This window comes from Phallusia mammillata, chromosome 7 (genome assembly GCF_965637545.1).
Source record: "Phallusia mammillata chromosome 7, kaPhaMamm4.hap1.1, whole genome shotgun sequence".
Classification (NCBI taxonomy): Eukaryota; Metazoa; Chordata; class Ascidiacea; order Phlebobranchia; family Ascidiidae; genus Phallusia; species Phallusia mammillata.
The window spans coordinates 1676006-1805151 of record NC_137258.1 but is presented as its reverse complement, the minus strand read 5'-3'; the positions used below and the strand labels follow the sequence as shown (position 1 = coordinate 1805151).

The 129146-nt window shown below is 37.7% G+C and overlaps 10 protein-coding genes, 5 long non-coding RNA genes and 1 pseudogene across 22 annotated transcripts in view; 5 read left to right on the top strand and 11 right to left on the bottom strand.

Annotated features, from left to right (window-relative positions):
- Positions 1–9314: 9314 nt before the first annotated feature.
- LOC145239298 (uncharacterized) lies at positions 9315–13640 on the bottom strand. The gene is made up of 5 exons (XR_013862270.1): positions 12888–13640; positions 12628–12694; positions 12288–12366; positions 12020–12102; positions 9315–10819 (listed from the first exon to the last, which is right to left on the bottom strand). It is a non-coding gene; the product is annotated as an uncharacterized LOC145239298 (long non-coding RNA).
- Positions 13641–13793: 153 nt separating this feature from the next.
- LOC145239299 (uncharacterized) lies at positions 13794–16320 on the bottom strand. Its single transcript, XR_013862271.1, has 3 exons — positions 16257–16320; positions 14051–15644; positions 13794–13989 (listed from the first exon to the last, which is right to left on the bottom strand). It is a non-coding gene; the product is annotated as an uncharacterized LOC145239299 (long non-coding RNA).
- Positions 16321–26833: 10513 nt separating this feature from the next.
- Positions 26834–29101, top strand: LOC145239614 (uncharacterized). Its single transcript, XM_080102978.1, has 3 exons — positions 26834–27182; positions 28325–28578; positions 28825–29101. Exons 1-3 carry the CDS (start codon positions 26834–26836, stop codon positions 29002–29004), a joined length of 783 nt encoding a protein of 260 aa, XP_079959104.1. The 3' UTR covers positions 29005–29101.
- On the bottom strand, positions 28482–32041 carry LOC145239615 (uncharacterized). Of its 2 annotated transcripts, XR_013862347.1 has the most exons (7): positions 31916–32041; positions 31379–31563; positions 31234–31306; positions 31087–31168; positions 30559–30656; positions 29793–29934; positions 28482–28534 (listed from the first exon to the last, which is right to left on the bottom strand). It is a non-coding gene; the product is annotated as an uncharacterized LOC145239615 (long non-coding RNA). The 2 variants fall into 2 exon arrangements; XR_013862346.1 differs by lacking the exon at positions 28482–28534 and having other exon boundaries at positions 29101–29934.
- A 3616-nt stretch (positions 32042–35657) lies between these two features.
- LOC145237685 (uncharacterized) lies at positions 35658–38023 on the top strand. Its single transcript, XM_080100637.1, has 4 exons — positions 35658–35923; positions 36095–36165; positions 36886–37139; positions 37835–38023. Exons 1-4 carry the CDS (start codon positions 35658–35660, stop codon positions 38021–38023), a joined length of 780 nt encoding a protein of 259 aa, XP_079956763.1.
- A 9686-nt stretch (positions 38024–47709) lies between these two features.
- Positions 47710–70822, bottom strand: LOC145237960 (uncharacterized). Of its 2 annotated transcripts, none has more exons than XM_080100964.1 (43): positions 70741–70822; positions 70427–70602; positions 70056–70173; positions 69528–69947; positions 68934–69068; positions 68745–68873; positions 68465–68632; positions 68114–68276; positions 67601–67880; positions 66962–67089; positions 66692–66754; positions 66556–66597; positions 66314–66359; positions 66063–66161; positions 65619–65740; positions 65059–65138; positions 64403–64676; positions 63653–63964; positions 63200–63425; positions 62244–62328; positions 61599–61706; positions 61327–61411; positions 60700–60816; positions 60066–60188; positions 59533–59676; positions 58903–59130; positions 58284–58466; positions 57570–57907; positions 57360–57507; positions 56710–56839; positions 56473–56521; positions 55843–55965; positions 55375–55519; positions 54701–54904; positions 54532–54574; positions 54248–54314; positions 52935–53233; positions 51944–52070; positions 51217–51430; positions 50940–51158; positions 50364–50488; positions 49065–49230; positions 47710–48355 (listed from the first exon to the last, which is right to left on the bottom strand). In XM_080100964.1, exons 1-43 carry the CDS (start codon positions 70774–70776, stop codon positions 48192–48194), a joined length of 6651 nt encoding a protein of 2216 aa, XP_079957090.1. In that variant the 5' UTR covers positions 70777–70822; the 3' UTR covers positions 47710–48191. The 2 variants fall into 2 exon arrangements, with proteins under 2 accessions (XP_079957090.1, XP_079957091.1); XM_080100965.1 differs by having other exon boundaries at positions 66556–66585.
- A 1225-nt stretch (positions 70823–72047) lies between these two features.
- Positions 72048–75749, bottom strand: LOC145237125 (uncharacterized). Of its 2 annotated transcripts, none has more exons than XR_013861947.1 (2): positions 74540–75749; positions 72048–74474 (listed from the first exon to the last, which is right to left on the bottom strand). It is a non-coding gene; the product is annotated as an uncharacterized LOC145237125 (long non-coding RNA). The 2 variants fall into 2 exon arrangements; XR_013861948.1 differs by having other exon boundaries at positions 72048–74337.
- Positions 75750–75969: 220 nt separating this feature from the next.
- LOC145237123 (zinc finger protein 706-like) lies at positions 75970–77115 on the top strand. Its single transcript, XM_080099881.1, has 2 exons — positions 75970–76192; positions 76263–77115. The coding sequence occupies exons 1-2, from the start codon at positions 76061–76063 to the stop codon at positions 76353–76355; spliced, it is 225 nt and encodes a 74-aa protein (XP_079956007.1). The 5' UTR covers positions 75970–76060; the 3' UTR covers positions 76356–77115.
- Positions 77116–77518: 403 nt separating this feature from the next.
- LOC145237122 (solute carrier family 22 member 15-like) lies at positions 77519–80625 on the bottom strand. Its single transcript, XM_080099879.1, has 12 exons — positions 80490–80625; positions 80350–80436; positions 79883–80012; positions 79659–79823; positions 79457–79592; positions 79294–79394; positions 78938–79049; positions 78734–78874; positions 78592–78668; positions 78331–78515; positions 77947–78123; positions 77519–77880 (listed from the first exon to the last, which is right to left on the bottom strand). The coding sequence occupies exons 1-12, from the start codon at positions 80571–80573 to the stop codon at positions 77842–77844; spliced, it is 1434 nt and encodes a 477-aa protein (XP_079956005.1). The 5' UTR covers positions 80574–80625; the 3' UTR covers positions 77519–77841.
- Positions 80626–80631: 6 nt separating this feature from the next.
- Positions 80632–86737, bottom strand: LOC145237124 (solute carrier family 22 member 15-like; annotated as a pseudogene). Its single transcript, XR_013861946.1, has 12 exons — positions 86063–86737; positions 85916–86002; positions 85620–85754; positions 85390–85554; positions 85186–85321; positions 85027–85127; positions 84795–84906; positions 84592–84732; positions 82036–82110; positions 81786–81958; positions 81337–81513; positions 80632–81276 (listed from the first exon to the last, which is right to left on the bottom strand). The product of XR_013861946.1 is annotated as a solute carrier family 22 member 15-like (transcript).
- A 76-nt stretch (positions 86738–86813) lies between these two features.
- LOC145237121 (solute carrier family 22 member 15-like) lies at positions 86814–90025 on the bottom strand. 3 transcript variants are annotated; one of them, XM_080099877.1, is made up of 12 exons: positions 89843–90025; positions 89627–89725; positions 89425–89554; positions 89196–89360; positions 88865–89000; positions 88698–88798; positions 88340–88451; positions 88142–88282; positions 88000–88076; positions 87738–87922; positions 87473–87649; positions 86814–87410 (listed from the first exon to the last, which is right to left on the bottom strand). In XM_080099877.1, the coding sequence occupies exons 1-12, from the start codon at positions 89948–89950 to the stop codon at positions 87372–87374; spliced, it is 1470 nt and encodes a 489-aa protein (XP_079956003.1). In that variant the 5' UTR covers positions 89951–90025; the 3' UTR covers positions 86814–87371. The 3 variants fall into 3 exon arrangements, with proteins under 3 accessions (XP_079956003.1, XP_079956004.1, XP_079956002.1); XM_080099878.1 differs by having other exon boundaries at positions 89627–89760; positions 89843–89899; XM_080099876.1 differs by having other exon boundaries at positions 86814–87649.
- A 254-nt stretch (positions 90026–90279) lies between these two features.
- Positions 90280–92827, top strand: LOC145237119 (conserved oligomeric Golgi complex subunit 8-like). Of its 2 annotated transcripts, none has more exons than XM_080099874.1 (2): positions 90280–90387; positions 90773–92827. In XM_080099874.1, the coding sequence occupies exon 2, from the start codon at positions 90804–90806 to the stop codon at positions 92595–92597; it is 1794 nt and encodes a 597-aa protein (XP_079956000.1). In that variant the 5' UTR covers positions 90280–90387; positions 90773–90803; the 3' UTR covers positions 92598–92827. The 2 variants fall into 2 exon arrangements, with proteins under 2 accessions (XP_079956000.1, XP_079956001.1); XM_080099875.1 differs by lacking the exon at positions 90280–90387 and adding an exon at positions 90503–90554.
- Positions 92817–107480, bottom strand: LOC145237681 (uncharacterized). Its single transcript, XM_080100631.1, has 23 exons — positions 107372–107480; positions 107225–107292; positions 106640–106787; positions 105960–106157; positions 105342–105506; positions 105053–105247; positions 104233–104295; positions 103677–103811; positions 103152–103319; positions 101135–102893; positions 100561–100748; positions 99880–99990; positions 99076–99186; positions 98532–98672; positions 98117–98242; positions 97482–97676; positions 96942–97073; positions 96441–96641; positions 95668–95802; positions 94924–95105; positions 94367–94502; positions 93568–93690; positions 92817–92995 (listed from the first exon to the last, which is right to left on the bottom strand). The coding sequence occupies exons 1-23, from the start codon at positions 107478–107480 to the stop codon at positions 92817–92819; spliced, it is 4968 nt and encodes a 1655-aa protein (XP_079956757.1).
- A 689-nt stretch (positions 107481–108169) lies between these two features.
- LOC145238864 (fumarate hydratase, mitochondrial-like) lies at positions 108170–113744 on the bottom strand. Its single transcript, XM_080102138.1, has 11 exons — positions 113586–113744; positions 112997–113128; positions 112552–112662; positions 112208–112384; positions 111768–111923; positions 111399–111591; positions 110573–110696; positions 110128–110207; positions 109465–109609; positions 108796–108933; positions 108170–108418 (listed from the first exon to the last, which is right to left on the bottom strand). Exons 1-11 carry the CDS (start codon positions 113691–113693, stop codon positions 108277–108279), a joined length of 1506 nt encoding a protein of 501 aa, XP_079958264.1. The 5' UTR covers positions 113694–113744; the 3' UTR covers positions 108170–108276.
- A 3624-nt stretch (positions 113745–117368) lies between these two features.
- LOC145237936 (muscarinic acetylcholine receptor M2-like) overlaps positions 117369–129146 on the bottom strand; it is a 19262-nt gene continuing 7484 nt past the window's right edge. The window contains exons 2-4 of the mRNA XM_080100938.1: positions 123592–124055; positions 122814–123107; positions 117369–119082 (exon numbers count right to left, since the gene is read on the bottom strand). Of these exons, the coding sequence (XP_079957064.1) occupies positions 118194–119082; positions 122814–123107; positions 123592–124010 (1602 nt within the window). The 5' untranslated portion in view covers positions 124011–124055 and the 3' untranslated portion in view covers positions 117369–118193. The remainder of the gene's footprint in view (positions 119083–122813; positions 123108–123591; positions 124056–129146) is intronic.
- Positions 127395–129146, top strand: part of LOC145237939 (uncharacterized) — a 1926-nt gene continuing 174 nt past the window's right edge. The window contains exons 1-2 of the long non-coding RNA XR_013862052.1: positions 127395–128278; positions 128502–129146. The exon at positions 128502–129146 is cut by the window's right edge and continues 174 nt beyond it. This is a non-coding gene — a long non-coding RNA (uncharacterized LOC145237939). The remainder of the gene's footprint in view (positions 128279–128501) is intronic.

Below are 129146 nucleotides of genomic sequence, written 5' to 3'. Positions count from 1 at the left end.
GAAAATCGAAAAAACGGAAAGGCTATAGCCTTAGGGTTTTATCAAAAATCGGGTCAAAATTTTCGATTTTCAAAACCGGTTTGAACCGGTTTGGAGGTTCGGTAGGAGGCAGAAACCGGTCAAAACCAGTTTGAAACTGGAATATTCCGGCAAAAACCCACCCAAAACCGGATTTTTCTTCGATTTTTTGACCCCTGAAAATCGAAAAAACGGAAAGGCTATAGCCTTAGGGTATTTTCAAAAATCGGGTCAAAATTTTCGATTTTCAAAACCGGTTTGAACCGGTTTGGAGGTTCGGTAGGAGGCAGAAACCGGTCAAAACCAGTTTGAAACTGGAATATTCCGGCAAAAACCCACCCAAAACCGGATTTTTCTTCGATTTTTTGACCCCTGAAAATCGAAAAAACGGAAAGGCTATAGCCTTAGGGTTTTATCAAAAATCGGGTCAAAATTTTCGATTTTCAAAACCGGTTTGAACCGGTTTGGAGGTTCGGTAGGAGGCAGAAACCGGTCAAAACCAGTTTGAAACTGGAATATTCCGGCAAAAACCCACTCAAAACCGGATTTTTCTTCGATTTTTTGACCCCTGAAAATCGAAAAAACGGAAAGGCCATAGCCTTAGGATTTTTTCAAAACTCGGGTCAAAATTTTCGATTTTCAAAACCGGTTTGAACCGGTTTGGAGGTTCGGTAGGAGGCAGAAACCGGTCAAAACCAGTTTGAAACTGGAATATTCCGGCAAAAACCCACTCAAAACCGGATTTTTCTTCGATTTTTTGACCCCTGAAAATCGAAAAAACGGAAAGGCTATAGCCTTAGGGTTTTTTCAAAAATCGGGTCAAAATTTTCGATTTTCAAAACCGGTTTGAACCGGTTTGGAGGTTCGGTAGGAGGCAGAAACCGGTCAAAACCAGTTTGAAACTGGAATATTCCGGCAAAAACCCACTCAAAACCGGATTTTTCTTCGATTTTTTGACCCCTGAAAATCGAAAAAACGGAAAGGCTATAGCCTTAGGTTTTTTTCTAAAATCGGGTCAAAATTTTCGATTTTCAAAACCGGTTTGAACCGGTTTGGAGGTTCGGTAGGAGGCACAAACCGGTCAAAACCAGTTTGAAACTGGAATATTCCGGCAAAAACCCACTCAAAACCGGATTTTTCTTCGATTTTTTGACCCCTGAAAATCGAAAAAACGGAAAGGCTATAGCCTTAGGGTTTTATCAAAAATCGGGTCAAAATTTTCGATTTTCAAAACCGGTTTGAACCGGTTTGGAGGTTCGGTAGGAGGCAGAAACCGGTCAAAACCAGTTTGAAACTGGAATATTCCGGCAAAAACCCACTCAAAACCGGATTTTTCTTCGATTTTTTGACCCCTGAAAATCGAAAAAACGGAAAGGCTATAGCCTTAGGGTTTTATCAAAAATCGGGTCAAAATTTTCGATTTTCAAAACCGGTTTGAACCGGTTTGGAGGTTCGGTAGGAGGCAGAAACCGGTCAAAACCAGTTTGAAACTGGAATATTCCGGCAAAAACCCACCCAAAACCGGATTTTTCTTCGATTTTTTGACCCCTGAAAATCGAAAAAACGGAAAGGCTATAGCCTTAGGGTATTTTCAAAAATCGGGTCAAAATTTTCGATTTTCAAAACCGGTTTGAACCGGTTTGGAGGTTCGGTAGGAGGCAGAAACCGGTCAAAACCAGTTTGAAACTGGAATATTCCGGCAAAAACCCACTCAAAACCGGATTTTTCTTCGATTTTTTGACCCCTGAAAATCGAAAAAACGGAAAGGCTATAGCCTTAGGGTTTTATCAAAAATCGGGTCAAAATTTTCGATTTTCAAAACCGGTTTGAACCGGTTTGGAGGTTCGGTAGGAGGCAGAAACCGGTCAAAACCAGTTTGAAACTGGAATATTCCGGCAAAAACCCACCCAAAACCGGATTTTTCTTCGATTTTTTGACCCCTGAAAATCGAAAAAACGGAAAGGCTATAGCCTTAGGGTTTTATCAAAAATCGGGTCAAAATTTTCGATTTTCAAAACCGGTTTGAACCGGTTTGGAGGTTCGGTAGGAGGCAGAAACCGGTCAAAACCAGTTTGAAACTGGAATATTCCGGCAAAAACCCACTCAAAACCGGATTTTTCTTCGATTTTTTGACCCCTGAAAATCGAAAAAACGGAAAGGCTATAGCCTTAGGATTTTTTCAAAACTCGGGTCAAAATTTTCGATTTTCAAAACCGGTTTGAACCGGTTTGGAGGTTCGGTAGGAGGCAGAAACCGGTCAAAACCAGTTTGAAACTGGAATATTCCGGCAAAAACCCACTCAAAACCGGATTTTTCTTCGATTTTTTGACCCCTGAAAATCGAAAAAACGGAAAGGCTATAGCCTTAGGTATTTTCAAAAATCGGGTCAAAATTTTCGATTTTCAAAACCGGTTTGAACCGGTTTGGAGGTTCGGTAGGAGGCACAAACCGGTCAAAACCAGTTTGAAACTGGAATATTCCGGCAAAAACCCACTCAAAACCGGATTTTTCTTCGATTTTTTGACCCCTGAAAATCGAAAAAACGGAAAGGCTATAGCCTTAGGGTTTTTTCAAAAATCGGGTCAAAATTTTCGATTTTCAAAACCGGTTTGAACCGGTTTGGAGGTTCGGTAGGAGGCAGAAACCGGTCAAAACCAGTTTGAAACTGGAATATTCCGGCAAAAACCCACTCAAAACCGGATTTTTCTTCGATTTTTTGACCCCTGAAAATCGAAAAAACGGAAAGGCTATAGCCTTAGGGTTTTTTCAAAAATCGGGTCAAAATTTTCGATTTTCAAAACCGGTTTGAACCGGTTTGGAGGTTCGGTAGGAGGCAGAAACCGGTCAAAACCAGTTTGAAACTGGAATATTCCGGCAAAAACCCACTCAAAACCGGATTTTTCTTCGATTTTTTGACCCCTGAAAATCGAAAAAACGGAAAGGCTATAGCCTTAGGGTTTTATCAAAAATCGGGTCAAAATTTTCGATTTTCAAAACCGGTTTGAACCGGTTTGGAGGTTCGGTAGGAGGCAGAAACCGGTCAAAACCAGTTTGAAACTGGAATATTCCGGCAAAAACCCACTCAAAACCGGATTTTTCTTCGATTTTTTGCCCCCTGAAAATCGAAAAAACGGAAAGGCTATAGCCTTAGGGTTTTTTCAAAAATCGGGTCAAAATTTTCGATTTTCAAAACCGGTTTGAACCGGTTTGGAGGTTCGGTAGGAGGCAGAAACCGGTCAAAACCAGTTTGAAACTGGAATATTCCGGCAAAAACCCACTCAAAACCGGATTTTTCTTCGATTTTTTGACCCCTGAAAATCGAAAAAACGGAAAGGCTATAGCCTTAGGGTTTTATCAAAAATCGGGTCAAAATTTTCGATTTTCAAAACCGGTTTGAACCGGTTTGGAGGTTCGGTAGGAGGCAGAAACCGGTCAAAACCAGTTTGAAACTGGAATATTCCGGCAAAAACCCACTCAAAACCGGATTTTTCTTCGATTTTTTGCCCCCTGAAAATCGAAAAAACGGAAAGGCTGTAGCCTTAGGGTTTTTTCAAAAATCGGGTCAAAATTTTCGATTTTCAAAACCGGTTTGAACCGGTTTGGAGGTTCGGTAGGAGGCAGAAACCGGTCAAAACCAGTTTGAAACTGGAATATTCCGGCAAAAACCCACTCAAAACCGGATTTTTCTTCGATTTTTTGACCCCTGAAAATCGAAAAAACGGAAAGGCTATAGCCTTAGGGTTTTTTCAAAAATCGGGTCAAAATTTTCGATTTTCAAAACCGGTTTGAACCGGTTTGGAGGTTCGGTAGGAGGCAGAAACCGGTCAAAACCAGTTTGAAACTGGAATATTCCGGCAAAAACCCACTCAAAACCGGATTTTTCTTCGATTTTTTGACCCCTGAAAATCGAAAAAACGGAAAGGCTATAGCCTTAGGGTTTTATCAAAAATCGGGTCAAAATTTTCGATTTTCAAAACCGGTTTGAACCGGTTTGGAGGTTCGGTAGGAGGCAGAAACCGGTCAAAACCAGTTTAAAACTGGAATATTCCGGAAAAAACTCACTCAAAACCGGATTTTTCTTCGATTTTTTGACCCCTGAAAATCGAAAAAACGGAAAGGCTATAGCCTTAGGGTTTTATCAAAAATCGGGTCAAAATTTTCGATTTTCAAAACCGGTTTGAACCGGTTTGGAGGTTCGGTAGGAGGCAGAAACCGGTCAAAACCAGTTTGAAACTGGAATATTCCGGCAAAAACCCACTCAAAACCGGATTTTTCTTCGATTTTTTGACCCCTGAAAATCGAAAAAACGGAAAGGCTATAGCCTTAGGGTTTTATCAAAAATCGGGTCAAAATTTTCGATTTTCAAAACCGGTTTGAACCGGTTTGGAGGTTCGGTAGGAGGCAGAAACCGGTCAAAACCAGTTTGAAACTGGAATATTCCGGCAAAAACCCACCCAAAACCGGATTTTTCTTCGATTTTTTGACCCCTGAAAATCGAAAAAACGGAAAGGCTATAGCCTTAGGGTTTTATCAAAAATCGGGTCAAAATTTTCGATTTTCAAAACCGGTTTGAACCGGTTTGGAGGTTCGGTAGGAGGCAGAAACCGGTCAAAACCAGTTTGAAACTGGAATATTCCGGCAAAAACCCACTCAAAACCGGATTTTTCTTCGATTTTTTGACCCCTGAAAATCGAAAAAACGGAAAGGCTATAGCCTTAGGATTTTTTCAAAACTCGGGTCAAAATTTTCGATTTTCAAAACCGGTTTGAACCGGTTTGGAGGTTCGGTAGGAGGCAGAAACCGGTCAAAACCAGTTTGAAACTGGAATATTCCGGCAAAAACCCACTCAAAACCGGATTTTTCTTCGATTTTTTGACCCCTGAAAATCGAAAAAACGGAAAGGCTATAGCCTTAGGGTTTTATCAAAAATCGGGTCAAAATTTTCGATTTTCAAAACCGGTTTGAACCGGTTTGGAGGTTCGGTAGGAGGCAGAAACCGGTCAAAACCAGTTTGAAACTGGAATATTCCGGCAAAAACCCACTCAAAACCGGATTTTTCTTCGATTTTTTGCCCCCTGAAAATCGAAAAAACGGAAAGGCTATAGCCTTAGGGTTTTTTCAAAAATCGGGTCAAAATTTTCGATTTTCAAAACCGGTTTGAACCGGTTTGGAGGTTCGGTAGGAGGCAGAAACCGGTCAAAACCAGTTTGAAACTGGAATATTCCGGCAAAAACCCACTCAAAACCGGATTTTTCTTCGATTTTTTGACCCCTGAAAATCGAAAAAACGGAAAGGCTATAGCCTTAGGGTTTTATCAAAAATCGGGTCAAAATTTTCGATTTTCAAAACCGGTTTGAACCGGTTTGGAGGTTCGGTAGGAGGCAGAAACCGGTCAAAACCAGTTTAAAACTGGAATATTCCGGAAAAAACTCACTCAAAACCGGATTTTTCTTCGATTTTTTGACCCCTGAAAATCGAAAAAACGGAAAGGCTATAGCCTTAGGGTTTTATCAAAAATCGGGTCAAAATTTTCGATTTTCAAAACCGGTTTGAACCGGTTTGGAGGTTCGGTAGGAGGCAGAAACCGGCCAAAACCAGTTTGAAACTGGAATATTCCTGCAAAAACCCACTCAAAACCGGATTTTTCTTCGACTTTTTGACCCCTGAAAATCGAAAAAACGGAAAGGCTATAGCCTTAGGTTTTTTTTCAAAAATCGGGTCAAAATTTTCGATTTTCAAAACCGGTTTGAACCGGTTTGGAGGTTCGGTAGGAGGCAGAAACCGGTCAAAACCAGTTTGAAACTGGAATATTCCGGCAAAAACCCACTCAAAACCGGATTTTTCTTCGATTTTTTGACCCCTGAAAATCGAAAAAACGGAAAGGCTATAGCCTTAGGGTATTTTCAAAAATCGGGTCAAAATTTTCGATTTTCAAAACCGGTTTGAACCGGTTTGGAGGTTCGGTAGGAGGCAGAAACCGGTCAAAACCAGTTTGAAACTGGAATATTCCGGCAAAAACCCACTCAAAACCGGATTTTTCTTCGATTTTTTGACCCCTGAAAATCGAAAAAACGGAAAGGCTATAGCCTTAGGTTTTTTTCTAAAATCGGGTCAAAATTTTCGATTTTCAAAACCGGTTTGAACCGGTTTGGAGGTTCGGTAGGAGGCAGAAACCGGTCAAAACCAGTTTGAAACTGGAATATTCCGGCAAAAACCCACTCAAAACCGGATTTTTCTTCGATTTTTTGACCCCTGAAAATCGAAAAAACGGAAAGGCTAGAGCTTTAGGGTTTTTTCAAAAATCGGGTCAAAATTTTCGATTTTCAAAACCGGTTTGAACCGGTTTGTAGGTTCGGTAGGAGGCAGAAACCGGTCAAAACCAGTTTGAAACTGGAATATTCCGGCAAAAACCCACTCAAAACCGGATTTTTCTTCGATTTTTTGACCCCTGAAAATCGAAAAAACGGAAAGGCCATAGCCTTAGGGTATTTTCAAAAATCGGGTCAAAATTTTCGATTTTCAAAACCGGTTTGAACCGGTTTGGAGGTTCGGTAGGAGGCAGAAACCGGTCAAAACCAGTTTGAAACTGGAATATTCCGGCAAAAACCCACTCAAAACCGGATTTTTCTTCGATTTTTTGACCCCTGAAAATCGAAAAAACGGAAAAGGCTATAGCCTTAGGGTATTTTCAAAAATCGGGTCAAAATTTTCGATTTTCAAAACCGGTTTGAACCGGTTTGTAGGTTCGGTAGGAGGCACAAACCGGTCAAAACCAGTTTGAAACTGGAATATTCCGGCAAAAACCCACTCAAAACCGGATTTTTCTTCGATTTTTTGACCCCTGAAAATCGAAAAAACGGAACGGCTATAGCCTTAGGGTATTTTCAAAAATCGGGTCAAAATTTTCGATTTTCAAAACCGGTTTGAACCGGTTTGGAGGTTCGGTAGGAGGCAGAAACCGGTCAAAACCAGTTTGAAACTGGAATATTCCGGCAAAAACCCACTCAAAACCGGATTTTTCTTCGATTTTTTGACCCCTGAAAATCGAAAAAACGGAAAGGCTATAGCCTTAGGGTTTTATCAAAAATCGGGTCAAAATTTTCGATTTTCAAAACCGGTTTGAACCGGTTTGGAGGTTCGGTAGGAGGCAGAAACCGGTCAAAACCAGTTTGAAACTGGAATATTCCGGCAAAAACCCACTCAAAACCGGATTTTTCTTCGATTTTTTGACCCCTGAAAATCGAAAAAACGGAAAGGCTATAGCCTTAGGGTTTTATCAAAAATCGGGTCAAAATTTTCGATTTTCAAAACCGGTTTGAACCGGTTTGGAGGTTCGGTAGGAGGCACAAACCGGTCAAAACCAGTTTGAAACTGGAATATTCCGGCAAAAACCCACTCAAAACCGGAATTTTCTTCGATTTTTTGACCCCTGAAAATCGAAAAAACGGAAAGGCTATAGCCTTAGGGTTTTATCAAAAATCGGGTCAAAATTTTCGATTTTCAAAACCGGTTTGAACCGGTTTGGAGGTTCGGTAGGAGGCAGAAACCGGCCAAAACCAGTTTGAAACTGGAATATTCCTGCAAAAACCCACTCAAAACCGGATTTTTCTTCGACTTTTTGACCCCTGAAAATCGAAAAAACGGAAAGGCTATAGCCTTAGGTTTTTTTTCAAAAATCGGGTCAAAATTTTCGATTTTCAAAACCGGTTTGAACCGGTTTGGAGGTTCGGTAGGAGGCAGAAACCGGTCAAAACCAGTTTGAAACTGGAATATTCCGGCAAAAACCCACTCAAAACCGGATTTTTCTTCGATTTTTTGACCCCTGAAAATCGAAAAAACGGCAATACCGATTTGAACCTGTTTGGAGGTTCGTTAGGAGGCAGAAACCGGTCAAAACCAGTTTGAAACTGGAATATTCCTGCAAAAACCCACTCAAAACCGGATTTTTCTTCGATTTTTTGACCCCTGAAAATCGAAAAAACGGAAAGGCTATAGCCTTAGGGTTTTTTCAAAAATCGGGTCAAAATTTTCGATTTTCAAAACCGGTTTGAACCGGTTTGGAGGTTCGGTAGGAGGCAGAAACCGGTCAAAACCAGTTTGAAACTGGAATATTCCGGCAAAAACCCACTCAAAACCGGATTTTTCTTCGATTTTTTGACCCCCTAAAATCGAAAAAAACGGAAAGGCCCACGGAAGGAAATCGTGTCAAATTTTTCGATTTTCAAAAACGGTTTAAACGTAACATTCGTTGATTTATTTACCTTTGTTATTCTTGTTATTGTTCCTCATCATTCTTTGCTTGCCCTTCAATTCGTGGTGTCGATTGTTTGTGTGCTTGGTTTGAAACTGAAATTACGTAATCCAAGTTGTAATATTTCCAACCTACGAGTTTTTTGCGATAATCCCATGAAATATCTATCTTTAAAACCTCGTTCTTTTGTGAAGATACTTTCTTGTAATATCACCTTACAGAAATCTTCTGATCCGTCAACCCTGTTAGCACCGGAACCCCTTTAATAATTTTTTTAGGTTGACCGAACCCCATGTGAAATCTACCCAAAGCTCTCTTTGAAAACTTGGCTAACAATAATTGCCTTTATGTTGTTCAGAAGCAAAATCCCAGATACCATCTGTTTGTTCATCTGATGCAATTTGGCTCTGAAAGGCTTTTAGTAACGGTGTAGCTGCATTGCGTTTATCATTTTCCCACCATATGTGCCCTTACCTTTGTCGCGCTTTCAACTCTGTGAGTATATAGTGAATATTTTAGCGCATATAGTGAATATTTTAGCGCAAACGTGCTGCTACGATTTGTATCACCGGCGAAATAAAACTCAACCCAACTCAACTTGGAACGTATAAATTGATTTGAATGGTTGATAGAGACTTGATGCCCACAAGGGTGAAATATATTACTTTATTGAACAGTTCATGTGGACTCATTCGCTACAAACGACTGCTTCTTTATCACAAAATCATCACAAATTTGAATAAATTACCCATACCTTTGCAGCAAAGACAGCAGACTCAAGAATGACTTACCATTACTCTTTCGTTATCAAAAATCATTACTACCTCAAAACAAACGTAAATAAATTACCTACAGCTTTGCAGCAAAGACAGCAGATCAAATATGCACCTGATCTATTTAGTTAACTGATTCTAATAGAGAACTACTGCCGCTTTATCATTGTTATCATCTTTAACATATAATTTGGACTATTTTACCAAAATAGCTGTGGAAACCACTACATCTTGTCTGATAACCACCAATCATATTTGATATTTCACTTGCTTTTATTCCAACACTAAAAGTTTGTTAGCTTGCAAGTTGTACACAAAACATTTTGAACATAGGCAGATATGGTCTAAAATTGGCAGGAAAATCATTAAATAGGCCACAACTAACAAAATGAGACCATATCTAAATATAAATGAATTCACAGCTAAAGATATAACATTCAATGGAAAAAAATTACTAAAGCAATATAATTAAACAAATTCATCAAATTAACTTTCAAATTACATTGTAATACAAAAACAGTCAATTATTTTACAAACATTAACTAAATGTGGCCGCATGTATTTATAAAAGACATCGTGCAAAATCAAAGCATAAGGAATTAAGTTAAACAAACAAATGCAGCACTTTTACGGAACATGTTTAGAACAATTTAATATTTTTGCAAGTCAATACACAAAGATTAGGAATGAAATTATTTTACATTATGATATCACATATAAGTGATAGATAAGGAATGAATGAATCCACAATTCAAAATACTAGCTGCAACAATGGAATAACAACCGCTCACACCACTGACATAATAACGTAGACAAAATTATGTCAACTAAGTATACAGATTGTTCGGCGAGTGCAAAATCCATATAAGACACACACAGAAGTAATCACTGCATAACTGAATATATTGCGAACGGAAAGTCACAGTACGAAAGTAAGACCACCAAACCTCAATCATATTAACACTTGTTTGATCACTTTTCATCTACTTAGCGTTCTGTTAGGCTGAGGCAAAAGTAGTACAAGGCCTAAAAATGGTGAAAAACTAATTTGCATTATTCGCCAGTTTTACATGTTTATAGATTTCTAAAATGCAAGCCATGTTTATCAGTTAAAACAAAACAATCATCATAAACTAACAAAAAAAGATGTGTTACAATCAAACAGGAGTTAACAATGGCTCGCAGTTTGTGACAAACTCATTTACTGCAATAAAAGCAAAGTGTATAGAACATGATGATAACTGAATACAAAATTCAATTTCGCAACGAGTTTGATAACATATAGGATTACAAATTACAAAAAACAAATCAATTGCAGAATGCATAACAGTACATATTTTTTCAACAAACTTTCAACTTTACTTAAAAAAGAAATACTGAAGTATGATTCAACATAAATGTATGCATATTAAAATACGGTATAGTTAGCTATGACAGCAAAACCTTTCCGTAAAATACAAATTGCTTTTGGCCCAGGGATTGAACTGCACTTTTTGAACACATGACATGTGTATGAAGGTTTATTAACAATGTCCTGTGAACCAACCAGATACGGCTTTCAGTAATATCACCAATTATGTCCATGTCGCCAAAACTGTTCCAGCTATGCCACACATCAGTAGCAGTCAAGCATGTGGTCATGTGGTCATGTGTCATTGCCATGACAACAGTCACAGCAGCAGTAGGATTTGGAAGCGGATTCTGAATTCCTTCTGGGTTTATGGATTTGAGTGTAGGATGGAATGATAGAAGAACTCTTCGAAGGAGATGAATTTTTCTGAGATGAGAAAATAAAAAACAATGTAAGAAATGCCAGGCAGCACATAGGGGAAAGTCGTGTAATTTGGACCCCTTAAGTTTGAACCTTCATAAAATAAAAAGTAGTCCTTCAAATAAAGGGCGGTTTATGCGATTCGTTAAGTTATGACGCTAAGTATTCATTTGCAAAAAGGCAATGTTTGGATATTAACGTAAAAAGAGTAAAATGCATTTAAATTTTTTTCGCGAAGTGGTCCATTTTACACGCATAGTGTGTAATTTGGACCAAAGTCGTGTGTAAAATGGACCACTTAAAATACATGCGACTTCTCTTCCATAAGTTCCCAAAACGAACGTTAACAGCCTCAGATACCAACCTAATCAAGCTTTTATTACATTACCACAATGTTTCACAAAATATTTAAATTTTAATGAATGAAATCAAAAATGGGATAAAAAATTAAAATGAAAAACATCTTAAAGATAAAAAGGCCATAAATGGAATTACTAAGATAGCTGAATTGAAAAAAACTAGCAGAATACTGCAAAACAGCACCATGGCAAATTAAAGAAATAATTGGTTAACCAAAATATAATGAATGTAAATCCTGCACTGAGCTTTATTATAAGCTGCCCGGTCCAAATTACACACTTTCACACGCAATTTTTTTACCCAATTTATTTTACGTTTGGAAAGTGTTAGCGTATTGTTCTTTGTATGCTAAATGCATTAATAATTGTAACTCACAAAAATCATACCCACTGAGATTTACACTAAACAGTAATTTAGAAACGCAAAAAGTTTGAAACGTAAAAAAATTATCAAATTATCAAATTCTGTTTTTCTCTCCATAACAAACGGAAAGTATAGCATCAAGTTTGGAGCTGGCGGCCCTAAGCCTTATATCAAGTCTTCTTTCAAGCTGTATAAAAGATATTCTACCACCTAGCGTATATTCCGAAATATAAGCAAGTTCCAAATTACATGCAGGGTCCAAATTACACGACTTTCCCCTACTTCCATCAAACCAATATTTAACAGTCTCAAAATGTTCAACATTCATATTTACATAGACAATACATTTACATGCAGCACTTTATAAAATCTATACCAGTATTTAAAAACAGCACAGTTCGAATCAACGTTCCCTACAACATGTAGCAGACTAATACAGATTGATAAGGTTAATAGTTTTCAATAAGAAACAAACACAATTACCTGTTTATTGGTGTAGAAACTGCTGCAGGTTTTGTGCTGGAACTGTGGGTGGAGTTGAGTTTTTTTCAGTGGCGATGGCATGTCTAAAAACATGAAAATATTGAAATACATATTATGTACCTAAAGTTAAAAAATGTTGTTTAGTTAAAAAAGCTGCCAAGTGCCTACTAGAAATTTTACAATTACAATGTTTTTAAAGTCTGGCTAATAAACATCCCAATGAAACTACAATCTATAATTCAGAAACAAAAACGTAAACACCACTTACCTTGCATTGATGGGAAGCACCAGCGATCCCAAATCGAATGTGTGGTTCTTTTATCCGCTACTGTTGAAATGTTCACTTGCTTGAGCATGTAAAAAATATGCAAAGATGTAATAACCAAGGTTTACGAAGACTAACTTTGAAAGGCGGATTTGGAGTCAAATAGCGTATATGTATAATTATTTAGAAAGACCCTAACTTAAAAAAAATAAACATTTCAGTTATGTTGGAACTTGTAAATCGGCAAGATTTTTCAACTCCGCAGCCCCTTAGCAGCATCCTAATGCACCTATGAAAAAACTACCCACTAGCATAATAGCAAGGTGTCAGTTCTAATAATTACCTGTGATATTTATAAAATGGTGGATGGTACGATCTTGTGTGGAGAATTGCGAAGTTCAGAAAATCATCTGAGACAAGTTTGATATTAAAGTAAACATGTGGAATTTTTAAAACATATGTTTTAACATAATTTGGTATCAAAATGCATCACTTTTTACAAACATTTACGTTTTTTTATCGTCAGGCCCAACTTAAAATCTAATTCCCCCTTTTCAACTATCATCATTACTTCAAAAAAAAACATCAATCAAGCTCTTTTACCATGAAGTGTTGATTATGATCGGATATCCGAAGAAAAACATCTGATGTCATGGTCGTGGGGCAAAAGTCAGCTCTAGCATCTGAAAAAACATGTTCTAAAGAGAGGTAAATATAATTTAAAAATTAAATCACATCTGCAACTATTCCTAATTTCTGTAAAACAAAAACAAATTACAAATTGTGAATGAAAAAACAACTGACAAAATATGTGGATATTTTAAATCCAACAAAAAAACTATGTTACTGTTACATTGACAAATTTACGTACAAAATATATGATCGTAGAAAATATAAATTTATAAGCTTATGAAACAATAAAGGTGTGTCAATCAAAAAAATATGTATATATAGTTAAAGCTTATGTATATATAGTTAAACATTTTCCTAAATCCTGCAAAACAAAAAGAATATAATAGTCATCATATACATTCAGTGACCTTACAGTTATTTGACACCTAGATCTGCAAAAAAAGGAACATGCAAAAAACAGTAGAAGATAAAAACCTGTCAATAAAAGTTAGTGTTAATGTATTGAACATTTTCCTAATTGCTGCAAAACAAGAACAAGTTACCGCCGTTAATTCACAAACAAACACTGCAAAAAAATAATCTGTGAAAAAAACCAAAAAAAAATTAAACGAACAAATCAAATGAAGTAATATTTGAAGCTGTAAAAGAAAAGAGTTTATCCTGTAGTTTATGTCACACATTAAACATTTTTCCTAATTTCCTGAAAAATAGAAATAAATTATAACCGTTAATTGTTTAAAATATTTGAAAAAACACCTGTGAAAAAGGTTCTGTTACTACTAAAATTTAACCTAAAACCTGTAAATGGGAAAGGAAAGGTAAACCTGCAAAACATGTTACAAAAGTTAATAACCTAAAAGAATAAAAACACTTAAAACATTCGGTTATTGCTAGAATTAAACATAAAACCTGTAAATAGAGAAAAATAGTTAAACCTGCAAAACATTAATAAGTTGGATTAGAAATTGGAAAGTATTACATATTGCAAAATACCTGAAGTAAAAGATTTTGTTTCAACAAATTTAGAGGAAATTTTGACAAAAAGGCACAAATCAAATATTTGAGAGAAATTCTGCAAAAAATAAAATAACGTTAATAACTATTAAAGGGCAAACAACAGACAAACGACTTACCCCAAAATAATGACAGTAACAAAATCTTGACTACTTGAATAACAGAATCTGTCTTTCTAACTAAAAATTGACGATTGACGATGGCGGTTCGCATGGTTAGAGCGACGAGAAATAAACAAGTATGCAATAACAATAGAATAAAAAGAACCTGTCGGCTGATGTAAAAAGGCACAACACCCCCCAAGAACTGGTCTAATTAACAAGAAATTAAAGGATAGAAAAAGTGGACTCGCACACGTTTTTGTCAAGGAAAGAGAAAGCGAAAAGTTTGAACCAAAATTCGACTATTGCATTTAATTTAGGCAAAAAATGATATTTCGCGACTCCAATTCGCATCGTCTGCTTCGGCGTACCCGTGCCGTTTCTGAAAAAACGTTGGAACCGCCATCGTCCCTGCGTCGCCGACGTAAAAGTACACACGCTTGCCTCAACTGACTGACTTCCCTGCATACAACCGTCTCAAATTAGCCTAGGAATGTAAAAAGTGAGTCTGTCGTGTTTTACAACCACCCAAGATGCCAAATTTTGCCCCTTTAGTAGCAGGATGGCCGGGTCAAGCAGGAAAACGGAACTGAAGTAAGTTTTTAAGTAAGTTAGCCTAAATCCACGAATAAAAAGGGCTTGACCAGCAAAACGACATTGGGGCAATAAATCAGCGCAATTTTACATCATGATTTATACGCAAACATGGAGACCATTAACATCACATGCTTGATATCCAATTCGCAGTCTCTTCTTAGTGAAGAAAACTTAGAAACGGATACACAAGCATAGATCATACTACAGCTGGTCAAAACCCGAAAAAAAAACCACACCATCCCTATCGTTACAGTTAGGATAGGCGCAAAAGTTTGTTTTTAAAAGGGACAGTGAAGTTTAAGGCGTATAATTCCACAGTATCGCGTCACTGCCCTTGCCCTCAGAGTCCCCCCGCAAGGACCCAAATGAATTACGCAAGTGCAGGGCTGGGGAAAAAAATTAACAGTTTGCGCCCTATCAGGGTGGCTCACGGGACTTTTCTGGCGAAATGCTATGTCGGCCCTCTCCAGCTAACGAGCCTTAGCCATCATTGAGAGTAACTGTGTCCGGTACTCGGTCCCGCCTGCACCGCGGCCGGCGCATGCGGTGGAGGCCATGCCCAGTCCGTGTTTCTATGCGCACCTTAGTTTAGCTAAAGCCATTAGCAACGCGCCACACCTAGCTAGAAAACGATCTAAGCTAAAGTTCCTAAGTGGCGCGCGAATCCCAAACGTACCCCACCTATGTTAACTATACCCTACCCTTAGTTAACGAGTGCTACTCTAGTTCTATCCCTAGCGCCAACTTGCTGACATAGTAGCACTCCTCCAGACTTGGACCCTTCTTTGACCACCGAGGAAGACTTCCTTCACGAGTCAACCTCGGCAAAGAATAAGTCACTCACCCTAGCGCCAGTTAACCTAAGTTAGGCCTAACAATTCCGCAAACCCGGTTGACCCACGACAGACTCCTATGTTTACATACAAGTAAAATATTTGAAGTTGAGGGATGTTGGTTGATGGACGAATGATGAATAGGGTGAATCCAATCGTAGAATAGACGAGATGATTGAAATCTGTTGATAAAGTAAAGTAAATTAAATAAACTTTATAATACGCTCTAAGAATGAATTCTTAGAACAACAGAGGCTCTAAAATGGTTTGTTTTCTGGCGAAGGCAAAGCTACTGCAGGCAATTTGTGCGCCAGACGTGAAATTCCATAATCAGCGCCGATTCGAAAAAGCGCCGGGTTTTTTTACGTCACACAAGCACGGGTGGCAAAAACGCCCTGTGCAGTAAACGTTTAAGTGACTTTTTGTACCTAGTAAAGAGTCTTTAACAAAGACGATAAATGTTGATATATAATAAAAATTAAAACTGCTTGACGATGCAGGAATGCTTAATAACTTAGGGCCATATTAGCGGTGTTAGATTTACACTACAAAAAACAACAACAATTAAAAGCAAGGTTTTGCAAACTATCTTGTCCAAAAACACGGTGGTCAAAAGCTTACCAACTAGTTACTAGCAAATATATAATTTGCAACTTTACAGCGTATTTTTGAACTTTAAAATGAACAAATGAATTAAAAATTGTCACCAATATTAGCTTCACACGTTTATACTTGGTTATGTGCTGCAATAAGTAATAAAACTTTCACAATAAAGTAAAACAAAAGCAATTCACCTTGTAACTCCGCCAGCCTTCCACCTCCGCACGCCACCAACTCCACAAGCAAATGACTTAGCAAGGGAAGGATTGACTTTGGCGCGGAAGGCGCTCCAAAGCTGATTGGTCGTGATTTCTTAACCGTGACGACCAGCAACGTGGCGCGAAACTGTTTAATTTTTATTTATTTATTTTTGTTGTTGGTGAGTAAATTTGTTTAAAAATATGGATTATTTCATTTGCTTATTTTAATCCAAATTTACTTGAGGAGAATAAAGTCAACTGGAAATATTTGGATAATGCAAAGCTGAAACATTACATACTGATTTTAAAAGGTCTGCCTAGTTACTTTGCGTATTAGGGACAGAACCAGATCAACTCATATATTTTACATAAAAACCAAGTAGATCCAAGTGAAATTACGACACAAATGTGGCCCAGTGTAAAGTCAGGTCCGAATCAAACTCGTTTTATTCTGAATAAATCCCGAACCGAAACCCAAAAAGCCTGGACAACTTATAGCTCCGCTTTTAACAGTGTTGAAATAATTTGAAAGCGCAATGGAAGTACCATCGATTTGAACTAGGCCTACCATAAGTCCTCTTTTTGGAGGACATGTCCTCCTTTTTAACGAAAAGTAAGTTGTCCTCCAAGGACGATAAAAAATGCCTCAATGTCCTCCTTTTTGAATTTTCTGTATTTACTAAATACCTAAATAACAATTGCGTCTTTAAAACCGGCCAAAGAGTGCGAGTTGTGGTCATTATTAATTGAAATTCACAATTTATAGTAAGTTAAACTTCATCCAAATTGAACCATAATAAATGACTGGGTGAAATTCGTCAAATATCTTGTGCTTTCATTTTCTTGGACACAAAAGCAAGTGTTAATATTCTTTGTCGGGAATGTGTCCTCCTTTTTGGTGATAAAAATATGGAAGGCCTAATTTAAGCTCAATTTATTCTATATGAAACCCAAAACCTTAAAAGCCTGGCCAACTTACAGCTCTGCTTTCAAAACAGTTAGAATAATCTGAAAGTGCAAAGGGACTAGTATTCGTAAGCACAGTTTTATATGTTGGTAATTTCCTTTCAGAACATAAGAATAAACCTGATATTGTTATAGTTTCCTGTTTTTTTTCAAATCACATGCGTTTGTTTTTTCTTAAATGTCGATGTTTCGCAAAACGTATTTATTTATCTTAACCGAGATTTTATCGTGTCTGATTCCAGTTTAAAGTTTGCACTAATATGGTGGTTGAGTGTCGGTAGAAGGTCCAAATAGGCTGTACCTTGTTTGAAAATGGAATATTCAAGCGTAAACGAGCAAGAGCAAAACGATGGAAGGCAAAACTTTCTTCTGAAAACCGCCCGACCTATAAGCTCAATACAATTGATACACAGAAGTGTTTAAGCGAACAACGTTTAAATCTTACTAACATAAAATCAAAAATAAAGATTTGTTGTCGAGACATGCGACCACCAGATGGCAATAAAGGTCAGCTAAAATGGGCATTGTAGCATAGTTAAAAATCGGACAGGAACTTGGCTGAATGGTCCGGTGCGCCTGACCCATATACAAACATATAAAACCTTGATCGGTATTCGTCCCCGGAAGTGTCCTGGGTTCGAACCCCGCAAAAATTAGTTAAAAATCTATTTGTTTGTAAATATTTGCAGACACAAAAAGTACACAGGTATTTTTAGATCTTCTACGTCATGGGTACAATTTCTGAGATCAACCTGTTTTAATAAACAATGAATAAAATAATTATCTGTGGTTGCTTTGTGTGTTATTGGTCGTTCGGAAAAACGTCACATAAGGAAACAAAATTTCGGCCAACTCCTTTTCAAGAAAACGGACCAAACATTCAAAGTTGTAAGTCAGGCCGTTTTTTTCGGGCCAAAATGCTTTTTGTTGTTAAAAAGCATTTGTTTCGGGCCGGGTTTGGGAGGATTGTAGTTTCAGGTTTAAATCGGGTTCCTGCCCCAAATTCACAGAGGCTTCAACTTTGCATCAAATAAGGCTGAAGCCGCTGGTTTAATCTTAAAACATAATCTTTGCATGGTATTTTTACTTAATATACTGAAACATTGCGAGTACGAGACGTAACATTTTTTACTGGCACACGGCTGTTAAAACAAACCGCAGTACAGAACCGAAAAATTGGACAGGCACATTTTGTTTGCACTCCCACACTAATAGCTGTACGAACAAAAACACGAGCAAACTTTGACACGCCCTATGCAAACTTTTCGTGGATCATTTTCATGACTAAATTGTGACATGATACAAATCCCCTCAAAATAGTTTTTAGTATGGTTGCTGGTTAAAAAATTAGACATATTCGTTAAGGAAAGTTTTGTCGTTAAGTATTTAAGTTTCAGATTCAACTGTTAGTCTGAAAAACTGTTGTTAGATACAAGGTCATAAAAACACCTTCGTTTGGTCTGTAAAACGTAACATCCTAAACAATCCTGTATGATTACCGTGATGCAAAATCATGTTTACTAACAAAATATTATTTAATTTAGATTCATACAAAGCTTTTTTGAATCTAAAATAGGTAACTATGAATTTATGTGGTGATTTATGGCCATCAACGGTCACTGTGAGCTAAAAATGACGTCGGGTATGTTATTTAGTGCAATTAGGTACGCACCGAAAATCGTAGTGTAAACGGAAGGGGTCGCAAGGTTAGGTTAGGCGCCGCTAAGCATAATGTGAACGGGCCTTTCGTTTTTATTTTCTAATTATGTGAATATTCAAAATTGATTGACCATTTTATGATATAAAGAAAAATTTTTTGCGACTAAGATGTTTCCCCGCTAATTGAGGGGTTTTCCAGATAAAAACCATTACAACAGCTGGCCAATGACAAACTTTTAAGAAGTCTGTGTAAAGCTTTTGCGTTTATATTTTTGAGTCAGGTAATGCAGGAGTTTTGTTTTTTTCGTTAAGTACAGTGTAACTGCAGCCAATGAACGAAAATTGACGTAATCGAAATGAAAGGCAATATTCAGATATTTTTTCTGCGTGCCAATGATTCCTGGTTTAGTACAATTGCTTTGTTGTAAAATCAAGTAGTAAATAACTGAAAGTTTCAGTGAATTTTAAAGATGTGATATCCGTTGCAAATAGGCCTAGAAACGATATAAAATGACCAGTTGATCAACACTAAATTTGCGTATGCTTTGATGAAGGAGCGTTCCATTGAACCGTATCCGTACTTCAGCCTAATTAGCGCAGCGAAATTATTAATGATCTTTACTGCGTACCGTACTAACATCACTAGTTTTAAGTGGTTTGAAAACAGAGCCTTCAAATTCAGCGGGTTTATTCTCTGTACCTTGATAGTTTGCTTGATAGCCGTTTTTTCTGGTGTTTTTGGTAACGTTGCGTTCAGTTTTAGGGGGAGCAATATGTGCGAGTAAATATTTGTAGTGGTAAGTGATCCTAAATTGCCTGGTGGACGTTATATTCTTGTGAAGTTACAATAAAAAACTCTTTCCTAAATAAAACTGTAGCAGAATATAAAACTTATTCGTGGAGATTGTAAAACACATTGCAGAAGTTTCTTTATAACTCCAGGTAAGTACTTGTGTAGGAAGCCATTTATTATAAGAAACCATTTAATTTCAACCAACCACATTCGTTGTATATTGTAGCAACGGCGCCAAGTATGTTTTTACGAGAAAAAGAAGCTACCTTGTTTCAAGCTAATAAATTAAACTTGTGTTGTTTTTGTCAATGTTGCATCGCAGTTTTTCAAATTTGTCGCATTAAAAACGTTCCCGAACCACGGGTTGAGAGTTTTTTAATTAAATTGCAACGGTCCTTCAACGTAAAGCGTGTTTACGAAACAAATTTAAACCATTTTTGCGCAATGATTTGAGTCGATTGCAGCAGTGTGAACTTGCAAGATATCAAAAGCAGTAGCGAAGTGTTTTGTGCGTCATAAGACTGGCGCCGTTTTGTCGATACCGGCATGGGAACAACCATCAACATTTACCACTTATTTGTGTACCGGATATTATGACGTTTTCGGATGCAGCTATGGGAACTATTAATGGGCCCAAAGCAGCACAAAAGTTTGACCGGCATTTCCAATGTGGGAGACTGGCGCCGTTTTGTCGACACAAGCTATTTCAAGGTCAACATTTCCTACTGGGTTCCTGGGATGCTGGGAAAGAAGAGGATCATGTAATGAACTTTCTCCGAACAAACGATCGGTTCTCACGTGTCAGTTTGTTATGAAGTCACTGTTTGTTACAGTGACCTTTGCAACTCATGTTTAACCCTTAAGGTGGTGCAGCAATTCCTGGTTTATTAGTGTTTGGCTTGGTGGGTAAACCATACCAAGTTGATTAGACCTTTCTAGCTTATTTTCAGTTTGCCTGATGAAACACGAAAACTAAGAAAGTAGTTTTGCTTAATTAAATAACGCGCGTTATAACTTTAACTGCAGGTGTCAAGTGCAACTTTTTTTCTTAACAAATCCTGTCAGGCGGATTTTTTTTCTTATGGTTGAGTTTTGTTATCATATTGTTTTTTGACTTTAAACTACCAAAACAATAATAATGCCTGATACACAGGCGCTCGTAAGAGGCAAGAAAGCTTGACCCTTGCAGTGTTACGACACACTGGAATATTTCCAATTTTTGTTGCAAACATTTATGAAGTTTTAACTTACAACATGGAAGTGTTTGCTTACAAAACACCCGGAAACACAATGTATTTGGACATTTTTGCAGTGTGGAAAACTGACGTCGCTTAAGTTATTTTCAAGTTCTCCCTCCAAATGCACTGACGTCATGGAACGAACACAAACGATGCGAGTAGTCGAAGAAATAAGCGATTTCTTCAGCATCGGTTGAAATGGTGCCAGCACGACAGCCGTTTTGAAAAAGGAGCCTTTTTGACACATTTGCCATTCATGTATCCCTGATAGTCACCGAATTAATCAATTGCTTTAGGTCTTCAGGCATGATGGACTTGTTGCCTACGCTTGTTTTTCTCTTGACCATCATTGCTGCGTCACAAGTGGTCAAAGGTGAAGCGGGTAAAGGTTTACATAAAAAGTATAAACTGTGGTCCGATATCTAATTATAAAATTGACAAAAAAATTGTTTAAATAAAAATTCTACATTTACAAAACTTTTACCCGCCATTTATTTAATAAGTGCTCCCGCAAAATATAGTGTCAACAGACGGTGAGAGAATTACAGCTGTGGTGAATTGGACCCGAACCAGCAATCGTTCACAAGAACTAATTAATGGTAAGTCTTTCAGCTAATGTTTTCTGTTCTGTCGCTTGTAAATTAACTTTCAATGTGTTTTGTGGAAACAATGAAATATTTACACGACTGTGTGTGTGACAAATTAATCAAAACTAAAATCTTTGTTAAACTTAAATGTGCTCAGGAAGATTGCTGCTTTCACTTAAACCAAGTTAATTATTGCACCAAAAATATATCGCAATCTTCGTTAGTTTTTTCCGGTTTTCGTATTGACTAATCTTTTTTTTTCCGCAGCGCGTTGTACAGAACTTGAAACTTGTTGTTATTTGATTGTTAAGTAATAAATTCAAGTGGAACACTATATACGGATCTGTTCATAAGTTTAATGGTGAAAATAATGGCCCAAATAGACGTTAAAAGCGACATGCTTTATTGTTCAAACGTTTCGGCAAATGCTCATGCCATCATCGTTTGAACAATAAAGCATGTCGCTTTTAACGTCTATTTTGGCCGTTATTTTCACCATTAAATTCAAGTGGGTGTTACAAATATGTGTTTTATGCAGTTTAAAGTGAGACCAGTAGGAGATTGTGTTTGACAGCCGCAAGAGCATGAAGGACAACATCTTATGTTGAATGTGAACAAAATAACTTTGATTAATAGCACCGAGTGGTTAGTGTTCGTATCGAGTCTAAAGCAGATAGAAATCAGCAGAACTTCACAAGTGTTTATGGCTTATACCACGTAGCATTAAACCAACTCAAATGTACTGTTTGGGGCCGAATAAAACGACGGGCTGTAGGTTAGTGAACCCTGGTATAATCAGTAATACGTAACAATTAACTAAAATCGCTGTCTCTACAAATCATTAGCACTATCGGCGTGAGATCCTTTCAAAGCAATTAAGTTACGAAAATTATTTACACTTCTACGCAATAATATAAACCAATAGCTTTTTAGGTAATAGAACTTGTATTTTGTATTATACAATCGCCAGAAAAGCTATGTTAAGTTTGAAATAACTTTGCTAGAATTTTACAAAACTAAACATTGGCACGGGATGGAGTTGTTACACAGAAAATGGCACGACAGTGTGTGCGAGTAGTGTGTACACCCTTGGTTTAAGGCATGTTAATACATTAGGAGCTTCTAGCTTACTAAACTATAACTGGTGGAACGCGAAAATTTCACATCTGTACTGTTTAACATGTAGAAATTGATAAAGCAATTTTTTTTTTGCGGTGACAAATCCTAAAAATCGGCTATCAATTTTAGGCCAAAATGTCTCGATTTTTGTTTATTAAAATAAGTACGTAATGACTAAGATGTGAATAATTGCATAGATCAGAAGATATTCAAAGTTTTGCTTGAGCGTTTCTGAACTCTAAACTTTGTACAAAAATAAAAACTGATACGATGCCCGCAGGAGGGCGCTGTAGTTCCAAATGTGAAGCTCTGTTATATTCGTTGGAAGTTTGTACTGATTTTTTTCCCAACGCTCTTAGTTTACTAGGCAGACAACGAAACAGACAAATGAGTGAAATGAATTGTTTTCAGCAGGATATTTGGGCCACTGTGCGTTAGATTCTTTTCATGTAAGTACTCATAGTGGAAATTTTAGTGTAATAAACATGTTAAGACAAATAATAATAATAAATTAGGTTGTTGTGAAAAGTCACGTAGCTCTACAGTTAGGTTGGTGGTTTGTTAAGTTGTGTTTATTGATACAACAACAAAATAACCACGAAACGAATATTCTGCGACGCCCTTGGAAAATTAAAACAACGCACCAGGGCGTCGCGACGCACAGTTTGAGAACTACTGCACTAGGATGAAAGATGTGTGGTTTATGAATTAACAAGTTGTTAGTTTACTTGCATTTCTGATATTGTTTAGTGGCGGGATTGAAGTAGCATAGAAACTGAATTTTAAGCCGACATGATTTTTATCTGGTCCTCATTTCACCTAACGCATTACGCATATTGTTAGGAAAATCAAAACGTCGTTCTGGTTAACATTAGCAGTGTTTGTGATATCAATTTTTGCCCAGATGTACATTATTTTTCGCATATCAGGCGCTAGAAAACGGATCCGTTGTGGATAGCTTTACAAATGTTTTATTAGCCAAAAGTCACAAATACCGTTGCTTGTCTTTTACGGGAGGGTTCACCACCGAACCTGTGCATTGGAACGTTTGAGAAACCAATTTGATTCGGTATAACGCCTCCAACGCGCCTGCTGGTAAAAAGTAATGAAAGCTGATGCGTTTACACTGAGATAATTGGGTGCGTAGTCTTTCTCTCAAACATTGTTTCTCAACATTTTTATGTCTCGAACCATTTTCGTGTATGCCGTCCGTAGACTCAACAAAACAGTTTACGGTTAAACATATTAATATTAGCTTTGAGTTGGCAACCACCGGCCGTTAGGAGTTCGTTACTGGGTCGTTTAAACCAAACTCAATGTTCTCATCAAATCATAGTTGCAATAACTTATAAGCTGTTATAACTTTTTGCTGAACATTCGTTGTTTGTTGAAGCCGGTGTGCAAAAAATCAGTATCAAATCAGTCCGCGGTGCAGAAAGGTTGCCGAACCTCGGCGAAAACCAGCGAACTTGATGCTGAGAAACAGTGTTTGAAAAAAATGTTTGTGAATGTTTACACATGAATATTAGAAGTTAGTTAAAATTTATTTCGTAAAGATAAATATTGTTACATTCGTTCGGAGGTTTAATTTAAGTCGTAGTTTGCATTGGAAAATTCGTTTTATCTCTTCTGTAAATGGGCATTGTAAAGGTTTTTTTTTAAATTCCAGAAGTCGCTTGTATGAATGATTGACGTGTTTCCTTATTGCGTATGTGTGGCCTTTTAATAAAGCGATAAGAGAGTTCATTTCACAACTTCAAACACTTCATTAAATTCTGGAGTAAAGTCCGCGAAAGGCGAAAGCGGTTCTTCAGAAAAACATATTCTCTATAGTCTATTGCAGGGGTGGGGAACCTTTTTGTTTGTGAAGGCCGCCAAACGGTTTATCGACACTCGTTCAGGCCACACAGACTATTTCTCAGGCCAAGGACAGTGGCATTCAAACTTTTTGACTTACAGAATGGTTGATGTGCTATTGGACTTAGAGTTCAAGCTAAATAAAATTCGTCACTTTATTTCCAGGTAAAAAATAAATGTAAAGAAATACGTTTCTGTCTAGTTTCGAGCCCATGGTGCAGTGTGTATTATCAACATCGTGAATTGTATTCTGACATCGAAGGCAGCACTTTGAGCCCTAAAAGGCCGCAGGTTGCCAACCCCTGGTCTATTGTATTGTCATGACGGATTGGGATTTTAAGATTTGGTCGCTGGCAAAACATTTTCCAAACCGAGAAGGCAAATGTTATTTCCATAGACATTTAATTAGTTTTGCAAACGGTGTGTTTTAATCTCTAAATCAGTGGTTCCCAAACTTTATCTACTCGCGTACCATTTTTTGGGTTCATGCAGCGTTCTCGTACCATCTACAATAATTGTTAGAAAACTCCAGAATTCACAAATAAAAAAATGATAGGCAAAATGTTTAATGAATAAAAATGTTACTAAACTTCACTAACTAACTTTACCTTAGTAACTTTAGCCTTTAGTAACAAAAGGCTCGCAAATATTAAACAAAAAAAGTCAAACTTTTACCGCTCTCGCTATACAGTGCCACTGTCAACACAACTAGTAGCTTATTACAAAATCTGACTTTAAGGATTTATTACGTGGTAATAACAGATTCATTACGTCATAATACACCTATTTCGTCACAAAGAAACCCTGCTTTACAGTTCGATGCGTCAATACACCAAGGAATTGGAATTTAGTAGGGTAAAATTTCACGCTCTACGTAACTTGTGTAAATTAAAATAATGTTTACGATAATCACTAGAAGATCATTTGCGATCGTTTGGTGTGAACTGAATAAGTTGCTCCCCGCTCGCGTACCACCTTGGAGACCTTCGCGTACCACTAGTGGTACGCGTACCATAGTTTGGGAACCACTGCTCTAAATAAATGTTTATGTCACTGGTTTTATTTTCAGCTGGTTTTGCCCGCATGACAATAGTTAATGTCTTTGTGACGTTGTATTGTTTTACACCGTGATAGTGGCTTGAATAATTTTACCCTAAACTGAGATAATTTAAATGTATATTTTTAATCCCTAAAATGATGCATTGCTTGCAAAATTATTACGCAAAGGTTTAACTTAATCAGCAGCTAATGTCATGTACATTGCTTAACTTTTGTCCTGATTGAGTTGATAATTTCGGTGAAGAAATGTCAGATACGTGACGATAGAAGCATTTGATTGACGTGTATGTTCATCACCTGACCGCGGTCGTTGATAAATGAGTGATAAATGAGTTTATTCCAGCATCTTGACAAAAAATGATAAAAGGGTTTATTCCAGCATCTTGACAGTTTAATTGAATTACACGAGTGTTTGTAGGGCTATGTCTGGCAAGAAATTGGAGGTTTAATCCAAAAGTCAACACAAAGGACATCTGCTTTAAAATAAATAATATTATGGTGCAATAATCTCCTCCAACTTCAAGATTGTTGATAACAAAGATCGCTTGTTTGAATAAAATGTCGAAGCCCGTACGGCTCAATCAACAATTCTAAACACGCCTTTGCTATTTCTTAATGGCACGAAGGAAGTAAAATATTTCTTATATGCAGTTTACTATTTTTAGAATGGTAACTCGTAAACAAAACTAATTGCAAAACCTTTAACGCAACAGTATCTGTGAAAGGACGTTTTTAGTGAAAAGTAAATGCTAGGCAAAAACAACATATCTGTGATAAAACCTTGGATAGTATTTTTGAATAGCTTGTAAAGTTTGCCATTTATAGGTATCAGTTGCAGTGTTTACCCTGTAACCCCTATATTCACGCCGCTACCCCCTAAAATGGGTTAATTTTTAAACAATGTCCAAATTGGATTAAATTTGGACAGTTTGTTGATTTTGCCACTTATAAGTTAGGTGTTGATTGTTGTGTTTAAGTCTGTAGCTCCTATATTTACCTTTCTGTCTTTAAAATTAGGCAGACTCATAACAATGTCTAAATAGTGCATAATAATAAATCCTGTTCTGTGTTATGTACAAGCTTGCATGTGTGGGGAACCATAAGTTTGTGCCTGCAGAAACAATTTAGAAACAACTAAGGTTATACAAGACGATGGCTAATATAAGACCTAATATAAAAAGGGATAGAAAATGTATTTGTATTTTGAAATAGGTCATATTGTACGTGCAATGGCAAAATGTGCTAAACCACACCTTTTGGTTTAATTGTGACACTATTTAATCTTCAGACAGGATGTACTTTTTACCTAAGCTAATTTTCCTCTTGACAATCATTGCTGCATCATATTGTCATGACAACCACCACCAAAAATTTTTGGTTTGTCGACCGCTTGACAGTTTGTTTGAACAACAACCTTCAAGTTCTTTCAATCAGTCAACACTAAGAGGGCCTCCAGGTCGGCCAGGTGAACGCGGACCTCCCGGAGATAAAGGTGAGCAAGGTCAACCTGGAAGCCCAGGAAGACAAGGGGTCAAAGGTGGAAAGGGTGAACGTGGCTTGCATGGGCCAGAAGGACCTCCCGGACCACAGCCATTGGTAAATTGGACCAGAATCGACAATCGTATACACGAAATAGTTAATGGTAAGACTGTTAGCTAATGTTTTCTGTTATTGATAACACAAGAACTTTAAACTGTGGTCCGAATTCTAATTATGAAATGGACAACAACAATTTGCTCAAATAAAAAATCCATACTTTACAAAACTTTTAACCGCCAATAATATAACAATTGTTACCGCAGAATGCACTAATATTGGTAGTGGAAATGCTTTTCAAAATGCGTTAAATCTAAGGTAACAAAGTATGCAATAGTTTTGTAATTTTTGCTGTCACTGGTGAGTTTCCAAGAAAAACATGGTGGCAGGTTTACAACTTTGACGTCACGCACGTAATGGGTAAATCCCAACGCAAGTGACAAACTTCCTACAGGAGCTGGTTAACTGGTTGTTTTCCTCGCAAACATCAATATTTCTTACGTACAATCATCACATATCACACTGCATGGGGCGCTTAAATGGACCCAAATTTGTTGTGCTAAAAGCCCAAGCATATAGTGATGTAATTTTCAGGTTTGCAACAAAAACAAATGCCGTATTTATTGGATTGTAAGTCGCGTTTCATTAAGTTTTGCCCACAGTTTGTGTCTTTTTCACTTTGGCTTTACACAATAACATACACTATGCCGGGTAAAAGTATTTGCGTGACCAGCATTTGTTGACAAATAGTTGTACCTCATTTGTTTGCCTATTGTTTGATTGAAAAACATTTGTGATTTATTGACCTAAATCAGCGTTTGTATCTGGTAATTATCATTTTTAGCAGGGTTTCTTAACCAGGGGTGCACGCACCCCAAAGGGAAACTACAACTGTTCCTAGGGGGTGCGGGGATACAGCGGGCAAATTGAATTACAATATTTTTGTCATTTAAGCAATCACAGAAAGGGGTGCGAAAATTTGTTGGTGATTTGAAAGGGGTTCAGCAGAATCAAAAAGCATTCACTGAATAACAAATACATGTATAACGTAATAAACGATAAACAGTTGAAGCTGGTAATCATCATTGATCGTTTGGCACAATATCCTGAAAATAAACCTCCTTTAAAAGTCGAATTGAATCAAAAGTAGCGCAGTTGCAACCACATTGACACAAACAGACCAATAATTTCGCCACTCTAAAAATGTCAGCTATGATTTTTAAATGTGAAATTTCTTTCTATTGGCAGAACAAAAAACATGTACGGGAGTCGTGTACAAAGATCATTGCTACTGGCTACCATGGATTGTTGCAACATACGGTGGTAACGGTGGAAAGTCGAGAGCTGCAAATGTTTGTCGTTCCTACGGAGCCACATTGGTTGACATAGAGACTGAAGAAATGTATAATGTACTTTACAAATACATCCAAAAAGCTTGGTTGATGTTCGTTGATCAACCTACATACGATTTTGTTGAAGTGTGGTTGGCATCAAGTTACATGGTAAATGTTTCGTTTTTACAAGCGGCAATTAACAGGTTTACAAAGAGTATCCTGTAATGTTAACAAAAACGAACAAACAAATTTAAATTGATAAAATACGTAAAATCAGAGCCGTTGTAATGGATAAGTGTGTTCGACAATCATATAATTAGAGGCTTAGTACAAACACATTATATAAGTAAGCCTGTCGCAAATACATAGATTAACTGAGTTTGTGTTGTGGCTAATCAACGTTAATTTGTTTAGAATGGAATTGTGGTAAATTCCAGAGGTGGCAGTGTTTACACACGATGGTATGACGGCTATCCTGACAACAACGCTAATATGGGATGGAGTGTGGGGAAACCTACCCGGTCTGCATCTTACATAGGGATGTGGACAATTACCGAGAGTTATGCAATCTCTGTCCCGTTCTGTCGCCTGTAAATTAATTTTTAAAACGTTTTCTAGAAACAATAAAAAATCGTGTTGTATAAACTTAACAGCGCGTTGTACAAAACTTAACTTGTTGTTATTTTATTCTTAATAAATTCAAGTATTTGTTGCAAATGTGTGTTTGATGCGGTTTAAAGAAAAACCAGTGGAAGATTGTGTTTGACAGCAGCAAGAGCATGAAGGCCAACATCTTAGGTTGAATGTGCACAAAAAGGAGATGAATGTTTCCATTCTACATTAAATGCTGTGTTTAATTTCATCATCAAAAATATCATACCTCTTGAACGTTAATATACGTCAAAAATGGTTATTGATATTACACCGGAATCAAACTCCAAATTCCACACTCTTATTTACACTTGCTTACATAAGCGCCCCATCGATCGTGTTTGTTTCCCACGTAAACTTTACTTAAAGCTCATTTGACAAATCACCAAATATGTTGTCCTTAGGTGTGTAATAAGCAAGTGTAGATCAAAACCAAATCGCATTATAGAATTTTTAAACTTTCTAGACATGTGAAAGTGCCTTAAAACATTTTCTTATACAGAAACCCCTAAACCACATACAGACCCAGGTGAGGGTTTGCGAACCTCAGGTTAAAAATCACTGCTTTAAACCAAGGCGTGGATAGTTAGTAAATTAACAGGAACTTTCCAAGGGATAACGAAATGTTTACTCTTAAAAAATACAACTTACTGATACTAGATCAATTAAAATATAATTAATAAGATAAATAGAAACAACAAAGATAAATATAACGTCTGCACTGAAGTGACCTTGCAGGTCGAAACAGTGTGCTCTGTCTGCAGTTTAGTATTTTTGGCTTGGTTCTGTCCCATTACAAGAATATCACTCCATACAAGCCGACGTTGCCAGGGCAGAAACACCGAGAACGAGCAGAAATATTGCGAACTTTACCTAATAAAAAAAAAAGAGTGAAATCAAGATGTGTTGCCTTCGGGGAATGAGAAAACTAATAATAGTACAGTGGGAAACACTGCTTTGAACAAAGGGTTCAAAAATATTTTTTGCCACACCCCAAAATGCTAAATCAGTTTGGTCTTTAGCTTTTTCTCAATGCCCACCTCAGTTTTTTGATCCAGGCCTTCAAACACATTAGGTTTTTACAAAATCATAAAAACTGTTTATGGTTGTTTTACTAGTTTCAGATCTAATTTGATTGGCAGTCAATATTTTTTTTTGATCTGCAAAATATGATTGAACTTAAACAATGTGTGACAAAAACAACAACAACAAGGATACTACGGTGTTACCCACTAAAATCAACTAGACAATAAATTTTCATGGACCAAAAAACTTAAAAAAAATGTGTTCTAAATGATGAAAACATTTCCATTTTTAAAACCCACTATTTTGCATGACTAGTTAATACTAATGATGTAACGATGTTTTTATTGGCTAAAAGGTTTTGGCCAACTCTGATAATGTGGGTTTGGAGCATAACTAGTTGGTAATATACTGTTTGTTTACATCTACACTCAAAAACTCATAACATGGAAAACAACAAATCAAATTCAGTACCTTGTAAATTATTGGTGTTGTTTCTTGTTAATTAGTCATCAGGACTGTACTTACGGGGGTACTATTTTGATTAAATGATGTAATACTGTTATCTGAATCTGAAAGGAAATATATCAATCAATAATGGCAATAATTTTGTTATGGTGCAAAAAGATACTAACAAACATAATGGTTAAAGCGGAGAGGCGGCTTAGCACATAATGCTATTGCACACATATATATATTTATATATATATTGGATGCATCCGTAAGTCAAACACCAGCAATAAACAGTAAACTTGTAAAACAAAACCTACTAAAACGAAAACACATTGATGATAGAAATAGCTGCAAAACTACAACAACAGATATTGCCAAATACAAACAAATAGCAATATTATGCTGCAATAAATAATAGGTTGGAACAAAAACGCTATTAGTTTCAAAACTAATAAATTGTTATCGCTGCAAAGAAATTCATTGAAAATTTTACACTAAGTGTAGAAAATTCTTCTATGTTTGATCACACAAATGGTAAGCAATACATACCTTTTAAAGTTGCAGCAAGGCACAAAATTTGCTGAGACACGGCAAACTGATACAAGACAATAACATCAAGTAATAAAGAGGCCTGCAAAAACAAAACGGTTTCAAATTTTAATCAGCAAATCACCATCTAACACAAACAATACACACCTGAGATGAAGTAAAAAATAGCTGGCAGCAAAAACAAAATATGAGTAAGGTTTCTCAGCTACATTCCTAAAACCTTACGATAGAAGGTCACATGGTTAGAGTGGTAACTAATATATCACAAAGTATAATATTCAATAATAGGAACCTGTTTGACTGATGTGAAAGGCAACCCCTGGCCCAATAATAGGTTTACATTGAGAAATATAGACTGTACATAAAGTTGTTGTTGGAAAAGGAAAGAAGGAAAGTAAATGATAATTTTCAACATAGCATCAATAAAAGTTCACCTCCCCAGCATCAATCAGTATTTTGCATCAGCATCAGACAGTTCTGTAAAAAAGGTTTAAACCATCATCTCCATTTTGGACCAAAGTATTGAGTTTACTTGATGTTGCTTATATAGCATAGTCTGTCACGTTAGACAACCAAAACAAAAAAAAAGAGATTTAACAAAACAGCATGCAGGGTTTATAAGCAAGGACAAAAGCCCTAAAATGAAACTCCAACTCCAAGTTTTAATGGATATCAGCGGCTTTCTTCATAAAGTTCCATCTGGCAGTGCAATGTGGTAGAATAGGCAATGTCATGGCATGGTTCCAAAGTCTAAACGCTTTATTTCAACTTGGGTCATTTAGCAATTTTAGCCTAGGCCACTCGGAAAATGCTAAATGTTCCATTTTACCCAGCTTGGCCTAGTTATGGTTGTAGCTTTCGACGCTGACAAAAGTAGCACTCCTAGGCATTAATAAATTGACAACAAACTTTTCTTCAAACTCTTTTTTGGATATTTTTCAGTAACAAACACAAATGTAAATCAAAACAAATGCGGTATTCTTAATCCAATGCACCACAGGCTAAAACAAAATAAATGCAGAATAATTTTATGAAGAAATAAGATTTGACCTGCAAAAACTAAGGGTCGGGTCTCAAATTCCGTTTGAGTTGGAACTTAAATGTTTAACCGTTCTATAATAATATGAAAAAATGTTGCAACTTGGTGTAATGTTTTCGTCGCTAATTAGGGGCTTCACCCTCAAAGCATGGGGATTCCCCGGGTAAAAATCTTACAACAGTTCGCCAATAACAAACTTGTAAATCTTCGATGCCCAGCATTTATGGTTACATTTCTGAGCCAGTTAAACCTGATTTTTGCTGTTATGCTTAAGCACAGTGTAACTGCAGTGAAACAGCGAGAATTGATCTAATCACAATGACAGGGAAAGTCATATTTAGTGATTTTTAAAGCTGCAATATCCTTTGCAAATAGCTGGAAACTAGAAACATATAAAAAATGACCAGTTAATCAAGACTAAATTTGCGTACCTGTACTGTGACACGATACGCTTTTGGTACGGGATGGTACATACGCTTTCGGTGAGAGGCGTACCATCGCTTGGTACCCGTACTTCAGCGTTATTTGCGAACCGTACTTATTGACGATCTTTGCTGCGTAGCCTACTGTACCAAAATCCGTTGTTGTGAGTGATATAAAAAAAATGAGCCGTCAAATGCATTGGGTATATTTGCTGTAACTATGTAAAGTAATCCCGCAATGCCGAGGCGACGTTACGTTCGTGCGAAGTTACAGTGAAAATGCCCTTCCCCAAAAACTGTAGCATAACCAAAAAGTAATTAGTTTAGATCAGTGGTTCTCAAACTTTTTTATGGTCTGGGCCAAATGGTAGTTTTTTAATTGTGTAAGGAGCCGCAAAAAAACGAAACCTTAAGAAAATCACTAAAGATTATTACCTTGAAAGCTAAAATAGCAATCTTGGGTGGTTTTCTGAGGTTTGGTGGGACCCGCAAAATAAGTGGTTGGGAGCCTAAATTAAAACGCTTAAATTAGTTTATCATCCCCACGATACATGGGCCCAACGTTTTATAACATCTAACCTAAAAATTTATACGGCCCGGTAACGCAACCCTCGCGGACCGGCGGTTGCCGACCACTGTATTACAGGAAACCATTTAATTTTCACCAATCCCATTTAATGCATATTGTACCAACTGTATAATATCAGACAGTTCATGAATTAAATCAACCACTTTGATTTATGCATTTGGAATTTATATGTCAAGTATTTTAAACTTCGGGATTATATCTGTATTTGCAATAAGTGCAGAGCCCCGTTTCTCAAACTCTACATTGCGACACCCTGGTGCGTCGTTTCAAATTTCCGAAAGCGACGCAACATAAATCCACTTGGTGGCTAAACGTGTTGAGTGAAAACAGTTTTGGACCATTTTTTTGCCAAAATGAAGCGCCAAGTATGTTTCTACGAGAAAAAGTAGCTACGTTGTTTGAAGCTAATAAATTAAACTTGGTATTTTTTTTATTAACGATGCGTCGCAGTTTTTCAAACTCGCGGCATTAAAAACGTTTGCCAACCACGGGTAGAGAGTTTGGACTTTGTTAATTGAATTGCAACGGTCGTATATAGTTTCATAAAATTACCTTCAAAAGCAAAGCGTGTTTATAAAACAAATTCAATATTATTTAGCACAAAGATTTGAGTCTGTTTGCAGCAAGGTGAACTTGCAAAATATCAAAAGCAGCAAAGTGTTATGTGCGTCACAAGACTGGCGTCGGTTTATCGACACGGGCATGGGAACAAATATCAACGTTCACCCTTCATTGGTGTACCGGATATTATGACATTTTTGGGTGTAGCAGTGAAAACTTTTAACGAGCCCACAGGAGCGCAAAAATTTTGGTGGCATTTGCAATGTGAAAGACTGGCGCCGTTTTGTCAACAAGGGCATGGAAAGAAATATCAACGTTTACCCTTCATTGCTGTACCGGATATTATAACATTTTTTGGTGTAGCAGTGAAAACTTTTAACGAGCCCACAGCAGCGCAAAAGTTTTGGTGCCATTTGCATTGTCAAAGACTGGCGCCGTTTTGCCAACGCGGGCATGGGAACAAAGATCAACATTCACCCTTCATTGATGTACCGGATATTATAACATTTTTGGGTGCAGAAGTGAAAACTTTTAATGAGCCCAGAGCAGCAGAAACGGTTTGGTGCAATTTGCAGGGTCGAAGACTGGCGCCGTTTTGTCGACACGGGCATGGGAACAACCACCCTACGAGCTATTTACAGGGTTAACATTTTCCACCGGGCCCCCGGGAACGCAGCGGACTATGCAAAAAAACAGGTTTTTCCCAACAAGCCACCGGTTCTCACGTGTCTATTTGCTATGAAGCAAGTCACTGTTTGTTACGGCGTCCTTTGCAACTCATGTTCACCCACAAGTTTGAGGTAGTGTAACACTTTTTGGCTAATTTACAGTTTGCCTGATAAAACACAGGAACCAAGAAAGCGGTTTTGCCTAATTTTGTAACACTCGTTACAACTTTAACTGCATGCGGGAGTCAAATGCAACGTGTATAATAATCCTGTTAACAGGCGACCTGCATAAATGTTATTGATGACAAATGTTTGTTGATAAACTAACAATAGGGCGGTTTGAAAAACAATAATAATGTAACAATATACACGGGCACTGGTTCGTATGAGGCAAGAGGAAAGCTTGTCCCTTGAAATTTTGAAGTACATTATTAATAAAAACTTGTGTAGGTTATCGCGTTTTTTTCCAAAATTAAAAAGTGTATTAATGCCCTTCCAACAAACGCAGTGTAATCGTGGAAATGTTTCAAACTTGGTTTATTTGTTTAACTACATCCTCTGCAGTTTATGACACACTGGAATGTTTCCCATAATTTGCACAACTTTAAAATGTTACCAATTGTTTTTGTTACAACATTTTAATGTTTAAGCTTGTAGCGATGTTTGCTTACAAAATACCCAGAAACAAAAGCGACTTTGGAAATTATTGCAGTGTGGAACACTGACGTCGCTTTGTCGAAGTTATTTACAAGCTCTCCCTCCAATTGCACTGACGTCATGGAACAAACACCGACAATGCGAGTAGTCGAAAGAATGGGCGATTTTTTCAGCATCGGTTTTGCCATGATACCAGCACGAGAGTGGCCTTTGAAAACAGAGCTTTTTTCGTCAAGGCGTTTCTGCCATTTATATATATCCTTAAGTCACATACACAAATCAGTTGCTTTTAATCTTCGGGCAGGATGTACTTGTTACCTAAGCTTGTTTTTCAATAGCAATCTTTAGTGCGTCATATTGCCAAGACAACCAACAGCAAAAGTATTTGGTTTTTCGACCGACTCTTATATACCAGTCATTGACAGAATATATGTAATAATGCAATCTTATTGCTCGCCAACCGCGACAACGTTCACTTTTATTGGAGTATTTTTTTTTGCTTGTAGTGTGGTTAAACTTCGGTGGGCACATAGCGCATCACGTGGTGGCCTGTTAAGAAAGCGACTATTTGTGACAGGGCTTCTGCCATCCTGTTTGCACAGAAACTAAATCATTTGCTTTTTGTTTCAGACAGGATGTTCGTGTTACCTAAGCTTGCTTTCTTCGTGACAATCATCAGTACGTCATATTGCCAAGACAACCATCAGCGAAAATATTTGGTTTGTGAGCAACAACCTTTAAATTCTTTATATCAGTCAACACTACGAGGGCCTCCTGGTCGGACAGGTAAACACGGACCTTCCGGCAAGAAAGGTGAGTCTGGTCAACCTGGCGGTCCAGGAATGCGAGGGGTCAAAGGTGAGAGGGGTGAACCCGGCTTGCAAGGCTCAGAAGGACTTCCCGGTTATAAAGGTGAGCCTGGGGGCCCAGGAATCAAAGGGGTCAAAGGTGATAGGGGTGAACCCGGTTTGGACGGCTTAGATGGACTTTCCGGTGATAAAGGTGAGCCTGGGGGCCCAGGAATGCAAGGGGCCAAAGGTAGAAGGGGTGGACGTGGTTTTCGGGGGCAAAGTGGTCCACCCGGACCCCAACCATTGGCTGATTGGACTAGAATCGACAACCGCTTACAAGAAATAATTAATGGTAAGACTTTCAGCTAGTGTTATCTGTTATTGATAACATAAGGAACCTAATCTGTTGTCCGAATTCTGATTGCGTAATGGACAAAAAAAAACCTAATTAAAAACTGTAACTTATTTACCAAAAATGCATTAAAACTGGGAAAAATGTTTAAAATACGGCTTTAAACAGAACGTAACACAGTATGTAATTTTTCTGTAACCATTCGCGTGAGTTTCCCAGAAATACACGGTGGTAGAATTACAGCTTTGACAAACATCGGTGTTTCTTACTTACAATCCCACATAATAAACTGGGGCGCTTGTTTGGACCTAAATTTGTTGGGCTTAAGGCCCAAGCATATAGTGATGTAATTTTCACGTTTGCACCAAAACTAATCATTTAAATTGAACGTTAATTAGTTGGAACATTTTGTAATTTATTAACATAATACAAGCGTAATCCAGTAATTATTACTTGATGTAATCAACAACCATTGTAAGATAATCGCATTATGCATTTCAATCAAATGCATTCACATACAAATAATTATATATTTAACTTCATAAGTATTTTAAAGCTAGTAACTATTTTACCGCGTACCTAATATCGTGCAATTAAAATTGCTCCTAAAGTCAAATCACTTCAAATTTGCAACAACATTGACACAAACAGACCAATAAACTGGCCCCTCTAACAATGCCAGTCATTATTTGTAAAGATGAAATTTTTTTCTATTGGCAGAACAAAGAATATGTACGGGAGTCGTGTACAGAGATCATTGCTACTGGCTACCGTGGACTGTTGCAACACGGGGTGGTCATGGTGGAAAGTCGGCAGCTGCAAGTGTTTGTAGTTCTTACGGAGCCACATTGGTTGACATAGAGACTGCAGAAATGCACGATGCACTTTATAAATACATTCAGACGGCTTGGCTAATGTACGTTGATCGACCGACAATGGGTTTAGTTGACGTGTGGTTGGCATCAAGTTGCACGGTGAGTGTTTCGTTTCTTACAAGTGGCAATGTATTGTGAATTTTTTTTAACAATATCAAATATAAAAACTTCCAATTATTTTCGGTTTATTCAAGTCGAATAGGGTAAATAACAAACTGTAATGGTGCAAACCTCAATATGGATAAAGAGTGGTTGTTTCTAATAAAGCTACACCTGTGTAAACTTTTTGTTGTCACGGACCCCTTTTACGAATTTCGTAAGTCTGCGGACCCCCAACGGAATTCTTGCATTATACCCTGTCTTGCTTTTGAAGCATTTAAATCCGCCTTTACAGTCCTTTAAATTCAATGAAGTTTCTGTATTTTAGTGGCCAACGCATCGAATTGATAATATTTCTGGTATATATAACTTCACAAATCACTTGTCCTATAAAGTCTATTGTCCATGTGTGTTATGATGTCACAATAGCGAAAACAATTACAAAAGTATATGTTCTTGGCCCAACTAAGGTGTAATAAACAGCGTGCATCGTATGCAGGATTGTAAAAACGGTTGAGAAACTTAAAAATATTCTTCTGTTGGTTAATGATACTTAACATATTTCCCTCCGTGGACCCCCTGAAACCATCTCAAGGACCCCTTAGGAGTCCCCGAACCCCAGGTTAAGAAGCACTGACATAGACTACTGGTTTCATGTTGTGGCCGCCAATTAAATTAACGTTTGATTTGTTTAGAATCGAAACGCGGTAAGTTCCAGAGGTGGAAGTGTTTATACACGATGGGCTAAAGGCAATCCTAACCACTACACCAACCATGGTATCGGTTGGGGTGTGGGGACCAAACCCACACGACCTCCGTATCCCAACGGAATGTGGACAACTTACGAGGGTGATCCAATTCTCCTGCCGTTTTGTCGCCTGTAAATTAACTTTTAAAAATTTTGTAGAAACAATAAAACATTTACACGCTTTTATATGTGACAAACTGAATAAAATTGATATATGCGTCAAAATTAACTGCTTGTAGGAAGATTACTGCTTTCGATCAATCCAAGTTAAACTAGAAAGATTTATATATTCTTTACCCTATTTATCGATTCACCATACACTAGGGTTGCCATATTTTATGATACACTATCCCTGACAAAATTTATCTCGGTTGCGTAAGCCATGTGACACGACAGACAACACAAACACATTACGGTTGTGCGCGAACAATTATTTTTGTTAATTGTCATGCAATAAAGGCTATTGTTTAGCAATGGATACAGTCGATTCTCAATTTAAACTTATTTAGTGGCACAAACTGACGCCAAATAAGACATAGAATTACTTCAACCTTTTCGCGTACACCCCAAAATTGCCTCACGGACCCCAAACGGACCGCGGACCCCAGTTTGCTTTACACGAACCCAGTAAATGAACATACTGCATAAATGGTGTGGGTGTGTTTAATGCTTTTGTGCATTGCTTTAATACAAATTCGTGATCCACAATTTTATGCCTCATCAGACAAAACTCTGAACCGAAAAATTAACATCGTACGAAACCAGCTAGGGCCATATAAACAACAGAAATCTATTTGGCCGATTATAACAAAACCAAGTGCTTTAGTGCTCGTGACGTAATATATAATTTACTTGAGCGCTGATATTTTACTTAAATGCCAATTGGCTTTTTGATAAACATAATTACATTACTCACAATTATGATTTTATGCGCCAATCTCACAATCAATTTTGAAACACAGTTTTCTTTAAAATTTTGCAAAATATGCACGGATGCTGATAACAGTGATTGTTGAAACGCAGTGGCGTAGGAGCATATGCTGCCGCCCCTGGCTTTCGTTGAAAATACCGCCGTAAGTAGACTGCAGCAAATTTTGAACTAGTTTCATGTTCCAGCAATCTTTTCAAAATAATAATAAATAATGTGCCGCGTCTCAGAAGTTCTATATTGCTCGAGAAAGAAGCCTCACTGTCTCAGCGTTAAGGCCAAATAAAAGACAAATTATAAAAAAAGGCTTACAGACTCAGAATCCTGATGAAATTTCCTTTTTTATAAGAACAAAAAACGTATTTTGATAAATATTGACTTTTATCAAGAAGTGTCCCCTTAAGTCATTTTGCCGCCCCTATTCAGCCTGCCACCCCTGGCGCAGAGCCAGAAGCTCCAAGTGGCTCCTACGCCACTGTTGAAACGTCCGCATAATGTATTCTTTATACACAAGTTCTTTGGCAGTTATGTTTATGATTTAATTACTCTTAAAGTCCATGTATAGTGTTCCATAGTCTGGAAGAAAGTTGAAATACTATAACAAATATTGGTAATCATATTTAGGTCGCACTAGCGGTAAGTTAAAGCAATTTTGCTCCGAAAAAGAACAAGCAGTACGATATCTACTTGAAACAAAGTGTGCCCAAATACAAACAAAATTTCATGCGTGTTTATTTTTATGTATTGTATACGTCACAGATTATAACGTGTAAATATCAACAAAACAATGTGGAAAGTTTACAGGCGACAGAAAGGTACAGGGCGCGAATTGCTCTCCCAAGTTGTGAACATCCCAATGTTAGCTGCAGGCCGTGTAAGTGTGGTTCCCACAACCCATGCCATAACAGAGTTGCTGCTTGGATGGCCACTATACCAGTGTGTATAGACACGTCCACCTCTGAAACTCACCGCATTTCCATCCTAAAGAAATACAATTTTGGGTCATACTTGATTACAACATAAAACAAGGTAGCAACTTTGCTGGTGCAACAGTTTTGTTATAAAGCAACCGACGTTTCAACAAATACGAGCTTATATAATGTATTCGTGTACAATGCAGTTTGTACCATACATCTACTCATTTATTTATCCCAGGTCAACGATGATTGGATTCCAATTTCGGAAAATATGTTTGAATTTAGGTATTTCGACAAATAAAGTATCTTTTTTCATGTAAACAACGCAAAAAAACTTACTGCCTGTAAGAAAAATTAAAATACTTACGGAATAGATTGATGCCAGCCACACTTCAACATCATCAGCTGTAGGTTGGTTAACGTACATCAACCAAGCATTCTGTATGTACTTAAAGAGTACATCATACATTTCTTCAGTCTCTATGTCAACCAATGTGGCTCCGAAGAAACTACAAACATTTGCAGCTGCCGACTTTCCACCGTTACTGGCTGTTCCTACAATCCACGGCAGCCAGTAGCAATGACCTCCGTACACGACTCCTGTACATATTCTTTGTTCTGCCAATAGAAAGAATTTGAACCTTTACAGTTACGTTGTTAAGACGGCGGGATTTTGGATTTGAGGTAATTTGACGAAAGTCTGAAAATAGTTGCTAGCTGCAGCTGTTACAATGTTTGTGACGTGATTGTTTTCTCGTGAATGTATTTGCCATAATAGCGTGAAATGAAACTAACACCATAACTCACGTCAGTCGCACATTTAGCTAATGTTCGATTGGTGGTGCAAAGAGCTGCGAAATCTGATTATTAGCTAAAGTGGAGTAGGGTTGGGAAGAAGTTTTTGCACTTCTGCACAATTTTACACTATTATCTACATAAAACGCCATGAAGTAACAGTTGAGGCTTGTTATAAGCAAACTCGATTTGCGAGAAGAGCAACCAGTAAACCAGATCGCACAGCTGAACTTCTGTAGGCTTTTGTGAAAAGCGATTCCACTAGGCAGCTTTATCCAAAACTCTTACCATTGATTATTTTTTCGATACGATTGTCGATTCGGGTCCAGTTCATCAATGGTTGGGGTCCGACGACTCCAGGTGGTCCTTCCGGTCCCTGCAAACCACGTTCGCCTCTTTCACCTTTACCCCTCGACTTCCTGGGCCCCCAGGGGGACCCTGCTCACCTTTAAAACCGGGAGTCCGCGTTTACCTGGCCGACCTGGAGGTCCTCTTAGTGTTGACTGATTTAAAGAACTTGAAGGTTGTTCCTCGAACAAACTGTCAAGCGGCCGACAAACCAAATATTTTTGTTGATGATTTTTATGGCAATATGACGCACTAACGATCATTAAAAGAAAAACCAGTTGAGATAACACGCACATCATGCCTGAATTCTACAAGCAACCAATTTACTGTGTTAATTACCCATGAAGCGACTGCTTTATTTCTGTTAATCGTAAACTTTTATATTTTTATTGCAAAGGCGCATTGGCAAAAAAGGGGCTGATTTTACGACAGACGACCACGTGCAGGCAACCGACGTTAATAACGTAATTTGTTCACACACATGACTCAAAAAACGTTAAGCAGAGTAGGCACGCACTTATGGCATCAGTGGAAAAAATACACCGGAAAAGGTGTATTAGATTGATTGCAACAGTAAAGTAATAGCTTTACCGTTTATGCTGACTACGTTCGCCGACTTTCGGGTTTTAGGTCACGAGCTAATGCTGTGTGGGGCACAAAAGTTTCAAGTGCCTAGGAGGGCATCTTGAAGAGTTGTACCCATTGCTGTTTCTACATTTATTTGCGATGACTGACCCTTTTAACATAATTCGACGGGACAGTAAAAGCTCACACATTGCTATAACAAACACGAAGTCGCAAACAGTTGCACCGTAATCTAAAAGCACATTTATGCAAACGTGCGTGACGCAGTAGAATGATTGGAAAGCAAAAGGCCAGTTGCACGCAACTGAACAAATCGCTATTATGTCATCAAACTGACCCAAGTGACAAGCATCACGAAATCCAATCACGTTTGTCAGGTTCTGAGTATGAATATGAAATGCCCAACGTTCCATTGACGTAAGTATGCATAATTCATCAACATTATCCTTTGGCAATGTCACAAAATCAAAAGACGTTGTTGTGCATTAATTCATTGCAATTATTTTTTGGCAAAGTCAAAAAGTCAAACGGCGTAGTTTTGCATTAATTTATTGCCATTATCCTTTGGCAAAGTCAAACGGCGTAGTTTTGCATTAATTTATTGCCATTAGCATTTGGCAAAGTCAAACGGCGTAGTTTTGCATTAATTTATTAGCATTATCTTTCTGCAGAATTTTGCAAAGGTAAAGGAGGCAGTCCAAACTTTAAAGCTGCAATTCAACAAACGATTAATATGACGCCTAATCCATATTTGCAAGCAGGAGTGAATAGGCTGATTCATTCAATACATAATCCTATACCTGTGTTAGCTTTAAGATGTGTTGTTTAGTTAATTTGCTAATAACAGTAAACTTCTCATACCAAACGATAAACTCTAAAAACTATTGAATGAAATTATATTTTACCAACTTTTATTTTGATATTAAAGGCAAAAATACATACTAAACAGGCACCCATTGACACCAACATGGATGTTCATTCCACTATGTAAATTCCACAACCAACACTGGAGGTATTGCAATTTATGTACATGAGTCTCTGTAAATTTGTAAATGACAGTTATTAGAGTTATCTATTGCCCATGTCAAGGTTTTAGAGACTTTAAAATTATCAAATGCATAAACAAAATTCAACAAAAAAATCACACATACTACATGTTGGAGACATAACCACCAATATACAAAATATACAAACCTCATAAAACAACAAAAACTGTTTTAATCTTCTTTATAGCACAGGTTGTAAGTTTTCCAATAACTAAACCAACCAGATACAGCTCTTTCAGTAAACCTTGAGATCATTTCCACCCAAGCACATCACATATTGTCAACAATCCTTAAATTCAACATTTCCAGACCAACTACCCGTCCTTTGAAATATGCTCTCCTCATCAGACCCCAACAACCATCAGATGTCAATACAAAAGACCATCAAAATGCTCCACTATATCCCCTTACTAAAAGGAAAAGTTAAAGCAAAAAACATCATGGATAACAAAGTCTATAATGATGCCAATTAAACCAAAATATTGCAAATGTGAAAATTACGCCAAAATTGCCAATTACAAAACATAAAGCAACAAATTAACATGCTTATATATAACTTACATAATAAACCTATATGTTCTTTTTTGCTTCTTTGAACGAATTCGATCCAAAAATACAAAAAAATATTCCACATAACTATCACCATAAACACCAATGCACCATATTTATAGAGCTCTCAAAAGCTTTGGACACCATTGTTAAACAAATTTTAAAGTGCACGCTCTAACACTACGACTTTAGAGGTGAGCCACATTTGATAACCAGTTTTATCATCTGCAAGCAATCTACAAAATTAAATCACACCATATCCACTCTAGTAACACCAACACATGGCTTACTTCAAGGCAGCATTTGGTTACCCCTGCATGTTCCAAATTTATGTAAATGATTTTCCACTCTACAGTAACCTGCAAAGCAAAATGGTGGCAGATAACACAATTTTATGCGAGTGAAGCAAAACAATGATAAACCTAGAAACAAAAATGTAAAATGACATTGCACAAGCTGATATATGGATAAGATTTGCACAATTCACATGTTTGTGTGTTGACTTAGGCCAGTGGTTCTCAACCTTCTTGCTTTTGTGGACCGCTTTTGGTACTGTCAAGCCATTTGAAAGTTTTGTTTTTTCCCTGTTTCTTTAATGCAACCAAAAAAGGTGCAGAATATACCGACCATGTTTGGTCAGGGGCCGAAATTTCAATCCCTTTGACTGGGCTGCGCTGTCGGAACACAACAACAAAGAGCCATTACATTAGAATGTGACATTGTTTGCCACAGACACTTAACCTCTGTTGCATCACAATGGGGTTAAAATGTCTCAATGTATTTTGGTTTATCGCCTATAAAGAATGTTTATGACAAGGTTAATGCTATTTTAAAACGCTGAGACATATTTTTTAAGATGAGCATTGTATTCCTAAGATTTTTACATTATTCTTGACAAAAGTTGGAAAAAATCGGTTAATTTCAGTTCTTATATTATGTGAAAATGCAATGATTTCAGTTTTATGTTTGTTGATTTTTTGTCATCATACCAAAATTCCTAATAATTTCCCAGGTTGCTTGGGTTATCTTCCTTGCTGCAAATAACGAACTTGCTGTCATCACTTAAAATGTCATTCATTTTGTTGACATATGCCGTGCGATCTAGAACAACCACGGCATTACATTTATCAGGTTTCGTAATGATGATGTCTTGGTTGGTCGCTAGATTCCGAACACTGTTAAGCTCTTGATGAAAGAAAACCAATATCCTGGAGCAGTTCATGCAAGTTTTCGTTGTATAACTGTTGGCACGATTGTTGTTCCTGCTTGTGTGTAGATAACTCCGGTTCAACCGTCGTTTTCTAAATTCACTAACAGCCATGGAATGTTGGAGGTTGCTGTTGTACAGTTTGAACCGTAGGAATTTTGGTATGATGTTGTATAGAAGACATTTCCGCAGAAATTGGGTTGCTGCATCATGGCGCACTGTTTTCTGCTGAAGATTAGAAATCTTTCGTAGCTTCTTCTTCATTACAATACCGTAATGGTTAATTGCCTGTGTACTTTGGAACACTATATACGGATCTGTTCATAAGTTTAATGGTGAAAATAAAGGCCCAAATAGACTTAAAAAGCGACATGCTTTATTGTTCAAACGTTTCGGCAAATGCTCATGCCATCATCAGTGATATGAAGGCCACATCAGTTACACCCGTTTATATACACTTTAGTCGCGCACCTTTTTATTATTCCCTTATGCGACTAAAGTGTATATAAACGGGTGTAACTGATGTGGCCTTCATATCACTGATGATGGCATGAGCATTTGCCGAAACGTTTGAACAATAAACCATGTCGCTTTTTACGTCTTTTTGGGCCGTTATTTTCACCATTAAACTTATGTTATGAGTCATTTCCTAAAATCTGTGTTTAAGTTGGGGCCAAAATTTCTCATAAAATTCAATAGGTAAACCGTCTTCCCCAGGGGAGTAATTTAAATGCATTGAGTTTATTGATTTTTTTATTTCATTAATGATCAAAAAAGGGTTTTGGGTTGGGAGTTCGTTAGTGTCCATTTTTACATTAGAAAGAAAATGAGTTTGTGCTTGGGATGAGATTATACTTTTGGTTTGCTATGAGTTGGAGTAAAACTATAAATCTCTTCAATTACTTTAAAAAATATTTTATCAGGTTTTTCTTCATCACTTGTTTGTTTTATACGGGCTCTGATTTAGGCACCTTGCATTTCCTTTTCTTGTTTTTTATTTATTTTCTTCTTGAAATCAATGAACCTGATATTAGCGTCTAAGTCATTGGGACTCATTTGCGCTCTCAGTTTCTTCAGTTCATTCTGATTTTGCTTGGTAGTTTTTTTATCACTACTTTTCTTTTGAATAGAGAAAGCGATAGATGCTTTTTTAATTTTACATTTTAAGATTTCCCACCAAATAATAGGGTTGTCAATGAGGTCCTTTTCATTTTCGAAATTTGAAATAAGATTGTCAATTATATCTAAATAATTTGGGTCATTTAAATGGTTTAGATTTAATTTCCAGGTATTTTCCCCCACTGCTTACTTAAGTTTAATTTAAAGGCAGCAGATGGCTCATAACAATGGTCAGAAAATATAATTTGGTTGTGTTTAACTTTTATTAGTTTACTTAGAAGGTCCGTGTTACAATAAATTCGATCAATTCTGGTGGAAGTTGTATTTGTAATGCGGGTAAAGAATTTTTTATTGGGGTGAAGAAATCGGAAACAGTCAGTTAATTTGAATTCTTTTGTTATTTTTTTCTATTTTTTGGTGTCAGTGCTGATGCGGGGATTTGGGTTAATAGAATCAAATTTTGCATCAAGGAAATTGAAATCGCCAGCGATAATTTGGTAACTATTTGGGTTTTTACTAAGGATGTGCTTTATTTTTTGAATTGATTCTATTCGTTTATTTACATTAATTGTTTTGGTTCCAGATTGGAGGTAGAGACTAACTATAGTTATCTGTTTGTCATTAAACATAAACTTTAATTTTTGTATGTGGTTTTCATCTATAATTTCATGATCGAAATGTATATTTTGCCCAAAACTATTTTTAATTAAGATAATGGTACCATCAGATTTACGTTTAGATTGGTTTGGATTTAAAAAAAGTAAAAGTACATTAACTTGTTTTTTTGTATCCAAGACTGAAACGTGTCGAGCAAATGCATGGAAACAAAAGCACGGCCAGCGACGTGGCATAAGGTGGTAACGCAGCGACGAGATGTCGCAATTGCGCAGGCGAGCGCTCCTGCATGCCCAACGCAATGCCTTCACCACAACTAGACATCGTTTGCGGCGTCATCGGTCAAGACGACTTAGCGCGGATGCACAAGGACACCCAACGCGAAATCCTCGATGTCTGAGCTTCGATTGAGCGCTGAACGTCGGTAACCGCCTGCTAGCGCGATGCTCTGTGTTTGTGGGTTCAGCACTGATCAGGATTCCTTCGTTGAATCAAGTTAAACGGAGTAAAGTTTGTAGGAGTCCAACTTTGCGAAATGTATACGATCAGTCTATATTATACGATCAGGACCTGTCCGGTCCTATATGATTGGTTGCGTTATTGACCAATCAAAGGCCTTAGGGACTGAAGATACTTAAAAGCATGCGCCAGTCGATGACGCGGCATGTTGTTTTGATGCCAAACAAAATTAGTTGGCAATGTTTGCGCTTTTATATTTTTTAGACTTTCTGCTTGTGGTGTTTGAATAATGCAATACTAGCTCGGGGTATAATGACGCAAATGCACTGCCAGGTCGGCGTTCGGCGTATACACTTTCTTCGCACGTTATACTTTTACTTATATTTCCTGCTGGTTTGTTTATTTGTCATCATAACTCATAAGTCAGTGGTGGCCAAACTACGGCCCGCGGGCCGCATCCGGCCCCCAGTCCTGTTTCATCCGGCCCGCCAAACACCTTGCCTGGTTTTTTCCAAGCACCATGTTTACCACTGTGAACAAGCAGTGCAATAGCGCTGGCTGCTACTAGCAGTAGCTTGTGGCAAGCGTTGTTATTTTTAGAATAAATGCCTTGCAGCGTTATTTTTAGAACAGTCTGCCAACCATGACGTTAGTAGCTAACATATATTTTAATAAAGATGGCAACCAGTTACGACAAATTTTACGTAAATCTCATTTAATCCGGCCCTCCAGTGGCCGGACAGTTGCAGATTTGGCCCTCTGGTAAAAAAGTTTGGCCACCCCTGTCATAAGTCATGCGTTCATGCTGTTGTTTTTAGCTGGAATGGAAAAGAGACGATAAAACCTTAGCTTTGTGGTCCCCAACCTTCTTCGACCAATTCCACACTTCTTTTTATTTGTTCCCAATAGACCACATAGTCGATGTTGAACCATTTTTTCAACTTCACTGGTCATACTCCTAGAGCTTGTGTCTATTTACAAACCACATGAAAAAAATTAAAGTAAATTTATCCCCGGCTGGAAACTACTGCGATAACTGAACCATCGTTCCACAGATTGCTACGAAAAGATGCTCGTGATAACTGATAAGTTTGGGTGTCGGGGTGATATTTCGCTAGCAGACAAATCAACCAGCTTGTTATCTCACACGAGCTTTTTGCCTTCATTTCTGATTTGTATTATTCCGTTTGTTGGCTTTTATAGCTCCCGACTTGGACTTGAAAACACCGCGTCAACTTTTGTTCATCCTAAGCATTTGAAAACATCGAAGTGAGTTTTATTTAAGTTTAATTCACAATCGGGGCAGTGATGGTAGGACAGAATGCAAAGAAAACTGAAGATTGGAAGTTGCAAAATACAGCAAGAGACGAAAATGTTCGAACTTGAAGCGAAATATGGATCATAAAATGGCTTAAAAGCCTTCAGTGGTCGAGAAAGATTATGTGTTTGTTGAACCGATGATCATCGTGTTAATGCTATTCCATCATTTTATGGCGACAATGTCCAAAAGATAGTCGACTTCCGTATAGAAAACCTTGTATGCGTTAATGCACAGTTTAAATGTATTGGGTAAATGTTTTATCGGGACCTTTACGTTCATCGCTTGATACCAAGGGCGCGTTTTGACGAAAATAACCAAAAGAAAATCAGCGAAAATAAAATAAATCGGCCAGCACAAGCGACTAAACATTTGACAGATTAAAACCCGGCTTTCGGTGAAAATTTGGTACCATTGCTTAAACGTTGGACGCCAGAAGTTTGTGTACTGCCTCCAGACTATTGTGTATCAACCCGATGTCACTCTGAAGTTCCCCAAGTTGCCGGTTATCAACAGATGGTGCTGTTTGGTCAGTTGAAGATGTTGGGGAGGCAACGCAACGTTCAAACGCTGTTTCAACAGCTGCAACAAAGCAAATGAGGTTTAATGTAGTTTCAATCCATCTATTTAGTTGGCTTTGAAATTGATGACCAGTCAATGTGTCATTGCAACCCCAAAAAAGGACAATCGGAAAATTAATTTTTCATGCGAAACGAAACAAACGTTTTTGAACAAATCTTTGCATTTTGAGGAGCCGAGACATATCATATGCCATATTTTTTGCAAAAAGCAATCTGTTTCAGCAATTCCTTGTTCGTAGAAAATACAAAAAATACAGTGCATTTCATGACAGCTCGGGTATAGGTTTACTTTTACTTGCAGCAGGGATTTGACTTGTAATTGTTGAAAATAGGACAAAACTCAAGCCAAAAACAATGACGAGTCTTAGAAATAAGGACGGTATGGCAACCCTGATTATAAAGTAGTCTGAAACAATAACACCATGTGTAGTACAACTAATATTAGCATGTTTACAGTTGCACCGTCATCCAGTCTCAACTAGTGACGCAACCGGGTTTGCTGGAAAAGATCGGACTTGAACCGAATATTCGGCAAAAATATGTTTCAGCCGCGCCTAAAAAATCAGTTTGATCTGTTTCAATAAAAAAAAAGTTTATACGGTGACAGCACAACCTGACACTATCAGAAAAAAAATATTATTATTATGTATTGTTTTATCTATCTAATATTAACTGGCAGTGATGACGAAGTTATGAACGTAATTTATTACTTGAAACATAATCTGTGAGTTTGACGAGTCTCTCAGCCAGTGAGTCCTCCAGATGATTGATGAGGGAGAGGAGGTTGGCGCGGGATTTCACAACTTCTTCCACTCTCTCATCCGCCTCTTGCTCTTTCTTCGACATCTCACTCAGCGCAACCACCGCCCGCTCGATCTTAAGCGGATCAGCGCAAAGTTAAACTTACTTTTAAGCAATAAGATAAATACTAGAGATGGGTTGAGCTGAGCCGAACCCGAGTACTCGGTACCGAGCATCGCTGTTTTTGATGCGCGGCCGAGCAATTGCACAAACTGACCCGAGGATTAAATTGCCATATATATGCCCTGCTAACATACGAAACTAGTGTTCGAAAGGTCATCAATCAATCAATTGAGGTGCCCTATCAGAGTCTGACGTCGGCGACAATCAAGTGCATGATTGTATACAAGCCAAAAGGGGCATTTTACGGCGGTGGGAGCCCCAGTTCCCTTGTCCCGGAGGTTTTGTCTGGGCTAGATCCGCTCAGATCTCCTACCGAGGTAGGTGGCTTGAAATCAGAGTTCTCCTTCTCCTATCCCTAGTGCTGGCTAGGCTAGGAGTCACTCCATTGGAGACCAGAACTGCCAGTACGGACATATACGGAGCCACCGGGTCCTTGCTGGGGTGAGGTACTGCCTTTAAGTGGAAAGACCGGATGCAGTTTAACGTCATACCCAGGACGATAGGCCGGAAGGTCATGCAAAAACAAAAATGGCATTTTTTTAAAAGCATGAAATGGTGGAAAAGCGCGTATTTCTGGGGGTTGTCCACTTTAAAACACCGCTGTTGACGAAGGGGCCCTGAAAAGCTACAAAACTACAAAGAAATTAGGAATGTTCAATGTTTGTGACGTCACAATGCACCGAGTATTAACGTGAGATGCTCGGTGTTCGACCAAACAGAACATTTACAGATTTAGAGCGCGAATCCCGGAAAGATTCCTGTCGTGAGTTCGAATCCCACTACAGGGTAGATTATTTTTGGTATGTGCCTTGCCAAATGAGAATGCTTAGGAGACCGACTTGATTCGGTATAACGCCTTCAATTGGCCTGGCCTACTATGCGTTTAAAGTTTAAACAAAATATTTATGCAGAGATATTTACACTTTTGGTCGAATATGTCGTTTTGTCGATGTTTCAAACCTTCGTAAAAATTTGGCTGAAACTGAACTTTTTTAGTATTTGAAATTAAGGCATGTCCAACTTCGTCAATTTAAGTCATTTAACATTGCATGGCGAGCAGAAATTTTCGCTGGAAAACAACAAACCTCTATCGGTTTCCAAATATCGGAATTCTGTTTTTCTTCAGATTTTGCACTGATATTTTTCTTGCCTGTTTCTTCAACATTGCGCTCTACATCTGGGCTTTCTTTATTTCCAGAAGAATTTTCGCCTTGGAAAGAAATATCATTGGATTATTTCACAACCACAAAACACAAAAAGTTAATTGTCTTAAGATCTGAACATTTTTTCCCGGTACTACCTTTGTTAAGTTTTCTTTTTCCTAACATGCAATGAAATATGATGCCACACATACTCAAGGTAAATAATATCTCCCTTGCCGTTTTCTTGAAATATGGAAACAGGTTCCCCAAGAAACATAACCAGTCATAATACTTGCTTCCACCGATGTTCGGCGATAATACAAATTTCGCCTATTTACATCGTCAGGTTCTTATTCCAATACATTTGAATTCTGTTTCTTTGGGAACCTGTAGTTACACTTGAAAAAACAGTGATGGTCGACAAGTATGCTGCCTGCCAGATGGTCAGATACCGCTCAATCAATTGATTCCAACCATTTTCTTCAAATTTAAAACTTTCAAACCTACTACTACGCTTACTTTCATCAACTTCCATTGAATCTTTGACGCCGTTGCTCTCTGCCTCCCCCTCGCGGATGTCACGTGCCGGTGACGTACTACTGGTGACAGATCGGACGATTTGCATTAGCACAGATTTGACGGTTCGAAACATGGAAACGCCCACACCTGTACCGCTAGTGGCACCGTCATTTGTTTCATCAGATGCTTGCTCACAGACTTTCACTGCTTCTGAAATATCTGCGTTAAAATACCGCCTTTAATAAGGAAAGTTCCTATTAAAGAAATTTGTACGTACTATCGTTTTCTTTCTCGGCAGAATCGCTCGGGATGGCGTCAGCATTGTTAGTGACGTCACTCTTGCGTTTCTCCGCAGTTGTGTCGTCGCTGGTTTGTTTCCAAAGTCGGAGCAGCGGATGGTTTTTCTCCGGATCGGCAATATCGATTTTGAGTCGTACACCGTGAAGCGACTCCTGCAACTTGGTAACTTCATTCATCAGTCGGTTTGTTACCTGGTAAACACTTAGTTAGTTAGCTCTGCTATTTTGCTACAATGTGCAAACATGAAATTGGCCAAGACTACAATTGCCCGGTTGGTGATTGTTTCGTGTTAATAATATTCACCCAACCAAGTAGCAAGTTAGGTATTTTTCATCTGAGAATGACACAAGTTGCTGTCGAAACGTCATGTTTTATACAAATATACTGGCTTGTTTGTTTCTTGTCAGGTAGTAAGTGGTTCCTAAACTTTTTAGGCATGCGACACAATAACAATTATTTTTTCCGTGGCACACTTTGCAGGCCAACACAAAATTTGGTAACGAGAAAGTTGATCTGCAACTTTATTGTGGTAAATGAGAGACTTTTTTCGACAAGTTTTAAAACACCAGAGAATGTTTAAACTTTAGAAAAGGGAATACTTCGCAGCACAATTGGAAATCTCTCAAAAGCGCACTAGAGCGCTGAGACGAAAAAAAAATGCTGCATTGTTGAAAACAAACCACTGATGTGGCTTGGATTCTCACCAGAATAATTTGATGAAACATCTTGTCCTTATTCGACCCAGCAGCCTCTAGTTCACCTTCCAAGTTAACTAGCGAGGGCAGTTTTCCTTTCGTGAGAAAATCGTTGTTGTATAAATATTGTTGCGATCTGAAATAGAACATAAATATATATTATCACAAAATGTCCGCCAAAAACAAACATACAATATTTAAAAAAAAAACTTTGATCCAAGCAGCACAATATACATATATATATCCAGTAAAAACTTCACAGAGCTTTTCTGGCAAATGTATTTTTATAACAACGTTTCGACGACATATACAGGTCGCCTTCATCAGGACAAAATTTGTAAAAAGAAAGTTGATTTGCAACTTTTATTGTGGTGAATGAGAGTCTTTTTGGGGACAAAAAATGAGCTTTTAAATGTTGTCATTAAGTTCTCAAACACCAGAGAATGCTTGTACTTTGAAATATAATCCGAGGCACACAGTTGAAGAATGAATGTGATTGATATTATGCCTGGCAGCAACGGGCCTATATAACCAGCAAAAACGTTTGAACAATAAATAATTTGACAAATAGTAAAATGTTACGTCACAAACTCAGTTGGTTAACCCAGTGGTTCTCAACGTTTCGTGGACCGTGGCCCCCTAAAAGTAACTTTTTGGCCTCGTGACCCCCTTTAAGTAACCCTGAAGGACCTGTGGTCCCCTTAAAAATGTAAATTGGCAATTTCATGTTGGAATTCGGTACTAATTTCGGCTTTAAACCGGTCGAATAGAGTAACCAAGAATCCGCAATCGTGATAAACCTCAATATAGACAAATAGTGTGAAATAGATGATTAAATTAGGAAATAAAGTTAAAAAGAAAATGGCTTTTAGTGGGTGTTTCTGATGAATCTACACCCGTGGCCTCCCTTGGGGTGGCATGGGCCCTGGTTGAGAACCACTGGGTTAACCCATACTGGAACCCATAAAGATGCCATCCCCTGTTTGTCACCCACACCCACCTTCTAACTCCCGGTGGGTTTTTGCACGTCGAGCAAACGTAACCCTGTGGCAACTTGACCCCTGACTGAGTGGAATCGGTTCCAGGTGGCGGGGAGATCCCCTCACATACGGCGTGTTGCCACGTGAGACAAGATTCACACTGAATCATGAAACCTTCCTCTTCCTCATCACCACACACACACTGGATGATGTCTTCATTCACAACCTCCACTGATCCCTTCACATCCGTGTCTGTTTCCTCCGATACTTCATTGTCCTCCGAATGACTCCAACCTCCCGATTCAGCATCACCAGTTTCCTATGTTACATTATTGCAGTTATTCTCAAACTGTATGCCACTGCACACTAGTACATCCCGAGAGATTTCCAAGTATGCCGCGAAAGTTTTCCTATTTTTTGAAGCTCATTCTCTGGTGATTTAGGAGTAAACGGGCATGTAAGGCAACGTATTAAAGCTCTTTTTTCTCGTTTGACATAAAAAGCAATCTTATCCACCACAACAAATTAGCTCTTTCTAACGACTTTGTTATGTTGGCATGTAAAGTGTGCCATGGAAAGAAAGTTTTTTTTGTTAATGCGCCACATGCTTAAACAGTTTGAGAACCATTAGATTATTGCGACTAATAAAAACCAATCCATTTAATCGCATGTCACTATTTTTTGTGTACACTACAATATATGATGAGACTTGAGTTTTCTTGACAAGTGATTGAATTGGAACGTAATATTCCATTGTGGGCCTACGAAATATGCAATTACCCGGCTTTCTGTAAAAAGCCATTTCCATTGATGAAAAAGTAAAACAGGTATAAATGTAACGAATTAAGTTTAAAGAGCTCTTCTGGCAAATGTAATTTTATTCCGACGTTTCGACGTCCTATACAGGTCGTCTTCATCAGGGTAAATAACACTGAATGCGACTAGTACAGTTTCGTTGCGTTGCGTTGTGACGTGCTTGCGTTCCATTCTTTTTTCCTTGTTTATCGTGCACTGTACTAGTCGCATTCAGTGTTATTTACCCTGATGAAGACGACCTGTACAGGACGTCGAAACGTCGGAATAAAATTACATTTGCCAGAAGAGCTCTTTAAACTTGATAGTATGCCTGGCAGCAATAGCTTATATATGTAACGAATTAGTGGCACTAGTTAAACAGGTAAATGTATTTTGGCTGCAATTGCTTGATTGATATGTTGTAATGCATTCTGTCACAGATTTAGATAATGGCAGCTCCAAACAAATCCAATAAAACGATACGAATTTGGCTTTATTTATCCTTCTCTTCAGACGCCTTTCTCTCACAAATACCCACCTTTGTTTGTTCACCCGATGATTGAGCAACACTGGACGGAATGTTGTCGCTGCGTTTTCGTTTCAATCTACACAACAAGCATAGTTTTAATGCAAACATTTCAGCTGAAGCCATTCACCGTAAGTGTTATTATGCAAATAAAACTGCCTTTGAAAGCGGCTTGTTTGTAAAAACACTTGCAGCGTTTGTAAAAACACTTGCAATGTTACATACAAGGTAGCAGGTAGTTAAATGATAAATCCAACACATCGTGACAAGCATTCTGGCTGGTCCCAATTACTTACTTGGATTGTGGCGATATTTTCTCGACTGCATGAATATCCACACCTGCCACATACAAGTTAAAGTTTAGTTTTTGACAACTGTGATACAAAAATACAGCAGTATGTTTATATTTGCTGATTTTTAATGTTTTTTTTATATTTTCTGTAAAAATGAACAGAAAGAAATTACTTGTGTTGGCACTTTGGTTTGGTGACGTCATCGACCGATCATCAGTGCTCGAATCCACTTGTAATGACGTCATCTTCATTCGGTCGATGGGGGGTTTCCCACCACGTGACCTCGATCCACGGTCGCCGTCGGATGAGAGGGCGGTATCGGGACGCGGAGACATCGTCGAGTAATAGTCGGCCGACACGCGCCGTTTTATCGCCTCTGAAAAACAGACCTGTTACTGATATGTCGGGGTTTTTGGGGTCAATAACATTCCCGTTAGCCACGGGGTTCTTAACAGGGGTTAGTTTGAACCCCCAAGGCAAAGGGTCGCCACTGTTGAAATTTCGAAGAGTTTTTAGCGTAGCAGTAACAAGCAATTCATAAAGTGGCTTACAAGAGGCTCAAATCGAAATTTGCTGTAATTTAAATACAGTAAACCGGATTCGGTTAATTCGGGCAAAACTCGAGGTACAAATGATTTGTAATGTGGTAAGACCTTAACTAATCGACATCAGTTAATCCGGATCTTCGCATAATCCGGACAAATACTTCCGCATTAACCGAGGTCTACTGTATAACAAGTTATTTATTTTGAATCGACACCAAGGAATAGACACTTTGTTTGTGTGTTTGCGACACGAGCGTAAAAAATCCACATTTTGCTAATTTTGAAATCTTGGCGAACTCACGTGGTTCGTCTTTCGAAGCTTTCCTCTTCGTTGGCGCCGGAGCATCCTGATCTCTTAGTTTGTAGCGCTGCAAGTGGTAGTGACGATGATGTTGTTGGAGGACCGATTCCTTGCGGAATACTTTGTTGCAACCGGGCACCCTACACTGTACAGAGTAACAACATGAATTGAATCAAATCTTTTCGAGTTTTTAAAGACAATTCGTCAACCGTTTTAGATAAGATTTCATTTGAATAAAATTCTGCCGATGCCTATTACTTAGGTACAATATAGAAATGGCATGACATGACAATAAAATGACATTTTCAACATTTTGACGCCGTTTTTATAATTCATAGTTCATTGTTTTCGATGTAAATTAGACAGGCAGACACATTTGATCTTTACAAGGAAACGCAGTTGAATTTCTTGTACAGTTTCGTCACACAGGATAAAAACCAAAAACAGAAAGCTGGGTCGTAGACTTACTCGGAACTTGTTCAATTCCGACTCAACGACAAATTCTTTGTGGAAAGGCGACTTGGGAATATGACCATGCGCCAATCCAAGCTGAGTTTTGCCTGTCGCCTGCTGCTGTGCGCTGTCACTCGACTGAAACCACACAACGTTGAATTCAGACACGTATTTTTGTAAAACAACCTTTTTTGGATAATTTAACAAAATGGCGACGAAAGATGTGACAACATCTTATCAATGACGTTATAATACCTAGATCGCGAGTTCTTTATGAAATGGCTTAAGTCAACGGTTCCTACCGGGAAGGAATTCCTCCCAAGAATTTTGAAACTTGAGGGGAGGAATTTACTTTATTTTTTACATGTGGTTTGCAAATAGACACTTTACCTCTAGAAATATAACCTGGAAAGTTGACAGAAGTCAATTTTAAATCACCTTTATGTGGTTTAGAATCTACTATGTAGTTTATTAGGGAGGAATAAAAATAGTTTGAATTTTTAAGTGAGGAATTCGTGGAAAAAGTTTGGGAACAAAGTCATGTACTAAAAAAGTGGTAAAAACGATGATTGAAATGCATTAAGCGCATGAAGCGTTTTAATTTAATTAACAAGAATATTTTTAAGGCCGGCAACAACCACTAACCTCAGAAAAAGACGAGCGATCACTTACAGTCCTTTTACCTTCCTCAGCTCTGCAAGAAAACAAACAAATTTTGGTAAAACTTGAAAGTGTAGATACACACGGGTGGCTGACTCGATGACCGATATGGCCCTTCGCCATCCACCAGTTGCTTGCCAAATATATTTCATGTGCATGCAATAACCGTACACGCAACTGAAAAATAAGTATGATGATGATACACAAACATGTCAAACTTACTGGTCTGTCGAAGTCGTTTTCTTTCTCGGACGAGCCAGAGGTTGCGGAAAAGCGTTTGGATTCCAGATTTGCAGGAACGAAGCCTTAACTTTCCGTTTCATCCCGTCGTAGTACTGTACCTCGTATTTACCTGCGTTATAAAAACTTGCTACCACACACTGGTTGGAATAACTTTGATTAATCAAAATATGCCAGGCTATTTCCCGGAAAGACTCCTATCGTGGGTTCGAATCCCACCGCAGGCTACGCCTTGCCATATTGTAAATGCTTGGCTTGGTTAACGCCTTAAATAGGCCTGGCGTACTATGATTTCTATATGAGTGTGCCGTGATCGCTGGTCTGCACGAACGCTTCAGGACTGATCCCAGTTAAGGATTTATATATCTTAACTAACTTAGAAAAATGCTGGTTTGTGAGACGTCATCCACTGCCAACTGACAGAAGTTGTTCAACAAACACTTGACTCTACTTGTGTTGAACATATATACTGTTTAAAACTGAAGAAGTGGTAAACAGCTACAAACGTTTTTTTACAGCAAGAATCAGAAATGCCAAAGTCTTAATTCCTATAGGAGGTTGTAAATGTCGCATTTTTAAGTTTTTATTACGTCTGTGTTCACAATTTAACCTTTAGCGTTCACATTACCTACCGTCGTTATATTTCCGCAATATAGTAGCAGGATAAGAACGGCAATCAGTCCATCGAGACAACACTGTGTCTCCTATCTTGAAACCGTAAACATCGGGAGTTGTTGATTTCTCTGCTTCTTTTTCTCCATCTGAAGTTACAGGCTTGTCCTAAACAACAGTTTTATCACGTGGATTACAGTGGTTGGATGAGAAAGTCATTCGCGTCTTACATCAGTCAGCTGTTCCATCGCTTTCCCCTTTTCCGACCTTTCCGCTTTTACCCTCTGTTCCGCCTGCGCAGTTTTAGCCTCCAGCTTTTCCGCGGCGAAGGAAATCGCGCAACTTTCCGGAACCTTCAACTTAGCGATCACAATCGTCGGGGTTTTCCCCTTTATCGCCTGTTCCTTGCTCACTTCCGGTGAGACCGGTTTGCTCGCTTCCTCCCCAACGACGTCACTAGCAACCGGAAGTGATGTAGCCTGTTGTTGCGTCACCGGTTTCCATGGTGACAGCCACGTGTACTTTACGATCTTCTTACGTTCGTCGTAGTATTTGACCAAGTAGTGATCTGCGGATAAAACGAAAGATTTAAAAACGCGAACAAACTTTGCAGCTAGAGCTACTAACACAGGAACTCACAGCACACACGGTTTGCTAAATACCGATGGAGGGCGTAAAGAGCGCAGCTATTTGAAAAAACAAACAGTGAAACTGGGATACGGTTAGGGACTAAGTCTTTAGGTTAATTTAATTGTTATTATTATTATGAAGCCTCACGTTAACCCTAATAGCCCTAGTCGTCAGCATTTTTCATTCAAACTGCATTTAAAATATTTGAGTGCGCCACCTACCGGAATTTAGCAAACCTGCGTGCAGTGAGTTCCTGTGTTAGTAAGTTTTACCCACATGGAACACGGTATGTAGCGAGATAATCACTAACTTACCGGTGTCAGTTTGTCTGATAACGGTGGCAGGGTACATACGTCGATCTGTCCACCTGCACAAAACCGTCTCGCCTTTCTTGTAGGTGATCCTCTCATCAGTTGGAGTGAAGGCAGATTGTGTACTGGTTGTTGTGATGACCGGTGATTTGTTGGATGACGCAGATGTAGACGAACGCTTCGTTCCTGCGAAAAGTGTCGTAGTAATTAAAAGCAATGAAGCAATTGTTCGCGTACAATTGTGATCTTTTAGTCTTGTCTATGACGTAACAAACTGTTGTTAGACCAATGTCATGTATTATCCTCCAAAATAGCTGAAACTTGCATCTTGTTGTGGGAAATGGAAACAACACATTTTCTTTCAGCTAATCAGTGCAATCATATTTATGCCATGCTAACATACGAAACTGGTGTTTGAAAGGATATCCAAGGACAAAAGTGACTTTAAACTGAATTAGATGGTGGAAAACGCGTACTTCTGAGGCCTGTACAGCTTAATGGCAACGTAAAGGGCCTTGAAAAGCTACAAAACAAGCGTGAAATTGGGAACGTTTGTGAAATCACGATGCAACGAGCGTACCAGGCCGAAATTTATGTTGCGATGGAAAATATCAAAATTTACCACTGGTTGTGCGTTGTCGTTTCGCTGGTTTTTCTTTCGGTTTGATATTTCGATATTTGCTTTCCCTCTGGAGCTTGGCAGGTTTCATTTGCTCCGGGGATTTTTTATGTTTCGTAGAGTCAGGTTTGGGGACAGGGGGAAGCACCGGCATGGCCCCCGTCCATGGGCGGAGAAAATCGTCCTTAACCGTTTTCACGAGACCATCGAAGTAGCGAATCTTGTACCTGTCTGAAAACACAAAATCGGTTGAAAGATTTCTACAACACCACAGTCAAAGTAGAATCTAAACGTAAAAAAGGCTGACAGCATTTTAAACAAAAATTCGGATTAAAAGGGGTTTTAAAACACTTGTAGCTATTTTTCCAAATCTTTATGCCATAGATTTAAATATGTACACGAAATTTTCGTTTTTATTATTGAAGATTTGTTTTGTTTTTCATCTTGACAAAGTTGCCTGGTTTTAGAAAAAAAATGACAAACAGTTAAGTAAATAGCCTAAACATAATAGAGTACTCAGCTTGAAGGCGTGTATTCTGCATCACTATTCAAACAACGGTATTCAATTCCAACTAGGTTTGGACCATACCTTCCCAGCACCCCAATATTTCGACCCACATTTTTCTAGATTACCTTCATCGATTCGCTTCAGTATTGTGGCAAGGTAGAGTCGACAGTCGGACCACTTGGCAAGAACCGTTTCACCCTTTTTGTACGATCCCTTCTTTAGTGGAATGCTTGAAGCGTGAGGAGCTATCCCACTGTCTTTGTTAGTTTCTGTTAAAATAATTTCACTTGAAACCCTGGACATGATAACAGAAATGCCAGCAGGCAAAGTGCTCATGCCCTGTTAATTAATTATTTTAAACGACATAAACTTTACATTTTAACATATTAAATACATCATAAGAGCTTTGAACAAAAGCGTTTTTTTTCCGAAATTGTTTCATTTTAGCAATGCACCAACCATTGAAAGTAATAATGTAGTTAATTAAATGTGAAATCAGTTTGTGGGATTGTGGGTGTACCCGCTTTTTGTGCTTCTCTATCATGTGTGAAATAAAATTGTATGAACGGTTTTTGCCCAATCGTGGAAGCAGGGTTTAGACACAAAGCAAAAAAAATCGGCAGATGAATAAAAATACCCAGAGGACAATTTGTACAACCTTTCTTTGCAGGAATTTCAGTCGGCACGGGCGCAGGTGAAATATTAGTGACATTGGAAACATTTACACCGTCAGATTTCTCTTCATTGACAGCTGGGACTGCATCCATTTGCCCAACGTCGTCTGGAGAAAAACAAGAAATAATGATTAGGCCATCTGAAAGAAAAACTTTTCTCATGATTTAAACCAGTGGTTCTCAACATTTATTGCACCGTGGCCCTCTAAAAGTAGCTTTCGGGTTTCGTAGCCCTTATAAGTGACCTAGTAGGCCCTGTGCCCAGTGGTGGGATTCAATTATTTTGTCAGCCGGTTCTATCACAAAAGTCATATTTTTTAGCCGGTTCTGTTACAAAAAGTCCAGTAATGCTGACCGGTTCGCTGATTTCATAAAATTTCGTGAAACGGTTCTATAGAACCGGTGCGAACCGGCTGAATCCCACCACTGCCTGTGCCCCTTAACCAACAATGTATGTGCAACAAATAGTGTGGGGTATGGTCGATTATATTAGGAAATTAAATCATTTGCAACACACTTAATTCTTAGCATTATAAATTTTATGGTTGAGAATAACTGATTTAAACAAAGTAGAGTCATATTTTTGAAATTCACAATCCTTCACAGAACCACAACGACCTTTAGTGGCGGGAACTACTTCCTTCTCAACAACCTTTTCAGTCTCAACTTCGCCTTTTTGCGCTTCCGCGTCAACGTACGCAACCGGTTTGGAGCGTTTGCGCTTGTTACGCTTATCTGTAGAAGAGAATACAAAGTTAATCAACGTCGTAATTGGCTCGCTATTCTATTTTGTTTTAAACCCTATGTTCACTCTAAGCTGGGCGCTTGTGCAAGTGGATGCTGTTCGTACATGAAAATATTTGCTGCATGATGTGTGTGACCACACAGCGCGCTTATATAAAGTTGCTCCCAGCAGTCGTGAGTGTAGGTAAATTGTATGTACGCCAAGACACATAAAAACGCATGCTTTGCATAAACTTATGTGTGAATACAGCATGCGCATCTAATGTTGCTCACAGTGGTCCTCAGTGTACTCCGGTAACTTATATGTCTATGGTCAGGTACATAAAAACCCATGCTCCGCATAAACTGGTGTGTGACCACAGCGTGTGCATCTAATGTTGCACATAGTGGTCCTCAGTGTACTCAGGGAGCTTGTGTGTATTCCCAAACACACAGAAAAATATACGCTTCGAATAAACGTGTGACCACATCAGCATGCATAGTAACACTATAAAGACCAACCTTTAGAAGCCTTCGATTCTCTTCTTGACTCAACAATCTTCGATTCCAGCACAGGAGTGTAAAGCTTCGTCAGTTCAAAGCACATCTGCAAACAAAAAGATCAAGTTTCAATAGCAAAGCCTCAATGTCGCTACGTTGTTCAACTTGAAAATGGTGTGGAAGAGGCTATCGGTATAGAACCAAAACAGTAAGACTGAAAACACACGGAAAGTATGACAACGGTTTATGTAGTAAACAAAATGCAGGCATTCGATTTTTTCACATTTGTTTACCTTGACAGTCGATGACGTTGCCACCTGACGAAATTGTGCGTCAAAAAATTTGGCGAAATCTTCTGTTGTTCGTTCCTTCGACGAATTCAGTTTCATGAACGAGCTGACCTGGAAACATAGTAATCACAGAGTCAATGTAAAATAGATGCACCCGGGTATTTGGTTGAAAGTTACCATTTAAACCACTAACTCTCAAACTGTGTGCCGTGAGAGATGTGTAAGTTAACCGCGAAACATTCGCTACTTTAATGTGCGAAAATTCTCATGATAACGGTATGCATGACAAAGTTATTCATAATTTGGTTATTGGTAATAAAAACTGCCTTACCCACCCCAATATATAGTTGCAAAATAGCATGTTTTACAGCGTTTGTTTTGTTGACCTACAAAGTGTGCTGCGTAAAGAAAATTGAAATTCAAATACGCAGCATACTTGAAAAGTTTAAAAACCACTGATCTAAACATCGCTATGCATATATATATAAGCTATTGCTGCCAGGCATATTTTCAGGTTTATAGAGCTCTTCTGGCAAATGCATTTTTATTCCGATGTTGCGACGTCCTATACAGGTTGCCTTCATCAGGGTAAATAACACTAAATACGGCATACATGGTGAAGCTTAGCAAGATATGTAAATATATTACCAATGATTTCTTCCACTGCTGCCTCAATCGGCCGAACAGTTTCTGATCCGGGTGTTGCAGAAAATGAGCGGCAGGAGGCAGAAATCTGTCAACAGGGAAAGTTGTTAATATTGCCAGGATTGTTTCCGTTAACTTAATCATTGCTTTCAGTGACTGTACCGCGAAAGTAGAAGGCCTATTTTTGCGAATATATCCGTATTCTTACAATGCAAATGTCATTTCATGGTTCGGGAAAATGCCGATGCTTGATTATTTGTTACCAAAAGCAGTCTCAGTCATCATAACGAAGTTGCGAGTTTTTTTCTTCAAATATTTTAAGGGGCACTGTACACGGACTTGAAAAGTAATTTAATCAAAAACATAACTGCCAAGTACTTGTATATAGAATACATCAGGGGTCCGCAACCCCTGGCACGCGTGCCAAGGTTGGCACGCGAGGTGGTTTTTCATGGCACGCCAACCGATTTGCGTGTTCATATAAAGTAACAATTTAACCTGTTACATTGCTTGTTTATAGTTTTTATCATGCAATTGTTTTAAAGTTCGGCCTTACATGCACAAAACACTTTGCTTTCTCTGTATTATTGACATCTGCTGGCACGAACCACTATTATATAGAAAAACGTTTGCACGCGAGGTCATTAACACAAGCAAATAAAAAGTAAATTGGCACGCGTCGTCTGAAAGTTTGCCGACCCCTGGAATACATCATGCAGACGTTTCAACAACTTTCTAGCTCGTTTGACAATCTGGACTGATGATGCCAACAGTGATTTTTGAAACGTCTACATGATGTATGTAATACACAAGTACTCTGGCATTAATGTTTTGATGAATTTTTTTAACTGTGCCGCGAATTTAAATGCAGTTTGTTCGTGCGTGTCACAACTTTAAACATTCGAAAGCAACGCTATAAGTAAAAACGGTTGGATCACGAAGCATTTTCACTAACAAACCTGAAAAGAACAATCTGATTTTCCTCGGCCAGCTGCAGCACATCGTAGTTAACCTCATCCAGTCGCCAGTCCACTAGCAGCGCTAGAGGTCTCCGCAGGGTGGCGTTGCGGAGGAAGTTATTCTTGAGCCAATGACAGAAGAGGTCGGAGGTCAAAGTACCGGAGTTGCAAATTGCCGCTACACTTCCCAGTTTTTCGTCGCTCTCCATTTCACCGCTGATGTTTTCTGCGATTTTTTAGGTAGTAGTTAAATGCATTAATAAAAATATATACATATATCGGTACTACTCAGGTTTTTCATAAACTTAACTTTTTTTCTTTAACTACATCACATTTTGTTTAGGAATTAAAATGTTTCTGTAAGCTTCATATATTTTTGGGGAATAAAAATATTGCTGTAAGCTTTCAAGCGTTCCATCAAAGCCCCATAAGGAGGCACTTTTCAAACGCTACCTGGAAAAACATGGAAAGTCGGCAAGACATCTCCGTTTGCCCCAAAACAGCTCAAGCTCGATATCTTGCTTTTCTGCGCGGCCATTTCCAACACAGTGCCTGCGTGTTTGAACTTAACATCATGCAGAAGCTTCGGGCTAGCGTCCCATAACAGTTCATCACAGTAGTAGATAGCATTGGGAAATATGTCGTACGACTTCAGCATGGCCAGCCAACGAACCAACCAATCCTCGAAGCCTTCCCGGTCGCAGCGGAAACGCGACAGCGGCCTCTTGCGGCCGGGAAAAATTTCCGGGTGCCGGTCGAGAAATTCTGCGTCGAATTTGAAATTTAATTTGAAACGGGGTTGATCAAAACCAAACCTTTGTTACGGTTTTATTTGATTGATTTAATACACATACTTGTAGTGTAGGAGTGCACAACTTAGATTACAGACTACTTAATCCCGCTACCCAAATACTTTACGAAAACACTGTGCGAAAAATGTTTTGACATCTTAAGGTTTTAGCTTATAATATGTTGTCCACCAATGCGTTTCGTCTTGTTGCATAATGACACGCCAAACGGCAATTTTCAGTTTTGGGACTGTCGCCTTTTTCAAAAATCGTTGCTACCTTGCGCCACCTTTTGGAAATTAGCAGACCTGACACGTGAGTTCTTGTGTTAGTAGCTCCACCAGTCACTCAATGGTATTTTTTCAGTGTAATTTATATCCCAGTATATTTAAACACAACAAAAACCTGCACTTACCGCTCAGCCAAGTGGTGGATGGATAATTTATAGGCGAGGTGTTGTTGAATACAACAGAATAGGAATGCTCGGCTAGAAAGACTTTGACCCGATGACGTATGTGTACGTCACTGATGCCCCATCCCAGGTCAGTGACATCATGTATCCAGTTGATGATGTCATCCTCCTCGTGGGCGGACATGAATTGAGGAGTGGAGGAACCGGAAATAATCCCGGGACGCTGGAGGATTCGTTCCCGAAGTTGGGCGACGTTTACTTCCATCTGCTCGGCGGCCTAACGGGCAGACAATGGGAGATGAGTGTTTGGAATACAGAATATTGTATTGCATTTAATGTCGCAGGTCTAACCCTTGGGAACGCTATACACGGATCGGTTCTTAAAATTAAAGACGAATATGACGGCCCCAATAGACGTAAAAACTAAAAAACGACATGCTTCATTATTAAAACCATTCGGCAAATGCTCATGCCATCAGTGATATGAGGGTCATATCAGCCGTTCATATTCCCTTAAGTCGCATATAAACGATCCATAAGAATGTGCGAAACAAGCGTCGCGTGAAAACGATAGATAAAAATGGGGTTTAACCGGAATTCAACATATTGGGCCTTTCAATGGTTTTTCTGTGTAAAAGTGTTTGTGCTGTGAAACTCACCTCAACCAAGTTTAAGCCGCTTTTCAGGACCCGCCCAACAGCGACATCTAGCTTCTCACTCTCGCTTAATTCAGTGGAACCTTGAGGGAAACAAGCAAAATTATTTTCACACAACTTCATGAACTTTGAGTAGTGCAGATAACGTGCAAACTTTAAGCGAAAGTCAACTGAAGTAAGTAGATTTTTCTGATATGAAATGCGCTAAATATACAAACACCAAACGTTTGTTACAACTGGCAAGCTTTTTGAATTGAATAATTCAAACATGCGATTGTTTGGACTGTATAAGCATGTTGCCAATAGAAATAGCATTTTTTTCGATTCTTCGGATTATGCAGATAAGCGGTATGCGAATAACCAAACAATTATGCAAACTAATATTAGGTCACAATTTGTGATTGATATTCCCGATGCAATTAAACAGAATATGCAATTAACCGGTATTCAACTAACTGATATGCAATTAACCAGTCTACATGTAATTTATCGCTGTGCAATTAAATGATATGCAATTAACTGGAGTGCAATTGTCAGAAATCTCCTATAGGTGGTGCACGTACGTTTATTTGGAGACATGGGAGTTGGTTTGTCGCTTTTCTGTTCATCTGAACTGGTTTTGTCGGTGGTGAAACTAGACAATGAAAGTTGTAACAAAGCTTCACCTGCTTCTTTCCTTTCCTTTCTGCACAACAACAACAACAACAACAGAGTAACGCTACGGCAACATATCTATCACATTCATCACCATAACCACTTATGATGTATCCACAAATTTTTAGCTCTTCCACAGTCTTTATTATAATATGCAAACGTTTCGATGTCCCATACAACACACACAAAGTTGTAATGAGGCAAAAAAGCGGTGGATCACTGTTTAAAGTGTCTTCAAAGCGTCGGCATATTACAAAAAAGACTGTTTGAAGAACAAAAAAATTGTTGATACATTGTGCCTGGCAGTAACAGTTTATTCACACATAGAGGTACATTGCAATAAACAGGCTTACCCAGAAGTTGGTGGGGATGCTGAGGGCACATTGCTCTCATCTTTTACAGCTGGAGATGCCTCAGACAACTTTTCAGGGTCGTCAGGTTTTTGGGCAGTCCTTGAACAATGGGAAATAGGATTTTTGTTAGAATGCACATCAGTTGCCCACAGGTTTCAATAAAGTGAAAAATGTTTACCGTTCAAGTAAAAACAAGGAATTTCACCAGTGTGAAAAAATGTTGAAAAAGTAGCTAATATTCAAACACTTACCTCTTTAGTTTCGTTTCTGGTGCCTGCTTACTATCAGCTAGTGTTTCTAGAAAAAAACAAAACTAAGTTGTACATAATGTAAGACTATTTAAAACAGTTTGAACAGAACCTCCCATCTATATGAATAATATAACATTGGTTTTCAAAGGAATAATCAACTGTTATAAACAATTAGTTCAATAAATATAACATGTGATTTAAATTGGACCATATCTCTAATTTGTTTCTTTATCAAAAATTACCTTTGGTTTGTAGAGATTTTTTTCTGTAGGCTGGTTTTGTTGCTTACATAAAAACAGTTTATTAAACGTAAATTATGTGTCGCAAGTAGAGAGACAATAATGCAAGAACAGCAAAATACAAACAGCACTTTATTACCTTGCTTTGTCTTTACTAAACCCTTTTTGATGGTGAGCTTTGGTATTTTACCCTCTCTGTCTTCTGCAAGATGCAAAATAACACAAAAAATTAAAACTAATAATTTATACATCACAAAAACATACATTTAAGGTTATGTGTATAAACCTTTTCTTTTTAGAAATACATTCCAGTACTGTTTTTGTGTATAAAAAAATTAAACTATTTTTTTACCCCAATAAAGGGCTTTATAAACCTTAAGACTGTATGCTATTACTAATAACAACTTACCATCTATTACAAGTGGGGCGTCTGAGCCATCACTGTCATATGTGAAAGTGACATCATTATTTTGTGGGGAAGGAACATCTACAAGGTCAGTTGCCATGAGTATTTTTCCTGATGAAGTTGCTGTAGTGCTAAAACACAAAAAGTTAAATATCATTTGCCATGACACTATCAGACAATTTAGACTCTAGCCCATAGGATAAAGTTGAAAAGATAAACACATGCAAGAACATAACGATTAATGTAGTAGTAATAACTATTAGGGATTGTCCAAAACTACAAATGTTCTAAGCATCTTATATGCTCGGTGTTTGGATGAGCATGCTCGGTGCATTCCCAATTCCATGCTTTCCAACGTCCCTTACATCGCCAGCGGTGTAAGGCTCTGGAAGTACACATTTTCCACCAACGGATTTAAAAAAACAGCTATTTTTGTTCTTGGATGACCTTTTGAACACTAGTTTCGTATGTTAGCAGGGCATAAATAAGCAAATTTAATGCCTGGGTCAGTTTGTGCAACTGCCCAGTCGAGTACCTTGCATCAAAAACAGCGATGCTCAGTACTCAGCACTTGTTCTGAATTGGTTCGGCCCATCCCTAATAACTATGTATATATTACTCACAATAAACACTTTTGCTTACCCTTTTTCTCCAACTGAAGACGTGACAGTGGAAGAAGATGTGGTTATTGTGGAGACAACTGTGACCTTGTCCAACAGAGTGTCCGTGATTTTATCCAGTCTGGCTTTCTTAGCTTGGAATTTCTCAGGTTGTTTTGGAGATCCATTGGTGGAGGTGCTCGGTGAGCCGCTCTCAGCTGCAGCAGAACTTCCTGTTGCATCTTCAGTACTTGCTTCTGTAAACTTGCGCTTCCGGGTTCGCTTTATAGGAGGTGCAGATGGGGTGGAAGAGTCGTCTGAGCCTGTGATGTATCGAAAGTTGCATTGTGCAATCCGGAGAGGTGATTTTGTAAATGCAAGTTAAAACCTAATAGTTTTCCCAAATGAGTTCCATATGAAGCAATTGCCTATTTAGTGGTGTTTAATCAACTACAAATTGTTACAATACTTACCAGCCACACATAAACAAAACTTGTTTTTATGGAAAATGTTTACACTCATTTTATATTGAGACAGTAGATAAAGTGTTATTTACTTCTGGCAGAAATTCTTTTTCCCCGATCGGTTGCAGAAGTCCGATATCGTCGGAAGCTTGGGACAGCAGCAGCAGCGGCGGCAGCAGGTTTGGGTTGTTCTTCAACTGGTTTTGACTCCAACGACATGAGGTAAGCTTTCTGGGCTGCTTTAAGCGAAGCCTCCTGATAAGAGTACAATAAGAGTACAATAATAAAAGTTCGAGCAAATGGTAAATGACAGGGTAGTGACAAATGGCATATGTACCTTACCTATCTTACATAAAATTTATCACATGTATTAGAGTTTATAGCATAAACCACCTCTAACAAACCAGACAATTCCATTTAATTAAACAAAAACTGAATCACACCTTCTCTTTTTCAGTTATTGGTTTAAGCATTCCAGGTCTCACAAGCTTTTTCAAACCATCATAGAACATGACAACATAAGATCCAGAACCCCGCAATGCCATCACCGTCCCTGGGTAGAAGTTGCCATCACTCCATTGTGACAACACATCGTCACCCACTTTGAATTTCTGACAAAAATAGACCAATATGATCACACATATACACATATATACTAAAACTCAGCAAGACAGTACACAAGATACATTAATAGTTCTGGGTCAAATTACAACCACAACTTACAATAGCCTCTTGTTTTTTATCAACTTGTGTCACTCCTCGAATAAGAGCACTCGTCATTGGGAATATTGTGTCGAATCTCTTACCCCAGCCGTTAAAATGTACAAGAACTTCCTTTTTGTCATTGTCAACCTGTTCAAAAATAACATTAGAATAAAAACGTAGATGATTTTTGGACAGTTTAATTATTACCTCTAAAATCTTGGCCCTATACCATTTTCCACAATCCATAGCTTCAATATTGGCCCCTTCCTCAAATTTTACTGGTCCAAGGGGAACTGCATCACTGGGTATTACTTGTCTGCCCTTGGAAGTAGCTGGGCTTTCCTACAACAAAGTTATAAATGTTTCAGAAGTAATACACCTTTACATACCTAAATACATGCTTAAAACAAAGTATCAGTTGAGATGAACATAAATTCATAACTGGGATCAGCCCTGAAGCGTCTATGCAGACCAGCGATCATGGCACACTCATAAGTAAATCACAGCATGCCAGGCCCATTGAAGGCACCATACCGAATCAGCCGGTCACCAAGCATTCACAACCATATGGCAAGAGGTAGGCTAGAAAAACCTAGCCTGCGGTAGGATTCGAACCCACGACAAGAGTCTTCCGGACTGGTGGTGAATGCTTGGTGACCGGCTGATTCAGTATGGCGCCTTCAATGGGCCTGGCATGCTGTGATAAAAACAAAGTATATGTGAAAAATATGTATTTGGGCCATTATTCAAATTTAGAACTTAACAACCACTCAGAAACCACAACAAACACTTGCAACTCACTGTGCTTGCCTTTTTGACTAATTTGGCCTTCTTTGAGTCTGTTTGTTTATTGTTGACTCCAGTTTCATCAGAAACTGGTTTGGAAGCTTGCTTTCCTGCTGCAAACAAAGCAGGAGATAGTTTCAAAGCTCCAACACTTCTTCTCTTCTCTTTGAGCTTTGCTGCCTCATTTCCAGGCCCTTTTGGTGAACCCAACCCGGCATGTACACCTTGAACTGGTTTGGCTGACCCAGTTGTCTTAGAACGTTTGTGCGCCTTAGAAGTTTTCTTGTCAAGGTTGAGAATTCCGCGCTTGATGTCTGCTTTATCATGTGTGCTTTGCACAAATTCAGATGCTTCATCTCTCAGTTCTGCTTTTTGTTGAAAAATGTTACTTGACGGCATTGTAACTGTAGTTGGCATTTCAGCAAGAGCAAGGTCCTACAAATCAACAACAGCTATTCGGTCAAGTTGTATGCAAAACAGCATAGTGCTGTATAGTATTGTACAAAAAGAAAGATAAGCCTAAAAATGATAGCAAATACATACTTGTAGAAAAGAAACAACGAGTTGATCAGACACTAGATCAAAATTTTTATTTGCACTCGCTTTGTACACAGCATAAGCATCTTGCACTGGCTGGTTTCGTTCAAAAAACTTCATCCGCCTTGAAAACAAATTCAAGGGTTGGTATCATTAAGTTTATGTGCCAACAAGCAGTTTCAAAATACAGGAAACAACGTATTCACAGTTTCCATAAGGACAAAAATTGAAATAGATTTCATAAACTAATGTAAGATTTTAGACAAAGCATAAAGTATTTGGACAAACCCAAATAAACAAAAATAGAAATTAAACACCCTGGAAGATATACAAACTGAAACACATTAAATAAATGTAGACCGAAGGGTTATTCTTACCAAATTGTACTTGGTTTGTTGTCTTTACATTTTGTAGGCCTAGGATACTTCTCCAAATGCTTTTGTAGAGCTTGAAACAGAACCTCATTTGGCACCCGCAATTTCTTTTTCCAACAAGAAATTAGAAACTTTCCTATTATTTCTTCTTCATTCACACTAAAGATCTTTCTAAAACCCTATAAAAAGGCAATGGTCAACATCTTTCATGTCATGAATTTGGCCACACAGTCCTTAAATTAAATTTGAAGAGTTTATATGTAAAACAAAACTTGCCACTAGTAGAGCATTTTCCCTGAAACTTTAGTTAAACTTACTGGTGTTTTTGGACTTGCAGTTGCCTTTTCTTCCATTTTGAACAATACAGTACCCTAAAAATCTATTTCAAGCTACTAACACCACTCTGAAATAAAAAAAAATAGCATGACAATAATTCTGCTTTCCTGCATAACAATGGAGTATGCAGTATGGAAACCAGACCAATTAAATTTATGAATGTTGCATATGTTAAATGTTATTTAACATGAAGTATCTATCCTTGGCATATAGTGGTTGCAGTTATATAAACAAAAAATAATGTTTTGCTGGTCTACAACCTAATGTCAATGGACTGCCACTTCAAGAACAGCATGGTAGAGAGCAGTTTCAAATTTTACAGTTCTTTCTTGCCAAAAAACTGCTTCCTAACTAACCTCTGTAAAACAGAAGTAGGAAACCCAACAACAGAAACACACTGACTAATATGCTTATAGACCTAAAATATGTCTAGCAAAAAATTGATATTTTTTATTCATTCCCAACCTTTTCAAGGTGGTGATGTTCTGTAGATAATCATACTTTAATTTCCACAAAAGCAATGAAGTTATGATCCCAAATAAAAATCAGTCACTACATACATAATCTTTGCATATGTATATAAAGACTATGGTACAACTACAGTTCAGGCAAAACACTCTGATGTCCCCACACTTTGAATTATGCAATAAAAGTACTGTATAAGTCTCTAAATGCCACTAGGGCATGAATGTGATTAAAAAATATAGATACACTAACCTTATAACTAGAACTGTAAATAATTGGTTATGTATAAGTGTCAACATGTCATTAAGGCCTGAATGTGATTAAAAGTACACATACACTAACTATCAGTTAGATTCACTCTGTTCAGTGTAACATATGACTTACCTCTGCTACACAAGATGGCATTTTTTATGTGCATATGTACTAGTATTTTATTTATATTTCGTAGATGAAAAACAAATGCATGCGTTTTGATTAATCTAAAAAAAAATTTTTGGGGGTGGATAAATCAAAAACCAAGTAGTACTTCTCAATTTTCTACTTAAAACTGATTTAAGTTGTGTTTATATGAGTGCATCTGTTAAAAAGCCTGTTTGGAACACACAGTACAACACCAAGTGGTCCTGTCACATCTAAATGCTTCTTTCATAAAGTCTTCTTTTGTGTTTTTGTATGTACACACATAGCAGGTACAAATACCAAAAAAACATATGTATACATATATACATAAATATATATTTGAAATACTTTTAAAGGATTCAAAAAGATTACCTTCTTAGATCACATTGCAAGTAAACTTTCCTCCACTAAAACATACTACACACAAGAGTTCGTATAGTTTATTACATAATTTCACATCATACAAAAACCAGCATTGCATAGAACCACAAACTTCACACATAGAAATTATTTGCACATTGCCTAATTTTACTCGTTTTTTTCCGACACAGAAGATTTTGTTTATTGTTTATTGCAGACATATTTTTATCAAAGTACTGCAAGACAGCAAATATTCTATTGTGTGTTATCATTTTACGCTTTTTTTTTCACAATAGCACTAGTAACAAAACAAAAAAAATGGTCACAACATTTTACATTGGGTGATTTTGTTTTTTAAACACAAACGTGATAGTAACAAAACAAAGATTTTTAGTCACATTTCAACTTACCATCCTTGTACACAAAATGTAACAAACTAGAATTTCAAAAACTAACAAAAGCATCTTCGGAAAACAGAACCTTCTGTCAACTTGAAAATCAAAAGTTGTCAAGCTGTTTTATACCACTTGTGCATTTTCATCTGTATGACTCGAATAAATATTTTTGGGGTAACTTATTAAATATACATAAAATTATAATTTTGTGAAGGTACTAAGTAAACACTAATACAAAAAAAATACATTACATACCAAGCCTCCAAGAGAATACAGTGTTTCACCAAGCACAAGGTTGTGGTTTGCAGGATCCAAGTGGTTTAGCCAATGTTATACATGGAAGAAAATAGGAACACTGTGCTAATATAATCCCAAACGCATTGTGACATATAATGCAAAGACCACTGAACAGGAAGCAAGCACCAATTTACACTGAACTGCCACATAATTTGAACTCACAGGTAAAGAATCTGTGATTTCCATATATTTAAAATAAACTCCTTGACAGTTTATTGATGGTAAAAGAAAAGTTAGGAAGACCTAATAAATGATTTCTATTGAAAATCTGAATGTGTTCACATGTTCAACTTAAAATTATATACATGTAAATTTTGATAAAACACATAACAAAAGAATAATTGGTATAATCAATCCAAAACAGCAGGCAAATTTCATCACTAATGCGAGCATAAAAAGTTGCCAGAGAAATTTGAAAAACACATGTATGTACTTTATTCAGCAAATGTCATACTTTTCTGCAGGCATATCTATGGCAGTCATGCATGTGACAAGAGCCCAATCTGCAGAAAATGGAATGGCCCGATAAGATTTCGGACATGCAAGACCAACCTGCATGCACATATGCAAGACCGATTTGTGTAGGCACAAAGCAAACGATAGAGGTCAAGGCAGGACATATAAATGCCTTTGGTGCAAAATTTTGGTGTGCAACCTAAAAAAAATGGTGTGTCCAAAAACCTTTTTCAATCGCGCATGCAGCTGCCATTCTCTGCAGACTTGACCAGAGCCCCCTATCCAATTCCACACAAAGTTCAGTGAATAAACAAAAACACCAAGCCAGCCAAGCATGAACTGAATTTGCCAACATTAGGTACGTGAGTTTGGTTATATGCTGACAAATTACAATTAGCCTGGTTACATGGCCATTTCAAAAGTGGCCTTTTTAAAGAGGGCCGGCCGGAAAAAGTGGCAGATTTTCGGCCTCTTTAACCTGTGATCAAGTAGCATCCTATTTCACAGTACAAAATATACTTACAGACTGTGGTGCAAATTTGTTTGCATAGTTATATATGATTGTTTCTTATTAATGGTATTTTTTTCTTAAATGGTGTTTATATGCCAATAATTTTAAAAGAGTTTCTTTGGGCAATTTATAATTCAATTTTTTAATACAGACATGTCTAACATAAAAAATTTGCCCCTCAGACTCCAAATGCTATATACTTGGACAGATGGATACCAAACACTAACTGCACAAATCCGAAGTTTTTAAAAAAAAGTAAAAAAAAACTCTTAGTGCTTGCACCTCGCTTTACGAAGTTGCAAAATCCACTGATAGTGTAGCATGTTCAATGAACAGGCAATCATGAAATAACATTTCAAAATGTAAATATTGCAACAGGTGCACTTTTCTGTATGTCATTGGAAAACATACGTAGGTTTGCACCATGTGCAGATAAGGCTTGGTGTCAAGTTACCTGTTAACAACTTATGTCACAAGGATATCACAATTAAAAGCATTTTTTTAAAATTATGTTAGAAACTCAACAAATGTGATAAAAACTTGTATAAAACCAGGGTTCTGCTTTCTTCTGCTTACTTACATTGGCCATAGATAAAAGTGTTTTTACTAAGCCAGTCTGCAAAACATGGCAGTTCCCAGCGACATCTTGGGCATGATGGACCAATTTGTTGATGTGCATATGCACCACCCCATGTCTGCAAGCAACACCAATTTCAGTGGGTGCAAACCAATTAAATGTGTTTGCTGCAAAACTTTCGTCATGAACAGCTTACACCGTGGATTTTCACATGGGCTATTTCGAAGTTATTCGAACATTGGTTTTGCACATAAACTGAAAATATATCGATAAGTGCTGTAAATAAAGATTTATTTAGGAAACAAGTTGAAATTGCATACCTGATGTGTATAGGCCATCCAATATGAACCAGTGCTTGAAAACAAATTTGTTTGCTTTGTTATTCGTAGAGTCTGTTTTCTTAGGTTCTTGTGTGGCCTTTCGAAATTCATCACTTCTTGTCAAATAAAGCATAATAAAAGTCACAGCAACAAATTGTGACAATTAGAATCAACAGCACATAGGCGAATTGCGGCTGTGTATTATGCGACATGCGCGTGTATACGTTGTATTGTTTAGCGTTAAGCTAATCGTTCGCTGCCCTCTAATTATTGGTTATTATTCGTGCAAATTAGGTTAAATCACAAAATTATACAGATAACAAACTTTCGACGAGCAACTATCACAAGAAAATATAAATAAACACGTTTTATCGGCAGTTTAAACGAACGTCGATGCGTGCGTCGCGGCAACGACGGTGCGTATAAACAAATTACGTGAAAACCGGCTTTTCGCATATCGTCCGTAGGTATTCGTTTCCGAACATAATAACAGTTTTTTAGCACATTTTTAAGATGTTAAATTATTGATGAATACAGTAAAATCAGAATAAAGCGAATAGTGACGACCGTTTCTACTTGACGCGCCGCACATTCGAAATACACATCGCACAACGCCAATTTTGACCAAACAACATGCATAATTAAATTTAGAACAGACGTACATCTTTGCAAACGTCATGTCAAAAATATGTAAACAACTAAATACATTAACAACTATCGCAACTGTTTTGTATAGGTGACAAGCGCTAAGAAAAGAAAATAAGCTGCAAGTCAACCGAACCAAGTCGAAATCACATTCGATTGTCCAGTGAATGGACATTTTCTCATTTTGCTACATCGCTGTTAAGACATATATAAAACCACGTTTTACCTATCTGATGCGGTGTTGGTTTATTGCAACGTTTTACATTGCGGTTTAATTCTGCGTTGCTAAAACTTTATTACAGGTGTATATTTGTTCCGTCCATATTTAACAAGATTATGCTACATTATAAAACATCACAAAAACGGATAGGTATTCGTTTTTACTTTCATATGGAAACTTATCATGGCAGATTCTACGACCAAAGCGCGACGCACATGTCAAGGCAAAAAAAATCACGAGCGAGTCGCAACGACTAGAACGCCCTCTTGCGCTGTGTTGTCAGTTTCTTCAGCGACGACAAATCAACAAAGGATTTTACGCGACGTGTAAGACTTTGTAAGAAAGTATGTGGTAACGCAGTAAATGAGACAACAATAAATGGTGGCTTCTTTCAAAGTGAAAGTCCTTCTAAACAACTAGTGTCACTGAAATCTCGTACGTTTTTCTTAAATGGGAATAGTGCCTAACTAAGGGCTGTATTTGTTTATGTTGTATATGTCTGTATTCAGTTACAGTAACGCACGAATATTCCAACAACTAAGGATCAGATCGACATTTTGTTCAACTGAGAAAAGTTTATTTGTATTTTAGCTTGTGGCAGGATATAGGTAGAAAAGTTTGTTATACATTTTAACAACCTTGTTTGAAAATTGAATATGGCACGCGGACACCAGAAGATACAATCTCAAAAGAAAAACCAAGAAAGACAAGCTAAGTTGAAAAAGGGCAATACCGATAACAAAGCTGCTGCACAAAAAGCTTTGGTCTACACCTGTCCAGTATGTAGGGTAAGTATTGCACTAAGAACTCAATATTGACATTACTGTGGATGTTTGTTACATATTTACCATTTTTTAGACTCAGATGGGTGATCCTAAAACATACAAACAGCATTTTGAAAGCAAGCACCCCAAAGCACCTCTACCAGAAGAACTGAAGCAAGTTCCATAAACTTACAACCATCTTTTTAATTCATACAAATGTACTTATGGTCTGGAAATTGGGAATATTTAAATACTGGTTAACTTACAAATGTGTTTTTGTATGGTGGGACATTTAGTTTTTATGTTTTGTAATTTAAAGCCAAATTGCATGTGTTGGTGAGGTGAAAGACAATTTCCATCTTGTATTTAAAATGGCTTTCTTCTACAGTATCCATTCAGGTAGGTACCTTACATTTAACAAGTTACTTTTATTGATGCCTATTACAACTTTCACGAACATTTCATGTATAAAAGTTTTTGACTGTTTTGACTTGTGCAGTTTAAACTTTTTAATAATAGGTCCTGTCGAATTTCTTGCTTTATGGTTATGATTTGTTTTGCATCCCTTTGTACTTTTCTTTGTTTTTGACAAGTAGATTGTAATACATGCAACTGCCACAGTTAATGTAGCTTCAGGAATATTTACAGAAGTTTACCTTAATTGCAATGTTGACCAACATGAACAACAAATACATGCTAAATCTGAACATATATATGTAATGAGTGTTGGATGGCAGCATAATTGTTTTTTCAACATATGCGCCGTTAACTATTTCAGTTTTAGTGATTTACATGGCCCAGTTACATGGTATTTTATGTGATGCCTTTTAAATGGAGCACATGTTATGTAACTATATAACACTTGGTTCATATTTCTGTTGTAAGTAAAGTGGACAAAATAAAGAGCAATTTTTCATTTGCTGCAACAATACATACTTGGTTTTAAAGATTGGGTGTTTGATATTGTTTGTTTTGGAAAAAAAACTGACAACTGAATAGTGATAAAAAAATAATGATGCACTAAAGTTTTGGCGATGTCTAAGCTTCAGCCTCTAAGAACTGTACTTTTTAACAGATTAAAATCAATGCCATCAGAATCGACTATTAAAAATACTGAAATCGACTTATTGTTTATTTCTAAAACACTTGAGCCATGGTGTTTTGTTCACCTGACATATTCCAATGCTCTTTCGGAAATAAAAAGATTTGCTTACATTAATCATAAAGCACAGGTGTAAATATTAATCCATACGTAGCTTTTAGGTTAGGCAGGTTTGGAAAAAAAAATCACTGGCCTTCTGGCTGAATATACGAACCCAGACATACCACTAATCAAAACATAACAATAAATTTGTTTTTGTGATCTCAAGATTTGTTTATTAATTAAATTAACAAACAAACCAGTTTTGACATTCAATACACAACTCCAAACACGAAAATATTGCTTTGAAAGTTTACAGTGCTATTAGCATAAGAAAATAAAAATGCAGCATTTTCCCTTTCAAAAGTATTTCTTGGGATTTAAAATCACACAGTATCAACATTGCAGCAACAAAAGTTAAAAACACTGTTTGGAAACAACCAAGTTGCAATAACAATGAGTACTTTGGTAAAAAGTGCAAGGCTAAAATGTTGACACAAACTCCATAGAAGTGCATTTGAAGATCTGTAAATCAGGCATTCACACCGGAATCCTCTTCTGTATTCTCAGCCTACATCATAAAGTAAAAATTAGGCTTGGTTTAATGCTAACTACAGAAGCCATAAGTACAACATACCGGTAATAAACTTTGGTTGTCATTTTCATTCTTCTTGCGATACTTTGGTTTTATCGCATCATCAATAGTTTGTGGCAAAGGTTGATTCAGCGTAACTGGCAATACCAGAGTCAACATGGCTGCAAGGAATGATGTGGCACCAAACAGGATATAGGGCAAGAAAGGAATCTCTATCAGCTAAAATAGCATGAAAAAAATATCAGGTATGTTAATGTTACTTATTGAATGGCATAATTATGCATAAGTTGTACAATAGGAGTTGTGTAAGGCTATGCAGCTAAATAGAGAATATATATATGAGTCCTAGCATCTTTAGAAAAAGGCAAAAATTACATAAGCAGCCGCCTTGTCGAGTTACCAATCAGTCATGTTTAACAAACTCACCAAAAGTGGAATAAATGAGCCAATTATTGCACCAATTCGAGCAACAGTGGAAGACGTTCCAAGTGCAACAGTACGAAGTGGAGCAGGGAAAATCTCAGTGCTGTACACATAAATCACAGAAAAGATTCCAGCATCGCACAATTTGCTGGTAAGTCCCAAGGCAAGAGTGGCAGTTCCTGCACTTGCTGAAAGTGCATTCTTTTTTAAAATTATAAACAACATGAACAAGTCCAAGTAGCATGACTTTCTAATCAACTATACCTGGCACAAAAATGGTGGTCACACTAACTGCGCAGCAAATAAGAAGTAGCATGAATACTGTGCCTCTTCTACCAATCCTTGAACAATGAAAACAAACTAAAATAACAGGTACTGTAAATATGAAGGATTTTAAATCACTTACAATTTAAAATCCATCAGGAAAATACAGGACAAGACAGCAGGAATTTCAACAGCTCCTGAGAGTGCAACTCCAAGGTATAGATTTGGAGTCAAATCAGCAGCACTCATTGTCAATCCATAGTAAAGCAAAGAGGTTGTAAACCTGCAATACATTCTCCATTGAAATGTACAGACTACACATTACCAGTAACAGCACAATACATACCACACAAACGCCAATGAAAGCAGCCAGATGGCCAACTTCTTGTGTCTGAATGCATCTAGTAATGTGTGCGTTTCTACATGCTTTTCGTCACCAATAGGTTCCAAAACAACCTCTTCAAAACAGTTTAATGTGATAGTGACTAGATTATGCAGGATTGACATTTAATACATATTGACCCATTTTATTATTTTGCACACATACAATTGATTGATTTACAACACATTTATATTTGTACATATTTATTCCCCACATTCTACATTTTTCGGAGGTTCAATAACACAATATTTCTAAAGCAGAAACTTATTGGTTCCCATTAAAAAACTACCAATACTTATTTTCTTCACTTTCCATCTTACCAGTTACTCCTTTACGATTCCATTTTGCTATTTTCAGAAAAACTTTTTCAGCAGCATCAGTTTTGCCAACAGAATACAACCACCTGGGAGATTCTGGAATTCTGTAAGTTGCAACAGTTTATAAGCAAAAACTCCTGAGAAAAAATGTTCGAATCATACATACATGAAGAAAAAGCCCGGCATGACAATAACCCCCAATGCACTTGATACCATGCATATTATTCTCCACTTTTGTATTGCATAAGACAAACCAGCAAGAAACATGATTCCAAGAGAAAAACAACATTGGTAGGTTAGACCTGTAACAAAATATCATATAATTCTTGTGCAACGGTGTGAAGTTTGAGAAGGTATTTATTGCAAACCTATTTTGGTCCACATGTTCTTTCCGACTAGTTCTGTCAGCATAACATACAATGAGACACCAGACCCCCCTGTGAAAATGCCACCGAAAAATCGTGAAACTGCAAAAGTCTGCCAACTTTGTGCAAGTCCAGAACAAAAGCAGGCAATAATCATCAAAGCTGTGGCTGTGAAAATAAAAACCGGTGTCAACAAAATAACTGATGTGGTAGAAAATTTGACTTACAGATCAATATCACTGGTTTACGGCCAAATATATCTGAAGCCTGGCCGAAAGCTACAGCTCCGACCATGTAACCTCCCATAAATAAACTTTGTACGAGATCAGTAACCCATTTCTTGTCATAAAGATCAAACTGAAAGAGAATTTATTATTCTGTAAAAGTTGCGCAACAACATGATTTTAGCATTGAGATGCAAAAGCAAATACATTTCCAATGTAACGCCAAAACATCAGTTACTTTAGTGCTAAAAACAACATATATGGAGGAATTATCAATATGATATGCCCGAATACAACAGTATATTCAAACAAAACTGGTAAAACTTTTGATTACAAGGCTATTAGTTGACTATTAAGGCATGGGACAATCAGTAAAGTTTAATATATTGTATATCTGAATCATAGAAGAATAAGAGTGTACATTACATGTCATTTAGTGTTTATTATATCGTTCAATAAACTTTACTTACTTCAGTAACTATTGTTGTCAAATTTGTATCTGATGTAGAGTTGGCTCCAACTATTACCATCAATACCATTTGTTGTGCATAGATAAACTAAAAAAAGGGCAGATTTAGTGACTAAAAATTACGAGTACTTTATAACTTACATTTGCAGTGTAAATAATTGCAGCAATAATAATTTGAAACCGGCCAAATCCACCCACAACTTCAAATGCCTTTTCAGCATTCATCTTTTTCAGTTTATGATTTCCAAATTTAACCAGTTATTTGCCTAATATGCATCTGCAACAAAAAATAAAAGTAATGCACATGTCAAACAATACTATGATTGACAACAAAAAGTTTTGTGTAACTAACATCTTGTGATGAAAAAAGACAAACAAATCATCAATCAATATTGTCACTACACCTGATGTACGCTACTGGTCAAACAAATTTCTCATTTGAACCCTGTGCATCCTACATTCTGTTCTCTTCTGTCAATGCCATTTGGTAATATCCTTTATTCATAATTTCTGCAGCATGGGTTTAATTTTTGCTGACTCGTGGCATGCAACTAGATGATCTCATGACAGTATGTCAATGCTTGCTAGATCAGCCATAGTAACTGATCATTTCAATGTTCTTTGCTATGAGCCTATATGTGTAAATTTTTACTAATGAAACCATTGTATAGATGTTAGTTATACTACAAATAGAGTACACAAACTCAAACGTTGCAACTGTTAGCTAAACAAGTGCAGAACATAAATATACTGTTAGTCTGTTTTTGTTGCATAGTAACTGTTGCATCACCTACAAATGTCATATTGCATCTTGGGATAAAATATCAAAAACAATCTATACAAGTAAAAAGGTAAAAATATTGCATAAACTTTAAGAAGTGCATATAAATCAAGCGTTCACATTCAAATCCTCTTGTGTACCATCAGCCTACAAAACAATAAATGACTATTAGGCGTTTTGTTTACATTCGACAAAAGTATGACATACCGGTAATAAACTTTCGTTGTCATTTTCATTCATCCTGTGATACTTTGGTTTTATCGCATCATCAATAGTTTGTGGCAAAGGCTGATTCAGCGTAACTGGCAATACTAGAGTCAGCATGGCTGCAAGGAATGATGTGGCACCAAACAGGATATATGGCAAGAAAGGAATCTCTGTCAGCTGAAACAACATGCAAGATGTGAGAGGTATATTTTTGCAACATATGTCATGTGATCATTATGTAAAGGTAAATAATTATGCCTTCTTTAAACACGAATTAGGTGTTTAATGATGCAGATAAACCATACCATTTCTGTCATGTTTATTAATCTACAACAAAAACAAGAAAATTGTTTTCCTGTCTAGGGCTCTAGGCACTATGTGTAACAACAAAATGTAATTTCCATTACTACTTTATCAAGTTACCAATCAGCCATGTTAAGCAAACTCACCAAAAGTGGAATAAATGAGCCAATTATTGCACCAATTCGAGCAACAGTGGAAGACGTTCCAAGTGGAGCAGGGAAAAATCTCAGTGCTGTACACATAGATCACGGCAAAGATTCCAGCAGCGCATAACTTGCTGGTAAGTCCCAAGGCGAGAGTCGCAGTTCCTGCACTTGCTAAAAAATGCATTTATTTATAGTTTGGACTTTAGTCAAAGAAGCATGACTCCTTCTGTGTTGGCAATAGAATGTATCTGGCACAAAAATGGTCATCACACTAACTGCTGAGCAAATCAGAAGCAGCATGAATGCTGTTCCTCTTCTACCAAGCCTTGGGGTCATTCCATGTCAAACGTCCCAGAAAAATGGCAAAATGTAACCCACCCTCTCAGATTTTTATCAAATTTCATATGTCCATGCAGCTAGTTGCACTGATTTCAACAACAAAAATTTTTTTGAAATCTATCAATGTTTCACGAAGTTATGACATTTTGAAAATATGTCAAATATGTGATCACTGCAGCGACGCGCATCAATGCTTTTTGATAATACTGTGTTTAAAATGTCATATTTCTTTCTAATTTGTATATTGTGGTCATTTTGGTAGGTTAGGTGAACCTTTAGGACATTCTCAATCACCTCATTACAGTTTTTCATGTTTTTGAAATATGGGTCAGTAATTGAGGGGGGTTCAGTTTGGGGGTATGCGAATGTGCATTCATGCGTAACGACAACTTTAAAAGCTCATATCTTGAAGAGCACACTAGCTAGAAAGTTAAGTAATGGCTCAAATGAAAGCTCTTGCTGAGTACTTTCCTTGTTCTTAATTTTATGATGCTTCTCTGTAATTTGTTTAAAGGAGGGTCATAATAAAACACAGGTTCATTTTTCGGATATTTTTGTGATACTGCGTCTATTATCTATACTTTATGTGCCCTAATTTGTTATTAAAAGTTGTTAAGATGCAAAAGTTTAGTGTAGGTGTCTCACTGGATACTGAATGCCACAAAAAGACATATCCAACACAAAAACAAGGTATTTTACCAATTGACTTTCTAACAGATGAAGAGCAAGTGCTTCTGAATATTCGAGTAGCTGCTGATAAGGGTAATGAATGTTGTTTGGAGAACATATGTATTTTCCACAGGTACAATTACATTGGTCGGTACCCTTTCTTGCAGAAGAAGTGTTGTGATCCTTTTCGAGTCCACAGTAAACCAGTCAAAAATCTTAATATACGTCCTATCACTTGGGAATATTACCAAAAATATAAAAATTACAATTTAAACATTGTACCGTGAAAAGGTGTGATTTTCCCTTTTGAGGTAGTCTTTTCTCTTGACCAGTTGCTTGGGTATCATTGTGGGGACTTGTATTTTTCTGCTATCGTACTGTCACTGTTCCTAATTTTTTTTCATTTTAGAGATAATGTTGTCAAAAGATTTTATTTTCATTTTGTCTTCGTCTTTAGTGTCAGGTTGGTCTTGCTATAGGTCTACATCACTGACATTAAAAAAATTGGACATCTTTGCATGAAGGGTATCATGAATTTGACATAATTTTCTTTGCCCATAGAAAATGTTACTGCTTGAAGGCACACTATGCAACTTCACAGGTAATCACCTCAACGCTCTGTAAACTTTCATTAAGCTTGCTGAAAGATGCGTTTGCTTTAACAGTAGATGCAATGTTACATATTTCACTGTCAGTCGAACTCGAAGCTTCTTCATTTGATGATACATTTTGAAGGATAGTTTCTTTAAGTCTTGTACTGCATTTGGCACACACCTTTTTTTTTCTGGTACAATATTTAAATTACAATTTTTATATTTTGGTAACATTCCCAAGTGAGTGGACGTATATTAAGATTTTTGACTGGTTAACTGTGAACTTGAAAAGGATCACAACACTACTTCTGCAAGAAAGGGTACCGACCAATGTAATTGTACCTGTGGAAAATACATACGTTCATCAAACAACATTCATTACCCTTACCAGCAGCAACTCAAATATTCAGAAGCACTTGCTCTTCATCTGTTAGAAAGTCAATTGGTTAAATACCTAGTTTTTGTGTTGGATATGTCTTTTTGTGGCATTCAGTATCCAGTGAGACACCTGCACTACACTTTTGCATCTTAACAACTTTTAATAACAAATTAGGGCACATAAAGTATAGATAATAGAAGCAGTATCACAAAAATATCCGAAAAATGAACCTGTGTTTTATTATGACCCTCCTTTAAACAAATTACAGAGAAGCATCATAAAATTAAGAACAAGGAAAGTACTCAGCAAGAGCTTTCATTTGAGCCATTACTTAACTTTCTAGCTAGTGTGCTCTTCAAGATATGAGTTTTTAAAGTTGTCGTTACGCATGAATGCACATTCGCATACCCCCAAACTGAACCCCCTTTAATTACTGACCCATATTTCAAAAACATGAAAAACTGTAATGAGGTGATTGAGAATGTCCTAAAGGTTCACCTAACCTACTAAAATGACCACAATATACAAATTAGAAAGAAATATGACATTTTAAACACAGTATTATCAAAAAGCATTGATGCGCGTCGCTGCAGTGATCACATATTTGACATATTTTCAAAATGTCATAACTTCGTGAAACATTGATAGATTTCAAAATTTTTTTTTTTTTTGAAATCAGTGTAACTAGCTGCATGGACATATGAAATTTGATAAAAATCTGAGAGGGTGGGTTATATGGCCTGGGCAGTTGACATGGAATGACCCCTTGAACAATACAATAAAAAATTTACATGTGCTGCAAATATAATAAAATGTTACTTTTTACCATTTCAAATCCATCAGGAAAATGCATGTCAAAATAGCAGGAACTTCAACAGCTCCTGAGAGTGCAACTCCAAGAAATAAGTTGGGAGTTAAATCTGCAGCACTCAATGTCAATCCATAGTAAAGCAAAGAGGTTGTAAACCTGCAAAACATTCCCATTGTAATTTACAGTCTACACATTATGTTACAGCAAAAAAAACATACCATACAAACGCCAATGAAAGCAGCCAGATGGCCAACTTCTTGTGTCTGAATATGTCTATCAGTGTGTGTGTTTCTGCTTGCTTTCCTGCATGGACAGGTTCCAAAACAACTTCTGCAAATAGTTTGAAGTTTTAAAAGTCAAAATTAATCAGTGAAATTAAAATGACAAAAAACTTGAAATTGTTGTGATCAATCTTTTCACCAGTTGCTTGTTTATTGTATCACATCTTACCAGTTAAACCTTTCTGGTTCCATTTTGCTATTTTCAGAAAAACTTTTTCTGCAGCATCAGTTTTGCCAACAGAATATAACCATCTTGGGGATTCTGGCATTCTGTAAGTTATAACAGTTTGAGTGCCAATTATAAAATAATAATTCAAATACAACATACATAAAGATAAAGACAGGCATGACAATAACCCCCAATGCACTTGATACCATGCATATTATCCTCCACTTTTGTATTGCATAAGACAAACCAGCAAGAAACATGATTCCAAGAGAAAAACAACATTGGTAGGTTAGACCTGTAACAAAAAATCTTATAATTCTCGCGCAAGAATAAAAACGAGAATCGAAAAGTTTTTTTTCAAACCTATTTTGGTCCACATATCCTTTTGAACTAGTTCTATCAACATAACAGATGAAGTAACACCAGATCCACCAATAAACATGCCACCGAAAAATCGTGAAACTGCAAATGTTTGCCAATTCTGAGCTAGGCTAGAGCAAAAGCAGGTAATAATCATCGAGGCTGTGGCTATATCAGAAAACATAAAGGAGTACAAAAATAAAAATCATTATACAGTTAAAGACTTGACTTACTGATCACTATCACTGGTTTGCGACCAAATATGTCTGATGCCTGGCCAAAGGTTGCAGCTCCAATCATGCAACCTACCATCAATAAAAAATAAACTTTATAAGATCAGTAACCCATTTTTTGTCATAAAGATCAAACTAAAAATAAGCCAACAAGTTTCCACAGGAATATCATCTCAAATACGGTAAACAATCAGTAAGGTGCCAAAATAGGAAATGTTTAACTGATACCAACAAATGGTTCTATGCATATTGTTTATAAATGGTTTTGTAGTTTGAATTATTTATCTTTTACTTACATCAGTAACTATTGTTGTCAAATTTGTATCTGATGTAGAGTTGGCTCCAACTATTACCATTAGGACCATTTGTGGTGCACAGACAAACTAAAAAAACATAATTTAACAAACAAAAACACCAACAATTGTTCAAAATTAATCACTTACATAGGCTAAGTAAATATTTGCAGCAATAATAATTTGAAACTTGCCAAATCCGCCCACAACTTCAAATGACTTTTCAGCATTCATAATTCAGATTAGGTTGTCTAAATTCAAAGTTTATTTGATATTAGTTAACATTTTCAAAGACAAATTTCTTGTGGAACAATAACAAACAGGTAGTTACAATTTTCTGCACTTACAATGCTATACACATAAATCAATATAGGTCACTCCAATTAGCATCCACAAAGTACAAACCAACGCAACTTTGTGTTTTCAATTACGCGCGTCTGGCTACCATCTGTTTGTCTTTGTTCTGTGACTTCTGTCTATCAACGCTGTTCGTCGATGGCCTTTGTTTATGGTTTTCGCTGAGTTGCTTAAATTTTTGCGAGCTTGCATTAGCCGAACTTCAAAACAATTTAACAATCCAATGGTAGTAACTAGTAAGTGCACCCCAGGCTATTTAAAAACTGGTCGTTAGCTTAGCCGGTGCAACGTCACATACATATTTAGGGACATTGACGACGTAGTAATCTAAAAAGAGCATATACCTATTGTACCGGACAACTTTCAGTTAAATAGGCCCATAACGATAAAACACGTGTTTATGAAAACTGAGAACATATTTCCATCATGAAAACTATTGTAACCTACCACTGAACGTCACTTGGCATCATTTTGTTAGGAAAGAAAACAAAGAACGATTGTCAAAAACGGAACCGACCTCACTTTCAAAACAAAAAAGCTCAAAATCATTACACATATATCTTTACTGTAGAACATACTTTCAAAACAGCAAATGATATCATGCCGAGAAACGTATTCGAATGTACATACGGAACATCAGTAACAGTTTTCAACACTGCATACAGTTTTGTGTATTGTATCGTGCAACAAAAAGAAAAAAATACTGGTGCATAAAAATACAGTATCAAAAAATCTTCTCAAAATGTGTCATTTTTGTGTACCAAAAGCATTAAAGGCAGTTTGCTCCATAAAAACGTTAAAGTGTTTTGTTTCTTGCTATCTCACATAGAATCAAGTCCTACAGTGGTTTTATGAATGAGGTAGAAGTTATACTTGTACACTACATGTACAAATTACCAATGCAATTAAAAGCAAAAATTGCGTTTTTGAAGACATGTACCGATGAAATGTGCTAACTTTTTTGAAGGTAGATATTTTGTTAAAAATGTAAACACATAACTTAAAAGGTAAGATTATAGTGCATATCCCGTGCAACAAACAAAATACACAGTATCCAGATTCCAGAGGGAGGCAAGTGGCAACACATTTGGTCTCAACATCATCAAGCCCTCACTGAAACTCCAAAGTTCTGTTCTTCAGCCTACAAGAGAGAACACATTCACATTTTATGTTTAAAATCCACATTATGTTTGAAACAAAAACCTGAACGAGAGTTTCATTTTCAGCTTGTTCCAGAGTTTGGTAGGATGCATTAACAACCTCCTCAACAGTTTGTGGCATTGGTTTTCCTAATGTTTCTGGCAGCAGCAATGTCAATATGGCAGCAAGAAATGTTGAGGCCCCAAACAAAATGTATGGCAAAATTGGTAAATCAACCAGCTGTAAATTGAACCAAGAAACAACCGGATTAAACTCTACTATGCAAATGCTAACATTGATCACAATTTGTACATCACAAAAAACATACCAATAGAGGAATAAATGATGCAACAATGGCGCCTATTCGAGCAACAGTAGAAGATGTTCCAAGTGCAACAGTGCGCAGTGGTGTAGGAAATATCTCAGTGGTGTAGACATAGATCACGGCAAAGATACCAGAGGAACACAATTTACTAGTCAGCCCCAATGCCAGGATAGCTGTACCATACTTTGCTGCAATTAACAATAGAAATTAATCCGTACAAAAAACTGGTAGTTGAAACTTATGACAAACATATATAATCACATACCTGGAACAAATATTGTGGTCACACTTACAGCAAAACAGATTAAAAACAACACTAAGACGGTTCCTCTTCTGCCCAGCCTTGAACAAAAATTGAAATGATAAACCAAGATTGTAAAAAAAGCACATAGTAAAGTTAAACGAACCATTTGAAATCCATTAAAAACATACAAGACAAGATAGCTGGAATTTCAACCGCCCCCAAAAGTGCAACACCGATGTACAAATCTGAAGTCAAATCTGATGCACTCATTGTCAGTCCGTAGTACACCAATGAAGAAGTAAACCTGGGCAAATTGTATGTTTTGGTTTACTGGTATAAAAAGGGTGTACCAAAAGTTTACCAAACAACTGCCATAGAAAAGAGCCACACAGCTAGTTTCTTGTATCGAAACATGTCAAGGAAAGTGTGTGTTTTCTTCTGACTTTCTTCACTGACATGATCCAGGGCAAGATCTGAAATAATATAATATGCCTTTTCCAATAACTGTAAGCAGTTGATAATTTGTTTGTGCAAAATAACAATGTGCTACTTGCTTTTGGTAATGCACTTCACAGCCTTCAGATCAGAAAAATGTGTGATTGTAAAACATGCATTTTTAGAATTACAGTACAAAATGTAAAATTGCTTTGCAACCATCATCTATATTTGCAACTTGCAGACAAGCAAAGAAAAATTGGATGTATAAGAAAAAAACCTACTGGTTGCATCTTTTCCATTCCATCTAGCAATTTTTTGAAATACTTTTTCAGCCTTTTCACTTTTACCAACTGCATAAAGCCATTTTGGAGATTCAGGAATGCTGCAAAAATGTAAACAAACCTAATCAATAAATATTTAGAGGCACAGAAAATAACAGTTCACATACAAGAAAACTATTGGAGACAGGATAACCACTCCTAGTCCACTGGTGACCAAGCAAATTATCCTCCATTTCTGTATTGCATATGAAAGCCCAGCAAGAAACACAATTCCAAGCGAAAATGAGCATTGATAAATTAGACCTGCAAGGAGATAATGTTACCAAGGCTTTACATACCTTCCATGAAAAAAACTAAAATGTTGCTAAGATGAATATGAGTATGAATTGGAATACCAGCTGATTCAGTATGACACCTTTAATAGGCCTGGTATACTATGAATGTTGCACATTGTAAACAAGCAAAATATACTTAATTTGAAAGTCTTAAATCACCAACCAACTTTGGTCCAAACACTTTTTCCAGTGATTTCGCTCAAAGTAACAAACAAGGCAACACCTGCCCCTCCAAGGAACAAACCAACAAAGAAGCGACTGACAGCAAATGTTTTCCAATTTGTAGTAAATCCAGAACAAAAGCATGATATCACCATCAGAATGGAAGCTAAAATTGACATGTTAAAGCACTAGCAATAATTTAAGGTACGGTTTTTGATATAAAAGCGTACTTAACAAAAAGACAGGTTTTCGACCAATTAAATCTGATGCTTGGCCAAACACCACAGCTCCAACCAGAAATCCTCCCATGCAGAGGCCCTGAATAAGGTCAGTCACCCACTTTTCACCATAGAGATCGAACTGTCGATAAAACAAGTAAAAATTTGGTTCTTTGTGTAAAAGGAAATACAATGTTCAAATTTCAAATCTTACATCAGTTACTATGGTTGTAAGGTTTTTTTGATTCTCCATTGTGATGTTTGGTGTTGCTCCCACTATAACCATTAAAACCAACTGCTGGCCATAAATGAACTGCAAAAAAATACATAATAATTGCATGTTTTGCGCTGTGAATGGCAAATTTTACTAGGAAAGTTTTGGTTTTAAATTAAATGTTTCTATCACAAATAACTAAAACAGCAAACTTACATTTGCAAGACAAATTAATGCTGTGGCCCCAATTTGATACCGACCAAATCCACCAACTACTTCTAAAGCTTTTTCTGCATCCATTTTGGTCACACTGAAAGTAATCATTTGCTGGGTATTACGATTGAATAACAAACAAAATTATAAGAATTTGTAAATCATCTGAAGCAAACAAAACCATGCATTATATTAAAAAACAAGAAAATACAGCCTATGTAATTTCAAAGGACCACTGCGCACAAGCTGCATTATGCATAAGTTTGCATTAAAAAATCTTTTGTTGTTGTTGAAAAATTTTCGCTTGACTGATTTCAGCAGATAATTAACATTGTTACCATTTATACTTAGCTTGGCCGTTTTGGAATATTGCAACCAAAAATAAAAATTCATTAGCAATTGTAAGCTGCTTATGTGATACCATAGATATTATGGTGATACCAACCATAATGCCAGAAATTAATTAAGTCCACAAATTGATGAGTCAACGGAAAACGTCATAGTTCGCTACAGCGAATTTGTTCGTTGCATGTTTATTTTTTTGCAAGGTGAAGTTTTATTTAAATAAACTAAACGGTTTATTTTTACAAACTAAACTTTATTTGTAATTGCATGGGAACCTAGAATTATTTATTTGTTTGTTTGCTTTATGGTCAAAACTTTTTAGTTTTGAGCAATACAATCCTAAATCCAAGTTCAGTATAATAAACCAAAGGTAGCAAATGTTATTGTCTAAAGACTAAAGGCCTAACAAGCTAGGCTATACGATTAAATGTTGTAAAAATAAATAAAAAACACTTGCAAAAAATGTTTTGTGTATATTATGCTTTAATATTGCATCACATTCACAAGATTCCTAATTCATTTTTTTTCATTTTCTTACCTTGCAATTTTACAAATGTTTCAGGCAAAATAAATCATCTGTTTTTCAAGGCATTTGAAATACACATCGGTCATATCAATAATGGAAGAAACAGCTAGCATTGACATAGATGACGAAAGTGTTCTTTCCTCAATTTTCAAGGACAAGTTTTCAGAAGAGCAACGATCTAATCCAGATTTTTCACAATATCTCTCCAAACTATGCTCTCAGGGAATTCAACAACTGAACCAAGAGCCACAGCGCCTCCAACATGAGAAAGCAAATGTTCTCGAACAAACCTTAGATTTGGCATTTCACAATTATAAAACGTTTATCAGAACTGCTGAATGTTCCAGAGATATCTTTCAGGATTTCGGAATTGTTGAAGAGAAACTACAAAGCATGATTGAAAAACTTCCCACATTGTCTGAGCATGGAAAGAAGTTTGCAAAAGAGGCATCTGACATTGGAATGATAAGGCATGTTAATTCTCTAACCCTTACCCGCCACACAGAATTGCTTGAAATCCTAGAGATCCCGCAACTTATGGACACCTGTGTTCGAAATCAATATTATGAAGATGCCCTTGAGTTGCTGTTTTATGTTAAGAGACTAAATAAGAAGAGTTTTATTTCAGAAATTCCAGTAGTTGCTGGTATTGTAAAAGATATTCAACAGTCTGCTCAGCTGATGCTTGATCAACTTTTGGGGCAGCTTCGTACAACAATTCAACTTCCAGCTTGCTTAAGGGTTGTTGGATTTCTACGCCGTCTTGAATGTTTTACTGAGACAGAATTGCGACTTAAGTTTTTACAGGCACGGAACTCCTGGTTGGAAGGTATATTACTCTCCATTTCGGTTGGTGAAACTGAGAATGATTGCTATGATTGTATCACACGCACAATTGAAGTTTGTCGTGTGCATTTGTTTGACATTGTCACCCAATACAGGGCTATTTTCTCTGATGACACTGCAGTTGTGTTTGATCGTAGTGGTCTTAGTGATGACAGCCCCTCAGAAGCTTCAGTTTTTCACTGTTGGTTGATATATCGCATAGACTGCTTTCTATCTATTCTGAAGAGTTGCTTGGAAATTGGTGTTGGAAACAGGTTGGATTCAATTTTGGGCCAGTGCATGTACTTTGGCCAATCATTCAGCCGAGTGGGTGCAGATTTCCGGTGTCTTTTGGTCCCTATATTTCAACACTATGCTCTGGAAACATGTGTAAAAATGGTTGAGCAAGCAACTCAGGAGTTTGAAACAGACATGCTCTCATACTCTTTGATTGTAACTTCTATTTCATCAAGTCAATCATCCATGTCTGACTCCATGACCCTGAGTACATCAGGTCTTCCAGCAACTCCCCAGCCTCCAATAAGCTTATTAGACTTTCTTCCACTTGCTGTCTATTTGAATGGAATCTTAGCAGCATTTAATCACTTGCGAACGTGCTGTTCATTGTCAATGGCAATCGACTTGCCAGTAATAATTTCAAAGTCTCTCGAAAGAGTTACAAATGCCATTTTAGCTTATCAACAGGCTGAGGAACCAGCGTTTAGCGAAACAGAGCGAAAGGCCTTTGCAAGATTTTGTACTGCATTTGTGGATGACACAATTCCTCACATCAACACTTGCATAAGGACCCTGTTGCCACATCGGGTCATTTCTGACATGTATGGCTCACTTTCAACTTCTATTCGCAATCTTAAAGACCAAGCGGGACCAATAAAAGTTCAAGACATTCATGACAAGCTAAATTCAGTCTTGCCTGCTAAGCAAGTGGACTTTTCAATAGGTGACAAAATATCTACTGATGAAAATGCTGGGTCAGAAAAGCCTATGGATCGTTTGCAAGCTTTGGTAAAGAGCGAAGAAATTGATGGAAATGAAGGCTAAACTTTAAGCTGTGTTCAATACATGTAATACTTGAATGCAAGGTAATAGACAGACCATTTGTTAGACTTGTGCAATCCTATCTTCTGTTGTCAAACTAACAGCTCTGTATTCAAAAACGTTTATGTATAGCCCATAAAATCGAGTTATGTGTTGTGTAATATTATTATTATCTTATTACATGGAGTCGCTGGCGCCCAAACGAAATCGCAATACAATACGCTAAAAGCCCGGTCTGTCGTTGACGTAATCTTGATCAGCCGACACACAAATGGAAGGGTTGCGAGGTGAGGGTATGTAACCATGGCGACAGTTGCACCTGAATGAACCCTGTGTGTTGACGCAACGACCCCCGATGCACAATTGAAACCTGGCGTTGTGTTCCAGGCATTCGTTGATATCTGAAACAACAGGATATTAATGAGATTCGCCGTACATCACTTTGTCAGTGTATATAAGCTATTGCTGCCAGGAATAATATCAAGTTTGTAGAGCTCTTCTGGGTAAATTACACTGAATGCGCGCAGTACCGTGCACGATAAACAAGGGGAAAAAGAATTAAACGCAAGCACGTCACAACGCAACGAAAACACTGCGCGATAACGAATGATTGGGCCTCTAATACGCATTCAGTTTTATTTAGCCTGATGAAGGCGACCTGTATAGGACGTCAAAACGTCGGAATACAAATACATTTGCAAGAAGAGCTCTGTAAATTTGGCAGTGTCTGTTTAAAAGTGAAAAATTACTTCTTGATTTAATTACTTCACATAGTCAATATGTCAAAAAATGTACACCCACACCTACAAAGCTTTGAAAAACAATTCTGAAAAATGGTAGAAACGTTTAAGTAATATTGTTTCACAACGTCATGAGCCCGTGAAAGATTTTCAAGATTCCGATCAGTTTTGCCACAGCGCAACAGTCCTGGATGTAAAAAGGGCTACATGGACACCAGCCTGTATTTACTCACCGTCACATTTCATTGTGTGTGCATTGAGACGATATCCTCTGTTGCATTTGCAAGTAAAACCGGTGTTTAAGCGAATACAAGCTCCGTTTATACAGCCACCTTCTATCCCGCATGCCTGGTCACCTAAAGATACATTGGAATTACTTTTTACACCGCTTAAAACAATGGTTTGTAACCTAAGTTCGCGGGCATCAAAGGGTTTATGGGATGTTATCCAGGGTCCGTGAAGGCAAACATAAAAAAATTAGAAGAAATAGAAAAGTATAGAAGAAATACTGAAATTCAAATTAGGTTTATCTGAAGTAAGTTCAGAAAAACCACTTAGTCGTTCACCCTTTGGTTTTAAAGATATATATATTTCGCTAATACAGCATCGTAATATATAGATCTTTAAAACCAAAGGGTGAACGACTAAGTGTTTTTTCTGAACTTACATCCATTGCTACAAGGCTCATTAGTCTTCATCCACCAAGCACCGCCTGGGTGATTCCAGCTTTAAGTTTCAATTATGAGTATTGTAGGTTTATCTGACTAACAAAATTGTGTTAGATTTTCCTAAAATGTGGCACTTAATATTTATGCACAAACTTACAGCCTCGTCGGCTAAAATAGCTTCCTTAAACGGATTCGGTTAATCCGGATTTTTGACTAATCAGGAAATTTATTTGGTCCAAACGGGTCCAGATCAACCGAGCTCTACTGTAGTTAACTTCGGTAATTCAAGTGGTTGGAAATCACTGGTTTGGAAGTTTTTGTTGCGAGTTAAATTTATCAAATAAATGACCCACGACTGTCGTACTTGCATATGAATCTACTTGTGCACGATTAGGATTTTGCGATTGCGGGCGACATAAGAAATTGAAATCATTCGATTGACGAGTCGGACATTTGGAACAGGAATATCCCCACGAATCACCATCTGCACAGCAACAATCCTGCACAAAGTGATTAGTTTGAGGCGTTACAAAAATAAAATCTGTTTGTGCCAGTACTGCACCGCAAAAAATCTGAAATTTAGACCTAGCCCTATATTTAAAGGAGTATCAAAGTCCATTGAAAAGTTTGCTTGTTAACATAGTTAAAGTATAAATGATGATTTTGATTAGGGCCTACATCGTAAGAGCTAGTTTTGGCTTGCAAAAATGTAAGTTAGGGTTAGGCAATGCGATAACAGCAAGACGAAGTTTCAAAACACTTCTGCGATTTTTGAGCAAAAATATAAACATGTTAAAATCTTATCCCAATTTGCCTAGTCCACCAAATTCCAATGCAAAATTGTACTTTCATTTTAACGTTTTTTTCGAACAGAACCGAAAAGTAAATTGTTTAGGCTATGTTAGTAATGAGGAATTGTACCTGGTACGTAGAATTTCTGTTGTAGCTGTTATCACAAATCGAGTTCGCAGACAACTCTGTATAGCAGGGCTGCAGATTTAGTGTCGCAACTCTCTGTCTGTGTGTTGTTGTTGGTGGTGGTGTTGTGGTTGTTATTGTAGGTAGTGCGACTGTAGGAGTTCTTGTAGACAAAGCAACCGAACCTAAAGACACGTAACCAGTTCTGTAAACTTGAACGAGACAATATTAGTTACGATGCAAGTCCAAGTATTTCGGGTTGTGATTTGAAATAAGTTTAATTTGTTGCAGTAACATTTTATTTCTAAATTTTTGGTGGAGTCATTACACCACTATGGTCTGCATTTATGACTTAAAACAAGTCGTGTATTTTAACCCAAAATCTTGCAACCATAGTTCAATGAATTCCCACACAAGCCGGTCGGGGCTTAAAAACTATTTCGATATTCCATCCAACAAAAACAAACTACAGTAAACCTCGGTTAATCCGGACCCGTTTGGACCTAAAAATGTCTCCGGATTAACCGGGGTTGATTAGTTTAAGCCTTACCACGTTACAAATCGTTTGTACCTTAAGTTTTGTCAAAATTAGACGAAGATTCGGATTAACCGAGGTTTACTTTACTTATTGTACTTTACACTTTTAAGCAGCAGAAAGTTATACTTTTAGTTGGTTTGTTTGTTTGGAAACCGTTTTAAACTTGAAAAAACGCAAAATTATGCACAGCTTCGGTCTAGTCAACTCACCTGCTTTGAAGCAAGCGATTCCCAATGACACAAACCGTGGCAGTGACCCAGGAGGGCATTTGCAGTGAAAAGATCCGACAGTATTAATGCAAGTTCCATCCACACACTTGTATGGGAGGGTACATTCATTAAAATCTAAAACATATTTAAATTTGAAAAGTTACTTTTTATCAACACCATTAGCAACAGCACACAATTCGCAAAGCGGAATTGTCATTTGTAGCTTAAAATGGGGAATACAGGTTAAGTCATTAAACAGGCGACCGTTGAAAAGGCTAAGAACGGGTTAATAGCATTTTTATTTAAATTAAAAACACAACTGCGAGAGAGCTTTATAAAATACATTATACAGACGTTTCAACAATCGCTGTTGTCATCATTAGTATACCAATACAGGCAGTGGTGAGATTCAATTTTTTTGTCAGCCGGTTCTATCACAAAAGTCACATTTTTCAGCCGGTTCTGTTACAAAAATTGACAGTAACCAGTAATGCTAACCGGTTCACTGATCTCATAAAATTTCGTGAGACGGTTGTGTAGAATCCGTGCGAACCGACTGAATCCCACCACTGACTACAGGTCGTTGAAACATCTGCATGATTTATTCTGCAAGTTCTGGCAGTCATGTTTTTTTTATAAAATTACTTTTCAAGTCCGTGTAAAGTGCTCCTATTTATATTTTAGGCTTTCAAACTTTCTGCCTGAGGTCAAAACTGTCCGTGCAGTATTACAACAATATTTATTTTATTTATTCGTTTTTATGAGTTTCCTACCTTGACAAGCGTGAATTCGCCGATTGTAGTAGAATCCACGGTAGCACTGGCATTCAAACGCTCCGTACGAGTTATGACATCTGCCATTGGGACAGGCAACAGAGTTTCCAAACACCGCGCATTCGTCAACATCCTGAACATTGAAAGAATCTAAAGCAGGGATAAGTCCGTGTCCATGCGGACAGAGGAGGCGAAAAGAAGCTGTCGAATATAACAAACCATTAAATAGTATTTGATAAATTTGCACATAGTGATGAGTCGAGACAGTACCCGTGTTATCAGTTCCAACTACCATATTTATTGATTCTCAACCAGTAGTCTATACGGATCGGTAAAAAAAACACCCGTTACTCTTTGATGCCGTTTTTTCAACTACTCATGTTATTTGAGGTAGTATATTTATACCATATGGTTTATGATTCGTTTTAGGTCATATACGGCGTCTCAATTCCCGCCAAACAAACATTTCGCATAGATACTTCGCTGTGTTTTGGTACAAACCTGTTCTGATGAATGGACAACTATTGCAGTCGCCCCATGCTCGGCCGAATGTGCAGCAACATTCTCTCTCCGTGACGTTGGAACTTAATTCCACACTACATGTTCTGTCGTCAGCATAACACGACCGACGAACTGCAACAAACATGGGTTTTAACTACACATAAATATCAACACATCTTTAGAACATTTTCCCTATTTTGTTGATGGCATATTTTAAGTACAAATTTCCCGCATAAACTGGATTTGTGGCCACAGCGTGCGCATCTAATGTTGCTCACAGTGTACTCAGGGAGGTTGTGTGTATGCCCGGATACATGAAAATATATGCTGCTCATAAAATGTTGTGTGCACAGCGAGTACACCATATGTTGCACACAGTGGTCCTCAGTGTACTCAGGGAGCTGGTGTGAACATTCAGACACGTGGAAATCTGTGCTGCGTATAAACAAAGCCCCCTGCCAACAAATTAGACTAAACTATAGTAAAACGACATTTCAGGCAATATTAGGTCAACTACTGGACAAACGTAAGTAGGCTAACCTTCCGCTATTCTTTCCTCTTCCTGCCGCTCATGCGGTTCTTCCTCGCCCTCATCCGATGTGGCGGTGACGACGCATCGTTGACTGACGTAATCGTAATACTGGCCGCTGATTGGACAATCGCATCGATAAGTTCCCGGTACGTTGTGACATTCGCTTGCCTCTCCGCACCGCACTGTTTCACATTCGTCCAAATCTGCAGCAATGTATAATGGTTGTTGCAGGGAAAATATGTTCGTAAGCAATAGAACCAAGAAATGTAAATGGTGTAAAAAGCGCGCGTTCCGAAAAAATACTTTGTTTTTCGTCTTGTATTGTATTTCGTGTTTTTATTGTGGTGCCTTGAGAACGGATTTCGTAAAATTTTAGTAAAAATTCACAAAACAAATAACTTTTTGATCGCATTTGTGTTGATGCTTAATTTTAGTTATCTGTGTAAGGCATAAGGGTGTTTGTAACCTTCAATGTGTGGACTGTAATTATTGTGTAAAATCATAAAATTATTCACATAACGACTAGAATTGGCCAATTAGGCAAGGCCTCGTGAAACACTGTCTGTTTTACATTGAAAGTCGGTTGACAGGTGATTGACACGTAAGTGACAGGTGATTGACACGTAATTGACAGGTGGATTACCATTGCAAGCGCTTCCATCCTCGGCGACAACGTATCCGAGCGAACAAGTGCAGAAATATGAACCTCGGGAGTTTGTGCAACTTCCGCCGTCACAGCGACTCGTATTTCCCGCGCACTCGTCGACGTCTAAACACTAAGTTCTGGTGAGCTTATGGCGGAAAATATAAAGCTCAGAAACCGAGTCAAAATTTTTACAACTTGTTTTGTCCACAAATGTCTTTTTATTCAATGTGTCAGATTTTTCAAGGTTGTGCCTTGTGGGGAATGCTTGGAAGACCGGTTTGAGTCGGTATAACGCCTTCAATAGTCTGGCGTACTATGATTTATAAATGAGAAAATGTCGTCGCATGGTCTTCATGGACACTTCAGAGCTGACCCCACTACGTGTGTATGTTCACCATAGTTAATCTCTCACCTTCACATATCGTCCCGTCAGCGTTCGGGGCGTAACCTTGATCGCATTGAAGGTCAATGAGACATCGAAACGACCCCATCGTATTGACGCAGGGTGATGAACGATCACAGGCGAATTTGTTCACTTCACATTCGTCCACGTCTGGGTAAAAACGTCAATTTTATTGGTTCAATTTTTAAATCGGATTTAACTGAAAGTGAATGTATCCACGGTATGAAAGGTGTGTTATATTTTGAAGAAGGCGAGGTAAAGTCTGTGACATCAAATTTAAAACAATTTCTTTTAAACCGGGACTGAAGCAGAATTATGTAAGAGGTGATTTCTTTCTTTCCAAAAATACCAATTTACAGTTTGTAAATGGTGAATACATTACATTAACCTGGTTATTTAAACAAGATATAAGTTCCAAGAAGAATCCCGCAATGAACAACTTTCCCAATAAAAATCCACCAGTGGGACGTTCGACCAACTTTAGTGACAGATCTCTAGTGTCTCAAGTCCTCTGTATCAGCGCGTATGTCATATTGAGAAATAAATGTCCCACCTGCATCACAGTTCACTCCTGTGTATCCCGGTTCACACAAGCAACTGATGTCACCGGCATATTCCTGGCATTTCCCATGCACACAAGATAGGGATTCGCAAATATCTGAAACTGAAAACATAATAAGGTGCAGACAGCGCACAGCACTGTTTCGAACTATATAAGATATTATTTGTCCTAAATCTCCAGTTTGTTGGGAGTATGAAAAGTCCTGTTTGCTGCCAACTACTTATAAACGGCAGGGAACTGGTTTCAGATTGGCCCTACAAATGCTTAATGCTTTTATATTGAGCACATACTGCGTCACTACGTTGTCGAACTTGTGTTTTGATTTAGAAATATTTTGAAAAAAAGCTCATTTTAACTTTTTCCTAATACACAGATTTTAAGTTTGTTCGTCATACGCAGCAGGCAGCGTTGCAGTCGCTCACCACTGAACCTGTGCACTTTAGTTGGTTATGCGCATGGGACTTTGAAAGGTTTAGGTCGTAGGTTCGAATCCCGCCGCAGGGTAAATTTTTGTAAATTGTTTGCTTAACACAGAACAGTTGTATGAGACATTGGTGCAATGACACATATGCGAAATAGATACACCAGGCTTTTAAAGTCGTCATACAGAATCAAGTCGGTTTCCCTAGCATTCCGCATAGGGTAAGCCTTATAATTAAAAAGAAAAATCTAGCCTGCGGTGGGATTCGAACCCACAGCCAGAGCATAAATGTCTCAAGGCTGATCCCAGTTATGAATAACTTATATGTTAGGCCACAGTGAGTGCCTAAAGAATATCAAAAAAGTGAGTGTTACCTGTTTGACAAGTTGCGCCAGTAAATCCGGGCAAACAGTTACAGTGGTAAGATTGTTCAGTGTTTTCACACAAACCCCGGTTTTCGCACGGTTGGGAGGCGCACCAATCCACTGCAACAATATAGTAAAACATTGTTAAAATATTGTTACATTGCTTCTGGCACTTAATTACAAATAATTGGTTTAATTAGCTTGACTGTGTTATTTTTGCGCAATGCAAGGTTGAAAAAAAAGTTTTAATAAAAAATTAAGTGCTATGAGAGCTTATGTATACACGTTGTGAAAAAAACTTTAGTGTGTAATTGGTGTGCAATGCGCATAGTTAAAAAAAACGTTTTGTTTAAAAGTTAAGTACTAGAGTGCTGTATGGGGTATCTAGGTGCATATTTGTCATTAAAATATGAATACAACATCCCTATATTGAAGCAATTTCATATTAAAACATCATCCAAACTATTTGCTCTAATTTGTGTCTTGGTAAGTATACTTTAAAACAATACACCCAAAAAGTATAAATTAAAACTCCCAGAGAGTATGTAGTGATTATTGGAAGCTTCTAATGCAAATATGTTGACATTTTTAACAAAAGCAATTGTGGAAACGTTATTATTTCATTTCGAGCTGCTTCCTAGTCCGATTGTGGTGTTCCAACTAGTAATTATGATGTCATAACCACTTTACCTTCTTCACAAAGTTCACCCCGAAACCCAGTCAAGCAGTCGCACAAGAATTCCCCGTCGGGGGTTAGGGTACAAACCCCATCGTTGATACAGGGTGAGGGGATACAAGCCCCCATCTCCACGCCATAATCGTAATTCTCAATCGAATCGTTCTCGATGTATTCGTTCATCTCACTGTCGTCGTTTGAGCTGGAAACAAAACGTATGTGTTGGCTGCCAGAAAAATAAATTGAGGCAAATATATAATGCATGCTTGAAACGGTTTGATACGGTGTAATTTTATTCAATATACATTTTACCCCAAATATACTATCATTCATTTAATCCCTTGGTTATTTCATATTAGGCAACAATCGATTTTCAATTGAGGATGAAAAATCTTAGGAACACTATACACAGATTTATTTAAATAAAACATGACTGACACAGAATTTGGGTATAGAATACATCATGCAGACGTTTCAACAATCGCTGTTTTAAAAACCTGCACTAATGATGACAACACACATATATTCTTTACACACATAAGTTCCCAGGTAGTAATGTTTTTAATTAAAACTATCTTGTTGACGTACTTATCCGAACTCGATTGCGGCGTCACAAAATCGGAAATGACCTTCGTCCCATGAGAGGTAGGTTCGGTCACCGCTTCATGAATGACGTCACTCTGTTGGCGACCAGCCAGCGCACCAAAGTTGTCTGGTGACATTCCCTGTTGTGGTAGCCCGATATCACCCACCCTGGCATACTCGGGTTCGGGCACATGGGCATAGAGAGCGTCCCAATAATCCAGCGCATCGCCGTCGTCGCCGTCTTGGTCGTCGTCGAACTTTTCTATAAACGAAGCGTCTAAGTCCAAATCGGAGAGTCCAGCTAATACTTGTCCATCCTGCGCCGTGGTGTCTTGAGTCGTTGAGATTAAATTGGTTTCTGTTGTGCGTGGGTATGTTGTAGTTAATACGCTTGTGGTCGCTTCACTTATTTTCGTTGTTTCGGCAACAGTTCGTCCATTTGTAGTAGGGTCCTCCATACTTTGCATTGTTCCACTCGGTTTCGGCGTTGCACTTATGGCTGTCGGTTTAACTGGGCTGGTTCCCTTAATTTTTTCATTTCCTCCGATTGCAGCAGTTGTATGGGATGTCGCAGGCATCTCTGTGTTTGCATGTTTTGCCACTGGCTTTGAAGTTGAACTAACACTTGTCCGTTTGCCTGCACTAGATTCCAGATCGTTTAGTTGTTGGATGTATTTTGCAGCAGCAAGTTCTGAGGTAAAGGTGCGTGCGGTTTCTGGTCTTGTTGCAACTACATTATCAATGTGGCTTGTAAAAGGTGGATCAGTCGTTTCTTCATAAGTTGGATTACCATTCTGATGATAAGTTTGATAACTAGACGAGTCAAGGACTGGGACTGTCGGCTTCATGCTGTTAGCAGTGCTTTCACTCTGGTCGGGAATCGAATCCACCACCTTTGGTTCTTTGTTGCTTGTCTTCGCGAGTAGCACTTGTTCCTCGTTTGAGATAGAGACCACTGTGTTATGAATGTTTTCTCCAGCATGAGAAGATTTAGTTGAACTAGTAGGCTGATTTACTCCAACTGCAGAAGCTAGGGAGCCACTAGGTAACGCTGTTGGCCTAACTTCAGCAGTTATACGATTCGAATTTTGAGGTTTGCCGCCCGATTTGAGAGTGACATCATGTGAAGTCAGCGCTATATCGAGTTCTTGTAGGGGTTCGTCAGTCGTTTTAAAGATAGTCACCGCAGCAACCGAGGCCGATTCAAACGGTTTCGTTGTCACAGGTTGTCTCTCCACTGGTTTTAATACAATCGGAACATTTGTTTCGCCGTTTTGTGGTTTAAAAGGTGCAGTTTGGGTTGGAATTTGGGTAGGATACGACACAGTATCATGTTTGGGTCTTTGAATTGCCAAGTCTTGGTCATTTATTGCTTTGGGAGTGTCAGAAACAGCCGATTCCATTGTTGGTGTAGTAGTGTTTGATAAAGATGTATCCTGCGTGACGTTGCTTACTAATGAACGCATATTGCTCGTAACAGTTTCAATTGGATTTAGCACAGTAAGCAATTCTTCTCTCGTGCTCTCAACATAGGTCGATTCCACAATCTTGATCGTGGAAACAGGACCATATGGTGTTGTGTAGGCTGTTGTAGTTTCTTCATCTTGATGAGCTGAGGAGGCGATGGTCGAGTTTTCTGTTCTACTCTGACTGACATTCACATTTCTCGTGGCGAAGTTTGATTCGACAGGAGGCGTTGTGACGTCAGCGGATGGTACTTTGAAGTAGCCACTGCCGAACGGGCAAAGTCGTTTGTGCGCCCCTAGTGGATAGAAACAAGAATAGTTTTAATTGTAGTTGAGTTAGGAATCAATTTTTGCGCCCTTACGTTTGAATAAACAACAACTACCGATATAACATTCACAAAACGAGATTTTTGTCTGGCAGCTACGCAATCGTGAATACGTATATTAGCAAAATTCAAGCATACATATAAAAATAGGCAAAGTTCGAACCTTAAAGCAATCATAGGTGACGAAATTGTTACACCAAACCGACCGAATCAGAATTTTTCACTTACTTGTTCCAACAACAGGACAAGCATCGCATCCGGGCCCCCAAGCTGCCCCAACTGAACAACAGCAGGCCGCTTTACTTCCGTGGATGGTTGGCTGACTGTCACATCGTCCACCGCTACTCACAGCAACGTAACAAGCCGCAAAATCGGGCACCAGGGTGACTTTGGCGGCTACAAAGATAATACAAGCAACATTAGCTGGTACAGTTAGTCCAATACACTTGCAGTTTCTTATCGTATTATCACCCTGTTTAGTGCTATAAGAACGATTGGTTTGGGACAGTGTCACATTGTGCTACTGCCCAGATAAAGACATCGAAACGTCGGATAAGTTCTTTGATTGCTGGTTCAGCCAATGGAAAAGTTTATTAAATATGCTTGGTAACAACACTACATTCATACGTTCACTACATCAACGCTCTTAACTTGGGTTCACAATAGTCACAGGGGGTACATGGATACAAAAAAGGTGGATAGGGTTTAAAAAATACGGGGTAGTTTTTTAAGTTTTGTGTGCGTTTCGCTTACTTTTACGTATACATTTAGTATTGGTTTCTCCTTGTCTATATCCACTGTTGCACAAACACCAGAATGATCCCAGTGAGTTATGACAGGTACCGTGTCTGCATAAACTCGATGGAAACCTCAAACACTCGTTGATATCTGAAATAAACAGATCTGGTAAAATCTTTAGTTAAATCTGGAACTATATAACGGCGTTAAATGTGGACCCAAGTGATTTGAATATGTAATTTGTGATTGCAAGGCCTTTATTTACTTTGATTACGAACACTTAGGAGTCAAAAATCTCAATCGAAACAGAAATGCGCTCAGCAATCTTAAACACCACCACGTTTTTTTCTGTGTGTGAAGAAAAGCTAATGTATCACATGATTATTCAACATTTTTTGTGTGTTTTAAAGGTGTGCCAATTTATGTCGCAGGTTAGTTATTGTGGTCCACATGCGATGAAAAACAATGACCGACAGATAACACAAATCATTTAAATGTTACTTCTCATAGTTTAAATTCTATGTTTTTTTTAGTTTTCAACGGAAATTAACAAGTAAAAATAACGTGATACCTTCGCATAATCCATCTACAGTCTCATAACCTCGCGGGCATTCGATTCTCGGCAAACGGGAACCTGAAAAAAAAAATCGAAAACAAAATCATTTCTACCGATGCGTCACAAGTGGAACACGAACTTCTCGCGACAGTTGATTCTAGAATTGTTGTTTACCATTGTGACGTCAAAAATTCTACAACTTCCCTCACGTCATTGACAGGTCACAATTAGGTCACCACGGCTCCATTGAAAGCTTACACGTGTGGTTTACCAAGTAGAGTAATGTAATTTTGAGAAAACAAGCAATGTAGCATTGTTGCCAGTGAAGAGTGCCACAAATTATTTGCAGTAACGGACCCCTTTTTAAAGTATAGACTAAGGTTGTGGGCCCAACCCAAAGAATCTAAAGCGGGGTGTGCAGCCTTTGTCATTGTGGGGCCAAATAAAATTACCATGATTAGATCGCAGGCCGCACCTTTATAACGCTAGGTGATTTTACTTTGTTGCATACCAAATACGCCTATTTGAGTTAACAAGTAAAATTAGCATTTATTTCTGGCCGCACTATTGCCAGGCCGCAGTAAAATACCACCGGGCGCATTGATCTGCACAAAATTGTATAATAATTGGACTTGTTTTCCAGTACATTGGAAATCCAGCGTCTCCGCAGGCCGCACAACCTTTAATCAACGGGCCGCATTTGACTCGCGGGCCACAGGTTGCACACACCTGATCTAAAGCTGTTACTGAAGAAGTTTGTTGTGCATAAATAGGAGGGCAAAACAAGATTAAAATATTCGCTTATAGATAGATGGTTGAGATATATTTTAGGTACCTGTGATCAATGTACATGAAGTACAAGCAGGTCCCCAAGCCTCACCAAGACCACCACAACATTCTGATGCTGTCATCACAGAAGAAAACGACAACTGACATTTGATGCCAACAAACTCCTTGTAGCATTTTCCCACCACCCGTGGATGGTTCGCGACATAAGTTGATGCCAGAGGGATTTTGTTGGAAGATGAAGCTGTAAACGATAAGCCATAGAAATGATAAACGATTCTTGTACTTGTAACGGTTAGGTTGAAGTTTCGCTTTACAAGTCCACACAGAACTCCTACCTGGGTAAATACTGATCGGTCTAACGCGGTAGGAAGGTTTCACTGGAAGGGTTGAGGGTTGGATGTAGGTGGTGCGGGTTGTGCAATAATTCCCAGAGTAATGTTGATCGCAGATACAACGCATAGATGTACATGTCCCGTGTTCACACAATATGCGGCAGACCCCTGCAATATACAACAGGTTTTCGGTGAGCTGTAGCTAAAGCTGTGTGTAGCATAAAAAATGCAACGCAAGCTATAAAACTAACAAAAATGAAAATGATACTTATAGTACTAGTAATAATAGTTAAACGCTAAACACAGGTCAATTCATTTTTGTAGGATATACAAAACAAAAATTTCACGTGCTGGATGTAGCAGTACTTTCACGAGGTATATTTATTGAATTAGAAACTTACAAAATTAACGTATTATTTATAGTTGAAACTGTTCGTTCACGTGGGAATTTAATTCGTACTTAAATGCCGTGTTTCTCATTGAACACAAGCAGAAAAACATGCGGTGCAAATAGAAACAAGTGATTAGTTCCCACAAAAAGCATTTAACACCAAGATTATGATTCACTGGAGCAGGAAGTTCAGGTCTGTGTCATTAGGGAGAAATACAACACGAACTCACGTAAGGAGAAAGAGCTGGAGGTTCGGACTCTTGTAGGGACAGAAGAGTAGGAGGGTCTTGTCTTCCGATACTGGCATCTCGACCCTGTGTACGACGCCGAACAGACGCATTCCCCACTTATACAAACTCCACCATTGTAGCAAGTGACACCAGCGCATAAATCCTGGCGACCGATGAATCTTCTTCGCGATGTAACTCCTACAAGCAACGTTCCAAGTTATGAGTTACTGTTGACGTTATATAGCTATAAAGAGCAATTGCTTTAACGCAAATCTTTCCAATTAGGGTTTAAGGAATCATTGGCGCAGCGATTTGTGATTGCCAAGGGTTGAACACAGTGGTTTCCAAGGGGAACGTTAAAGAAACAAATTTAATCAGTATTCAGTACAGGATAGTATCTGGCTTAACAATATCAACTTGTACAAATGAATCCCTTAATCAAATTCCAGTACAGTCTAGTAGATACACAGTGCAGTGTGTCATAACAAAGCTGGATTCATTTTTTGATTAAACATTTATAGTGTAATTATTTTACTGATTTCTGTGGAGGTTCGTTGGGTCGAGGACACGTGTGAGTTAACAACCGTTGCCTCAACATTGTTAAATTTGGAAAAGGGGGCATGAGATGTTCGTTTTTGATTTGGTAAACTTAAAAAAATAACTAAACTCCATAAACTTACTGGTCGGGGGCACAGAAATGCGACGTGTGTAGTGAGTTTGTATGATGGTCGGTGGAATGGAGGGTTGTCGTTTTCTCCGCACAACCATCATCAAATGAGATTTGTGTCTTTGAATCCTAAGCGAGCACCGGTTGCCGCTGAATCCAACCTGACATTTGCACTTACCGGGTTTTATACAAATCCCACGGTTGTGGCACTTTGGCAGGCAAACAGCTGAAGAAAATAAATAGGCAAAGTTGAATGTCAACACTAAAATATACATCTGTGAACGTCGAATATACACTTGGGTGCGGTATCCGTGCTTACAAGACCATAGCGTTTTTGCCTCAAATTTAACAACTGCAGGCTTTGTGATACTGGTAATGAAAAAAAGTAGCATGGAGTTTATATGACGTATTTTTTATTTCGTGAAATCGTATAGCGAAAGCTTCCACGGGGTCGAGATTAAGAGTAGGCCTAAATGGTCCAAAACCACCTCGATACCTCTTCTCTAGCATATTAATGTTTCGACATTCTATTTAACTTGCCTTTTTAAGGTAAACAACACCCAAGATACATTATTTATTGCGTAACAAGCCTACTTACGAACTGTACAATATCCGCTGCTTGTCCTTTTCCACCCATTGCAGCATGATGAGCCACAAATGTTGGGTCTAAAAACAAGTCAGTTTGGACCACAGATATTAGAGCAATAAAAAAAATACTTACCCAGTTAAGCGAGACCTTTCATACGTTTTTGTCCTTCTTTCATTTGAGTAAACCACATTTCTTCGAGATACAACTGATCTATACGGTTTAGTTCTTGTGGAATAACTAAAGCGATATCTTGGTCGACTGGCATATCGCCTGCTTTGAGCTAAACTCTCGGCCAAAAGAAGTAAGCTTACAACATACAGGACATGTTTCATGCACATTGCGGCAGAAGTCATGCTAAACAATATATAATACCACCGGTTTTAGCTGCAAAATCAGCTCAACAACAACCGCCTGCCTATGAATATCCAACGCTACTAGCAACTCTCTGGTAAAACACAAATATTATGCCCTAAGTAAGAAATGATTTGTAACAAAACACCCTTGCCTACATCTTCTAGTTGCGGAACGGCCCCTTTCAAGCAAGAAGTTTCTTAAGCAGCTACCCGATATATGATTGCTAATTTCCGGCGTTCTACCTTGCTACTCGGCCTAAATTTCGAAAAGCAGTTGTGAGCGAATTTGGGAGAATTGGGTTGTGCAAAAATGAGTGCAAACGAACTGGTGGGTTCAGCTGGGCCGCATTAATTGGGAACAGGTCGGCTGCTTGCTTAAGTATAGTACAGGAAATTTAACGGTAGACAATAGGTGCTAAAAAAATGTATAAACTGGCCTAAAAACAAGTAATATACTTGCTTACAAAATAAGAGACCAAATATAACTGTGTTGCCCACAAAAAGTCTGATGAATTTAAGTGATGGCAACGCAGCCTGGAGTTATAGCTTAACCCTAAGCTAATTTTCCTAGTTGCCTTAAAATACAAAGCAGTCGTGCAGGTGAAACAATAATTTAGTTTATTCTTCGACGCGACTTTGAACTTCAACTTTGCGAACACGACATAGATTTCCGTGATAATATAAGGCAAAAAAACAAGAAGGACCTTTCTATTTTGGACCGAGCATATCTTCAGGTTGGACCCACTCATCAAACTGCTCAGCTGTGAGAAGTTTTAATTCAATCGCTGTTTCCTTGAGGGTTTTTCCATTTTTGTGAGCAGTCTTGGCAATTTTCGCTGCAGCGTCGTAACTAAAACGCAAAGCGTCACATTAAGCAATCACCTTATGACGCACACAATTATAGCAGTGGTTCCCAACGAGGAATTTTAAAACTTCAGGGAAGAAATTTACTTTAATTTATACACAGGGTTTGTAAACAGACACTTTAGCTCTGGGAATATAACTTGTGAAGCTGATGAAGAACCAATTTTAAATAAGCTTTGTACGGTTTAGCTTATTAGTAAGAATAAATTTATTTCATTACAATTGCAGCAGATATTTTTATGCCTCGCTTTGTGTATATTACCACAGTGGTATCAGTCGAGCTCTGTTAGCTATTATTTGTTTACATGATCTCAATTGTTAGAAATCATTGGTTCAGTTTCTGATTTCAATTACTATGCTTACCCGATGTGAGGATTGAGAGCTGTCACAAGCATCAATGATTCGTGCAGGAGACTGTCAATGCGGTCTTTGTTTGCTGTGATTCCACGAACACAGTTTTCCGTGAAAGAGACACACGAATCGCCGATCAAACGAGAGGATCTATACAAGGTATAAGGGTAAAACCATCTATTCAACTTTGGTGGGTCAAGTTACACATTTGCTTTACACACATAACATGTTGCTACTTTGCATACAATAATATTAACACAACAAGTAAGCTGCAGACAGTGCACTTTGTTTCGACGTATAGGGTCTCATCAGTACAACTGGTGACAAGACATATGCCCTACTGACTATAGAGTAGCCACCTAATGTCATTGATGCTGTAATAAACTGAACACAGTTCTTTGGACAAATGTCTTGTTTTGCATTTCAACGTCCTGTTTAGGTAGCCTTCTTTAAAGTAAATAACACTTTTCTGATATTCATTATACAATATTCAGTAGATTTTGCCTCGTAAATATTGCAATGTTCTGTAGCAAGCACTGGTTGGGCACAATGGGAAAGCAGCTCAGAATTATAGTTTTGCATGATTTGGAACCAAATATCTTTTTAAAGATACTCATACTACAAAATAATAAAATCTCCGATAAGAAGTGTATCACTAAATTTACAAAACAAAAATTTTACCTTAAAACATTTGACACCATCATCGGTTTAAAGACATTTAGTTCAAAGTGTCCATTACAGCCCCCGACAGACACAGCCACATGGTTCCCCATAACCTGCGCACACACCATGGTGATCGCCTCACACTGTGTGGGATTCACTTTGCCTACAAAATAAATAATTATATCACTGTATCATACAAGTGTTGTTTGTCTTGTTGCAACACAAGGCACAATTTCACTGTAATCACCATAGCTTTGCCAAAACATTTAGGTTGTTTTGCCAAAACATTTAGTTGGATTGCAAGAAGTGGCAGTCCTAAGTAAGCCAATCTTTTGAATCAATGCTACATAGCTTATAGTTAATTTCACAAATATATTCAAAGGCATTTGTGCTCAAACTGGCTTCAAATAAAATGCCTGCAGGTTTTGTAAAACTGTTGTACATAACAATTGATAACCACATGTCACCTCGAACAATTTTTTTTTACAAATGACATATGGATTGCTACCCCAAGAATCAATTTAAAAGGGTGTCAAAAAGCCTAAACTTTGACATTGGCCAGTGATGGCTTAAAAGAGCAATTGTTTTTTTCAGTCACACACCAAGTATATGACAGCTCTACTTAGTGATAATGTGAATATGCTTGTGGTATTGTAATGTGACAAACACAAGTCTACACACCAGGCATGATGCTGCTCCCAGGTTCATTCTCAGGCAGGGTCAGCTCACCCAGGCCACAACGGGGACCAGAAGCAAGAAACCTGGAATACAACACATTTAGTGGTGACCAAAGAATCGAACCCTTGAAACGGATTGAGCAGTTCAATATATTAAACCTGACCGTAAAACAAATTTTCTTAAATAAACTTGTACAGGAGTTGAACCCTATATTTTGTTCATACTTAAAACTGGAACCGGAAGCAAAGTTATTTTTTTGCTATTTTCACCACAAAACTGATAGATTTCAGCACAACAGACTGAAAAACATAAAAAACAGCAGTAAGGAGGTTTAAAAATGATGAATTATAACGTGTCGCACAGTGCACAATAAATTCCTTTTGGAGTTTATTAAGGGTGTGTAACTACAGGGTAGAATAAAAATATATCTAACAAGGAGTCTGCTTACCGAATATCATTGGCAATCTTCATCAAGGAGCATGCAAGAGTATTCAGAGCTCCGCTAATCTCCACCAGCGCATCATGAGCAGCTAGGGCCTCAAACTTGTTGGGTGCAGTAACGAATGGTAAACCTAAAGTATAAAAGTGCTACTTCAAAATGAATATGCATGTTTTTCCTCTTAAATCAACATTATTCAATGTGTAACTAAGAATGGAAAGCATTTTCCAAGCTAGAAATCCGTCAATGAATTAAATGGAATATATATATTTCGCCTAATGGCATCATCTGTTCCTATAAAAACCACAAGATAATACATCAATAAAAGGAAAAGAAAAGTAAAAACACAACAAAACAAAGTGAGACGAAAACTCTAAACTGAAAACAGAACACTACAGACATTGCTGACACTGCCGCTTTCGAATTGGTTCGTCAAGGAACGTTAGACTGCTGACCCAACAGCGAGCCACTCTTATCTTTGCCAGGCGCGAACGGCAAAGCTTTGGGCACAAAGGCGCAAATAAAATAGAAACACCCGACAACGGAAAATAGTCAACAGCAGAAGAATAGAAATCGAGCATTTGTTGGTGCAGCAAATGCAACAGGGCGCACACTAGCGGATTTGGGGCAATAACATTTTTTAGATGTTTATTCAATGTGTGTTTGAGTATTAAGAAAAATGTCTAAACTGTGTAAGCAATGTTAGCATATCATATGTTACATCACAACCAAAGAATGGTTTTGTTAACAAAGTTTACACATTGACAAATTTCTTGTCACTTCAACAATATTATCATTGATAATAATGCACTGCAACCATACGATAAATGTGTACCTGTTTCTTTAGCCACCTGATCAGCCACTCCTTCAGCAAATCCAATCCTGGTGTTTAACCCGGTTCCCACTGCAGTGCCACCAGCAGCAAGTTCATAAATTCGTGGCAAACAGCCTTCAATTCTTGCAATGCCATTCTTTAACTGCTGGATATAGCCAGAAAATTCTTGGCCCAATGTCAGCGGAGTAGCATCCTGTCAAGCATTTAATAGTCGATTCTGGATTAGAGTTGTTTTGGTGACTTTTTGAAATGTTTAGCAAAAATTTATTTGCAGAAAAATAAACTTGTTTCTATGTATGCTTACAATACAACGTAATTATGTGTAGAAATTATTAAAAGCCACGGTTTAGTTCTCATAATTCTGATTACTTGGGTGTGTGTCCTTCCAATTTTCACAATATCTTTAAATTCTGCAGCTTTTTCCTCCAGAGCAGCAAGAAGAGTTTTGATGCCAGGTAAAAGAGTGTCATTGACCGACCGTGCTACTGCAATATGCATGGCTGTAGGATATGTATCATTGGAGCTCTGTAATTGAAAAACACACTTTAAAGCACTTAGTTGTAAGCTTACTGATTTATAAGCAAATTACATGAGAGATTTTTTTGTTACAAGCCAAACTGTTTGGACTCATGTCTATACAAAGAAGCTGACAACTGAAAGAACTTTTTTGTAATTTTAACACATTTAAAAACATACAGGAGTCTATTAACTTGAAATGTCTCCCGAAACTTCGGCCAATAGGTTTATCAAGTATTTTGATTTACTTCTTATCACATTTTTGACGATTCAAATTTATGCTGCCAACAAACCTGGCTTTTGTTAACATGGTCATTGGGGTGGACAGGATCCTTACTGCCTAACTTGCCACCCAGGAGTTCGATAGCGCGATTCGCAATCACTTCATTGACATTCATGTTTGATTGTGTTCCACTGCCAGTTTGCCAAATTACAAGTGGAAAATGGGAATCCAAAGACCCTGAGTTTACCTGCAAAAATGTTGCCAAAAAATAATATAGCATTGGGGTATTTCAGTTGTGAAACCATTTATCCAACCAATTTGAGCTATTCATAAATTTGTAGACATGACAACAGTTGACTACAAATAATTTAGTTTTAACAGACAGCAGTAACATTTCATTTTTTTTTAAGTTACCTCGTCCGCAGCTTGTTGTATTGCCTTGGCAATGTTTCCAGGAAGACCAAAGTTTTGGTTGACAGTAGCAGCTGCCTTCTTCAAAATTGCAAAGGCATGGATCACTTCTATCTGCAAATAGAGAATAATAATAACGCAATGCACCGAAGTCAACTAGTCAAACTGTCTAATTTAAACTCCAAGCCAGAGCATCAACAGGTAAAGGATTGGTTACGTGGCCATGCAAAATCAAGACCGCATATGGTCTGTACACAGAAAATATAAATGTACAATATAGTGCCAATAGATTTTTTCTATTCCCCATGATTATTTCCTGAAACTGCTTTTTTGTTTTACAATTGAGAGTGTTTTGCCTACACCTTAATATAAAAATACAGCTTTGAATAAAATTTTAGCAATTCTAGTTGTGACTGAGGAGATAATAGCTACATTTACTTGAACTTACTGGCATTTTTTCAGCAGGTCCACCAATCTTGAAGTTCATTAGTGACCTTGCAGTATTGGCTCCATAGTATTTTTCACTGGGCACTTGTAAATCACCAAAACTGTCAGTTTCAATTCGAAACCCACCACTTGCCTGCGAAGATAAGGCAACATGAAACTCTACTTATTCTGTAAGCATAATGCTGTAAAAACGGCATGTTTTATGTAAAACATGTCATTTATTAGTCTTCCGTTTAAGTAGTGTATGGGACAGTTTACTATTGAATGTAGTTTCACACTGTTTTACAAGTCATAACCATGTGTGGTTTAAGCTGATCCTTTTTTGTTTGCAACGCATCGACTTGTTCTGTTTATTGTAAATTCTTATTACGTTAATTGTGTGCACTACTGCACTGTAAACAAAATAAAATTGAACGATTGATTGTTGAAAATTACTGAAAAGGACAAATTTGTAAAACTGTTTTTTAAGAGCCCAGATCAGATGGAAAAACCAGCGCCGGTGCACGAGCTCTTTGCAAAAAAACAAATTGAAGTTATTTATAACTTCACAAATTAATTCCATCGCTTCGGTGTTTCGCTAATGTACTTACCATTCTTTTAACGAGAAAATGTGTCGTTTCTTTGTGAAAAATACTGTTTGAAAACACAGAGCGGGTGACAAAACGAGATGTGCGCGAAAAAAGGTGGAGTCCACTCATTTTCACGTAATGGTGAGATACTGAGAAACCGCGAGACAACAAATGTGAACGAAAACTGATACGCATGAATGATAAAGAGGTCACCACAGAAATCATATATACGATCTCTATAGAATTTTGTTTTTTTTGAACTGTTAAAATCGGTGAAGTTCAAAATGGCGCAAAAACGCAAGAATAAGATAAAAAATAAGGCTATTCAAACATAAAAATTAACTGTAGACATTGAAAAATTATATCTCATCATTTTTTATCATAATTTTAGTAGGTAATAATCGCTAAATTATTATGCGATTTATCGGATCCACAAGCAAGTAAACCTATAAAATGTCCATCAATTTACTACCATACGCGTCAAATTACAAGGTAATACAAAATTTAACTGGTATTAATAAAAAGATGGAGCGGTGCGACCAGTCTTAAAAAATGCCTAGGCCGCTACAGGCCTACCATATTTCTACCCTCAAAAGTAGGACACATTGTTGAAAAAACATGAAAAAATACCACCCCCAAAAATTAAAGCCTCAGAAATTAGACGGTATACAATCGTCTGGATAAAAAACGTTTATCACATTACAACACTAGAATAAGCTTGTATTTCCCAAAAATGTGAAATCTATACCTGTAGTCTTTAAAAAAAGCTAAAGGTGTATATTTGGCTGTTTTCAAAGGCATAATTGTCACATATGTTTTTTGTAAATTATAAATTATTTAAAAATAAGGACATTTGGGGACTTTTTCTTGTCCTCGGAGGACAACTTGGTTTTTGTTAAAAAAGGTGGACATGTCCTCCAAAAAGAGGACGCATGGTAGGTTTACATTTTACCCTTCAAATGTTCCGCACTTGGCTACTGGAGGGTTAACGGAAGTTCATCCCGTGATAATAAAAAACCCTTTAAATACCTAAGAACGAGAAATGCACGACTAGCGCCAAAATAACAACCAATTTTATGTAAAGTTACAATGCAAACTGTACGCCTTTGCCACGACAGACCCTGTAATCACAGCTGAACAATCTATAATTTGCGGTTCGTGCCTGCCTAAAAATTAATGAACAAAATCATCGATTTGGCAGCAATGTAAAATACGTTTGACAACCGACAATTTATCAGAAATTTCACGCAGCAATATGTCAATAAAACGTCGCCTGGATATGCGTCAAAGTCGTCTGAAACAAGTATGATGCGAATTAAGCCAGCGTTTGGTTTCTTGTTGCTGTCAGACAGATTGGTTCAATGTCAAGGCCACAACTGATTGTCGAAATAAAAGCTGCAAGCAAACACGTCAGGTCCAAACCCTTCATATCAACTTGGGTTGTACCAGCAAATGATTGTTTTCTTTTTGCATTTCGAGTACTGTTTCATGATAAAGGAGTGTTCAAATTGAGTATATGGCCAATATATTTGGAGCTAAAGGCATTTTAATGTTATATGCATATAGCTAGACTTTATAATCTGGTAAAACCTCTTTATGTCATATTAATATAAACTCTTTTGACCTGAAATGTATACACTGGAAAACATTAAGTAGGTTAATAAACTTGACTTGTTTCAAGTTAAACTAAAGTAAAGAAAAGTATTTTGCAACATTCGTTTCAAACAACTTGGCGTAATTGCAGTATCATGGGTTCAATGGACGATGTAAAATATTGATGTCTAGTTTGTGGCACATCACATGACAGGGAAATAGCAGAAACAAGACGGAGGCCGTAATTTTGCGACCGCTTATAGGATTGTGGTTTGTAAATTTGTAAAACGAGACGCCAAGTGTGTCAATTTTGGTCTTAAAACGAAACCAAAGAATTATAAGAAAGCGAGGGTGAGGCACAACCCTTAATTGTTTGTTAAGTTTACTGGAAAAAAATTGGACACGTAAAATTACACGCGCAAAGTAATAAAGTAATTCGTAATAGCTGTGCTAAAAAACCGTAATATTGAAGGATTTTAAAAATGTTGTTTGCTTCGAAATATCGCTACAAACAAGTGCATTGTGATTATAAAATGTCAACAGCTTTCTTTTTCACTCACTGAGTTTGCCGTACAGATACAAAAAATGTTGGTTACTGGTAGTGCTGGTCCGTCTGATTAGTGTAAAACTAATGGAAAGGTCTGCGTAAAACCGTTTACCGTAAACTTTCTTTTATTATTCACTGACTTATTATCAATAATCAGTGATCAAAAGAATCGTCCATATATTGCCTATGTTAATCCGCACCAACGGTAACAGGGCGGGGTATTGTTTTGTTTTTTTCTTACGGGGTTCGAACCCAGGCCACTCCCGGGGACGAATCCCGATCAGTTTTTTTATGTCTGTATATGGGTCAGGCGCGCTGGACCATTCGGCAAAGGGGTTTCGTGAGAACATTTTGCTTGTACTCAGACATCAACAAGGTGAGAAGCAATTATTTAATCTAATAGCGTGTTGACCAATTAACATTTGTGGTGAACGTGAGCGCATATATACGTCTGTCCCCATTCATCACTTTTGTATCGATTTCAATTCTAAAAGCATAAACCCACACGTCCCAGCCCCTACCTCCCCACGTTAATCGCCATACAGCATAAAAACCTTCAGTTCGGTTAACGCATCGATTTTTTAAGTGCTCCATTCCTGATTTTTTTGTTTTTCTTTACCTGTCCACGTACGCCCGCATCGTCTACACAGTAATTTACTTTTCGGCTTACGCTTGACATATTGACGCGATGTTCACGAGCTGAGGTTCAATTTAAAACACCTCAAAGAAGTAGATGTTTTTGGTGCCAACATTTTTGCTCTGTCATAAAATCAATGAAGTGATTGATGACGCTAAAGAATGACGTTGTTTTGTCGCCAAAAACAACACAAAATCTGTAAACAAAACGCTTTTCCAGAAGCAATTCGAATAACAGATCAATATTTATCAACAGAAAATTGGTTGGACCAGCTGTCGAACCTTAATTGATCAACACTGTCAGCAAAACAAATTAACAGTTTAAACATTTTCGTTTTGTTTTTAATTTCTCTTTGCCGTAAAAGTTGTTTTAGAATGTGTGATATCATTTGGTTGATGAAATCTGAAGATATTGTCAAACGTTTAAGCCGTAGTTTACTTTACGTAGTTTACTAATGTTGTGCAGCTATTTCCGGCTTGGTGGATGTGTTTTTTTGCTCATTTCCGTTGTTACAATTTGGCATGCTGAACAACATACTGCAGAGATATTGCAGACGTTGTAATGAACCGCTTCTTGCTTTTTACACCGCAAATCTCTTATTTTTCTGCAAGCAATCTTTCAATATCCGGCATCGTTTCAGCGTCAGCCAAATCCCAGACAGAATACAGGTGACTGATTGGTTGTCACGAGAGGAGCTTTGTCACGTGACATTTCATACTTCATTATGACGACTTGTTTTTTTCTTTCAACCACTTCCGCAAGTAAGATAGGTGCGACTATAAATATATCGTGACTATATTCAAACTGAATTTGTTTGGCGTAATTGATTCTACTCATATCATTTCTGTTTTTCCGGCCTTTTTATTTACATGACGTCACTTGTGACATAATCACACTGACAAACCAAGGACTTAAAATTTCAGATTTGAATTTTATCATTAATACAATTTAAATGAGTCTTCAGAACATTCTGTTTTTCGTATAGGCCGCTCTGGCAGTTCTGCTGTGGTTAATATTCTTCGACAACTCAACAAATACTTGTGTATTAATTTTGTGTTGCGCGCGAAAATGTGAGACAAGGAAGATAAGGTCGGTCACGTGACAAAATACGGTAAACGCTCAAAAACATAAGGTTGAAGACTCTGCTGCAATATATCGGTGCTTGTTGTGTTTAAACCAGTGGCTGTATAGAGGTTTGATCAGACGTCCGGATTCGTTTTAAATTATAAAAATACAAAAAAAAAAGTTGTAAATGGTGTTGGGACGAGAAAAGAATGAAAATTTTTAGCATTTTTATTTTTCATCTTTGCGAGGTTACGAGCCACTGGTGAATACGATTTTGTGTATTGTGATAACCTTGATATGTTAATTTCGAAAAAAATCAGCCATATAAACATACAGCTTCGTCGGGTATTCGTGTTAACATGTACATTGTACACTTTATCTTATATCACTTCAAAAAGAGCAACAATAACGGCAGCTACTGCAGTTACATTGCTCCACTGGGTGTAATGTTACATCAAACAAAATGGAAATATAGAAACTCAAAAAAGCGCTAAATAAACTTTCGACAGCATAAATTTGATTTTGCTATCAATTTTTTAAACCAGTATCCTAAACACAAGGACAACATGTTAATTATCTTATTTATTGTTATTTTTAAAGGTAAAGTTGTAGCTATATTTTATAAAGACACCCTTGTGCATATTTGGTCAGTTGTTTGTTAAAGTTGACGCAAAAGAAAAGCTTTTTTCTATCACAATTTTGTTTTTCAAAATGTGTGGGCCAAAACAGTACACGATTGAATTTAGCTTTGCAGGCACAACTCACAACAACGAAGGCGCTTTTAAATTCATTTCCGGTACAAATTTGTGATTCTTTTTTTAATTTCCGACGAGTCTCTACTGACTGAGCGATTTCGTTTTCCAGCAACGCGTCCAGTTCTCAAATACTTTCGCGCGTCCTTTGTCCACCAACGGGTCGTCATAATGGCTTTAAAAGTTCGCCGGAAGTTTTCGTTGCACAAACCGTAACAGAATGGGTTTACAGTGCTGTTGAGGTAACATAGCCAGTAACCCACGTTCCACGCGTAAGCAGGGACCACACAACTGCGACAAAACGCCGTCACGACCACTATAAGGCTGTAAGGGAGCCAGAGAATAATGAAACACATAAGAATGAACTTTAAAAGCACAGTGACCCGTTTTTCGCGCACCACCCTCATGGACTGTCGAGTAGAAACAGACGAACCGCGTTTAAATGCGTTGCGAAAGGATACTTCCCGGGAACGAAACGATGACGAAAAACTAACGCTGCGTTGCAGAACATCGGCTTCGGCTGTCCCTTTGTGGTCAGTGCTCGTGGACAAAGCCCTGCGTCCACGCATGGACTCAGTGACGGACAGCTTTTCCCCGTTAGCTTGATGCCCGTTTGTTTTTTGATGATTTGCTTCGTTAAACCACTCAGCCGGACGCCGCAAAACCACCTGTTTTTCCTGTGCATGGTTTCCATTGAGCGAGTTGCATGTAGAACGCCGAGACCGGGCTGACGCTTCGCGAATGCTTTTCAAAGAAGATCGGGAGGTTGCAACTCGCTCGCTGTTCCCGCTCTTCCTTTGCAAGGATTCCCTCCCTGCAGCCGACTTGCGGATGAGTTTATGTTCGTCGGTCGCGGGTTCAAAACACTCGCTCTCTGGCGCTGCCATCGACGAGGTCGTGCTTTGGACAAGTGAACGGACACCACTGAAAAATAAACTTGCCATGAATGTGGTTTTAAACAATTTCTAAAAGTGGCGGAAAAACATTAACAGAAACCACTAACGCACATTCAGCCTCCAACACTGGAAAGAATAATTAATAATTTTCTGATTCTATTTGAACAATAGCGCCTGATGATGCCCATATATGCGAAATATATAACGGTTAGGACTATTTGTGGACTGATTCTGATTAGGAAGCACTGTTGCTTCGTCAATTATTCTTCCAGAAAATTACACATTTAATCAGTGATCGTCGACATATGATGCCCACTATTTGCGGGAAAGATCCTGTAACAAACACCAAACATTTAGGAAGGTACAAAAATCAACCGTTTTGAATAAAACTTCACCATACTATGATTTTTGTAGTTGTGGGGCTTCGCAAAGTTCATTGTCGTCAATCTTAAACGCTGTGTCGACACAATATAGGTTTGTCATGTCGTAATGTCGCCTAAGTGACGTATACAGAGCCGATAAAGTTGTCAGGTCAGAAAATTTCGTGTTCAGCACTTTTCAAAGTTATCGCGCAGGTTAAACTTTTAACAGCAGCGTAACAACGAAAGGTTACAAAGTAATTCACATCCCACGTTCCAAACCTACTGTTATTTCTTCAGGACATTTTATTGAGTAAAAATAAGGAGGCTATTTAAGTGTAACCCTCAAATGTTTCGGACCAACAAAAATCAACATGTTGTGAAAAAAATCCTCAGTAACATTAAACTTATTTGCAGTATCGGGGACTAGGGTTGGCAGTTCCTGTTGTTTAGGCTTTTGCTTGAAGCATGACTCGACGGCATAGCCACACCACAACACAATGCAAGGCTGGTAGCATGCGTTGACTTGTATTGGAGATGGCGGATACCACGTCGCGTGGTTGGGGTGTCGGTTTACACCAGCACAATGCAAAAACGCAGCTACGCGGTTCTACATGCAAACCACTTAGCATTTGTGCTTTACCAGCGCATGGCAAATTTTAAAATTGTGCAAACTGACGATAAAATGATTTTGAATTAAGTTTGCAGATTTGTTTTTGATTTTTGCAAAAACTTTCTTTTCACATGACAACAACACAATTCAAGGCTGCAAATAAACTCGAAAACACAAATCAGTGCTCGCGAAAATATTTCCAATTCTCGACAAGCGCTGCTGTGATTTACAAAATACTTTGAAAATTTTTCACAAGGAAACACTTTTTTCTTGGACAAACCAAACGTGAACCAAATAGAGTCGTTAATAATGGATAACACTGCCTGGTCGGCTTCAAAGCAAAACAATTTTAAGGTAACCCAATCTCGTGATTGTGAAGAGGGAAAGGCGACAAGTTTATCTTATTTTTATTTGTCCATGGTGTTTTACACTCGCTTTGCCAAATGTGAATCTAAAACTATGATACTACGAATAAAAATACGCAGTTTCAGCTGTTGTTTAAAAATATATGTTTTGCAAATCACAATGTACATTCCAAATCTCCATTCAGTACGTGTAAAAATTAAACCAATTCAACTAAAAGTAACAAAAAACATCCCTAAACAAAACTAATCATGCAAAACTAATGCGTTCCATTTGCGAAATGGACCCTAAAAACACTGTCAGTTTTTGTTACAATAGTGAATCTCTAATCTATCGATGTGCATCACCAAAAACAGAAACAGGTCAAGCAGGGTGATGTGGGTTGGCGAAGAAAGAAAAATGGTGATTTCGGCGAAAGTTTTTGTTTGACGTCACGTGACAAAAGTGTCAAGGAACTCGGCGTTCTAATGTCCATTAGCGATCAATAATGACGTAAAAATCGCGAATTCATAGTCTTTAAATATCTATTTCTTTTCTCGGATCAGTCCAGGCAGATGACCTTTTTTGATGGAAAGTGCTTGGAAGGTGCGAAAGGGGAGAGATTCTTGGCGCGAACTGAAACCCAGGAAGGTCATTAATTGATCGCGAGAAAACCCGCAACAGATCTGAGTATCCAGTTTCAAAATCAAACAGCTAAGCGTCAAAGTGGCACTGGTATCGCGGTTACGTGGGTAGGAGATACACAAATTGGCTGCTGCATGCAAAACAATGCTAAAAGGCCTGTTGGAAATTACCACAGCAGCTGTACAACCGATAAATTCGGACTTGCATGACTTGAAGGGCATAATACATTACTTCACTGATGTGGAAATGGTTTTTGCCGGTTCGCAAAAATTACACAATGACAAGTAGTAATTTATTTATAGTTGAACTGTACGACCGCTGCAAGTATCGCTTTTCTGGGGCTCTTGATACGGTTTGTAAAAAGCACATGGCTTTTGCAATTACACATGTTTATAAACTAACTAATATAGAGTTCATGTAGACAAAAGAGGTTTCCCAATCACGGTTATTGTATGCTTTTCGAGCATATACACTAATAATTCACGGCAATTTTATGCAGGCATACAAACAAACAAACCAAACGTCATCCTTCAGTTTATAACTTCGTTTTTTTACTTCGACGACAAACAAGTACTTTAGTATTCAAACAGTGTTTTACGTCGTTTGAATTTAAATTCGTAAACAATTCAATCTCGTGTGTTGGTTATTCAGGTATAAAATCAATGCGTGAGGCCAAACAACCTTTTTGGAGAAGCCTTGGGCATTGTGACGTCTATGACCCCCACTGGTGCCGTTAAATTCACTGGACTTTAGCCATTGTTTGAATTTTATTCAGGTGGCCTTATTTCGCTGAAAAATATTTTTCGAGTTTTAATGCAGCGATCGCCAACGCAACCCAAGTAAGATTTTTTAAAGTAATTCGTTTTCAACCATTTTATCGATACTTTTGTGTTTTAGGAAATTTTAACAATAGCCATGTATATATCGTCACATAATAGCTACAGTAAAAGTGTTTTAACATTTCATAGCATATTTCTTTAACTTCAATACTTAATGTCCTTTATCTGAACTTTGCAGACCCTGAATGAACTAAGACACAATTAATCAACAAGTCTGGTCATAAGAGACAAGCCAAACCACATCAGCAAAACCTCCCAATCCACATCACCACCATCAGCAATCAACGAAGGTCAACTTCAAGGTCGAACAAAACTTTTCAACTCTTCAACTAAAACTGTTACAGCCGGTCTCCTATGAAGACCCACAGAAACAGTAAAGGCACATTTTTTATCAACTTGCTTTTGATGTATTGATTAGTTTTGTTGTTTTATGCCATACCTCAAACTATTTTACTCGTTTAACGTTTGGCGGTTTCGCATACAGGGTTGCTTAACTCTTCTACCCCAAAAGAACTGTTTGCAAAATAAATATATCTGGAAAATAGGCAACACTATAACAGCTATGATCACTCTTTTATCCCGTTTCCATTGCCGTCGGTCTGATCGAACTTGTTTCAAATTGTGGTCCGATCGACCAGCGGCAACCACGTTACTTTTGGCGAAAACCATAATTACATGCAATCTATCTTAGAATTCGTTTGAAGACATCGATAATAACCATACACTTTCACAAAACTGTTTAAAGCCTGTCACCGGCAACAACTATCCATATAAAAAAGTTCCGATAAAAGTTAGACGCTTTATTTGCGTCCGATCGGATCTACGGCCATGGGAACGTTTTTTTGTTGCATCGTGGAAGTGTGAAACACAAATAAAAGTAACTATAAAACAAAAATACTCCATGTATAGTCTAAAGTTTTAGCTGTTAAAGATCAAAAAGCATCTGAGTTTATGCACTTACTGTCTCCGCTTCTTTAGCTTGTAGATGACCCGGCGGTACAAAGCGCACATCAGCAATGCTGGGAAGTAGAAAGCGATGCAGATTGTGGCAACCGTGATCACTGCGTTGTTGTCGAGGAAAGGAATGTAGCATTCCTTATCGCGTATCTGACTGTTGGCCGAAATAACGTCCCATAAAATAATGGCCGGCGCCCACATAAGAAAGGAAAGAGCCCATACTCCCGCTATAGCGAAACCGGCTCTTCTGGGGGTGCACCACTTGCGATACTTGACTGGTTTTGTGATTGCGAGATACCTGTGAACATTATAGTTTGGGTTTTAATGACAATGGTTGCTACATGGATGTGTTTCACATTTTTTTAATAAACTAGTTGTTACACGCCGTGTCTAAAATGGCAGACGTGATAACAAATGCATTTTTTGTTGTTGAGTAGGGTGACGGAAGCTCGAGGTTTTTTTTGTAGTCTAGTCTTTGGAAAGAAACACTTTGTTATATTTTACACTTATACGTTAGTACAATTGTGTGAAAGTATAGTATTGCAGTAAAATGAAAAGTAAAACAAGTAAAACAAATGAAAAATGTATTAAGGTTAGCAAATCTTCATCGATATTTTCGTCTCTGGTTTTGTTTATTGTTTTACAAATAATTATAAACGTGACCACAACTCCCACGTGCGTTTTCTCTTCGACAAAATTAGAAAAAATAGTTGCTTCGATTATATGTATGACTCTAGTCTGTTTTGTAGTTTAGTCATCAGACGTTCATAACCCAGACTTACCGGTCAAAGCAGATGACAAGTAAGTTCATTACTGAAGCATTGCTCGCGGTGTAATCCACGGTCAACCATGCTTTGCACATCACAGTGCCTAACGTCCACGAGTTGTTCACGGTGTACGTGGTAAACACATTCATAGAGAAAGCCCCGATGGTAAAATCGCTCACAGCCAAACTCAGGATCAAATAGTTGCTGAAGTTCCTCAAGTTCTTGTTTATGACGAATGAAAGGATGACGACAGCGTTTCCGGCGATGGTCAGGAAACTGCAGATTCCGGCGGAAACGCACATGAGGATGACGACCTCAAGACTGTGAACCGCTGTGCCGTTGTTGTCACTGCTTGACAGGAAGCAGTCAGAACGATGGAAAGACTCATTGCCATATTGGCTGATAATAATTGATGATGATGTTGTCTGATCCATTTCAAACTCTTATAATAGGGAAGCGAAATAACTGGTACGAGCGACCTGTTAGAGATATGGAACCTCAGTTAGTTTTTAGTTTGTATTTGTATTAAGCTTAATTGCTTTGTTTCAAATGGTTTGCACACTAATTTGAGTTTTAACAAACATATCGAACTTGACTACTTCTCACGTATTTGACTGTAACCTCTGTCATTTCTGCTTTTTACGCCAATTAAAACAAAACCGTTAACCACAAGGAAAACTGACGCAACATTGCGATGAACATATCAACAACAAAGTCGCATCTTCTGACACCCATGAAATCAAAAGGGTCAATTTTCAGTTTGGTATTTTGCAAATGTTTTAGGCTTGCGATATTAAAGATCAATCATTGTGTGCTGGTATACATATGTTTAACATATTCGGTAGTTTTTAGGTGAGCGGCACAAATAAAGTTTAATTGAACTATACTGTAAGTCGGGCCAAACTTTTCAGGTTTGGGGTTAAAGTTTGATGACAACTGGTTGATACGGGCTTTACCCTTGGTCTCAATCTCACCAACTTTTAGCCCATGTTCGTGTTTTGTTTTAAAACAACTTCAGCCCCCAATTTTAGATAACACAGTGTTAAACAAACGCTTCAGTAGTTTAAGTTAATATTTGTACAGTTGGTATTAAAACAAGGCAGTAACAATACATTATACAAGATAACAATAAAATATCAAACATCGATCATACATGTTTCGAAAGATTTGTTTACCAAACTACATACGTAAGCGCCTAATGAAGCTTTTACTGCAGCCCCCACACAGCGTTCAGTCACAGTCAGTTATATGAGCGCAACGAAACGGAAATACTTGAATTGTTTCAGGCTTGGCTAGCGCGCAATTATATTGTCAGGATAGACGCGTTATGTTGTGACGAAACAACCCTCTGCTGGTTTATAGTTCGATTAAAACGAACATAACAGCGCACCATCTCTCTGCTTGACATTTTTACGACATACTTTTATGTAGCGTACATTGTGGGCTTTGTGCCGAGATGGGTGACTTGGAATCTTATTTTCAAACGTGTATAAAGCTGGCATATATTTTTAAATTGCATGTTTGAATCAGAGGTATGGTGAAAATTTATTTTCTTCCAAATATGTGTTTACAACCCGCATAATAATTACAACCCAGAATACAAAACGAACACACCCAAATATAATATTTAACTAACAAGTAATAATTAAGTAACGACTTATTTGCGAATAAGTGTATTGCAAACAATATAACAGAAATTATTGAACGCAAATTAACAAATAACAATTGCATTGGCGTTTGCGAAATGTTGTCTATGTGCAAACACATTCACCTTAAACGTGACATTTACTGTAAAAACCAGCGACCTTTCAATACGACATTTATTGACCGCAAGCATTTGTGTAGCAGTGGGCGGTTTATTGATAGAAAAGCAAAGCCTAACATGAAGTTCCTGTCGGTTCAAATTATCCCCTACGAAGTACAAATAAGCTCATAAAATATTCACGTGTCGTAGCTTCACTATTACAAAGTTTAAACTTTACTTTATGAACGCTAATCCAGCGGAAATCACAGTACAAGCATGTCGAACGCTGATTTGCGAGTTGCAAGAAAAGTTTTAGTTGGGCAGATACAATACAACAGTATTCGATTGTTTTGGGCTAACTCAATAGAATTGGGATTGTTTTACAATATTTTATGTTTCAAAGAAGCTTGTCTAAACTATAACAAGGTGTTTATTCTATTTATTTATGCGTTTTCGTTCAAATAAAGTAAAATAGTTTACTTATGCTTTTAGACAAGAGTCCATTCGGTTTTAATAACTGATTAGTTGGGGAACAACTAAAAGAGATTTGGGAAGCATCAGCATTAGATCAAGTATGGTCAATTACTATCCAAAGGCGCCGTTTATGTATAGATTCTACCGTAAATAATCAGTGCCGGATTAAGGGTCTGCTGGCCTGTAGGCACATTTTATAAGTGGCCCGAAAATCAGGGTTGCCAAATAAAAAATTAGAATTATCAGTTAGGAACACTATACACGGACTTGAAAAGTAGTGTTCTACAGCTTGATTGAAAACATGCACTGATGATGACAACAGAGATTGTCGAAACGTCTGAACGATGTATTCTATATACACCACTACCTTGGCAGTAATGTTTGTGATTAGAATTATCAGTGTTGTCAAATTATAAAGTGGCCTGGATTTTTGACTGGCCTGTAGGCACGTGCCTACTTTGCCTAATGGTTAATCCAGCACTGTAAATAATAAGGACTGGGAAAAATTAGGCTATAGTACCACCATGAACAGATGCAACATTTGGAAAAAATACATAGGGTGTAAATCCTCTGTATGACAAAACATGTATTTTTGTTTGTCACTCCTGCCGTTAATCGAACCCCTTATAAGCAGGCTAACAGCCATCGATTGACTAAAGTCAAGTTGACGTGTTTCCAGCGATACAAATTCCCCGTTGCAAACTATTGACGATTTAATTCGCTGCCAAATCCACTAGTAAACTACAAACACTGGCGGGTTATACGCGGATGTGCTTAAAAATCAAGCAAAATCACTCGACTTAAAAGAACATACCGACAATGTTCACATTTTAGATTGCAAGCTCAAAAACAAACAGATCGATTAGCGTAAAATTATTACAACGGGACGTTCAAGGTCGACATCAAATATTAATTGCACTAAAAAAGATCGGCCGTTTCGAACAAGACACAAATGTAATGATTGGCAACATTAAAGCAATGTCCCAAACCGCAACAAAACGCTCAATTACAACAGCTAAGTACAGCTGCTTCAGGGGTTATGACCCTTAACGTAACATGTCATGACAGCTTAGTGTCTCAATGCAAACAAAGCAGGACATTTAAATGCATTTCCTATTTGTCCAGGAGCTGAAGAGTTAAGCCGAGTTCCCCGTGACGACACCAAAGTCTCATATAGGCTGCACGTTGAACAAGATGAAGTTGCGACAATTTAAAATCTCTGGGCAAAACGAATTGATGAACGTACATATTTGTTTTTGAAAAATATGTTTTAACCATACAGTATGTTTAAATCAATTAAGTATCACTCAAAACTATACATTATGTGATTAACACACGTAACAAACTAGCGAACGTATACAAGCTATTGCTGTCAGGCGTAAAATATCAAGTTAATAGAGGCTCTTCTGGCGTACGTTAGTTAGGTTTGAAAAATAAATCCGTTTCAATCCGAAACGAAAAACAAACTTTTTTCGATCAGTCTAACACAGTGGTTCCCAAACTATGGTACGCGTACCACTAGTGGTACGCGAAGGTCTCCAAGGTGGTACGCGAGCAACTTTTTCAGTTCACACCAAACGATCGCAAATGATCTTCTAGATCAGGGGCGTGCAACTGTTTATCGCAGTGGGCCACAACTTGCAGTTAAAATGATGCTGAGGGCCAGACAATAAAGCAACACATACATTTTTTAAACAGTTTATTTTAAAGAAAAGTACACACAATTAAGTTACTCTTGGATTAATGGGATGTCTGATATCTCCTCTCTCCCGAGATCTTGTCAATGTCAGCTTTGACAGAAGAAGTGGCAACTCGAAGTTGACTTGACAAATGCTCATCTGATAGCTGATTTCTGCATTTTGACTTGAATAGCTTCATTTTTGAAAAGAACTGCTCACAGGAGTATGTGCTTCCGAATAGAGAGATCATTTTTCTAGCGTGATTTTCTAGATTTATGTAATTTCCATACACGTAGCTTCTCACCCGATCCGTCTGGAAGTCCCCGATTAAAATCGGCTGTGTTACGCAGAATAATGCGTTTCTTATCGGGCGGGATTAGAATCTTTAGAACCTGTGTTATAACACAGCCCGATTGCGGACGGTTTTATCGGTAATGGCAGTGGAGCATTAAATTTGTGTTTTATTGGCAAATATTATTTTTGCTGTGATAATAATCGCAGGTAAATTGGGTTTTATATCAAAATGGCAGTTAATTGTAAAACAGCAAGACAAAAACAAATGCATTCTAAGCTGTAAAATGAATATGTTAAACACTAAAACTAAAATGTAAAACTAAATGAGCCAAGAATCAAGATTAAAGTACCTGATTGGCTTCAGCCATCAAGGTTCTGGCAATGAAGCAATGCAAAGAGACCTTTCAGTGAAAAGAATTTCCAGTTCTTACCTTTATATGAAGCAAAGTGAGGACCACCACACTGTCATATGAGGGACTTGTAGATTGAATTTGAATTGAAATGATTCACAGTAAGTGGCTGCCTTGTTACTGCCTTTCTGAACTCAACTCTTTTTGTGTTTCTGGCTCATGTTATTTTGAATTTTAGCACAGCTAAAACCCCCAATATTGAATATTAACTCTATTTTATAACACTTAGACTGCTTATTGGTGACCAAACTCAAGCATCTTTTGTTTAACCCATAATTGTCAAGTCAAATGAGCATACACTTTATCTTTATTTTTTTATTGCAGTTCACCATCTGGAAAAATGCTTAAAGCTTGAAAAAATCAACAGGAACATTCCATATAAAAAAAATTGAAGAAACTCTTTCATTGCGGAAGAATTTTGTCGACAAAAACAGCTCTCTCTTAAAGTGTCAGCAAAATCATTGATGTATACAACCTGTTACTTGCCTCACAGGAGAAAATTGTATGTCGAGATATGCACCACATACTTCAGTTTTACATGAATCAAATCGGAATATGTGTTATTTCTTTTCCACTGTTCTACCTGCCTGCAAGTTTATTTATTAGTTCTTATACCCAAATTAAGAATTTGTATTCAAACATTTGCAGGCGTTGATATTATTTTACCTCCATGGTGATTATGGTCTCATGTAAATTCTGAGAATGTTTTGCACTCTGATGTAGAATCGGACAGTAAAAGTGATTCATCAGAAATAAATCGAGAACCTCTAGTTTTGACCAGTAGTCTGCATGATAGCATGTTGTAACAATTGCGTGGTTCAACCTCATTTTCACATGATATCTGGTTTAATTTTCTTGATAATTCAGCAAATCATTGCATTTTCAGCTGTACAATATTGTTTAACCTTTTTGTTTTATTTTAGTCTGTTTACTTAAAGATCCTTGTTTAGTATGTATACTACGTACTTG

Coding starts and splice junctions, on each gene's coding strand:
- LOC145239614 (XM_080102978.1), top strand. CDS start 26,834: ATGTACTTTTTACCTAAGCTAATTTTCCTCTTGACAATCATTGCTGCA. Junction 27,183..28,324: donor TATACACGAAATAGTTAATG/GTAAGACTGTTA, acceptor TTCTATTGGCAG/AACAAAAAACATGTACGGGA. Junction 28,579..28,824: donor GGTTGGCATCAAGTTACATG/GTAAATGTTTCG, acceptor TAATTTGTTTAG/AATGGAATTGTGGTAAATTC.
- LOC145237685 (XM_080100637.1), top strand. CDS start 35,658: ATGTTCGTGTTACCTAAGCTTGCTTTCTTCGTGACAATCATCAGTACG. Junction 35,924..36,094: donor CAAGGCTCAGAAGGACTTCC/CGGTTATAAAGG, acceptor TCGGGGGCAAAG/TGGTCCACCCGGACCCCAAC. Junction 36,166..36,885: donor CTTACAAGAAATAATTAATG/GTAAGACTTTCA, acceptor TTCTATTGGCAG/AACAAAGAATATGTACGGGA.
- LOC145237960 (XM_080100964.1), bottom strand. CDS start 70,776: ATGGAAGAAAAGGCAACTGCAAGTCCAAAAACACCA. Junction 69,069..69,527: donor TAGTCAAAAAGGCAAGCACA/GTGAGTTGCAAG, acceptor ACTTTGTTGTAG/GAAAGCCCAGCTACTTCCAA. Junction 59,677..60,065: donor TGAAATTCCTGCAAAGAAAG/GTTGTACAAATT, acceptor TTATTTTAACAG/AAACTAACAAAGACAGTGGG.
- LOC145237123 (XM_080099881.1), top strand. CDS start 76,061: ATGGCACGCGGACACCAGAAGATACAATCTCAAAAGAAAAACCAAGAA. Junction 76,193..76,262: donor ACACCTGTCCAGTATGTAGG/GTAAGTATTGCA, acceptor ACCATTTTTTAG/ACTCAGATGGGTGATCCTAA.
- LOC145237122 (XM_080099879.1), bottom strand. CDS start 80,573: ATGAATGCTGAAAAGGCATTTGAAGTTGTGGGTGGATTTGGCCGGTTT. Junction 80,013..80,349: donor TGACAACAATAGTTACTGAA/GTAAGTAAAGTT, acceptor ATTCTCTTTCAG/TTTGATCTTTATGACAAGAA. Junction 78,669..78,733: donor TTCCTGATGGATTTTAAATT/GTAAGTGATTTA, acceptor TCATTGTTCAAG/GATTGGTAGAAGAGGCACAG.
- LOC145237121 (XM_080099876.1), bottom strand. CDS start 89,950: ATGATTACTTTCAGTGTGACCAAAATGGATGCAGAAAAAGCTTTAGAA. Junction 89,001..89,195: donor AAGTGTTTGGACCAAAGTTG/GTTGGTGATTTA, acceptor ATCTCCTTGCAG/GTCTAATTTATCAATGCTCA. Junction 87,650..87,737: donor CATCATTTATTCCTCTATTG/GTATGTTTTTTG, acceptor TTCAATTTACAG/CTGGTTGATTTACCAATTTT.
- LOC145237119 (XM_080099874.1), top strand. CDS start 90,804: ATGGAAGAAACAGCTAGCATTGACATAGATGACGAAAGTGTTCTTTCC.
- LOC145237681 (XM_080100631.1), bottom strand. CDS start 107,480: ATGCCAGTCGACCAAGATATCGCTTTAGTTATTCCACAAGAACTAAAC. Junction 103,320..103,676: donor TACTAAATGTATACGTAAAA/GTAAGCGAAACG, acceptor TTATCTTTGTAG/CCGCCAAAGTCACCCTGGTG. Junction 99,187..99,879: donor TGGCGCAACTTGTCAAACAG/GTAACACTCACT, acceptor TTATGTTTTCAG/TTTCAGATATTTGCGAATCC.
- LOC145238864 (XM_080102138.1), bottom strand. CDS start 113,693: ATGAGTGGACTCCACCTTTTTTCGCGCACATCTCGTTTTGTCACCCGC. Junction 111,924..112,207: donor ACCATGTTAACAAAAGCCAG/GTTTGTTGGCAG, acceptor TTTCAATTACAG/AGCTCCAATGATACATATCC. Junction 111,592..111,767: donor TTGGAAGGACACACACCCAA/GTAATCAGAATT, acceptor AATGCTTGACAG/GATGCTACTCCGCTGACATT.